At 41.7% G+C, this 105,707-nt stretch overlaps 1 protein-coding gene across 1 annotated transcript; it reads left to right on the top strand.

The window, feature by feature from the left end:
- The first annotated feature begins 24,193 nt into the window (after nucleotides 1-24,193).
- RIN1 (Ras and Rab interactor 1) lies at nucleotides 24,194-73,413 on the top strand. Its single transcript, XM_089658069.1, has 11 exons — nucleotides 24,194-24,314; nucleotides 24,701-24,777; nucleotides 30,484-30,661; nucleotides 35,422-35,536; nucleotides 44,706-44,778; nucleotides 49,816-49,907; nucleotides 51,028-52,041; nucleotides 61,950-62,255; nucleotides 63,513-63,644; nucleotides 65,481-65,617; nucleotides 67,559-73,413. The coding sequence occupies exons 2-11, from the start codon at nucleotides 24,746-24,748 to the stop codon at nucleotides 67,868-67,870; spliced, it is 2,391 nt and encodes a 796-aa protein (XP_089514195.1). The 5' UTR covers nucleotides 24,194-24,314; nucleotides 24,701-24,745; the 3' UTR covers nucleotides 67,871-73,413.
- The last annotated feature ends 32,294 nt before the right edge of the window (nucleotides 73,414-105,707 follow it).

The following is a 105,707-nucleotide window of genomic DNA, read 5'->3' as shown; positions in this document are numbered from 1 at the left end:
TTATAGGTACATGTTTTTCACTTTCTGTAGGTTACTGACATGTAGAAGACAAAGCAGAAGGAAAGGAAAGCAACAAAGGTAAGGGGGAGAGCTTTAAAGACACGTCACTATTTTTGTCTTCCATATGTATGAGTTATGGACCAGGAACAAGCAAAAGTAAAATATAATAAACTTTAAAAATGTGATTTATCTACAATCATATAAGGATGTACATGGACATTTTACAACAAATTCACATTTAAGAAAAACATGGAATGATCACTTAGATATATGTACTGTCCATCATCTGATCTCTACGGGGCACCACCACTGTTATGTACAGTGTAGTTAACTGAGCACACACACCACAATCTGACTGTAGAATACTTAATGCAGAATTCCAATGAAAATAAGAAACAAAAACTGTAGCTGCTGACTTTTAAAAAATGGACACTTACCTGTCCCTCGATCCCACGGTGTCCTCCTGCAGCCAGTTTCACCAGCTGCCCTGTGTTCCCAGCGCTAGCATCTTCAGTTTGGGCACCCAGCTTCACAGCTGGATGCCCACTGTGCATGCACGAGTAGTTCTGCACTTTGTGCATGGTCCTGTAGTCTTCTGGGTCCCATCACGTGTCCCAAAAGACTACAGGGAGGGAGGGGAGGAGGACAACTGTCTCTTCCAATCGCCTAGGCGATCGCAGTGGAAGTCCCTCCACCCCACTCCCCAAAGGTGCCAATCCTTAACGGGGATTGGGGGTCCAGTCCTTAAAGTGGAGCTTCCCCTTTTGGGTGGAGCTCCGCTTTAAAGAGACTGTTATTATAAAAACACACACAGTTGCAGGTATAAAGTCTGCAAATGCAGCACTTAAACGATAAGTTCATCTTTGGAACATGTTACATGTTCCACACATATTTAGGGTTCTTTTAACAAAAATAATAAATGCACATCTTTTTTGCAGGTAAAAAAAATGTGCATTTATTATTTTTTTTTCACAGGAGCCTGTAGGGCATTGCACCTGCAATCAACAGATAATGGGTGCAATGGCAGGCTCCTGCAGAAACTCAGCTGTCTGCCCCTACCTCATTGTAGTTCATTGAAAACTACAAGTTGTTGACCATGGCAGCTGACGGTACTTGTAGTTTATTCATTCACACAACTCTGAATGAATGACGTAGATGTAGTAGTGTGGGCGGTTCCCGAAACGGCTGTGGTTGTTTTAAAGGGTTAGTTCACCTTTACCAGAAACCTGCCTATGCAGATACCTTTGTAGATAAAAGCAAGGTGTGCAGCTTTGACTAAAGTTGAATAATGCTCTTGCTATAGGTTTAGACCATTTACATACCCCGCGAAGCCTGACTGGAATATTTCTAGGATATTGCTAAGGGAGGCTTAGTGCTACTGCTCACCCTTACAATCACAGGACTGAGATCTCAAATGCTGAACAGTTACTGCATCAGAAGTCAGAAAGTGCATGTGAAGGGGTTTGACTCAGGGAAAGATCTCAGGGTTAGGGGTGAGGGCTAGGATTAGTGTTAGGGGGCATGTCCGAAAGGTCAGGACCTGCCCCCAGCCCCTCCCCTGTGACTAAGTGTTCGGACGCTTTGCGCGCTATGTGCACTCACCTATTTTGTGTGGACTGAGCATCAGTGACATCTAGCCACCGCCTACATCAAGCCACCACCTAGTCGACGCTAGCACGGGTTAGGGCTAGGGTTAGGATTAGTGTTAAGGGGCGTGTCCCAAAGGTCAGGATCCGCCCCTAGCCCCTCCCCTGTGACTAAGTGTTTGGACACTTCACGCGGTACGCGCGCTCGCCTGTTTAGTGGGTGCGGAGCATCAGGGACATCTGGCCACCGCCTACATCAAGCCACCACCTAGTTGACGCTAGGAGGTACCATGCTCCTCCATGCTTCCATTACTGATTAACCACTTCAATACTGGACACTTTTACTCCCTTCCTGTCAATACTGGACACTTTTCAGCTTTCACTGCTGTCGCTCTTTGAATGACAATTGTGTGGTCATGCCACACTGTACCCATATGAAATTGTTCTTTTTCAAACAAACAGAGCTTTTTTTGGTGGTATTTAATACCACTGGGGTTTTTATTTTTTGCTAAATAAATGAAAATGAAAAAAAAATGCGTTTTTCTTAGTTTCTGTTATAAAATTTTGCAATTAAATCATATTTCTTCATAAATGTAGGCCAAAATATATTCTACTACATTTCTTTGGTGAAAATAACCAAAATCAGTGTTTATTATTTAGTCTGTAGGAAAGTTATAGAGTCCACAAACTATCTGAAAATCGATCAATTCTGATGTACCTGACAGCTTACTTCATTTCTTGAGGACCAAAAAAGTAAGGACAGTACAGATCTCTCCTAAATGACCCCTTTTTGGAATGTAGACTGTCCAAGGTATTTAGTAAGAGGCAAGGCGGTTTTTATTTATTTTTTATTACATTTTTTTAAACACTGTGACCAAAGCAATATACCGCATTTGCCAGCGTATAAGACTACTGGGCGTATAAGACGACCCCCTACTTTTCCTGCTAAAATGTAGTGTTTGGGCTATACTCGCCGTATAAGACTACCCCTCTTCCAATGCACACCAGTGGGAGGAATAGTGCCCCATCATCGGTGTCAGTGGGAGGAATAGTGCCCCATTATTGGTATCAGTGGCAGGAATAGTACCCCATCATTGGTATCAGTGGGAGTAATAATGCCCCATCATTGGTATCAGTGGGGGGAATAGGTGCCCCATCATTGGTATCCGTGGCAGGAATAGTGCCCCATCATTGGTATCAGTGGCAGGAATAGTGCCCCATCATTGGTATCAGTGGGAGGAATAGTGCCCCATCATTGGTATCAGTGGCAGGAATAGTGCCCCATCATTAGTATCAGTGGGGGGAATAGTGCCCCATCATTGGTGTCAGTGGGAGGAATAGTGTCCCAACATTGGTGTCAGTGGGAGGAATGGTGTCCCATCATTGGTGTCAGTGGGGGGTGGAATAGTGCCCCATCATTGGTGTCAGTGGGGGGGGGGAATAGTGCCCCATCGTTGGTGTCAGTGGGGGGGAGGAATAGTGCCCCATCATTGGTGTCAGTGGGAGGAATAGTGCCCCATCATTGGTATCAGTGACACCAATGATGGGGCACTATTCCTCCCACTGACACCAATTACACTTGCTGACCCTGTTCTAGTATGGTGCTGCTGCAGCCAGCATATGTGGTTGCAGCAGCACCTCTACACTGAACACTTACCTGCTGCTCCTGCACTCGATTTTCGCGGGGCCCCTCGGCTCCGCCCCCTCGCCGGTGATTGGCCGCCTGTGTGTCTTTCCTGAGCTACAGTTCTGGCGGCCAATCACCGGTGAGGAGGCGGAGCCGAGCAGCCGCGCGAACATCCAGTGGCCGAACTGAAGGAGCAGCCGCGCTTCCTGGACCGGATCGTCGTGGGACCGGAGCCAGGTAAGAAACAGCCCCTGCCCACCCCTGTACTTAGTGTCCCTTCCGTTGTAAGGGGGGGGCGGCGGCGGCACCGCGCCGCCCCCCTAAAAAGTGTCAGTATGCCGTATACCGGCGTATAAGACGACCCCCGACTTTTGAGAAGATTTTCAAGGGGTAAAAAGTCATCTTATACGCCGGCAAATACGATAATGTTACCAGAATAACATTGTACTACTATAGGGAAGTGCTCACTAGTTCTTTTTTTACACAATATGATTGCCTATAGCAGTGAATTTCACTTCTATAAGCAAGCATTTTACTGAATGCAACTGATTCATTCATTCTCTTTTAAAGTATGGAAAACAATGTAGCGCTACTCGCTTGTATTCATATAAACAAGTGAACAAAATAAACACCTAGTAAATAAATATCAAATAAGTGAGAAAATGTGTCCACTTAGGTGAAATCATGCACATAACTGATAATACAATATTGTGAATGGATCTAAGCTCCAATAGTGATGGTGGGAAACAAATCTTTCCAACTGAAAAGATGACTGCAAACAATACGTGCTTCTAAAAGTGTATATATACATATATACTGTATATACACATATACATATGAAAAGTGTGCATTAACACATATAAATACCTATACATACCCCATACAGTGAATACATCAAACCAATGTGCATATATGTGAACTCAATAGGTGCAACAGCACGCAAACAAAGTCTATTTCCGTGCATATAAAGTCCAAACAGAGAATGATCACACTCAGGTGAACAAAAAACACACTCGTGCTGATATTTGTGTTCAAACGTGGGTTGATAGTTGGGCAGAAGATCATCCGACCGCCGGCTGAATCAGCCTCTCACCTTAAAGACTCGACCCTTGCAAGTCAAAACGTTTGGTAGGATCCTTCTCACAGATCCTCCAGGCCAGTATCACTCCAAACGACTGCTCCCACTGTATACAAATCTCCCTCTAGGGATCAGCACTTCAATAATGGCTCCTTCTCCAGGCAGGATCAAATGCTGCGCTAACAAGTAAGCCACAGAGCCACGGCACCCCGATATTCTGTGTTCCTAACTCTACAAATTTTGAGCCAAATTTTGAGGCTCAGTTATGTGCATGATTTCACCTAAGTGGACACATTTTCTCACTTATTTGATATTTATTTACTAGGTGTTTATTTTGTTCATTTGTTTATATGAATACAAGCGAGTAGCTCTACATTGTTTTCCATACTTTAATTCTGAAGATCATTGGTATATGATTTAATGTTAGCAGCTTCTCGGTATTATTTTTGTTGGGATTTATCCTGAGCGCAGGAGGTTTACATCCTTATTGTTATTCATTCTCTTTTGTTGTGATTAACTGTGATTGGCCACAGCTAATCATGTGGTACAGATTGACTGTGATTGGCCCTGTCTGTACTATGTGATCACTGTGACCAAACACAGCAAACACCACAATTGTAACAATAAATGGCATGAATCAAAGCCATTCATTGTTTACAGTTGTCATGTGATCTGCTGTGATTGGACACAGCGATCACATGGTACCGGCAGAGGGCAGTACACTGATCAGTCATTGGCTGTGTCTAGTGGACAGAGCCGGTGACAGATCATGCCTGCAGCGTAGCCCGGTGGAACTTTCCAGCCAGGTGGAACTTTCGGCGTTATGGGAGGATGTCATCTGACATCCTCCCATAACGCCGAAAGTTCCACCTAGCTGTCAATTTGTTATAGGTCGGGTGGGAAATGGGTAAAGTGATGGGGGAGAGAAGATAAGTTGTGTACGGTGATGAGTTTGCATCTGAATGGCACAGTTTGGCTGTGTTTAGACATCTGTGCTGTCATCTGTGCTGTCATCCATAAGTCTCAGTTCACATACAGTTGTGTTCAAAATAATAGCAGTGTGTTGAAAAAAGTGAATCAAGCTCAAAATCCTTCTAATAGCTTTTATTTCCATACACACAAATGCATTGGGAACACTACACATTCTATTCCAAATCAAAACATGAAGAAAAATATATCAAATTTGTGTTGTTCCTCTAAAAAAATTGAAGAAAAGTGAATATTAGACTGTTCAAAAAAATAGCAGTGTTTGTATTCTTCTTTACAAACTCAAACATTCACTATATAAACTGAAAAATGTTTGAAGATTTTGCTTTCCTTTGAATCACTTAATTAATATTTAGTTGTATAAGCACTGTTTCTGAGAACTGCTGTACATCTGTGTTGCATGGAGTCAACCAACTTCTGGCACCTGTGAACAGGTATTCCAGCCCAGGATGATTGGACTACATTCCACAGTTCTTCTCTATTTCTTGGTTTTGCCTCAGAAACTGCATTTTTTATGTCACCCCACAAGTTTTCTATTGGATTAAGATCCGGGGATTAGGCTGGCCACTCCATAACGTCAATCTTGTTGGTCTGGAACCAAGATGTTGCACGTTTACTGGTGTGTTTGGGGTTGTTGTCTTGTTGGAACACCCATTTCAAGGGCATTTCCTCTTCAGCATAAGGCAGCATGACCTCTTCAAGTATTCTGATGTATTCAAACTGATCCATGATCCCTGGTATGCGATAAATAGGCCCAACACCGTAGTATGAGAAACATTCCCATATCATGATGCTTGCGCAACCATGCTTCACTGTCTTCACAGTGTACTGTGGCTTGAATTCAGTGTTTGGGGGTCGTCTGACAAACTGTCTCCGGCCACTAGACCCAAAAAGAACAATCTTACTTTCATCAGTCCACAAAATGTTGCGCCATTTCTCTTTAGGCCAGTCAATGTGCTCTTTTGCAAATTGTAACCTCTTCAGCGCGTCTTTTTTTCAACAGTGGGACTTTGCGGGGGCTTCTTGCAGATAGCTTGGCTTCACATAGGCGTGTTCTAATTGTGACAGTACTCACAGGTAACTTTAGACCTTCTTTGATCTTCCTGGAGCTGATTGTTGGCTGAGTCCTTGCCATTTTGGCTATTCTTCTATCCATTCGAATGGTAGTTTTTCGCTTTCTTCCACATCTTTCAGGTTTTGGTTGTCATTTTAAAGCATTTGTGATCATTTTAGCTGAACAGCCTATCATTTTCTGCACTTCTTTATATGTTTTCCCCTCTCCAATCAACTTTTTAATCAAGGTACGCTGTTCTTCTGAACAATGTCTGGAACGACCCATTTTCCTCAGAATTTCAGAGAGAAATGCACTGTAACCAGCATGTACAACATTTGCTGCCTTCCTTCCTTAAATAAGGGCAATAATTGCCACCTGTTTTTCAAAGAATGAATGACCTCACTAATAGAACTCCACACTGCTATTATTTTGAACATGCCCCTTTCAATTAGTGATTCAATTACACAGAATCAGCAGCATGCATGTCATGACTGTTGGGTCTGTTGGATTTCTATTACTCTACTACACCTGCTAGTAAATTATTTGCCATGTAGAAATATAATTTCTACCAAAAACAGTGATTGATCAGGTTAGTGATGTCTGACTGCTATTATTTTGAACACAACTGTATATGTGGTGGGGGAAACGCAGCGAGTCCTGAGCATTTACAGCACTGTATTAAAATCGCACTGTGTTCATGCGATTTGCCACCGGTGTCAATACTAAATTATTGACACCCGAAAACAGGTCACAAAATGCAGTACAATTGCAAAAATTGGATCGCATGAGTGTAAACACCCATGTGCTCCGATTCTGAGGAGACAAAAAAAAAAGAAAATATGCCCACACCTTAAATGTGAATGACCGCATTGGGCAACTGTTCATGTTTCTACCTATGGAGTTAGATTGAGTAGGCCACATTGTAGACACTTCTGCTGACTGTCCCTTACTATCCTGTTTTGGAGTCCTTGTTTTTCCATCTCTTGCCTGGTGAGATCTTCATTTTGAAAATGGGGAGTTAGTACTCACTGAAGTAACTCTGTGCTTTAGCTCGGTTTGTGTACAGAGATGGCATCATCTTTGAGTCCCCAACCTAGGCCTTCCTTTTGGAGATTGAGTTATTGCTGTGATTTTGTATGATGATCTGTTGTAACTAGGAAGACATCTGTCTGAAGTAAAATATGTTTATTCTGCAAAGCAATCCACTTGTGTGGACATCCAGTTACTTCTATGCCCTATGAAAGGTCCTGTGTATGTGGATGGAGTGGTCCAGCTGAGTGAAAGAGCTACCTTCATGTGAATGAGGAACACCTGGGGGAACTAGTAAACATAGACAAGTTACCCCACTGTGGAAAGTAAGTTTTCCTCCTCCACTGAGATCCTCAGATGACACAGTGGATTGGAAACAGTTGTCCGGTCTGATAACTTAAAATTCACGTTACTTGGGTTTCTGAAGTTAGGACCCAAAGTTGAGTTCTGGAGTCAAAGTGATATTTTACACATTTACATTTAGTGTGATGACTGGTATCATCTATAAACCCTGCCTGGTGCGTACCTTTGAGTGAAGTAGAACTATTTTACACTTCTCAACCATGGGCTTATCAAGAAAGACTAGGTTTTCTGAGCTGTCCAAAATCCTCAACAGGAAGGGTTAGCTGGAATGTATAGACATTCAATCATTTCCTGAACAATTTGAAAGTGACTGGATGAAGAGATATTTATCTAATGTCTATGGGCATGGTAGATTGTGTAAAAGGTGGTTTAAGGTCTCTAGCTCACATGCATATACAGTGGGGATCGAAAGTTTGGGCACCCCAACTAAAAATTTGTATTAATGTGCATAAAGAAGCCAAGGAAAGATGGAAAAATCTCCAAAAGGCATCAAATTACAGATTAGACATTCTTATAAAATGTCAACAAAAGTTAGATTTTATTTCCATCATTTACACTTTCAAAATAACAGAAAACAAAAAAATGGCGTCTGCAAAAGTTTGGGCACCCTGCAGAGTTAATATCTTGTACTCTCCCTTTGGCAAGTATCACAACTTGTAAACGCTTTTTGTAGCCAGCCAAGAGTCTTTCAATTCTTGTTTGAGGTATCTTTGCCCATTCTTCCTTACAAAAGTCTTCCAGTTCTTTGAGATTTCTGGGCTGTCTGTCACGCACTGCTTTTTTAAGATCTATCCATAGATTTTCAATTATGTTGGGGTCAGGAGATTGTGAAGGCCATGGCAAAACCTTCAGTTTACGCCTCTTGATGTAATCCCCCGTGGATTTCGAGGTGTGTTTAGGATCATTATCCATTTGTAGAAGCCATCCTCTCTTTAACTTCAGCTTTTTCACAGATGGCATCAAGTTACCATCCAAAATTTGCTGAAATTTTATTGAATCCATTTTTCCTTCTACTCGTGAGATGTTCCCTGTGCCTCTGGCTGCAACACAACCCCAAAGCATGATTGATCCAACCCCATGCTTAACAGTTGGACAGAGGTTCTTTTCATTCAATTCTGTGCCCCTTCTTCTCCAAACATACCTTTGCTCATTCCGGCCAAAAAGTTCAATTTTAACCTCATCGGTCCACAGAACTTGTTTCCAAAATGCATCAGGCTTGTCTATATGTTCATTTGCAAAGTTCAAACGATGATTTTTGTGGTGAGGACGTAGAAGAGGTTTTCTTCTGATGACTTTTCCATGAAGACCATATTTGTACAAGTATCTCTTTAAAGTGGAATAGTGTACCACAACTCCAATGTCTGCCAGATCTTTCTGGAGGGATCGTGCAGTCAAACGTGGGTTTTGAATTGTTTTTCTCACAATCCTGCGAGCTGTTCTGTTTTATATTTTTCTTGGTCTTCCAGATGTTGCTTTAACTTCCACTGTTCCTGATGACTGCCATTTCTTAATTACATTCTGAACAGAGGATATTGACATCTGAAAATGCTTTGCTATCTTCTTATAGCCTTCTCCAGCTTTGTGAGCGTCAACTATTTTCAGTTTCAGTTTTCTAGACAACTGCTTCGAAGAACCCATGGTGCTGATTGTTGGGGCAAGGTCAGATGAGTCTGGGCATTTAAAACCTTTGAGATTGACATCACCTGGTCTTCCCAGACGATGATTGAGAACAATCCATGACACTGGCAGGTCTCAGCTTTGCAAAGGGGGCAGTGCATGCTATAAATTCTGCAGGGTGCCCAAACTTTTGCAGACGCCATTTTTTTGTTTTCTGTTATTTTGAAAGTGTAAATGATGGAAATAAAATCTAACTTTTGTTGACATATTATAAGAATGTCTAATCTGTAATTTGATGCCTTTTGGAGATTTTTCCATCTTTCCTTGGCTTCTTTATGCGCATTAATACAAATTTTTAGCTGGGGTACCCAAACTTTCGATCCCCACTGTATAGGGGGTTATTTACTAAAACTGCATGGTGAAAAATCTGGTGCAACTCTGCATAGAAACCAATCAACTTCCAGGTTTTGTTGTCAAAGTTTAACCAACAAGCTGAAGTTAGAAGCTGATTGTCTACCATGCACAGCTGCATCAAATTCTGAGTGCACCAGTTTTAGTAAATCACCCCCATAGACTAGACAGGAACCAATTAACCTACTAGAGTGTGTTCACACAGGCACAGGGAGAACATGCACACTCCAAGCAGATAGTGTGCTGACTGGGATCCAAACCAAAGATCTATTAGCTGTTCCCCAGACGATGTCATCTATGAGGAAACGCGTAGGGTGGGGGCCAACGACAGTGATGTCATCACAAGTGTGGACCTTGAGTGACAGCCGGGACTGACTGTGTAAGCCCGTGGAACACCATAATATATATACTTGTGTGTAAAGCCTGTTGGCCTTCTTTTAACGTGAGTGGGCACTTTCATACTTTCACCGCCTTTCTGGTGACTCAAAAACTGCATCAAAAACGCAACACTGGTGCATTTTTAATGTGTTTTTATGCATTTTTACAGCATTTTCTATTGGTTTCAGTGGGGTTTTTTTTAATTAGTATTTATGAATGCACAGGCAAATACAAAGGAATAACAACATCCAACAGTTTGCACATTAAAGCAAGTTACATCCCAATAAAACACGAAGAAAAGGTTCGCTAGGTTAATCATTGTCAATCTCAGTTTACAAAACTCGTATGAACACAGTATTATAAAAAGGCACAAATGTAGAAAGGAGGGAGCTTTTGGAAAGGGCCCATCGCTGGTCATGGTAGGGATGCAGTACTCAAAGATTGAGTCTGTAGGACCCACAAGACTATCTCGTCAGTTAATGTTTACTGGCTAAGGAGGTGTGCAATAAGGAGTTTTTTGTGTTAGTTTAAACTGGGAAGAGAATGCAAACAACAAGAACGCGAGTAGGAGGAAGAGCAGAAGAAAGACCGGAAAAAGAAAGAAAGAGAAAAAAAGGGGGGGGGGGGAATTGAACATGGGGAAGGGTAGGGCAGGGGTAGGAAGGGAGCTGATGAGGACAGGGAGAGATAGCGGTAAAGGTTGTGTACGGCACTAAGGTAAGACAACCCACTGATACGGTATCAGGGGGTTACGAATTTAACTGTACTTAGCATATTCTTCGGAGAAGCGAAACTGGTCCCAATAGAACCATCTGGTCCGGTGTTCCTTGACTTTCCCTGAAGAGCAGAGCTCAAGTGTCCCATGCTCTCTATATTGTTCACCCTGGCGAACCACTGAGAGATAGTGGGGGGGGGGGGGTCTGTTGCTTCCACATAGCCAGAATACAGGCTCTTGCGTGTTTAGTAAATGTTTAAGTAGAGATTTGTGGTATTTTTTCTTAGAAAGAGGAATTTAGGAAGATTGCTGCTGGGTCTTCTGCTAGGGAAATGTCAGTAAATTTATATATAAAATGTAGGACTTGCTGCCAATATGGGTGTAAAGCTGAACATTCCCAGAAGATGTGGAGAAGTGTTCCTGGGTGAGCCTTACATCTCCAGCATTGATCAGTTTCCTGAGGAAAAATTCTAGCTAGAATCGAAGGGGTCCTGTACCACCTAGTTACTATTTTATATGTTGTTTCCTGATACTTGCTGCACAATGAAGATTTATGTACTAAGAAGAGGATCCAATCTTTTTGCTGATCAGAGAAAGTGGTCTGCAAGTCTGATTCCCAAGAGGGAGGGTATGTAAAAAATGTGCTAATTGAAAGGCTCGCTAGCTGTTTAGGATTTTGGGACCCGAGCGTGCAAAAACAATGCCAGCCGGTGCCCACCCCATGGGTCGAAGGAAAAAGGATGCACGTAAAATTTTCTGGTGAGCATGATGAAAGAATACAAGGTCTGTCAGACCCAGGGCGAGGTGACCTATGATTGGTGTCATTGGAGACGGAGAGCTATTCAAAGAAGAAAGTTTGTATATCCTTCCCAGTTCCGTCAGCGTGGCCTGAATTAAAGGGTGAAGGGGGAATTGTGTGGTAAATTGAACACCTGCCCAGGGGTGCTCCTGCAAAGTCCTGTTCAAGAGAGACCCAAAGTTTACACAGGCTATGTCTGCACCAGTCTACCACTCGAATCATGTGGACTGCTGTGTAATACAATGCTGGGTCTAGGAAATCCATGCCCCCCCCTCAGTTTGGGTCGTAGCAAGAGTGATCTACTAGACGTGGAGACCTCCTGTGCCAAACGAATTGGACAAAAATTGACCGTAAAGCACGAAAATACGTCTGTGGTAATTTAATTGGTAAGGCCTGTAGAAGATACAGCAGTCTGGGCATTGCATTAATTTTGAGTACATTATATCGTCCAAACCAAGACAAAGCCAGATGTTTCCATCTGGCCAAGTCTTGTAAGGAAGACAAAAACGGTTGGAAATTAAGCTTGAAGTTAGAGTTCAGAATTTTTATTCCGAGATATTGGATATACTGTAGTTCGTCGCCCATTTAAATGGAAAATTAGGCTATAGTCTAAAAAGAACGGACTCGGGAAGTGATATATTGAGGGCTTTCGATTGTTGGTGATTCACCTTAAAATTAGATAGGGAGCCGTAAAGCTTAAGTTCACATAACAGGGAAGGTAAGGAGGTAAACGGTTCCAAGATATAGAATAGAAGATCGTCCGCATATGCCGCGACTTTATGATGGTATGTAGGCTCTTGTAGTCCTCTTATGGTCGGGTTGTGACAGATATGTTGGAGGAAAGGTTCTAAGGTAAGAACAAACAGAATAGGTGATAGCGGACATCCCCGTCGAGTGTCGTTAGAGATAGGAAACAGGGCAGATTTAAGGCCATTAACTCGTACACACGCCAAAGGGGATGTATAGAGAGCTGATATCCAAGATAACATCGGGGCTGGCATGCCAAGATATTTAAGAGTCTCAAGAAGGAAAGTCCAGTCAACTCTATCAAACGCCTTTTCTGCGTCAGTGGACAAGAGCAGTAAGGGGGTGTTCTGCTGCTTGGCCGACGCTATGATGTTTATCGTTCTAACAGTATTATCTCACGCTTCTCTAGACTGTATGAAACCAGTCTGATCTAGGGAGATAATACATTGAAGAATGACATTCAATCTCGACGCAAGAATTTTGGTAAACAATTTAACGTTGCAGTTCAGCAGAGTTATGGGGCAGTAACTGGCACAGAAAAGAGGAGGATCTTTATCTGGTTTTGGAATCAACAAGATACTGGTTCATAGGAGGTCGGAGGGAACACTCTGTCCATCCGTAATAGCATTAACGGCGTCCAGAAAATGGGGTGTAAGTTGAGGAAGGAAAGTTTTGTAATATGCAATAATAAAGCCATCCGGACCTAAAGCCTTACCGGGCTAGGTGGAAGCCATCGTCGCAGAGAGTTTGTCAACCGAAATCGGTTGTGTCAGAGATTCCTGTTCATCTCGGGTTAGCACTGGAAGACTGGCTTTGCTTAAATAGTTTGCAATTTCCGCAAGATGGGTCTCTTGTTGAGATGCGGAAGACATGGGTCGTATATTGTAGAGGGCTGAATAAAACGTGCGAAAAGTGCTTGCCAATTCCGGCGTGGAGTGAATCCTCATGCCTGACGGAGACTGTAAGGCAGAGACATAGGATCTGGTATTCTGAACCTTCAAAGCCCTGGCTAGCATGCAACCACATTTGTCCCTGTACTCGTAATAAGAACGGCGTGTCTTCAAGAGAATGTGTTTAGCTTTGTATAGGGAATATTCCCTAATGGACTTGTGAACCTTCGTAAGTTCAACTTCCGTGTCTGGGACAGGACTAGTTTTCTGCCTATCTTCTAAAGTGTGAAGTTTAGAAAAGAAGTCATTTAGGGATTGTAGTCTGCGTTGTTTAGTCGCATGGCCGTGTTTGATGAGGATTCCTCGAATGTAACACTTATGTGCTGACCACACAGACAAAGGGTTGACCCGGCGTTCGTGGAAAAGTAAGTATCCAATTCACGTAGAATATCAGCTACTATGTTAGGGTCTTTTAGTAAAGATTCAGTCTGGCGCCAAAGCGGAGTCACGGGTGGTTTGTGGAGGGGAGCAAGTTAGAGAAAGATAGGGGTGTGATTGGAGAGTGCAATATGGCCTATGTCTGTCGTAGATGATAGGGGGATAGAGGAATGCTATACAAGAAAGAAGTCGATTCTAGAATAAGAACCATGAGAGGGAGAGAAATACGTGTAGTCTCGGTCACTAGGGTGGAAGATCCTCCAGATATCTACCAATTGTCTCCAGCGAAGAAGATCCCAAGGATGTGATCGCAATCATTTAAGAAGGGCAGTTGTTGCAGCCGACGAGTCCTTGCGAGGGTCAATGGTCAGAATGAAATCCATTCCAAGTGTGCCGTCTAAAAAAGAATCGAGGGTGGAAAGAAACAGTTCTAAGGTTGGCAATTGGTTTGTATTAGGTAGGCATATGCTTGCAAAGTTGAACGTCTGAGCGTACATTTTCCCCTTCACAAGGAGAAATCTGCCCTCTGGATCATGGTACTCATCCAGGAATTACCAGGGGATAGATTTAGCAATCAGTATGCTCGTCCCCTTTTGGAAGATTTGGAAGACTGTGAGGGGCTGTGATAAGCTGTAGGAAAATGTTTACTAGTGAGCCTAGGGATTTTATCGGCTCTGAAATTAGTTCTTGTAGAAAGACCACCTGTGCCCGCAGTCTCCATAGTCCTTGAAGGCAACCAGTTCGCTTCTCCGGGGCGTTTAAGCCCTTGACGTTCCATGAGACAAACTTCACTGCCATCGTCCGTAGTACCAGGACAAGGTTGTGTCACAACCTGGTAAGTGGAAAGGAAGGATGGGTAGAAGGGTATGAGGGTAAGAGGGGGGGGGGGGTGAAGAGAAGAGGAAGACATAAAAAAAAATGGGGGGAAGGGGTAAGAGATAGTGAGAAAAAAGGCACAACACAGAAAACGAAAGGAAAGCTAAAGGAGAAAAAATAGCAGGGAAAAAACTTCTAGTGGAAATCTCTATCGAGCTATTCTACTGCCGGCCTGGCAGAGAGCACCTAGAGGGGGAAGTGGTAAGGCATGGGCAGGAGTCAAGCCCCAACCTATGTCTATATAGGGACTAGAAACGACTTGGTAGTGTCTATAACCTTCATAAGACTAGTACCCCATCAGAGGGCGTGGTAAAAGGAAGCAGGCATCCTTGGGTGACAGTAGCCCATTCCACCTCCAAACTGCACATGAGAGGACTATTTACTTAGTCACCCCCCCCAGCGCTCCTCTGGGATCGCACCGGAGGGAGACCAACCAACGGGAATTGACATTCCCAGGTCAGGCGTCCCTCCGGCACAAGGCCAGCCATGGAGGACGACAAAAAACATGAAAACACATTGTACAATCTATTCTATAAGGCAGTAAACACAATATAAATCTCAACAGATCAGAAAACAATATTGTAGCCCCTGCCTAGTATAGAGATATAATATGGAAAGGCACCACACACTCCAGCGGCTGCACCTGGCACTCCCACAGTCCAGAGTAAGGCAAGCCTGTGTTTCTTCACTGTTCCCGTCTCAGCTGGATATGGAAATAGTATTATCCATGCTTCCAGGCACAGGAGGCAACTATTCCCCATAGCCTGATATTTTGTCTACGGTTATGGTTTTCTAAGTCATCCACAAGTAAATGGAGTTGCATGACTTGGTTGGACAGATCAGATTGTGTCTTTTGTAGGTTGCCAAGTGCGTGCCCCGCAACTTCATGGTTCTGTTCAACCCCCATCAATCTAGAGTCAGTGTCTGAGATCTCTTGACAAAGCCCCTGTATTCCCCTCTAAGGGCTGATTTGACATGGCTAGCTAAGGCCTCAAAATCTGCCCTCGTGGGTAGCTGCTGAAGGAAGGCCCATAGGGTTTGATCAGGGAGCGGGGTAACTTGTCCCCAGGGGTAGCACTCACTGTGACCCTCAAAACCATGCCGTGGAGCAAGTCATCCGCAGGTTGGCTATGGCTGTGATCCCTGTCTGATGTAGGAGAGGGGGCTGCAGTGGTTAGTCCGATGTCCAGCGAGTAAGACTCTTCCAGTGCTGCAGGGGACGTGACCATCGACCGTGACAGGCATGGAGAGAGATCACTTGGTGGAGAGAATGGAGGTAAGTCATGCAGAGCATCATGAGTATAAGAGGAGGGTGATACGGTACCCGCGGGAGCAGAGGCCTTGGCCGCAGGAGCCATTGTCATCTTGGATCCTGACAGCGTGGATACCGACTGTGTATGTGGCTGAAAATATCGCTCCATACTCCAAGCGGGAAAGTAAGAATAGCAACCAGAAAGAGACACTCTCACCAGTAGTTACCACAGTCATTTCAATGTGGGGTAAGACGACTGTAAGGGCACCTCAGGCCGGGAGCTTGCTGCTCAGACATCCTCAGCCGTCCATGCCGAGACCACGCCCCATTTCAGTGGTTTTTACTGCACCAAAAATGCAGCAAACAGGACTTTGAAAAACACACCAAACCCGCAATGGATCAATGTGAATAGTTCCATAGGAATACATGGTAACATGTTTTTCTTCTGCTTTTTTTTAACGTAAAAGCAGAAGAAAATTGGGTCAGCGTGAAAGCAGCCTAAGGGTTTTGAGTTATTTGATTGAAATTTCTTAGCACTTATCTTTGAACATTTTTGCCCATATTGAGGTATTAGCTATATCTTAGCACTGAACTGGTATCTATACAGAAGTGCTATCCACCAAGCCACAGTGCTATTTGTTATTAAACATAACAGTGTAACCATGTTTAAATGCCATTTTGGTTGTATGACTTTCCTTGACAAAATCGTACTATGGCTCAGTAGAATAAGTTCTGACAAGTAATTATCACAATATCTTAGACATGTCCATGTATAATTTTTTTGTTTTCCTACTCCCTGATGTCCTCAGTTCTCAGTCCCAATGTTTTCCCCTCTCCTCTGTCCTTCTCTAATCCATTTGTACCAAATAATCACTATGGCTCCAGCTGGCAGCTGTTTGATAGGGGGGAATTAATCTATCCTGACCCAGATATTAATCACCCTTATACTGATAGATATGAGTAAAGTGTTGGAGGCACAATCTGTCTCGGAACCTCTTAAAGGTTGTCTCTTCATCCATCCGTCTCTATCTCACAGTGACAGATCACTTCATGCTATGAATACATATTCTTTTCAGTGCTACTGTATCAGTCATCATGGTTTCTTTATGTAATTATTCTGTGCTTATGCATCACTGCAGAATATATTTTTAAAGGAACTGTTGGTTATCTCATAGATTATGCAGCACCCTTAGGCCTCGCTGACACAAACATGCTTCGCAGATTTTTCATGAAGTAAGCAGATACATGTCCCTGATGTCACCATACATTCTCTGGGTGTTCACATGGATACACTTTGGGTGCATCATTGATGTCACTGTGCAGCTGATTTGTTTTGCTGTGACAGCACAGTGACCACAGGATGGAGATGTCTTTCATGCACACGGCTGTAGAGCATGTAGAGTGTATGTAATGCCTCTCCTGGGACCTACAGCTGCCCTTTGAAATGAATTGGAAGAGGCGGCTGTATGCAGTTGCGTCTTACCCTAGGTTCACACCTAAGCATTTTCTGCACCGTTTTGCAGAAACTCACTACAGTCCATTTAACATGATTTCCTATGGGACACGTTCACATCTTCGCGGTTTCACCCAGTGCGTTTTTTGGAAAGGGTCAGGGACTTTTTGAATGCAAAAAGTTGCATTTTTGGTTCCATCAACTTCTATTGAAACGCTGCTGAAAAGCATGTAGTGCGTTTTTGCTGCATTTTTGCCGTGTTTTGAGTGCTTTTTGCATTTTAAATCTGCCTAGCAACAAGAAAAAAAAGCCGCAAAATGCATAAGTAACGCAGGTGCAAAATGCACTGCAAAACGCAATACAGACATGGGTCAAACGCAAACTGCATAGATGTGAACCTAGCCTTAAGGTTTGTGTAAAGCATGCTCACTGATATATGCTCCCAACATACACAATTTGTGTCCAAAGGAAGCATAATTATTATTTCAGGTACTTATATAGTGTCATCAATTTACGCAGCGCTTTTAGATATATATTGTACATTCACATCAGTCCCTAACCCTCAAGGGGTGTACAAGCTAAGGTCCCTAACTCACATTCATACATACACATACTAGGGCCAATTTAGACAGGAGCCAATTAACCCACCAGCATGTCTTTGGAGTGGGGGAGGAAACCAGAGTACCCGGAGGAAACCCACACAGGTACAGGGAAAACATGCAAACTCCAGGCAGGTGGTGCCGAGGTTGGTATTTGAACCAACGACCCTAGTACTGCCAGGCGGAAGTGCTAACCATTTAGCCACTGTGCTGCCCGTAAGTGCACATGTGTTTTTTACACAAACCCATGGTGGTATGCCACCATTAGAAGGTGCCCATTCATCTCAATCATCACAGATCCTGTGGATGTCATTATGCAGGCATTTTGTACAGTCCCTATATTGCCATGTGCAGAAGACCTTTAAATTTCTAGATTGTAAACTCGAAAGAGCAGGGCCCTCAATCCCCTCATGTTTTGCATTGTATTGGTATTGTTCTGTCACATGTTCTGTCCCCCTCTGTAATGTACAGCGCTGAGCGAACTATTGGCGCTTTATAAATACTGTATAATAATAATAAAGTGTGCTTTACTAGAGTGTGCTTGAATAAAGTGTGCTTGAATAGAGACCCCATGACATACTGTATGTATTTATTCATCTGGTCAAGATGACCACCCTAAATATGTAAAAAAATCTATCTTTGGTGGTGCTTGCATTCCTGGACTCATGACTGTAAATAAAATGCAGTTCCCATTCACACTAATTGAAAATTAGTGGTCACTGCTCAATGGAGCTCATTAATGAAAACTACAGCAAACATTGACTTTTTTGCTTATCTCTGTGAAGGCTCTCATTTATCCAGGTCATGGTATATCTAGTTAGTCACCTTCAAGTAGACTTATTTTGTAATGAAGAAGTTTTGTAACTTATCCAAGCCCCTTGAAAATTGAAGAAGTCACTTGAATAAGCTACTAAATGTCTTTAACCACTTGCCTGCCGGGCACTTATACCCCCTTCCTGCCCAGGCCAATTTTCTGCTATCAGCGCTGTCACACTTTGAATGACAATTGCGCTGTCATGCAACATTATACCCATATAAAATTGTAAGCATTTATTTCACACAAGTAGATCTTTCTTTTCGCTGGGTGTTTTATTCTTTGCACTATAAACAAAAAAATAGCAAAACATGTGAAAAAAAGTTTTTCTTTGTTTCTATTATAAAATTTTGCAAACAGGTAATTTTTCTCTTTCACTGATGTGCGTTGATGAGGCTGCACTGATAGGCAGCACTGATGGGCACTGATAGGCAGCACTGATGAGCACTGATACGCGGCACTGATGAGGTGGCACTGATGCTGCTGCACTGATGAACACTGATAGGTGGCACTGATGGGCACTGATTGGTGGCACTGACAGCACTGACTGGTGGCACTGATGGGCACTGACTGGCGGCACTGCTGGGTGGCACTGATGGGCAGGACTGATTGGGGGCACTACTGGGCACTGGTGGGTGGCACTGCCGAGCACTGGTGGGTGGCATTACTAGGCAATGATGGGCACAGGTGGGTGGCACTGATGGGCACAGGTGGGTGGCACTGATGGGCACTTGTGGGTGGCACTGATGGGCACAGGTGGGTGGCACAGGTGGGCGGCACAGGTGGGTGGCACTGGTGGGTGGCACTGGTCCTCAGTGCCCTGATGATCGGTGCCTCTGACAATTGTTGGTTATTGGCAGTACTTTCCTCACGCTGTGACAGAGTGAGGAAAGTGCAGCCGATAACCGGCAACTGCTTTTACCGGTGATCTGCTGTGTCATTGGACACAGCTGATCACATGGTAAAAGGCCGCTGTGATTGGCCTTTTACCACATCACATGATCAGCTGTGTCCGTAGGACAGCGATCACGGAGATCGCTGGGTGCATGTCCCCAGGGGCATGCGAGAGGGTGCGTTCTTGGAGGAAGTCATATGATGCCCTCCCAGGACTGGACAACCGCACTGTAGCCGTCATTCGGCTATAGCACGGTTGACAAGTGGTTAACATTGCAGAACAAGTCCAGTTAACAAACTACTATTAGGTATACACCGATCAGACATAACATGACTAATGACAGCTAAAGTGAATAAAATTGATTATTTTGTGACAATGGCATCTGAAAGTGGGTGGGAAATATTAGGCAGCAAGTGAACATGTTGCCCCTGCAGTTATTGTGTTGAAAGCTGAAAAAATGGGCAAGCATAAGAATTTGAGTGACTTTGACAAGGGTCAAGTTGTAATTGCTAGACGACTGGATCAGAGCAAATCCAAAACTACAGCTCTTGTGAGATGTTTCCGGCCTGCAGTGGTCAGAAAATACCAAAAGTGGTCCAAGGACGGAAAACCAACAAGAGTTGAAAGGGTCAAGGGCAGCCAAGGCTCATTGAAGCACAACGGTAGTGAAGGCTAATCCGTGTAGTTCGATTCAGTAGAAGAGCTATTGTGGCTCAGATTGCTGAAAAATTAATGCTGGTTCTGATAGAAAGGTGTCAGAACACACGGTGCATTGCAGTTTATGTTGTGTTTGGGGCTAGGTAGTCGCAGACAGGCCAGGGTGCCCATGATGTCCTGTGTCCACAGCCAAAATCACCTACAATGGACACGAGCATCAGAACTGGAACAAAGAGCAACGGGTGAAGGTGGCCTGGTCTGATGAATCCAGCCAGCAAAGCCTTAAAGTGTTACTAAACCCACAACAGTAAAATCAGTCTGTATATGCAGTAAAGCATGCTTGTTATACTCAATGTAAAACCTACGTGGTTAATCCTCTGCATTGTGTAAAAAGGCTGTTTGATCCTATCTTCTCTGTTCCTCCCCTTTTTCAAGCGACCACCTCTTATCTCCTGATAAGACAGACTGAACTGTAGGCTTTTTGCACATGCTCAGTTTGGTGTGTATTGTTAGAGTTTTTTTGGGGGGGGGGTGCATGTGTTCAGCACAGGGCCAGTCAGCACTGGTCAGACAGAGGTCAGAGGTTTTGCATCCTCCTAGAGAAGAAATAAAACTCCTCCTACAAGCTTTAGCTAGTGCTGGGCTGAACACTGATGGAAGCCACAAGACTGCTCTAACTTCTGATTAGAAAAGGTATTTAGCAGTTTGTATTTACTAAAATAATTGCATTTCCATGTTGTGTGTACTGTGGGACACCGGATATAGTGAATGCAGGGTCCTGGGTTTAGTAACACTTTAAAGGATCTGCTACTGACAGCTTGGTGCCAGATACCACAGCATTTTATTATTTTAATACATTTCAATTATTTGTAAGATTGCATGCATGAAATAGTAACAACATTTTAATCATACAGTCCTAAAGTTCTCCTCTTATTTTTATACATGAAAATACATTATTGCAGTTTTTACTAATAAAACACTTCAAAGGCGGACTTGATGAAAAGTTGCCATTGCACACATCTCCTGAAAATGCTAGTTTCCTGGCTATCATGCTGACCTTTTTACCTCCATACATTGAGTAACTAACCTAATGGTATCAAGATATTAACCCCCCCCCCCCCAAAAAAAATATAATGTATTGCCAATCCTTAGATCTGATGACCGCATTAGTTTTTTTTTCTTTTTTTTTTTGCTTCTTTTCCTTTTTTTTCACCTGGTGATCCTGCCAGTAACACACTTCCTGTCTTAGGCTAGCAATACATGATTTTTTTTTTCGTTCAACCAGCTGGTTGAACTAAAAAAGAAGCCAAATCCTTCATTTGAGGTGTATGGGCGAACCCTTCCTGCTGTTTTCTGACAGCAGAGAGCCTTCGTTGCTGTCAGAATACACAATTATCAGTCCTCATGCACACTGGACATTTTTACAGCGGCTGTTTTTGGCTTTTGGCGTTTTTTTCGACAGCCAGTAAACTCCCCAGTATGTTATCCTACGTGTCCATGCACACATAGACTGTAATCAGCGTTTTTTTGGCAGGGGTGTTTTTTGGCTGGAACCACTCCCCCCCCCCCCCCCCGAACTAGTGGGTTTCTAGAGGAGTTTTTTCAGCTGTAAAAATGCTGTAACGCTGCAAACCGTGGCAAAACGCAGCTAAACGCTGATGCGAAAACGTTTTTAACGTGACTTTACACAGCTAATGTTACCAGTGTTATTAAAATGTCCAGTGTGCATGGAGCCTCAGTGTTACAATTAAGTGCTTGGAGCATGAAATGTGTCAGTAATGTTCCTGTCCTGTAGATGCCGTTCATGTCTGCTTTGATGGATTTTTTTTCAATAATCTCTTGCGCTTTTCTGCATATTTGAGTGAGGTCATCCACTTTTTTCCTCCAGCAATGATCAGTGCTGCCAGCTATAGCTGGTGCTACTGATCTTTTGGGAAAAACCCAACAGGCTGCTTGTACACAAGTCAATCGATGGATCGATTTTTGTACAACCAGCCTGCACATAAACGGATTAAAATGTCTTTTTATACAGTGATATAGAGCAGCCTGGGAGGGGAGGTTGAGGTTTCTTCAGGGGTGCCTTGGCAAAATTTCTAAAAATTTATCAAAACTTGTATACAAGCCAGCGGGTGGTACAAGCCTGCCTTTTAGTTACACAAAGCCTCAGGTTTTCATTGTGCACCATTACGACCTTCTAGCCGCCAGCGTCCTGACAACCAATGACATCATCAGTTGATAAGGAGGATGTCATCTGTGTGCACAATATCCCAGCTGACCCTTCTCTGCCCGGCTGCATCAGTGCTGAGGACACATTAGCTCAGTGATGGAGAAAAACTGAGGGAGAAGAGAAACACTGGAATACTAGTCAGTACCAGTGTGTAAAAGTGTACTTGCTTTGGAAGAATAAATCAGCTCTAATGTTGGGTGTTCTATGTGTGTGGATATTGCTGTGTTATATAAACTATTAGAATAGTTTTTCATATTTTAGAATGGTGTGCCCTTTTAAAATTGTAGACAGTCTTCAGGCACCCTGTTTTAGAATGGGGTTCCTGAAGACTGTCCATAGTTTTAAAGGGTGCCTGGGGACTGTCCATAGTTTTAAAGGGTGCCTGGGGACTGTCCATAGTTTTAAAGGGTGCCTGGGGACTGTCCATAGTTTTAAAGGGTGCCTGGGGACTGTCCATAGTTTTAAAGGGTGCCTGGGGACTGTCCATAGTTTTAAAGGGTGCCTGGGGACTGTCCATAGTTTTAAAGGGTGCCTGGGGACTGTCCATAATTTTAAAGGGTGCCCTGGCCGAAAAAAGGTTGAGAAACACTGATATAGAGTCTGTATCCTATTGCTAGTTTAAAGAATGACAGTTGTAAATGAGATTACAATTGTACAATTGTCCACAGAGATTAGTAAGGCTACATTCATGTTGGTGTAAACATTTTACTGATCTGATTATTCATGATCTTTTTGGAGCATAAATTTCACTGTGTAATGATCAGCAAATGTGCCCAACTGTCTTTTTTTTTTTCAATACCTGCATATGTATGTCCTCAGATGCCAATTTTTGGATCTTGTGTTATGGATCTGAACACAGGGTATGAGGAAAGATTAGAGGAACTGAATTTATTCTCTCTTGAGAAGAGGAGATTAAGGGGGGATATGATCAACATGTATAAATACATCAGTGGTTCATATAGTGAACTCGGTGTAGAGCTATTCACCTTGAGGTCATCACAGAGGACAAGGGGGCCCTCTTTACGTCTGGAGGAAAAGAAATGTAATCTCCAAACACGGAAAGATTTCTTCACAGTGAGAGCTGTGAAAATGTGGAATAGACTCCCTCAAGAGTTGGTTCTGGCCAGCTCAGTGGATTGCTTCAAAAAAGTCCTGGATTATTTCTTAGATACACAGAATATAACTGGATACTAACATTTATAGGTAAGGTTGATCCAGGGATCAACGATTGCCTCTCGGGGGATCAGGAAGGAATTTTTTCCCTGCAGGAGCAAATTGGATCATGCTTTGCTGGGTTTTTTTTACCTTCCTCTGGATCAACTGCGGGTATAGAATTATAACTTTTTTTTTTAATGGTTGAACTGGGTGGACTTTTGTCTTTTGTTCAGCCAGATTAACTATGTAGCTATGTATGTCTATGCACCTGTATGAATATCTCTATTAAAATCAATGCATCTGTGTTCAGATCTGTAGATAAAAAACGCTTCTAAATGAGTTTTTTTTTTATGTCCGTGTGAATGATGCTTTAAATAGTTAATATTTTAGCAGGTTCCAGGTCTCTGAGCCCCTAGCTGTTCCCTCCTGGAAGCTATGAAGCTACTCTTGTTTCACAAGTCTCTACAGAGCTGGCATGTGGGAAGAGCTGAGAGCGTGAGAGATACAGTGAAAGGCAAGAAGGGGAGGGCTCATGGAAAATAATGAGTGAAGGAGCTGCGTATATACCTTGCTACACCCTAAGGGTTAGTCACGCTGGGAACGCCCATAGGGGTTGGAAAAGAAGGCGAGAGAGATTCCACAGTCTGCGTCCCAAGGGAGAACCAAGGTAAGTGTACTTAGGACTTTCTTAACCTATTTTCATAGAACAGCAGCCTATTATGTCCAGTACTGATCTGAAATCCTAGCAAGAATACTCTGTAAACTCCTAACTGTACTCAGGCGGAGGTCACTTACCTATGGAGCTTGCAATCTAGAAGTAGAACGCTGTACTTTATATGTTACAGTCAAGTTGCTTTCCTTTAAAGCTGAAATGGCTATATTACGGTTTAAAAAAAAAAAAGAGTATTTCATAGAAAAGTTCTGTAGCGTCAGTAAACCAACACATTCCACTATACATCCAGTATTTCTGTGTTCTGCCAAAGTTCACCCATGAGTAATAATCTTTCCTGCTTTAATAGCAACGTGACACTGTAATCCTGTTCCCAAATTCAGATCAAGCATCTCCTAGGAAGGAGGAAGCAAACTGGAATTCCTGGCATGGAAACAGTATCGGAACCCAGTATGACAAGGTATTTCTCCAAAAACATCTCTCCTGTTACTTTCCAGATTTTCAGCTCTGTCATCGTGGTCAGAGCTTCTTACAGCAAGCACGCTAAATCCACATTAATATTGTATTAGTTGAAGCATTACATTCATTTCAGATCTAATGACGATGTTTCATTAACAGTTCGGTTGTGCTTAATATACCAAGGTGCATTATCAAGCATATATTGGACAGAATCAGACACTAGTGCAAATCCAGCTGCCTGTAAGGATTTGTGATCGCTTATTGTGCATGTGTTACCCGGGACGCTGGACTGACACTTGACGATGTGACAGTCAGTGCAGCATTGTGTTCTTTTAATGCAGATGCCGGCATGTGTGTTTCTGTGTTGACTCACATTTTTGACACTTGTCACTGTGCTTTGATGTGTTTTCATGCATGTTTTTCTCTGAAGAGACATTTATAAAAATTCTAAGTCTGCTGGTCATATAGTATGCTAGACACATGCACGCTACACGTGTATTTATCTGCACTACTATTTATTTCTGTAGGTCACCAAGTGCATGGTAACACTTAAAATTCACGCAGGTTGCATTTTCCTTAGCAGACTGCAACTTAGAGACATGATTGACAGCTCTACATTTACTGCAATTTCTCCGTGGTGGCTGTCTGTGTAAGACCAAGAGCCCTTTCACACACAGGGATTCTGTCAAGTGGATCCGTCTGTCCGGTGGGGGATCTGTCCACTGATCCCCGCTGAGCAGGTCCATGTCTGCTACGTTTGTACAGAAGGGACATGGACACAGTCACCTGATCTCTACAGGACGGTCAGATGTAAACGGGCTGACTATCTGTTTACATCCGACTGACTGCACGGGGAATGGATCCCCATCCATCTGTTTTTAGTGGATCAGATGCAGGCGGGTGTAAACAGACACGTCCTTTAACATCTGCCTCCCCATAGAGAACAATGGGTGGTCCAATTGGGTCCACCTTAAAAATGGACAGGCAGACCTGATCTGTCTGCCCGTAAAAAAGGGCCCTAAAGCTAGCCATACGCATATAGATATCTCTAATTCAGTATCTTAGATTGTAAGCTCCAAGGAGCAGGGCCCTCCTAACCCTCTTGTATTGAACTGTATTGTTGCTGTATTGTCTCCGTTATATTGTAAAGCGCTGAGCAAACTGTTGGCGCTATAGAAATCCTGTATAATAATAATAATGGACGGAGGAATCTCCACTGCTGTCTGTTGTATTCTGACAGCTGTCACTTGTCTGGCAGAATACCCAAACAGCGGGAGCATCTGATGACAAATCAACTTTTGTTGAACCATGTGGTGCCAACCGGGCCATCATTTATTAACCAAAATTCTATGGCAGCCCTAAATAATATGTAAACCCAGAATTTCATATTCCTGATATGTGCCTGCTGTACCATGTACTTGTATGAAAATGCATTTTGTTCTCTTTATATTGCTTCCATTGTGAGAAATCCCTGGTGGCCAGTCCCTCTGCTTTCCTATTAAAAACTGACTACACTAGGCATGAGAGCACAGCGTTGCCAGTTCTCTAGCTGATCCAATGATCAGACTTGTCCTGACACCCCCCCCCCTTTCCCTGCACAGCCATTCACTGGGAAGACCAGCGTACTGCTGTTTCTCCACCCCCATCTGTCTATGCAGCTGAGGGAATGTGATCACCTATAAAAAATGAGGAAAAGGGTATTTTTAATGTTTTATATATCTATACACAAATGTTTGTCTTTCATTTCTATTTTCAACTGAATGGATAGTTTTACAAAGTGAGGGTTTACACATACTTTAAAGCTGGATGAAATTTGAGCTGTGTTTGGCCCTGTGAGTTTCACTCTGCCTAACATCTTTCAGAAATCAAATGAATCAGGCAGAAAATTGTCAGACAAAGAGTGACTACAGCCAACAGGACACTGTTCAGGTATTCTGACAGCTGGGGGTGGTGGCTGTCAAAATACAATAGCCTGCAGCTGAAGATTTTTTCATCCTTGTTGTATAGTGTAGATGAGGAAATCTAAGAGTGTCTGGCCACTCTAAAGGTGGATTTTGCTTTTTTTTTTTTTTAAGTTTAGCTGGCAATCTGGATGGATTAAAACAGATCCCTCCATCCACACAAACAAGGTGGATGAAGGAATCCCTCCCACCAGGATACTGTATTCTGACAGCAGAAATCTCCACTGTCAGAATACAGTGATCAGTGGCTGCAGCAACTGAACACCAAACATTTTCCAGCTTGTTAGGTTGACAAAAGTTGATCTAAAGATCAACTTCTGATGAAGAGAAACAAACACGTACGGATCGCAATTCCTCTGGTCCCTGCCGAACTGACCAAATTTCGATCCATCTATGGACAACTTTAGGCTACATGGGCAGTTTTTAATCTCATAGACAGAAAAAAAATCTGTTAGTTGAAAAAAACACTCTTTTGTGCTACTGCAAGAGATTGTTGGGTACTTTATTAGGAGATCATATTCATGAAGTGTACGTAAATATGACTAATTGCCCAAGAATTCTAACTGAGCAATTGTTGAGCGATTACTCTCATGTTACCATTCAAATCTCTGGAGAAACATAGTGGAGATCAACTGCTAATAGTTCCTGGTATGTGATTATATTGTATTTCTCATGGGAGATCAATCACTCAATGAGACTACTGAAAATCTTTTATGCAGCAGTTTACTTGAAAAGCAATGTAATACAAAGAAATAGGTTTCATGAGAGTTTAGTAGCTTTACTGAGCAAATAAAAATTGCTGGTGTAGTCCTAGCACAAAGGTCTGCAACAGGGGCAGACTGACCATTTGGAAACTCGGGCACTGCCCGAGGGTCTGGGGTCAGTAGGGGGCCCCATGAGATGCCCCTGGTACCTTTTTCATAGGCTTTTTTGAGTTTGGGCAAGGACACAGGGGCCCCATGATCCCCTATTGCCCGGGGGCCCCATGAGTTGTCAGTCTGCCCCTGGTCTGCAATGACGGACATTTTTGTCCATTATAAAGGAATTTTGAATTTCCATACAAGTCTATGCAAGTCAGGATGAGGTGAACCTCAGGTCAAATGCACCTGTCAAGGAATTCTGAATGATTGCTACATCTTTCAAATCAAACTGATGACACCAACACAAGCCCATCAACACAGACACTTAGGCCCCTTTCAGATGGGGTGGACCTGTCAGCGGAGCCGCTTGCTCGGGGGGGGGGAGATCTCTCCGCTGATCCCCGCTGAGCAAGCGGATGACAGGTCTGTGTCCGCTCCGCTGCTGCAGAGCTGACACAAACACAGCCCACTGTTTTCTATGGGGTGGTCAGATGGAAACGGATTTTCTGTCTGTTTCCACCCAACTGTCAACTGATCTGATCCACTGGACAGATGGGGAACAGATCTCCATCTGTCTATTTTATTTTTTTTTTTGCGTATAGGCTTGGATCAGATGCTGGCGGGTGTCAGCTTATCACTATCCGCTGACACCCGCTGCTCCAAAGAGAGCTATGGATGGTCCGATTGGGTCCCCCTGAAAAAATGACAGGTGGACCCGATTGGACTGTGAAAGGGGCCTAATACTACAGGGACCTACTTTTATGCAAATGCCTACTGAATCCTCATTCCTAGACCCCAGGGTTTTGATTTTGCAAACGCATGTACTAGATTTACTATATACACTATATTGCCAAAAGTATTGGGACACACCTCCAAATCATTGGATGCAGGTATTCCAATCACCTCCACGGCCACAGGTGTATAAAATCAAGCACCTAGGCATGCAGACTGCTTCTACAAACATTTGTGAAAGAATGGGTCGCTCTCAGGAGCTCAGTGAATTCAAACGTCATACCGTGATAGGTTGCCACCTGTGCAATAAGTCCATCTGTGACATTTCCTTGCTACTAAATGTTCCACGGTCAATTGTTAGTGGTATTATAACAAAGTGGAAGCAACTGGGAACAACAGCAACTCAGCCACAAAGTGGTAGGCCACGTAAAATGACAGAGCGGGGTCAGCTCATGTTGAAGCGCACAGTGCGCAGACGTCACCAACTGTCAATAGCTAAAGACCTCCAAACCTCATGTGGCCTTCAGATTAGCACAACAACAGTGCGTAGAGAGCTTCATGGAATGGGTTTCCATGGCCGAGCAGCTGCATCCAAGCCTTACCTCACCAAGTGCAATGCAAAGCGTTGGATGCAGTGGTGTAAAGCACGCCACCACTGGGCTCTAGAGCAGCGGAGACGTGTTCTCTGCAGTGACGAATCACGCTTCTTTGTCTGGCAATCTGAAGGACATGTGTGGGTTTGGTGGTTGCCAGGAGAACGGTACTTGCCTGACAGCATTGTGTCAAGTGTAAAGTTTGGTGGAGGGGGATTATGGTGTGGGGTTGTTTTTCAGGGGTTGGGCTTGGCCCCTTATTTTCAGTGAAGGGAACTCTTAAGGCATCAGCATACCAACACATTTTGGACAATTTCATGTTCCTAACTTTGTGGCAACAGTTTGGGGATGGCCCCCTCCTATTCCAACATAACTATGCACCACTGCACAAAGCAAGGTCCATAAAGACATGCATGAGTGAGTTTTCGAGTGGAGGAACTTGACTGGCCTGCACAGAGTCCTGACCTCAACCTGGGAGAACACCTTTGGGATGGATTAGAGCGCTGACTGCGAGCCAGGCCTTCTCGTCCGACATCAGTGCCTGACCGTGTAAAGGCAGGAGTCTAAGTACTTTTGGCAATATAATGTATATTCACTGAGTGATAAATAGAATGCGTAGTACAGTTAAATAGACAAAAACTATGAAGTATCCTGTTTGACTTTTAGCCTAGGTTCACACATAAACCCCACGTTTCCCGCACCGCAATGTGTTTTGTGATCTGCTACGAGTGCCAATTAAAAGTTAACAATGCAGTGCATTTGCCTGCACTGGATCGTATTGTACAAAGCAAGTATGCGATACGGTTCCAGTGCAGTGCAAAAAAAGGTGCCTACATGTTTTATGTACAAAAATCATAGACTTTAGTCTTTACTGTGAATTGCTTTTCAGAGGATGTTTGGCAGGCTGCTGGGAGGTGGTATGTTGCCTCCTCACCACTTGTTTTAACCCTGTAAAGCCTGCACCACTGTGTTGGCTTCAGGGAGATTGCAGCGCACCCATATTCAGTGGGTTATGTTCAGCAGTTGTACTGCCTGCAAATGCCTTAAAATGGCATCTCCTTTGACAGGAGATGCCATTTTAAGCAAACCCAAGCCAGTGGCTGTGTTTAGTGAAGGTAGTGGTTGGGGGACCGCCTGTTTTTACTGCCCCTGGCTGCAACTGTAAACGAGCCCTGAAACACTTTCCCATTAAGGAGATGTTCAGCAAATCCTATTCAATGAAACGTTCCCATAGACGAATTGTGTTTGATGTTATTTTTTTGCCAGGTAAGTATTGTTTGCCAATGAGAGACCACTGTGATACTGTATATATTTATTGTATAAATATTGTACTGTCCCCCTTTATATTGTAAAGCGCTGGGCAAACTGTTGTTGCTATATAAATCCTGTCTAATAATAATATACTATACTATATATATATATATATATATATATATATATATATATACACATACACAGAAAGTGGATGTGAAAAAGGGAATCTTGGTCATAACAAGTGAATGTTGGGTCAATTTCTTGTCTATACACCCTAATGTCCAGTTCTTTATGTTTGTCTTTTCAGCAAAACAGAACCTGTGTATGATTACCCAAATAACGAACCCCCCCGCTCCCCATCTCCAAGAGGATCATCAGCCTCGGTCAGCATTACTGACAGGCTTCTTCTCACACAGAGTGTGTGGCTTCACCACAGTGTCAACTCGGCTACGGCACTGCATGTACTACAAAGAGAGCCGCCAGGGGTAAGTCATTGAAACACTCAGTTGGTAACCTTTGGCTGTGTATACATTCTTCTCATTATAATGTGAACGGTGTGTGGAGGAAGTTAGAAAGACCTGTCCCAGACCTCAGAATGGGCCAAAGCTGGCCATACATTGAGGTTAGATGAAACACATGTATAATTAAATCAATGTGTTTGGGTTCAAAGAATCACAACAAGAGATTACTGGGTCTGTAAAGAAACATCTAGTAGTAGTTAGTCACATTAAAATAGACTTGTTGTGTAACATTGAAGATGTTTTGTAGCTCATCCAAGTCTCTTCTTAAGTTACCACGAGTGTCAGGAAGATATCCCAGTATTTATGTCCTCACAGGTAGCACAGACACCTTAGCCAGTCACCATGGAAAGGCTAATGATGTTGTCAAAAAGACAAAAAGAGAAACACAAGGAAATGTACCCCTAGAACAGTTAAAGTATAAAATCCTTATGTGAAATAAATATCAGCAATGGTTGCACTGATTTTTCCTGTAACTAGAAGCACTTTGAATGCATCCGCATCTTGCTAAGATGGGAGAACCACTTACATCTTGGTCAGTGATGTCTGGTAATTGCTTAGTATGAAGACTAAACTCACTGCAGGCTGACAAGCAGATGAAATCCCCACTGTGCTCAGCTGCCCACAGAAGCCCACTGTTCTTAGGTTTGCACAGGCCACTCCTACTGTCATGTGGGCTTGGCTTGAGAAAGGGGGACACACCCCTGAAACGTGTAGCCAATGTAACCTTAATGTAACCAACTTAACCAATGAAGCTTGTGCATTGAGGATCAGGGACAGCTGAAGTAGACCTTGCTCCAGTTCTTTGCAAGACTTGGGACTATATTCATTTATTTTTTTATTTTTATTGTTTCACCATGTTGGTAATCTTGTTTTAATCCAGTATGTAGCATAGATAGTGCTTATTCTTATCATAACAGAGAGTCGAGTATCTAGCTGCTCATCCCCAACATGTAAATGGAGATTCCCCCTTTGGGACTTTAATGCAGCAACCATATCATTACACATATACTCAAAATAACTTTTTTTTAAAACATATGCTTCATTACATGGACATATTTGTGAAAGATACATAATCTTTAAAAATATTAGCTCTGATGGATATTGCAAAGATACTTCCTTTACAGAATAACAGAATTCCCAAAAAGTTATTCCGACGCGTTTTGATCATTCCACTTTTTGATCTTCTTAAGGGGACAGAGTAATCATTGATAAGATAACTGATGAGATAATTACTTCACATTGAGACCTATATATATTGGATGATTTATTGCAGTTGGTTGTAAGCTTTCTGGTTTGAGGGTGGTCCCCTATGCTGTCTTGGATGGTTTGGTGAGCATTATATTTGTCTTTTTGTGAAGAGAAGTATTCATCATTATGGGATGTTGAGTAAGTATTTTTATGGTCCTATCTGACCATACAGATAAAATAACTGGATACAGCTTTTTGTTCCTTGGGGATCTCCGACATTTCCACATTCTTACAGTTTAGTAAGCATTACATATAGTTGCTGCATTAAAGTCCCATAGGGGGATTCTCCATTTACAGTAATTATTTTTATCAGTTTTTTTAATGATATTGTTCAAGAACAGAATGGGTGGTTTGTTGATTGGTTTATCCAAGATTATTGGTTAAGGTGTCTGTTCTACCTGTGTGGATATAAATGCTGGGGTATCTTCCTGGACTTCCTGAAGAAGCAGTCTTGATGAGCTACGAAACATCTTCAACATTACAGAACAAGTCTGGCTGAAGGAGACTAATAGTAGTTATACCATGGCCTTGATAAACAAGAACCTTCATGGAAGTCTGTTATGGAGCTATAATTCTAAATATTAGTTGGGGTTTTTTTTTAGATTACATGCATCTAAATAAAACTGGCTTAAAGCTCTGTGCCGCAAACCTGTCCCACACAAAAGGAAGGGTTCAACATACCATTTTTTTTAATAACCCTAAGTAACCCTTTTGTCCTTTTAGGAAAGCATCAAACCCATTTTTAAACCTTCTGTATCTACTAGAACTAGTTCCTGTTGAAGACTATTTCACAATGCTTGCTATCAAATACAAGCTTTTCTATGACATATTCCTGGATGTGGTACTTTCATCATTTCAGATCTACAGCATCATTTTTAGCAGATTTGTTTTCCTTCGTGGCCTGAACAAGTGTAGGATGGCCAGTAGAACTTGCAGGATATCCTGGTACACCAGAGATGATGTCATTGGATTTTCCCAAATATATTTTGCTACAGAGTCCTCTTTTAGAGTTATTTTAGCAGGAGCAGAAGCTTAGGCATTTACTCACTGAGTTTCTGGGCTGAGCTCTGAAGTCTGGTTGTAAAACAGTGGTTCCAACATCACTGCAATATTGTCTACCTGCTACCTGCATTTTCAACCATGACACCATGCGTTACAGACTCATTTTTTAGCACATTGTTAAAACGATAGGAGCTCATCAAATATATTTCTTAGAACAAAACCAAAGCTTACAGTAAGCATGGGCAAAATTGGCGAATTATTGTCAAAATTCATTGTAGTTAGGTTATGATGGTTTATGGGTAAATGGAAACCTTCACAGACTTACAGCATTTACAGTTGTTTTTAAGGACCCTGAGTGACGCCTTAGTGTGTTTTGTTTTTTATCAGAATTCTTTTTACCTTTTCCATGGCATCATACATGACCATGTCAAACATGGTAGAAAAAAAACTAACTTAAAAGTCAACAAACAGTCAAATTTTATATAATGGACTCTCTTAGTAACCACCGGAGACCCATAAACATATCCAACTAAACACATTTTATCATAACATAATTTTTATTATAACACATTAAAAATTGTGACACAGCCGACTTAAAAGGGTTATTGATGACGTACGTGTAATAGTTTGAGTCTATGTGTTTCACAAACACCACTTCTTCAGGGCCATGGACACTAGAGCATCGAACATGATGATCATATCATATATATTCTATGACTGTATTCTATAACTCTTTTTACCTAAAAAGAACATCGCTCAATCTAAATAATGATACCAGGATCATAGCTGCAGTTGCAGCCATGATCCTGGTATGGCCACTTAAACCCAAACATATATAGGTACATCCAGTTGTGGGAAGTGGTTAAAATGTGAGCATAGATATGTGATAAAAAAAAGTTTTATTCTTTAGGTTCATAAACTAATCAGTGGGCTTCTTTATTAATGTGTTGCAATGTAAACTCATCCCATTGAAAGACCCAGAGAGGACACACAAAGGGTTTCACTTGTCAGGTGATTACTAGAATGGGTTTGTTTACAAGCAACAAAGCCCGTTAATTTTCAGACAAGTTATGCTGGCCATAGATTGATTACATTTTGCAAGAAGATAGAATCATTTTTAGGAAAATTCATACAAAAATTCTCCGAACATTCAAATGTTGTTCAAAAGATTTCCTTTGCTTTTGGAATGAACTTTACCAATGAAAACCACGTACACTGTTAGAAATGTGCTCCTTTGAGAAAATTTCCATCCTGCTCCTTCAAATTTTTCTTGTCACTGCAGTCAAAAACAAACATTGAATCGACCCACTAATGATTAAAAAAATTAACAAACTTTTTCTTTTCCTAAGAATTTTCTTCAAAATTCTACCAATCTATGTCCAGCTTTAGGCAGCCCATAGATGATACAATTTTCTTTCCTTCCACCACAGGTGAAAGGAAAGAAAGTTTCTTGATTTCTCCATTAAAACAGTCAGTGTTGATGGGGGAATCCCTTCCTCAGAGCACTATTGTGTTCTGCCGCTGGGGAGCCTTCCTTGCGGACAGAACACAGCTATAGCCACCAGCAGTGATCAAATGCAAAAATCTAACAGGCTGGTTAGATGGATTGACTTCAGTACAAGCAGCCGGTCCATAGATGGATCAAATTTCGGCCAGTCCCTGCTGAACCAGCCGAGCTTCGATCTATCTATGGCTAGCTTTAGTGATGCAATGTGTCAAACTGACAGCCCTTTCTCACTACCAATTTTTTAAAATGATTAGGGATATCTAGCCTTATCAACATAAGGCCAGTGCACAGACTGAGAGGGTTTTTCTTTATAACATCCATGCTTTTTAAGAGTAGCTTCAAATTGCTATTGCACAAGATGAAATTAGAGGAAAATTGTAGCAATATTTTAAGTTTGACAAAATGTTCCCTACTTATTGCACATTAGAAATGGCTGAGTTTAGCTGTTGGAGGACTCATGGGTGTAAGCTGTCTTTTGCAGGTGCGTAATTAACATTTATTTTGTGTCATCATTTTTGGATCATATGAACAAATTAATGGTAAACTGAACTACATTTAATCAAGGCACTGCATATTGAAACAATTGCCATATTTTTCTTCTTTTATCTATTCTTTTAATTTGTATTCCTCCTCTGTTACATATCAGCAATGCTCATCACTTGCAGCCATTTTGTAGCCATTGCGACAAGGGTGACAATGCAGGAGAACAAATCTGAGGAAGGCCCAAAGTGTTTGTAACCCTGTCCCCAATGAGGCACTCAATGTTATAGGGAGCTTACATGTTCAGACTTTGTCCTTTTGCTATATTTTTTGGCTTGTTTATAGCATCGTTAGGAACATATGCTTTTCTATTTTCCCATTTTGCAGTGCTTATTGAGAACACTGAACTCCAGAATACATGTAGTTTGTTAGTATTTTAAGGTCCATTGTACTCAGAATTTAACACAAAGTCTTTCTTATCTTCCAGACATTCCTGGTGCGGAGATCCAACACTCGGCAGCAGTTGGTCCTGTGTGTGCGACTATCAGATGACTGCGGGCCAAGTTTCATTCATCAGGCTTACATACATGAGGGATCATCAGGTGAATAACAAAGTTGCCCATCCTCTGTTAAGGTGGTTAGGTTGATTTATTTTTCATTTTACCTGGTGTGTGCTTTCTTATGGAATTGTACAGTAGCAAGATGCAACTGTTTCATTAGTCTGGCCATACATTATTATTATTATTATACAGGATTTATATAGTGCCAACAGTTTGCTCAGCGATTTACAATATAACGGGAGACAATACAGTAACAATACAGTTCAATACAAGAGGGATTTGAGAGCCCTGCTCCTTGGACCTTACAATCTAGGAGGGAGGGGATGATACATGATTACTGTTTGTTTATTCAACCAGTAGGTTGAAAAAAAAAAAAGATCTGATTGCCCCATCCACCCATTCGAGTTGGATGGGGGAATCCACTGTGGTATTGTGTTCTGACAGCGGGAAGCCTTCCCAGACATCAGAATACAATGATCAGTGTTGGCAGCTATAGCTGACAGCACTGACCATTCGAGAAAAAAATCAGAAGGCTGGTTGTACACAAATAAATCAACACAACGACTTACGTATAACCAGCCTGCCCATACATAGATCAAAATGTGTCCAGCTCCTGTTGAACCTGCCAAATTTCAATCCATGTATGGCCAGGTTTAGTCTCCCTGCAATTGCCTAATGCACCTTGTTTGTTTTCAAGACAGGAAAAAAAAGACTTTACTGGGAAAGTTATGGCAATTGGTCAGAATCACTTTGCTTGGACCCCTTTGGAATATATGTTGGAGAGCAGCTCTGAAGTGTCTGGGGAACTCACAACTGCTTGGATTTTTCAAACCCACAAATTACTGCCTGTCTTGAATCTTACAGGGTAAAGTGTAAAGGGTAAAGTGTGGCACAACTTTTACTGGCCATACCAAGTAATTACATACTTTACAACCTGCAGCTTCCATACACTTCCAGGAGTGTGATCGCCTGTGTCCCTTGTCACTACAGGGCACACTTGTGACATATGGGTCAGAGAATGGAACCCCAACATGCAGGCATCTAACACTCCCATAAATATTGAATGCCAAAGAGACTGGTGAAAGTGGTAGAGCTGAAATGGAGGGTAAAAAGGAGGCAGGGGAGGCAGGACAACTGAGTATGGCTCTTCTATTGCGGGATCATTGATCTGTTTTCTTTTTTTTTCTAACCTGACAGGTTCACTTTAAGAACCACTATTTTGCTGTGTAAGCTGGATAGACTATAAACCCCCAACCATCAACATATTTTTTTTCCTCTTTCCTGCTTATCTTAGTCCTCTGCAAACAACTGCATAATGAAATATTAATTTCAGCCATTAGTTGACTGCTGTTTATGTGAACGGCTGTGGTAAAAGCATAGTAGCAAGTCTGCAGTCTACAGCATTTTCAATGAGATTTATTTATTCATAAATTTATTATCCACATTAGTGCCCGATCATTTGCAGCTCCTAAGTGCAAAAAAAATGCCCTGTGTGTATTTAAAGGGAACACATGGTGTTTTTTTTCACACTTGAGTTATTCTTGTATTATTGTTATTATTTAGCTGAGACTAATCTTTGAGTCTTTCACATATTGCTTGCTTTTCCATATACTCTATTTAGCCTTATAGTTAACATAAATTTGTATGAAGCTTCCTCCTTTAGTGATTATGGGGATAGATTTACTAAAAGTGGTGCACTCAAGAGTCCAGTGCAGCTGTGCATGGTAGCTGTGGCAGACCGCCTGGTACCCCACTTGAGTGCCTCCGTCAGAGAACTGCTTCCTCGCCACTGGGACACAGGACCAAGGTATTATAGCTGGGCATTGCACCCAAGGACTAGACAACACTAGCTTAGGCGTGAACTGGAACTGTTTACTAAACAGATATTCAGGTTTTTTATACTCTTCAGAAATAGGGGCAGTCCCCACATGAACAATAAAAACAAATTTTACACATTGGGATAAACATCCCACACTGATTAGGTAGGAGCTTAATCACATTATCCTAAACAGTGCAAATGGTAAACAGTAATATCTTTAGTACATCTAATGAACTGCAAACAGCTATCAGTGATCTAATTAACAGTAAGCTAATCAACAGCTAGGAACCCAGGCCAGCCACGAGCCCACCCCAGACAGCCCAGAACGTCCAACCCTGAAAAGTACATTACACATGCTGTCTTTCATGTGACTGGCCCCTACTTGTGCAATCTGTCTATCATGAGACAAAACTCATACAATATTCCAACAGTCTGAAAAAGTGGAATTAATTTATCTTCATAGATTTCTTGATGGAGATTGTTGATAAATATTTCTGTCCCAACTTGAAGAGCTTCTCCAACCCAAGCCTGAAGGAGGGTCCCATATTTCCTCTGACCATTAACCTGTACAAGAATCTTATTACACCTTTCCATCCACTCCAGAGGGAAGTTTTATTGTCTTTATGCAGAGAATTAATCCATTCCTCAGCGTTCATCATGTTACTGTCCATCATTAGAGAATGATCTTCTCTCTCTATGGACCAGAGGCTGAACTAAGCTCTCTTCCATGCTCTGCCCGGGAGAAGCAGACAGTATCCCCGGTCTGCTCCATGAGCCTAATCAGTGGCTAGAAGGCTAGCACCTAGTCCCCTCCAAAAGCCCATACCCCAGCTGGGGCTGTCACAGTAGGCACTTAGCTGCTAACCTTAGCTTGTTCAGTTAAGCTTTGGCAATAAAACCTGGAAACTGATTGGTTTCATTGCAAAAGTGAGCCTGATTTTGCATTCTCCAGCTTTATTAAATAAACCCCTACATGTCAGCCAATGAAATCCTCATGCAAGCTAAAATAATTCTGAGTGAGAATAAGTAACATGATAATTCATCAAGACACTGCATTAGGTTCAGTAAATTTTCATCGATCTGGACTGGCCCATAGATATTAATTGCAATTTCAAGCAGCTAGTGCACTTTATTCTCCATAGTCATCTTAATTTTCCCGACTTCTACCCTAGGCTGCCATATTCACGTTCAAACATAACATGCTAATGCACACAGGTGATCCCATGATCTGCTTGCTTTCTTCAAGATGCTGATGAAGCTAATACTGCTTGGCAAAAAACACTGTTCCTTTATATTTTTCTCTGCGCACCTATTTTCTTTCCTGGAAAGGAAACAATAAAATGGTCAGTCACGTCCCAGGAAATGTATTACATAACTCAGTCTGCACCACAGAAAACTCCTAAAGACTCTTAGGAGCAGGAGCTATCAATATAGTGCAAAATTAACACCAAAAATAGACCAAAGTGCCATGTACACTAATCCTAGACTTGTGCAACAAATCTCATCCAATAAATAAAACCATGCAAATCACAAACGCATATGTAAAAGTGCAATATATATATATATATATATATATACACATACTCAGGGCGGACTGACCATTTGGAAACTCGGGCACTGCCCGAGGTCCCGGGGTCAGTAGGGGGCCCCATGAGATGCCCCTGGTACCTTTTTCATACGCTTTTTTGAGTTTGGGAAGGGGACAGGGGCCCCATGATCTCCTATTGCCCGGGGGCCCCATGAGTTGTCAGTCCGCCCCTGCACATACTGTATATAAAACACTAGAGATTACTATAGATGTTGCATAAAACATCTGTATGCATCATTTAATTTGCATTGGTGAACTTCTGCCACCTTCTGGTGAAACAGCTACACTGCATGTGACTGGACCGAGCCACTCTACTAATACTGGACAATTAAATGCTTTGAAACATTTCATATTGTGCAATTTAAAAATGTACAGTGTATTCTTCTTAGGAAAGCACGTTACAGCATAATGATCTGTTTATTCTAAAATTTGTTTGTGCTACCACAGAAAGAAAGGGTAAATTATCCATTCTTCTCAGTGCAGGATAATTAAGTTACAAACAATGAAAAAGTACAACTTCCTCTCACGCTGTGAGAAGGTTCAAGTGTCACTTAGGGTTCTCGTCCATACAGGTTGAGGGCTTTAGGGTGTGTATTTTTGCAGAGGAAACTAGTTGTTGGATGTCCTCTGGTATTAGTAAGTCCTGGTATGGAACCTGGAGCCCAGAGGCTTTGCAGAGAATTCGAAGGGATGAAGTCTCAAGTCCTGGATCCATGTTTTGCCGGTATCCAGCACCTTGATTGGGTAGGTGTGCATAGCCTTTTTGAGTTCGGCGTTTGCAATATTTCTGATTGCTCCCTCCCCACAGGAGTCATTTTGGCTACAAGGGAGCAGCCAGAAGTGCATGTGTCCATAGTAGTTGTGAGTATTGTCTGGAGAAACAGACAAGAACCTATGTTTGATGCCAGAACAGCGGTGCTGCAGTCCACAGAAAGGATACTGGGGCAGCCTTTCCCAACCAGGGTGCGAAGGCACCCTGGTGTGCCTTCAAGCTTCTTCAGGGGTGCCTTGGCAAAATGCCCAAAAATTGTATACAAGCCAGCAAGTGGATCAATTCTGTCTTTTAGTACACAAAGCCACAGGTTTTCATTGTGCACTTTTATGATCTTCTAGCTGCCTGCATCCTAACAGCCAATGACATCATCAGTTGATAAAGAGGACGTGAGACGCATGCACATCAGCCTTGTTTGCCCCTTTTCATCAGCACTGGAGTCGCATTGGCAGACTGAGGAAGAGAAACAGTTGATACCAGTGTGCAAAGGTGTATTTACTATGGAAGAATAAATCAACTCTAACGTTGGGTGTACTGGATGTGTGTAGAATAGTTTTTTGCATTTTAGATTGGGGTGCCTTGAGATTGTGCAGAATTTTATAGGGCGCCTTGACTGAAAAAAGGTTGAGAAACACTGTACTGGGGAACTGGAGAAAGTACAGAGAAGGGCACCCAAAGAGGCATGGAGGAGCTCAGCTATGAGGAAAGATTAGAGGAACTGAAATTATTCTCTCTTGAGAAGAGGAGATTAAGGGGGGACATGATCAACATGTATAAATACATCAGTGGTGTCACGTACCTGGATAGTGAGCCTGTCGTGAAGAGGCAGGCCTCCTGTACAGCTCTGGCTTGAGGTCTACTGGTAATGGGACAGCGGCCGCAGGAGCACGGCGAGGTAAGAGTGCCTGTGATCAGTCCAGTAGTCAGTTGAAGCAGCAGGACAGACTGATGGCAGATAACCTAGCATGGATCTTGGCTGTCAGCAGGTTGAAGACTTGCAGCAGGAACCAGGATCCAGATGCAGCTTTACAGGACATGAACTGCAGGGAGCAGGATGGAGGATACATGGTCAGACGACCCAGGTCGGTAGCAGTTGGGCAGATCAAGCATAGATGATAGGAGGCAGATTAATCGGGTCACAGGCCAGGTCAGCAGCAGAGGTTCAATCAGACAGGATCAGGAGGCAGAAGAGTAATCAAAGCCAATCTGAGGTCAGGGCAGGTAGCAGACAAGCGGAGATCAGAAACAAGCCAGTTCAGTATCAGGGGTCAAGCAGAAAAATCAAGAACACACTCAGAAGCTGTAGACCAAACAGCAATGGAACAACACTGCAGCCAGTTTATATAGCCCTTTTGGTGCCAGCATTAGTGACAGGTGTGCGCCTGAATGCATGAGTGCGCATGCGCGCCTATGCCCAAGTCCACGCACATCTGCTAGCCCGTTACTGTTCCGCGCATGCGCATACTTATGCTCCACTAATCTTCACCTGCACTATAGGCAAGACTTTCCTGACACGTGGTCTATACAGTGAACTTAGTGTAGAATTATTCACTTTAAGGTCGTCACAGAGGACAAGGAGGCACTCTACATCTGGAGGAAAAGAGATTTAATCTCCAGCTACGAGTAAGAGCTGTGAAAATGTGGAACAGACTCCCTCAAGAGCTGGTTCAGGATTGTTCTAAGAAAGACTTGGATTCATAAATGCACATAATATAACTGGATACTAACATTTATAGGTAAAGCTGACCCAGGGAATATCCAATTGTCTCCTAGGGGATCAGGAAGCAATCCCCCCCCCCCCCCCCGCGGAACAAATTGGTTCATGTTTTAGTGGGGTTTTTTGTTTTGTTTTTTTTGCTTTCCTGTGGATCAGCTGTGGGTATTGGATAGTGTATATGGGGGCTTTCCAGTGGTTGTGTTTGTGTGCTTTTTTTTTCTTTTTGGTTGAACTGGATGGACTTGGGTCTTTTTTCAACCAGATTAACTATGTGAAATAAGAACAAGCCAGGGGCTGGTATGAAGTGTTTACTGTGGATTGTTGATAAACCCCTGCATGGGCAATCCATTTTCTTGTGCTAAACGTAGGGAAGGAATGCCCTAAAGAGAACTGGAGAGTGATTCAAGTCTTTGGAAGCACTATACTTGAGATAACGTTCCCTATATGTGGATATATATATATATCTACGGTATATATATATATATACAGTCAGGTCCATAAATATTGGGACATCGACACAATTCTAACATTTTTGGCTCTGTACACCACCACAATGGATTTGAAATTAAACGAACAAGATGTGCTTTAACTGCAGACTGTCAGCTTTAATTTGAGGGTATTTACATCCAAATCAGGTGAACGGTGTTGGAATTACAACAGTTTGCATATGTGCCTCCCACTTGTTAAGGGACCAAAAGTAATGGGACAATTGGCTTCTCAGCTGTTCCATGGCCAGGTGTGTGTTATTCCCTCATTATCCCAATTACAATGAGCAGATAAAAGGTCCAGAGTTCATTTCAAGTGTGCTATTTGCATTTGGAATCTGTTGCAGTCAACTCTCAAGATGAGATCCAAAGAGCTGTCACTATCAGTGAAGCAAGCCACCATTAGGCTGAAAAAACAAAACAAACCCATCAGAGAGATAGCAAAAACATTAGGCGTGGCCAAAACAACTGTTTGGAACATTCTTAAAAAGAAGGAACGCACCGGTGAGCTCAGCAACACCAAAAGACCCGGAAGACCACGGAAAACAACTGTGGTGCATGACCGAAGAATTCTTTCCCTGGTGAAGAAAACACCCTTCACAACAGTTGGCCAGATCAAGAACACTCTCCAGGAGGTAGGTGTATGTGTGTCAAAGTCAACAATCAAGAGAAGACTTCACCAGAGTGAATACAGAGGGTTCACCACAAGATGGAAACCATTGGTGAGCCTCAAAAACAGGAAGGCCAGATTAGAGTTTGCCAAAAGACATCTAAAAAAGCCTTCACAGTTCTGGAACAACATCCTATGGACAGATGAGACCAAGATCAACTTGTACCAGAGTGATGGGAAGAGAAGAGTATGGAGAAGGAAAGGAACTGCTCATGATCCTAAGCATACCACCTCATCAGTGAAGCATGGTGGTGGTAGTGTCATGGCGTGGGCATGTATGGCTGCCAATGGAACTGCTTCTCTTGTATTTATTGCTGATGTGACTGCTGACAAAAGCAGCAGGATGAATTCTGAAGTGTTTCGGACAATATTATCTGCTCATATTCAGCCAAATGCTTCAGAACTCATTGGACGCCGCTTCACAGTGCAGATGGACAATGACCCAAAGCATACTGCAAAAGCAACCAAAGAGTTTTTTAAGGGAAAGAAGTGGAATGTTATGCAATGGCCAAGTCAATCACTTGACCTGAATCCGATTGAGCATGCATTTCACTTGCTGAAGACAAAACTGAAGGGAAAATGCCCCAAGAACAAGCAGGAACTGAAGACAGTTGCAGTAGAGGCCTGGCAGAGCATCACCAGGGATGAAACCCAGCGTCTGGTGATGTCTGTGCGTTCCAGACTTCAGGCTGTAATTGACTGCAAAGAATTTTCAGCCAAGTATTAAAAAGTGAAAGTTTGATTTATGATTATTATTCTGTCCCATTACTTTTGGTCCCTTAACAAGTGGGAGGCACATATGCAAACTTTTGTAATTCCTACACCGTTTCACCTGATTTGGATGTAAATACCCTCAAATTAAAGCTGACAGTCTGCAGTTAAAACACATCTTGTTTGTTTCATTTCAAATCCATTGTGGTGGTGTATAGAGCCAAAAATGTTAGAATTGTGTCGATGTCCCAATATTTATGGACCTGACTGTATATATTTATAAAATTGTTTGTATATTTGTATGTCTAGGAAAGTCACCTCATTCTGAAAATTAATGCATGCAATGCTTTTTAATTACAGTTCTTTTCTGATGACACAACCCATCCTAACAGTCTATGTAAAGGCAGGAAAGTAAAGGGAAGGCTGGGAGTTATGAAAAGCTCAACAAACCCCAAAGTAAAAATGGTGGATCAAGGAAGTTTGAAACTTGAAAGTTGTCAACTGTTTGAGGATATTAGTTATAGTTATGCTTAAAACCAGGGCTTTTTTTTGCAGAGAATAGGTGCAGGAACTCTCCCTTTCTAAGTCACCCCTTATCTCCATCCCACACTGTCTCTTAGTTCCCCTCCTTTCCTACGTCCCAGTTCCGCCCTTTTAGAGAATACAGAAGCAAATATCAATTGTATGGAATTTGTTATGGATAACAAGTAGTATAATAGATCCCCTGCAGCCAGCAACAATAACCCCCCTCCCTCAGCAACAATGCACAACCTGCAACAAAATACCCCAACTCAGCAACAATAGACTCTTGGAAACAACAACAGATCTCCCCAGAGCCACCATCAATAGATCCCTCCCTCAACAGTAGATCCCTCCCAGCAACAATTGGCCACACAGCAACATAATACCCATCCACAGAAACAATAGATCCCCCACCATCAACAGTAGACCTCTCTAGCATCAATAGACTCCCTCCTCCCCTGCACAAAAATAGATCCCCTCCAGCGACAATAGATCCGCGAGTAGCCAGCATCAATAGACCCTGCAGTACACCCCACCACCCCTTGCCATTACATACATTTAGTGCTGAAGGTGCCGGAACTGTGTTCCCGCTGAAAAAAACTACTCGTGACTGAACCTTAAACCATGTGAATCTGTTCCTTCATTACTAAATACCAATGCAAAAACAAATCATGCTTATCAGAGACCTTTAAAGATTCTTCTTGTATTGTACTTTGACCTTTACTGATCACTGAAGAAGTAGATTATCAGTTCAGTACCAAGTCAGGTCCACTGAGGTCCTTTTTAAAACCATGTCATTAGATTATAGGTATGGTATGTCTTTGCTCTACTGAGTATTCTATAATTAAGTGCTTGTTCTCAACTCTGACCTCTCTTCTCATCTGAACTGATTTGATGACTGTGGATTTTTTTTTCTGTACGTTGCAGGTCTCTCTTTGGAACATTCAACACTTACCTTTCCAGATCTTATCAGACTTGTATCCTACTACAGTTCCGAAAGGTAATTATAACACATTTCCTCTCCTTATGATGGTAGCAAGTGTATGTAAACCCTAAGGCCCCATTCACACTATGAATCAAATTGCACTGCTGTCACGACAAACCACATCGCCTGAAGCGTGTCACCCAAAAGAAGTTCAGGAGCTTCTTTTATGTGACATGTGTCATGCAATGCGGTTTGGCGTGATTGCAGCATGATTTGTCGTGCAACAATTACGGCAGAACCGCACCACGTTTTTAAGTGCCAATAAAATGAATGGCACCTCAACATGCTATTGTGCGATTTGACATTTTAGCAAAGCGTTTTGAAATCCTGAGCAGAATCGTAGCGATTCTGCCCAAGATTCAAAACACCATAGTGTGAATGGGGCTTAACAACTGTTCTTTGCCCAATTATGATCTACCACTTGTTGTATATTATTGAAAGTGTTTTGTTATAAAAGTGCATTTTCTATGTTGCCAAAGATCTTGTGAACTGATGACTTTCTGTGATCTCTGCCTGTACACAAGGAGGAGTTATTGACAGCACTGGATTTATAAGGGGGCAAAAGACGCAACTGCCCTGGGCCCCCTCGCAGAAGAGATCCCCCTACTTAAAAAATAATAGAAAACAGTATAAAAAGAAAAGAAAAAAGTTGCAAAACTTGAGTTTGTCATGTGAATTAGACAGTCACACATGTTACTATTTACTATTCACATGGCAAACTCAAGGCAATTTTCTTCTTTTCTTTTTTTATTTTATTTGCTTTGTTTATTTTATTACTATAATTTTTTGTTTTGCTTGTTTGGATTTTATTTCTGAATATTTTTCTGCATAATGTGAAAATTAAATTAAAATTTAGTAAAAAAAAAATAAATAAAAAAAAATATAGATTATAAAATAATAAAAAAATAAACAATAACAAAAGAGTATAAATATATAATAATGAAAAAAAAATACTTTCTTTCATTAAATATATCTTAGGAAGTAATATTTTGCTTGCCATCATCTGTAAAGGTTTTTACTCTGCACTGGTATATTGTATTGTTTTAAAAAAACATATATTGGTGGCTCAAATGGACCACACATAGAGTGTTTACACTCTTAAAGTAGAACTATAGTCAATTTTTTTTTTTCAATTTTAGGAGTGCACTATGCACAGGGTGAAGAGTTAAGGAGTGTGCTAAGTACAAGGTGCAGGACTTTGGAGTGCGCTATATACAGGGTGTAAGGCTCAGGAACGCACTGTATACAGGGTGCAGGGTTCAGGAGTGAGCTACGTACAAGGTGCAGGACTCAGGAGCGCACTATGTTCAGGGTGCAGGGCTCAGGAGTGAGCTAAGTACAGGGTGCATGACTTGGGAGTGCGCTATATACAGGGTGTAAGGCTCAGGAGCGCACTATGTACAGGGTGCAGGGCTCAGGAGTGAGCTACGTACAGGGAGCATGACGTGGGAGTGCGCTATATACAGGGTGTAAGGCTCAAGAATGCGCTGTATACAGAGTGCAGGGCTCAGGAGTGAGCTACATACAAGGTGCAGGACTCAGGAGCACACTATGTATAGGGTGCAGGGCTCAGGAGTGAGCTACGTACAGGGTGCATGACTTGGGAGTGCGCTATATACAGGGTGTAAAGCTCAGGAATGCGCTGTATACAGGGTGCAGGGCTCAGGAGTGAGCTATTTACAAGGTGCAGGACTCAGGAGCGCACTATGTATAGGGTGCAGGGTTCAGGAGTGAGCTACGTACAGGGTGCATGACTTGGGAGTGCGCTATATACAGGGTGTAAGGCTCAGGAATGCGCTGTATACAGGGTGCAGGGCTCAGGAGTGAGCTACTTACAAGGTGCAGGACTCAGGAGCGCACTATGTACAGGGTGCAGGGCTCAGGAGTGAGCTACGTACATTGAGCATGACGTGGGAGTGCGCTATATACAGGGTGTAAGGCTCAGGAGTAAGCTACGTACAGGGTGCATGATGTGGGAATGCGCTATATACAGGGTGTAAGGCTCAGGAATGCGCTGTATACAGGGCGCAGGGCTCAGGAGTGAGCTACTTACAAGGTGCAGGACTCAGGAGCGCACTGTGTACAGGGGCCAGGGCTCAGGAGTGAGCTACGTACAGGGTGCAGGAACAGGCCAGTTTAAGCCGAATGCTATGATCCAAGTACAGAACTTCCCCCCCACACCCACCTTTCCAGTGCTATGCTGTCCCTTCTCCCCAAAATCCTCTCACCTTCACCTAGAGAGCACCATAGAGAAGAGAGAGGGGCACCCACAACTTACAGTGTCAGAGCTTGCCCAGGCTGTGTTCACGGGCTTCAGAGCAGCTGCCACCAGGACACTAGAGTGGCTGTGCACATCCCCCGGCCCCTCCCTCCTCTTCTCTCATAGGGACCGTGCAGGGCAGGGAGGGCTGTGTGCAAATTGCTGGTAAAAAAGGACCCGTCACCTGTACACACAGAAGCTAGGCCTCATTATACTTTAAGGAAGGTGGCCTATGACCTCACACTTTATGTTGTGTTGTGCACTTTAAAATGTACGACTGTCATTGAGAATGTAAACCAACTTTGTGGATGAGGCCCCCCTGAACTTGAAGTGCCCCCAATGTTTACATCTGGCACTAGTTTTGGAGACGAGGAGGAGGGGTGATTAGGAGAGGTCTGTGTTTTTTTTAAACATTTGAAATAAAATAGGCAGGGCTGACAACATATGCTTAGGAATTCAGAGCCAAAAGTACACTATGTTGTCATATCAAAGTGGAAGGTAGGAGAACACTATATTTCAGAGGCATCACCCATCATTTTTCAGTATTTCAATATGTATAAAGTAATAAAACATATGAAAATGTTGATACATAGCAAATATTTATGCAATACAGTATGTTTATTTTTAATTTTGCTTTGACGTGCGCTTTAAAGTGTAACTAAAGGCAAAACTTTTTTTTTCAATTTTTTGATAGAGGGGAGAGGGATTAGAACACCTGTCAGAATTTTATTGCTGTCTGTTCCCCCGTTAGAGGGAATAACCCTCTCTGATTTCTGCCAACACCAGTTATAGAAGATCTTTTTTATTCAAATAAAAATCGTCGACTCTGGATGCAGCAACACTCTATGCTATGACTTCATAAAATCTAGCCAATTGCCTGAGGAGAGTTTGTGTGCGGTAAAAACAGATGAGTAGTTACATGTGAACAACAGAGCTGGCTGATGTTGATTCTCTAGAGCAGCGGTCTTCAAGATTTCTAAACAAAGGGCCAGTTTATTAAACTTCAGACTGTAGAGAGGCCAAACTATGGCCTGTAGAAGTAGAAAATGTTCTGGTGTCGGCAACAATGCCCTATCATTGGTGTCAGTGAGAGGAATAGCACCCTATCACTGGTGCCAGCGAGAGCAATAGTGCTCTATCATTAGTGTCAGTGATAGAAACCCCATCATTAGTGTCGGTAGGATGAAAAGTGCCCCATAACTGGTATCAGTGGGAGGAAAAGTACCCCCAACATTGGTGTCAATGGAAGGAATAGCGCCCCATGGTTGTTGGTGTCAGTGGGAGAATAGTGCCCCATCATTGGTGTCAGTGGGATAAATAGTGTCTCATCACTGGTTTCAGTGGCAGAAATTATGCCTCACTGTTAATGTCAGGGGGAAGATTAGTGCCCCAAGGGGCATATAAAGGCACACAAAGGGCCACATCTGGCCCCCAGGTTGCAGTTGGAGACCACTGGTCTATTTGACAGCCCCTGCTGACAGCTGCTGTCTGTTGCACACAGTGTGTGCAAGCAGCAATTGCAGCCATCGACAAGAATCTACTTATTCTTGCCAGCGGCTTCACATATTCGGCTGTCTGAATGTAACCTAACGAGCTGAGGGTGGGGGACTCAGGTAGGTATGTAGGTGGTAGATACTGGTAGTGCTGCATACAGGCTAAGAGCTTTTACCCTAGAAGAAGTCTAGTGGGTGCACTGTACATTGCAATGGGAATTCAGCTCATTAGGCATATGGCATGTATTTTCAATGTTCTAATTACATAGTATATGTACCGGCGTACCTCGGTTTTCGAACGCCTCGGTTAACGTAATTTTCGGTTTACGAATGAAAATCCATTGAAAATAATGCTTCAGTTTATGATTTTTTTTTCGCAATACAAACGGATTAATTGGTTTTCAATGCATTTACAAATTTTTTTGTAATCATGTCCCTGTACAGTACTATGCCTTTAAAGTGCACTTTCTGAACAATTTTGAACAGATAAAACTTTTTTTACTTTTTTCTGACCTCCGGAACGGATTAACTGTTTTTCAATGCATTTACAAATTAATTTTTAATCATGTCTCTTTACAGTATTTATGCCTTTAAAGTGCACTTTATAAAGAGTTTTGAACAGATAAAAGACTTTGTTTTTACTTTTTTCTGACCTCTGGAACGGATGAGTTGGTTTTCATTGCATTCCTATTGGAAACCGCGTTTCAGTTTACAAATTGTTTGCAATACGAAAAGTCCCGCAGAACCAATTAATTTTGTAAACCGAGGTACGCCCACATATATATGTGTATATATATATATATATATATATATATATATATATATATATATATATATAAAAATTTCCATAAAAAGGCTCTGACAGATATGATGCAGTGAACATATATATGGGAATGGTGTGATTTTTATGAATATTAAATGGGTGTCTCATCTTAAATGAGAAGCTAAATAAATAGTGACTCTTGTTTATGATTTGTCTTCAAAGAAACATGGAAATGCCCTGTCTTATAAGCAACAGTAATATTTTGGTTCCCATATTTTAGAAAATGAAGGGTTGTATGAGATGGGTGGGGAGCTTCTGTACATGTAAAACTGTATTTCATTAACTCTGTGCAGAGGTGGCTCTAAGCTTTGTGAGCCCTTAGGCAAAACGTAGACATGAGGCTCCACTCAATCCAATTATCAATCCAACCACATTCAGCTGCACTTTCAAGCATTTTTCTTTTTCAACATGTATTCTTCTTTGCACTGTTAAACTTATTTTGTATCTTGCATGTAACTTGTGTCCCTATTTTTCAGGGATGTTCTCCCCTATACACTAAGACTTCCTGCAGCTATAGAAAAAGTGACTTCCCGAAAAGAACTGGAGGCTATTTCCAATCTAGGACATGGTAAAGAAATGAGATTTTATTATGCATACAGTATATACTGATAATCATGAGTAAAATAAGAAAAAGCCAGGTAAAGCAGTTGGACCTAGTGTTTTTTTTCTGAAATTGTCATCCTCATGTTAACTCTATACTTTTTGCTGCCAGACTGGTTGCAAATGGTAATACAGCTCTGTTAATGGATTGTTGATGTGGATGAGATCTGTGTGTGTGTCAGTGGATGATTACAAAAACAAAACCTTATAATTCAGAAGTAATAAACACATTTTACAACATAATCTAATCAAAAATATATATGCAATTTTATTGGGGTGCCTACAGACTGAAGTCCAGAACAACGAAACGACACCATTGGAGTGCCTACTGTCATATAACACCAAATACTGTATATTGCTTGTAAGGTATATTACCATGTATGATGGCTTAACAATAAAAAAAGAAAGATATGTTCTCCACTTTAGGGAACAAGTATACTACACAAAGATCTAGCACAAAGAAATAACAAACAGTGGCAATGTATGAATGGTTTATACTATATAGCAGAACTATTGCAGTGGCTAGGTTGCTACCATTCTTGTTTTGCAGTGCTGGGATATTGGGCTCAAAGTACACTACAGATGCAATCTTCATAGAACTTGAATAGACTCCCTCAGTTTGCATTATCTCTGTATGTATGCTTTGTATTCCTTGAACAACCCCAAACATACTTATAAGTCAAAAGGCTTCAATCCAGCCTGTTCATGTGTATGTGTCTATATCACTGTGGTGGGGAAAATGCATACTATAGAGTTTATTTTCCAAAGGCAAATTAAATTATTACTTTGTAAGGGAATTTTCCTTTAGCTTAGTGAATGTGGTGAAAATTCACTTTACAAAGAATAACCAATCAGGTTTAAAGAAAATAAAAAAAGATAATATTATAGATGAAAGTCAGCAGAGCCTCCCCTCATTCACTCTGCTAAGAGAAAATTCTCTTGCAAAGTGAATAGCCTGGTTTTAGTTAACTCTTATGCTACATTGAGGCAGAAAGTAAAAAGTGAATGGTTGTATATGCTCTTTTATGTCCCGTATTTGATTTTTCACCTTCTAAATCAGTTCTCTTGTTATTTAACTTGCCTTTTAGAGTTCTGGAATTCCTCACTTAATGCTCGTGATAATTCTCCAGCTCCAACTTCCAGTACTAACTCTCTTACACTCTCCTTGTCACCTCTGCCTGAGCTACCGGACACTATCAGCCCAACTCTTGTTCCTGCACTCAAAACTCGCAGCCCGAAGGAGGTTTCCTTGGGTGGGAAAGAAGGAGCACTCTTTTTTCTTAATCCTCTTTTCAAATCCAAAGACTCTGGAGCACTCAAACGCTCCCACTTCCAGAAGAGTATCAAAGTAAGGGTGTCTACTGAAAATTCAGGTTCCCTTTCTCCTCCTCTAAACCCACCTCCTCCAGTACCCTGTGAGGAAGCTGTAAAAGAGGAAGAAGAGGTGGTGTCAGTGGAGGCTTCACATGGAACTGAGACAAGACAAACTGAGGATTTATCAGAAGAGTATAGAAAGCCTCGGTCCTCTCTTAGACAGCGTTTGAGAAAGAGCTTAAGTAAAGGTAGTCGTGACCTTGGCATAAAGCTGTCACCATTGCGGTCTAAAGATGTTGGTGACTACAATGTCCCTTCCACAATGACAAAAACACAAGACTCAAAAGATGCAAAAGAGAACCACGTCAATGGAGTGTCCACTTTGGAAGATCAGGATAGTGGATCCATCAGCAGTGCAGACGATGTAACGTCAGAGGATGGTGGAAAGTCTCCACAGCTTACACGCAGAAAGAAAAAGAAAAGTGGTCGTTCCTCATTTCGAGCAGTTAGTGGAGCTTTCTTGTCCCTTTTGTCCCCAGAACGAAAAATGATGATATTAATAGAGGAAATGGGAAAAGATATATCAACTGAGTTTGGAAAGGAACTGCAAGCCTTTCTTCAAAATATGGAACTGAGGAAAAATAAAGATGTAAAGGATAAGACACAGGAGGGACCTACAACTTCTAAGAGTTTGTTAAAGGAAATCAGGGATTTTATAGATCGTATGAAGCATATGTTAAGAGAGAGTGCAGAGATGCACCTGGACATGCTTATTCCTGAGGAACAAGGTTAGTAATGTTCCATAAAAGGGCTCTGACAGATATGAAGCAGTGAACATATATATGGGCATGATGTGATTTTTATGAATATTAAATGCGTGTCCCATCTTAAATGAGAAGCTAAATAAATAGTGGCTCTTGTTTAAGATTTGTCTACAAAGAAACATGGAAATGCTTATCTTATAAACAACAGTAATATTTTGGTTCCCATATTTAAGAAAATGAAGGGTTGTATCAGATGGGTGGGGAACTTCTGTGTTGGTATAAAATGTAAAACTGTATTTCATTAACTCTGTGCAGAGGTGGCTGTAGGCTTTATGAGGCCTTAGGCAACACTTAGACATGAGGCCCCACTCACGCCCATAATAGGAAAAATAATTCAAGCAATTTTAGCGTAATTAGCTGTATAAACTGCACACATTAAGAGCCTTGAATCCTATGAACTATGAATTGACAGTTTCCAGCAAAGAGACATGCCCCATATATCCAGCAAAGAGACATACCCCATATTTTTAGCAAAGGAACATCCCCCATATATCCAACAAATAGACATCCCCATATATCCAGCTAAGAGACAGGCCAAACCAGCTAAGAGACAGCCCAATCCAGCTAAGAGACAGCCCAATCCAGCTAAGAGACAGTCCAATCCAGCTAAGAGACAGTCCCTGCTAAGCTAGAAGACAGTCCATCCAGCTAAGGCTGGCCATACACTATACAATTTCCTTACAATTTTCTGTCTAATTTCTGAATTTCTGCCCAATTTCCTTTAGATTTACCTTCAACTGTGTAGTGCAAGGGCCTGCCTAATTGGATACAAATGAAAGTGTTGTTTGGGTTTGACCTCCTTTTATATGTTTTTTGGTAAATCTAAAGCAAAAATCTCAAGAGAATTGAATATTGTATGGCCAGCCTTAGAGACATCCCAATCCAGCCAAGAGACAGTCTAATCCAGCTAATAGACAGCCCAATCCAGCTCAGAGACAGTCCAATCCAACTAAGAGGCAGCCCAATCCAGTTAAGAGACAGTCCCAACTGAGCTAACAGACAGTCCATCCAGCTAAAAGATAGCCCAATCCAGCTCAGAGGCAATCCAATCCAACTAAGAGGCAGCCCAATCCAACTAAGAGACAGTCCCAGCTGAGCTAACAGACAGTCCATCCAGCTAATAGATAGCCCAATCCAGCTCAGAGACAATCCAATCCAACTAAGAGGCAGCCCAATCCAACTAAGAGACAGTCCCAGCTGAGCTAACAGACAGTCCATCCAGCTAATAGACAGCCCAATCCAGCTCCGAGACAGTCCAATCCAACTAAGAGGCAGCCCAATCCAGTTAAGAGATAGTCCCAGCTGAGCTAGAAGACAGTCCATCCAGCTAATAGACAGCTCAATCCAGCTAAGAGACAGTCCCAGCTGAGCTAACAGACAGTCCAACCCAGCTAAGAGACAGTCCAAATCAGCTATGAGACAGACCAATCCAGCTATGAGACAGCCCAAACCAAGTAAGAGACAGCCCAAACCACGTAAGAGACAGGTGACTGATGCTAAACAACTCCTCTACACTCACTGCTGTTTCCATAATCCACAGCAGAGCAGCACAGTGATGATCACAGTGAGCAGTCAGTCAGGCTACAGTGTCGCTCTTCTTCCACTCAACTCTGAGCGCCTGAATGCGACTGCTGTCAAGGATGCTTCCGGTCTGCAGGGACAGGCAGAGTGTGGTTGATATCACTCCACCTTCCCTTCCAGTGCAGTGCAGCTGCCGAAACTATTGAGCCGGCTCGAGCCCTATTGCATTTCGCCAGCCACCAGCTCAATTTGTGGCCTCTCCCCAACCTCCAGGCCAGCCCAAAAAAAAAGCCCTGGTGTTAGTTAGGCAAATTAGGCAGCTGCGAGGCCCCTGTGAGTGCGAGGCTTTAGGCAACCATTTAATTTGCCTAATTATAGAGCCACCTCTGTCTTTGTGTTATACACTATATTGCCAAAAGTATTGGGACACCTGCCTTTACACAGACATGAACTTTAAGGGCATCTTAGTTTTAGTCCGTATGGTTCAATATTGAGTTGGCCCAACCTTTGGAGCTATAACAGCTTCAGCTCTTCTGGGAAGACTGTCCACAAGGTTTAGGAGTGTGTCTATGGAAATGTTTGACCATTCTTCCAGAAGTACATTTGTGAGGTCAGGAACTGATTTCTGACGAGAAGGCCTGGCTCACAGTCTCTGCTCTCATTCATCCCAAAGGTGCTCTGTGCAGGCCAGTCAAGTTCCTCCACCCCAAATTCGCTCATCCTTGTCTTAATGGACCTTGCTTTGTGCACTACTGCGCAGTCATGTTGGAACAGGAAGAGGCCATCCCCAAACTGTTCCCACAAAGTTGGGAGTATGAAATTGTTCAAAATGTCTTGGTATGCTGACACCTTAAGAGTTCTCTTCACTGGAATTAAGGGACCAAGCCCAACCAATGAAAAACAACCCCACACCATAATCCCCCTCCACCAAACTTTACACTTTGAACAATGCAGTCAGGCAAGTACCGTTCTCCTGGCAACCGCCAAACCCAGAAAACGTCCATTGGATTGCCAGACAGAGAAGCGTGATTCGTCATTACAGAGAACATGTCTCCACTGCTCTAGAGTCCAGCGGTGACATGCTTTACACCACTGCATCTGATACTTTGCATTGCACTTGGTGATGTAAGGCTTGAATGCAGCTGCTCGGCCATGGAAACCCATTCCATGAAGCTCTCTACGCTCTGTTGTTGTGCTAATCTGAAGGCCACATGAAGTTTGGAGGTCTTTAGCTATTGACTCTGCAGACAGTTGGCAACTTCTGCACACTGTGCGCTTCAGTATGCGCTGAACCCACTCTGTCATTTTATGTGGCCTACCAATTTATGGCTGAGTTGCTGTTGTTCCCAGTTGCTTACACTTTGTTATAATACCACTAACAATTGACCATGGAATATTTAGTAGCAAGGAAATTTCACAGATGGACTTATTGCACAGATGGCAACCTATCATGGTACCACGCTTGAATTTGCTGAGCACCTGGGAACGACCCATTATTTCACAAATGTTTATAAAAGCAGTCTGCATGCCTAGGTGCTTGATTTTATACACCTGTGGCCATGGAGGTGATTGGAACGCCTGAATACAATGATTTGGAAGGGTGTCCCAATACTTTTGGCAATATAGCGTATGTAGCTGCAGACTTCTAAATGGTCACCTGCATTTTAATATATTGGTGACAATTGCCCAAGATGGAATTTTACATAATTTTTTGGGAGATTTCCTTTGATCTGTTACTGTATGAGGCTAGAAGTGAAAGGAATTCTCCACAATAAAGGCCGCAAAAATTGAAAACGAATGACAGATTGCAAAAGACAGCAGGACCAACCCCAAAAAATTCTTCAAATATATTAATAGTAAAAAGGTCCGGTCCATGCATGTAGGCCTTTGACAAAATAATCTAGAGTGGGTGACTGGGGACAAAGAGAAGGCAAATTTATTTAATACCTTCCTCAGCTCTGTGTGTACAAAGGAGTATGGGGGAGCTCTTGTCCGTAATGGGCATGGTATTGACACAGCTCCAGATGATCCACATTGGCTCACAATTGATATGACCTGCAAATATTTAGACAGAATAAAGGTGAATAAAGCACCTGGACTGGATGGCATACACCCACGGGTCCTTAAAGAATTGAGCTCTGTCATTTCAAAGCCATTGTTTCTAATTTTTAGGGACTCTTTAATGACTGGCATAGTACCACTGGATTGGCGTAAGGCCAATGTGGTGCCAATATTTAAAAAGGGGTCAAAATCTTTACCAAGTAATTTTAGACCTGTTAGTTTATCTTCTATAGTTGGGAAGATACTGGAGAGTTTAATAAAAGACTACATAGATGAGTTATTGCTGGAAAAAAATATTTTAAGCAACAGACAGCATGGATTCATGAAAGACAGAAGTTGCTAAACAAATCTGATTTCTTTTTATGAGGGGGTGAGCAAAACCTTGGACAGAGGGGTGGTGGTGGACGTGGTATACTTGGATTTTGCAAAAGCGTTTTGACACAGTTCCCCACACACGGCTAATGTGTAAGGTAAAGTCTACGGGCTTGGAAAAATCTGTATGTAATTGGATAGAAAACTGGCTAAAAGATTGTATTCAGAGAGTAGTGGTTAATGATTCATACTCTGAATGGTCTGGGGTTATCATTGTTGGGACCCTTACTTTTTAATATATTTATTAACAATATAGGGTCTGTGATTAAAAATCCCATTTCAGTCTTTGCAGATGACACCAAGCTGAGCAGTGGAATAACGTCTTTACAGGATGTCTTCAATTTACAAGCTGACCTCAATGCACTGTTTAATTGGGCAACTATGTGACAAATGAGGTTTAATGTTGATAAATGTAAGGTTATGCACTTGGGGGCTAAGAATATGCATGCAACATACATACTAGGGGGGTACAACTGGGGGAATCAATGGTGGAGAAGGATCTGGGAGTTCTGATAGTTTACAAGGTTAATAATGGCATGCAATGCCAAGCTGCAGATTCTAAAGCGAAAAAAATCCTCTCTTGTATAAAAGAGGTAAAGACTCCAGAGAGAGATATCATTTTACCCCAGTACACATCATTAGTAAGACCTCATCTGGAATATGCAGTTCAGTTTTGGGCACCAATTTACAAAAAGAGCATTGGTGAACTGGAGAAAGTGCAGGGAAGAGCAACTAAACTGATACGGGGCATGGAGGAGCTCAGCTATGAGGAAAGATTAGAGGAACTGAATTTATTCTCTCTTGAGAAGAGGAGATTAAGGGGGATATGATCAGCATGTATAAATACATCAGTGGTTCATATAGTGAACTCGGTGTAGAGCTATTCACCCTGAGGTCATCACAGAGGACAAGGGGGCACTCTTTACGTCTGTAGGAAAAGAAATGTGATCTCCAAACATGGAAAGGTTTCTTTACAATGAGAGCTGTGAAAATGTGGAATAGACTCCCTCAAGAGTTGGTTCTGGCCAGCTCAGTGGATTGCTTCAAAAAAGGCCTGGATTCTTTCTTAGATACACAGCATATAACTGGATACTAACATTTATAGGTAAAGTTGATCCAGGGAATATCCGATCGCCTCTCGGGGGATCAGGAAGGAATTTTTTCCCCAGCAGGAACAAATTGGATCGTGCTTTGCTGGGGTTTTTTTTGCCTTCCTCTGGATCAACTGTGGGTATAGGATTATAACTATTTTTTTTTTTTTCTATGGTTGAACTGGATGGACTTTTGTCTTTTTTAAGCCAGACTAACTTGGTAACTATGTAACAATAACTTCAAACAAAGCAATAAAATATTTGTTGTTGTGCAGTAAGACTAATTTAAGGCAGTATTATACTCAAAATTAATAATGTAATATATTGCAGCTTACCAATGCTTAGATGTGGTGGCTACATTAGTTTTGTTTTTAGGCTTTTTCCCCTCTGTTTTCACCTCGTGATTTAACCAGTAACACACCTCCTGTATTAGAGTGCTCCCATTCAGGATGAAGGATCACAGGAGCACCTTTGGATGGCAGCATTGTCAGTCTGGGGGGAGGGGAGTAGTTGATGTACTATAAGATTTAAATACACTAACAAATTTAAGCCAAACTCCAGCTCACACTAAAGTTACATAGGCAGTTACAGCAACAGTTTTTTTTCTTTTGTGATAAAGGATTTACATAAATAAAAGCAGATAAATCATAAAAATTGCTGCACTGCCTCTCCCAAAAATTACTTTAAATAATTAATGAATGAACTCCCTACTCCACAAAGGGTCCCCACGAATGTGCATGTACTATAATGCCCCGTGTGCTGGCAATTATATCCCTCCTCACCAGTGACTAAAACCTAAATAAACCAATACAAGGTGCTTAAACGACAATAGTACTAAAAATAGCACATATACAATGCCATAAACTGTATATACAGTGAAATTGTATAAAACAATATATGTATATAATTTATATATTAAGGTCCCAAAAAGTTCCAAAAAAATTGACCTCTGCGTGAGGTCCCAATCATGTGATCACTGATTAGCCAATCAGTGATTACATGAATAGTAGTAAGCAAGATGTCACTTCTGACATCATTGCTTGCTACGTGTGAAATCTGTGAATGATCACAGAGATCACATGGTACAAGACTATTCACAGCAGCCTTGTACCATGTGACAAGCTGTGACCAATCACAGCTCTCACAGTATTTCTCAATGGCTGCAAGAATGCAGCCAGAAAGAAAGAAAATGTATTGCTTTTACAGCCTTTATGGGTGTAAAAGCAATCAGTGTTAAAAAAAAAAAAAAAATTATCAACCCTCACAAGTAGTACAGTGTCACTATGGTGACACTGTACTGCTAGGGTGACAGTATGTTAAAAAAAAACAAATAATAATATAAAAAAATAAACTAAAAATGTAAAAAAAAGTTTTAAAAATTATAATTTTTGTTTATAAACTAATTTGGGTTTTTTTTTTTTTTTTTACTAAAAAGATAACTGAATACATTTTGGCCAAGATTTATGAAGAAAGATTATTTATTTGCAAAATTTTATAAGAAAAACACTTTTTTTCAAAATGTTTGGACTTTTCATTTATATAGTAAAAAAAATAAAAATCCCAGTGGTGAATAAAAACCACCAAAATAAAGTTTTATCTGTCTCAAAAAGATGCTAAAAAAATTAATATGGGAACAGTGTTGTCATTCAAAGTGTGAAAACGCTGAAAGCTGAAAATTGGCCTGGACAGGAAGGGGGTAAAAGTGTCCGGACTTGTGGTTCGGAAGTGGTTAAGTGATACAGTAGTGAATCTTCTTATCCATAGCAATTCTCTGTGCATAGTGCTCCAATTAGTGCTCCCCCTCCAGAGCTCCACTCACCACAGATAATCGACCACCTAGAATGGTAGGTCAAATATCGCATAAGATGTTGCAGCGCTCTCCTGCAGGAAAGTTGGCCGTCTGTGTGGTCTTGACACCTCTATAGGCTGATGACTCCATAGTGGAAACACCTCTAGATCAATCGTTTGTGAAAAAACTTCTCCACCACCTCCTTGCTGGAGTGCTGTTCCTGATTCCTTTCACATGTTTGGTTTGTCTGTGCTCACCTATCTAAGTATATCTTGGGATTCTTTTGGAACTTTAATTTTTTTGGAACTTTTTGGGACTATAATATATAAAATATATACATATATTGTTTTATACAATTTCACTGTATTGTATATACAGTTTATGGCATTGTATATGTGCTATTTTTAGCAATATTGTCGTTTAAGCACCTTGTATTGGTTTATTTAGGATTTAGTCACTGGGGAGGAGGGATATAATTGCCAGCCCACGGGGCATTATAGTACATGCACATTCTTGGGACCCTTTGTGGAGTACGGAGTTCATTCATTAATTATTTAAAGTAGTATTTAGGAGGGCAGTGCAGCAATTTTTAGGTTTGCACTCATTTGTTCACCAGTACATATTTGTGATTTTGCTAGCAGCAGCCAGTCTAATTGATCAGTCCTCTGCACAGGTTATACTCACACAACAGCTGATCAATGTACACACTCCTGCCAGAGGTAAATGGTTTGTGTCAACACTTAACTGCTATGTCTTCAGGACAGCTTATTCTGTTGAAAAACAACAGATTTACTGTCTGGATCACCAGATGAAAACAGAAGAAAGAAATTCTAGAAAAAGAAAACTATTGCAGTCATCACATCTAAGAATTGATAATCTGCAATATATCACAAACAACAGAAATTTTTCTAGCACACTTACACAGCTAGCCAAAAAACAAACAAATTGACCCAGTCTACCAATTCACATTAAAAAGGGTTTAGTTGCATACATTTACAAATATATGTGAAAGCTGCAGTGCCTCACCAATGCTCCTCTGTATAGTGCGGTCCTAAGTCTATGGTTTTGAGAGTCTCCAGTTTGGAGCACATATAGTAGTGGAAGAAGTGTCTGGAGGGGGCCCACTCCTTCTTAACCATTTCAATACACCTTCCTGCCCAGGCCAGTTTTCAGGTTTCAGCGCTCTCACGCTTTGAATGACAATTGCGCGGTCATACAACATTGTACCCAAACTAAAATTTTATAGTTTTCTTCACACAACTAGAGCTTTCTTTTGGTGGTATTTAATCACCGCTGGGGTTTTTATTTTTTGCTAAATTAACAAAAAAAGACCAAAAATTTTGAAAACAAACACGTTTTTCTTTGTTTCTGTTATAAAAGTTTACAAATAAATAATTGTTCTTCATAAATTTAGGCCAAGATGTATTCTGCTACATGTCTTTGGTGAAAATAACCCAAATTAGGATGTATTATTTAGTTTGTAGGAAAGTTATAGAGTTCACAAACTATGGTATAGATCTGAAAATTGATCAATCCTGAAGTACTGACAGCCAATCTAATTTCCTGAGGTCCAAGAAAGTCAGAATAGTACAGATATCCCCAAATGACCCCTTTTTGCAGAGTAGACAGTCGGACGTACTTCATAAGAGGAATGGCGAGTTTTTTGAAGTTGTATTTTTTTGTCATAATTTTTCGGAAAATTAAAAAATTTAAAAAATTATTTTCACTATTTTTTACATACTGTCACCAGTGCAGTACAGCGTCATCATATAACTGGCATAGCGGTGAACAGGGACACTGGTGACAGTATGAAAAAAAAATATATATATATTTTATTTTTTATTTTTTTTTATTTTTTTATTACTTTTTTTAAATATTTTTTTTCATATTTTACTATGACCAAAGTAGTACAATGTTACCATAGTAACATTGTACTACTTTGGGGAAGTGATCAGTATTTTTTTTTTTGTTTACACAATTTGCTTATAGCAAAGAATTACTTTGCTATAAGCAAGCATTTACCTGAATGACATCGATTCATTCAGGTTTTTTTTTTTTTTTTTGTGCTTAGCTGTGATTTGGCCACAGCTAATCACATGACATGTGCATGTGACCTGCTGTGACCATTCACAGCTAGGCACTAGTATACAATGGATGGCATGAATGAAGCCATCCATTGTGTACAACTGTCAAGTGACCTGCTGTGATTGGTCACAGCAGGTCACATGGTACCGGCAACAGGGGCCAGTACTCAGATCTGTCATCGGCTGTGTCCGAGGTACACGGCCGGTGACAGATCGCGCTGCTGCGCGGCTCTGCAACCGCGCGAACTGTGCATGTGCGGGAGGACACCAAATGGCGTATACCCCAGAAATCTGCAGCATTTTTGCGGCTGCCAAACCGCTATAGGCCAGGCGGCTAATGGTTAAAGGTTCAGGGGCACATTGGATGACTATCAAGCGCACAATGGCTGCTGAAGGCATTCAGTGTGTCCCCACACTAGATTCAGGCAACAAGCTGTGCAGATAAGTGGTAACCACCCCAATCTATAACTAGCCTTTGCAGTATGGTGCACATGGAAAGGGCTTTGCACACTACAAACAACAGAACATTTCCCAGCACATTTGCCAGCTAGCCTGCAATATTGTAAATGTTTGCTTTTGGGCTTAATAATGCTTTAAAATATTGTCACGACTGATGCATTTCTGTTCTTTATGTGTACACATGTATGTTTTGAGTACACAGAATGTTTCGAGTCGAAATACAAGATCTTCGATAAATAAACCAGAATCATATTTACTGGAGAATTTTTGGCATACCATTTGACACAATTCACCTTAATCTTTTTACGAACTATCCATGAGATCTTCCATTTTGCCATTTTTTTTAATCTCACTTCTGTATACCACATTTTGCATACCAGGATTGCCTTATATATTCAGGATCATGAGATATTTAAAAGATAAGTTAAATATAGTATGATTATTTGTGTTACTGATTTTGTAACATCAACAGCACTGTCTTCTATGTTACTACAGAACGTGTCTTGGAAAAATCACTCCACCGACTTATACTGAAGCCTCTAAAATCATATCTAATGTCTGAAATTCAGAGAGAAATGGAGGAAAACGGAGAGCTGGAGAAACTTGGGAAGAATATGCAAAGTGTAAAGAAAGGTGGATCATCACTTCTTGGAGTAACATTAAAAGCTCCTGTGGGTCAAGATCTGGAGAAAATTCGACAGAAATTGTTCAGAATGCAATTAAAATATTCCCCTTGTGATAAGGTCCGCCTGTTGTTACAAGCCTGCAGAGGGGTTTATAAAAGCATGGACACACAGCAAGGTAATAATGAGTGCAGATCCCTATGTAGCCTTTGAGCTTCTCTAATCACATAGTAATGGTGTCACCATTTCCACTAAAGAAAAGCTTTAAAGTGGAATTCAAGCACTACTACTTTCCCCCTCTTCCTACCTATCCTGCCTTCCCTGTGTAAAAAAAGATTTAAAGACTTACCTTTGTTCAGTCTGCTCAGGTTCGGTCATGTGATCCTGCAGTTCCGGCTCCCCTGTATCATGGAGCACTCAACAATGGCTGGATATTCTGAGAGCTCTGACTTTACCCATAGGCTCCCATGACCCAGCCATTGTCATTGCTTCCTCCTCTCCCCTGAAGCAGCCTCTCACTGATCCAGGGGAGCCACAGCTGCAGGATCAAGTGACCAGACTGGAGCAGAATTATAATAGGTAAGTATACTGATATTTTTTTTTACAAAGGGTAGGCCAGATAGGTAGGTGATGTAGGTGAGGGGGGGAAAAGGGAAGACTCTTAGGGCATGAGGGAGTTGGAAAAGCTTGACTATATATCTAACTCTGTTAATCAATTTATTTGTAGTGACAGCATTGCTAACATCTATTTACACTTTTTTCATTGTATGGGCCAATTCAGATTGTCAGCTTTTCACGTTTACTTTATTATACAATAAAATAGATAGGGGAATATATATTCTACATATATTTAATTTGTAAAATTAAATTTTTTTGGAACTTACTTGTATCTGAGCACCACAAACTGAAAACACTATATATTTATTTTTTAATAATCAAAGACAACTCACCCATCCTTGTCTCCATACTGTTAGTTGTTCAAATCACTTTTAACAACAGCCCCATTTCTAGCTGTGGCCATCTTGAGCAAGGATACATGCTTCATGCAGAATTTAGTTCCTGGAATCCATTTGCCTTTAGCTCATGCATGCAGGCAGGTGGGTGTGCTTAGCTGAGAAAGAAAGAACCCCCAGATGAAAGAAGAAACAGCCCATGAAGACTTATGGGATGCAGGATATCATTTTGGCCTGGGACAGAAACCAGTAAGCAATTGAAGAAATGTAAAAGAAAAATTTTCACGTAAATATAATATATCTTCTATTTACTAATGCTAGCAGCATAAAGATTAAACATAGTTAACGTTGATTGAGAGTTTATTTCCACTTTTAAGAAATGCTAATATATTACAAAATGTTCCCAGTAGGAACGCATGCTTACAAGTGAGTAAAATGATGTATATGTATTGTAAGACAGTAGGTACACTTGTCTCTTCCAGATGACGCTTGTGGTGCAGATGAATTTCTACCTGCGTTGTGCTACGTGCTGGCGCTATGTGAGCTGTCTCACCTTCTGATAGATACTCAGTACACCATAGAACTGCTGCCACAAGAGTCTCTTATGGGGGAAGGTAAGAATATTACTAATTTGTATGTTAGTGTATATGATATACAATTCTACATTGTGTTTATATTTGTAACATTTGTATTACAAACTCACACTGTGCCATTGTTCATGTACAGTTTATCCTATCCTATATATCTTGTAAAAAAAGCAAATAGGAAGTAAATTGGATTTTAATTTCCAGCTTCATATAAAGATTACTTGTTTAAAATAATAATATAGAAGGTTCAATAGCTTAGTAATGATAGATAGTTGTGTTGTAATGTAAATAAAACCCTTAGCTTTAAAAGATATAAAGAACACATTTGGTTGTTGGACTTGTACATGAAGGTTGCCACCTTGGAGGGGTTCCATAGTAATGAAGCAATGGTGGAGTATGTAGTGGCAGAGTGGCTGGGTGGCAGGTAAATTGAGTGGCTGGGTGGCAGGTTTATTGCCGGCTAGCAGAAAGGAGCAGTGTCAGGGGTGCTGGTATGCACTATGGTTCAGAGTCAGGATGGCAGGAGGGTTTAGTGTTAGGGGTGCTGGTATGCAGTAAGGTTCAGAGTCAGGATAGTAGGGGGGGTTCAGTGTTAGGGGTGCTGGTATGCAGGAAGTTTCAGAGTCAGGATAGCAGGGGGGTTCAGTGTCAGGGGTGCTGGTATGGAATATAGTTCAGAGTCAGGATAGCAGGGGGGTTCAATGTTAGGGGTGCTGGTATGCAATAAGGTTCAGAGTCAGGATACAAGGGGGGTTCAGTGTCGGGGTGCTGGTATGCAGGAAGGTTCAGAGTCAGGATAGCAGGGTGGTTCAGTGTTAGGGGTGCTGGTATGCAGGAAGGTTCAGAGTCAGGATAGCAGGGGGGTTCACAGTGTTAAGGGTGCTACTATGCAGGAAGGTTCAGAGTCAGGATAGCAGGGGGGTTCAGTGTTATGGGTGCTGGTAACCAGAAAGATTCAGAGTCAGGATGGCAGGGGGGTTCAATCTCAGTGGTGCTGGTATGCAGTAAAGTTCAGAGTCAGGATAGCAGGGGGGTTCAGTGTCGGGGTGCTGGCATGCAGGAGGGTTCAGAGTCAGGATGGCAGGGGGGTTCAATGTCAGGGGTGCTGGTATGCAGTACAGTCCTGTCCAGGGATTCAGCTGTGTTCTGAACCTGAGCCGATTCTTCAATCGGCCATCGGATGCTGACACCACCATCTTGACTAAGGGAAACCGGCGGTGAAGCCTTGCGGCAGTGAGGAGGCAGAAAAGCTTTAAATGAGCTGCCTAATGCACCAAAAAGATGCATGTACTATTTTTTTTACACAACACATATCCTTTGACAAAGTGGATGGAGTGCCGTTAAGATTGAAGGAACCACAGCACATGTGTTAACATGTGGGGTAATGCACAATCTATTGTATTGCACCAGTGTAATCCCAGTCTGAACTTAATCTTATATCCTCATACAAATGATGAGAATATCAGACAAATGATTGTCCTTTTTTTTGCATGCTAGTCTCATTTAGAAAATGAAGCAGTTACTAAAGTTAGGAAAATTCTAATACTACAGAATACAACTTTGGAAGTAATGTAATATATTATATTATATTGTATTGTAGTGTATACGAATACTGTACTGAATAGACTAAAATCATTGGTACTGGTATCGTACGAGAAAAAATGTAATGCTTGTCTCTTAATTTTGCGTGAACTGTCATGATTGGCTTTCGAAAGCTGTGTACTAACGATCAGATTATCGGATGATCGTTCCAAAAGTGGTATTTTTCAAATTTTCTCATCAAGTGTATTAGGCTTTACTCTAATTTGAATAATGAACCCTTTTGTCATTCCCTCCTCATTCTGTGTTTTTTCTCTTTATCAGGAGGTTATTATCTGACCAGTATATCTGCCTCCCTGTCTGTCCTATGTTCACTACATACTCACCCCCAGGATGCTGCTCTGTCACTTAGTGAGTGGCATCGGAGGAGGCAAGGCTTGCCATCACTCAATGACTTACAGGTATCCTTTGAATATGGATGCACATAATGTTGTAAGCTGAATTATGGGACACAGAGGTTTCCTTTATAAAACGTTATCATTTTTAGGAGGGTGACAGGACAAATGTAAGCATAATAGTACTTATCCTGATTTACAACTAACCTTAACTTCCATTCACTGTTATAAGTGATTTTTTTAGATTGGTTCCATAAAATATGCAGGAGAAAATTATGAAGTTAACAATTAGTTTGCCTCTAATCATAATGCTATAATACATAAGCAACATAGAAGTAGATGCTGTATATTGTCCTTTCACTGGTTAAGGTTCTAGCAAATTTTGGAAGGTTAAAGACTATTGTAGTCCTTTGTCCTGCAATACTGATTGTATCGCAGCATGGCAAGATGAAATACTTATGATATTTCTGCTGTAAGTGTTGCTTGCCAGACCACACATTTAGTGAAAACTGTCAGTATTTGTTCAATGGACTTTGGTTTTTGGACAACTCTGATATTCATGATTTGGAAATAAATATAATTTTTTTTGGTAGTGATACACCCTAAAATTTATTTTTAACAGTAGGTTCATTTTATTAGACGATGAAGTTTGATATTATTAAAAAAATATAAGTTAAAAACTAAATCAAAGCAAATTTGTACTGTGGCCATGCACCCCAAAGCAACTGGAAGGTATTAATTGTATCCTCCCAAGCAGCAATATATTCCCTCATCCCCCCACTGTCCATGACAGCAAGAACAGGAAACTCTCCAAGTCACCCTAGTTGGCACTTGCACTGGGCTGAGGACTCTCTCCACATCCTCATGTGACAACACTGGTCTATCACCAAGAACCAGACATGTCACGTATGAGTAAGTGAGTTTCATGTTCCCCCATACCCATAAGTATCACATAGTTTCTTAACTTCTGTGGCTAAATGCAGGGAAAGGAACATAGGAAAGATAATCATGTGCTGCTGGGGAAGGGGGAGGTGGCTTTAATGTAAACTTGTTTTCGCTGCATGGGCAAAGCACATATTTGCTTTAGAGTACTTAGGGCTAACCTTTCTTATTTAATGGTTAAAACCCTTGTTAGTTTTCAGATCTGTAGAATGATCAGGAACCCAGTAGTTGTTAGTTTCAGTTCCTGGGGTTAGTACTGGACCTGGCAGCTGGAGGTTCCAGCACTAGAAGAGAACTGCTATGTCCAGGTGTGGTTTTAAAATGAAACCTGAAACGCAAGTGGTTAAAATCTGGAAGCTGTGTCCAATAAAAAAAAGGTCAGAGGGAAAATAATTAGTCAAATATGTTTTAATATTTGCTAGGTGCTATATTTGGGTTCTCTAACCTATTATTTATAATGGCATTTGCAATCCTCTTATTTATGTGGTTTGTAGTGGTTTGGTTGTAAGGTCATTTGACCAGTTTGGGTTTTATAGCAATTTCTCAGTGTTGACAGATACATCATATCCATTGTCATTTTAATTCATTTCTGGGGCAAAGGCTGATCCTGTGTGCTTGTGGAATTAATTATAACCATTTTCCCCATTGTTACTTTACTTTATTACAGTGTAAAGGGCACACACCAAGATTTGTCAGCTAGTGGAGCTGCCGAATTTTGACAAATGGGTAGACAAAATCAGACAGAATTATCTGATGAAGAGGGTAAAGGTGACCTCAGACATAAGCTTTGGATGATTTGGGCCAGATCTAGCTAAGATCTCATTTTACTGGTTCCTCCAATAAGTCTCAGAGAACGTTGTGGTTGGACAAATTAGAAAACATGTCTGATTGCTATGCTTTACTTTAAAGTTAGTCCTGTACCAAGGTCTTTGAAGGAGGAATCAAACACAAGAGATACTAATAATTTGAGGTCATAGCTGGGGGAAAAAAAGGTTGTAAATATAAAAGAAAAGCTGTAATATTTGTCTAGCAGTATATGTTTTCAAACATGTCTCTCTATTTCAGAACTTTTTACGAGTTGCCCATCAAGATCCAGTTAATGGCTGCACTACTAAGACCATCCTCCTGAAGCCATCACAGACAGTAGCTGACCTAACTCATCTTTGTGCTCTCAAATTCAAGCCTTCTAACCCAGAAGACTTCTCCATTTTTCTACAGTGTGGTGGGGACCAACAACTGTTACCTCTGGATGAACATCCCCAGGAGATAAAATCCAAGCTCAGAGAGACTGGTTCCAGCTTTTTCTTCTGTTACCAAAGAACTGAGGATGATGCTGCAGAAAAGGACGTTGAAGCCTCTGAACTCTCACATGTATAAAAAAATCAGAAATGTGTCACTATGTACAGTAGGTTGGGACATAAGGACAGAATGTCCAAGTATTCTGATATACTTTGGATATGAAGTTTCCAACTAACTAAGCATGATTTTCATGGCCTGAGATGTAGCTTCTCTGTAGTGTTCAACATTTTTTTGAATGTCACCAATGTAATATCCACAAAGCAGTATATGCCTTACCATGCAAGTGAAAGAGATACTGTACGTTCGTTATACATTTCCTGGGCTAAATTTTGCATAGATTGCCAATTGTACAGATGCTCAGAATTCCCTTGAATGAATGGATACGTTTTGAAAATAGTTTAGGAGAAAAACAAAAAGATCAATACATACCTGAGGAACTGGAATAAGTATTTATTTTTGAATGCTAGTGCAATTTAAAGCATGTATTTAACACGCTGTTTTATATGATCAGCACTTTAGATATTTTAAACACTAAGCTCTTTTGCACATTACTTGAAGTGCTCAAAATCAAGAGTAGCAAAATAGGGTTTATAAATAACATTTGAAAATAGACTTGATTTTATCCTGTCTGTTACTGTATTTTTGGGAAAGAAACTCTGCCAGGGATTTTAACATTCAACGTCATGAATTCCCAGTGTATATTTTTTATTTAGGAAAATATCTTTGTTTTAAAAATTATTTAATTGTATAATAGAATGTGATCAGTTTACTGTAAATATCTTTATCAATGAATTTGAAAGAGTAGCTATCGGAAAAGATTTAAAAAAATTACATATAACGATTCAATCTGTCAACAGTAGTAATACAGCAGTTTTTGGTCTTTCCTGTAACTTAGATTTGTTTGCTGATCCTGCCAATAGATCTGTTGTTTTTCCACTTCTTTTAACTGGCCAAAGTGTTGCGCAACATTTTCAATTACAGGAGTGGGTGTTAACCAATAAACACTGCACTTGTACCTGTAACTGCTTAAAGCGGTATTCAACCCCCCCAAAAAACATTTTATATATTGCAGATTGCCAAAACATATGCTTCCTGTGTTATCATGTCTCTGGTTTGGATGGAGGAGTAATGTAGACACTTCTGAACAACAGAATTGTCAACCTGGGAGAGGGTAGTGTTAGATGCACTATTATGCACACAAATTTGTATCGACTTGACTAGCAAATTAAAGCTGAACACCTGCTAACACTTTTCCTTTCAATAGATTTTTATTACAAAGTTTTGAAGTCAAAGAATACAAACTCGACTGCTGTCTTATGAGTAAACAGAAACATTACAGTGAAGGGTAACTGTCTAAAGCAGTCATAAACAAACAAAGCATAAGTGTAATTAGTGACCTTATAGATGGTATATCAGAAGAACATAAATCAATCATGTTGTGCCATTAAATCAACGTCAAAGACAAGGAGAGGGCTACTCGTCTGTAGCCTATTGGCTGACAATAGTGGGTGGTTATGGCATTGAAAGTACAAAAGCATATATTCCAATTGTGAGATGTACTAAACACCTCGTAGGTCATAAAACATCCCTGCGGTACAGCCAAAGAATAAGAACCGAGAAAGAGGAGAAAACTAGGGAGGGACAGGAGACAAATATTGAAAGCGCTGGGGTCAGGATTGTGGGACATATAAGGTTATAATGAAGTGAAGCTATCTATGGATAACGTGGGGTGGGTATGTCAGATCCATGGAGTCCATATTTTAAGGAATCTCTCATGGGTATCTGAAAGAATGCTAGACAGTTTTTCAGTGATCAGGAAAAAGTCAAGGCGGCGTTGAACTTCCGTGAAGGATATGAACTGTTGTTTCCAGGCTTTTTGCTATAGTTTGTTTGGCCGCCAGTAATACATATGTAGCTAACTTGAATTGGTGTTTTAAGTGTAGGAGGACATACCATGGATCTCTCGGGAAAGGGTAAGTTAATAATGAGTGGAGGAGTTTGAGGACTTTTGACCAGAATCGAGAGAGCATAGGGCATGTCCACCATGTGTGTAAAACATCTCCCGGAGTATTGCAACCTCAGAAACAGGTGTTAGGGGTGGATGGGTGGAGGTGCGCTAGATGAGATGGGACTAAGTACCACCTTATGACTGTGTTAAAGGCCAATTCCATGGTAAGGATATTAATAGAACATGAGGTCAAGGTTGTCTGTGACCAGCTGCCCTGATCTTTGGTTCTTTTGAGCTCCCTTTGCCACCTGGAAATGTACGTTTGATTATTGGGGTTTTGTAGGTTAGTCAATTGTGAATATACAGTATGATAGAAATATGTTTAGGGGAGATTGGTGTCTGGAAGCAGATGCGTTCAAATAGAGACAATTGAGTTGTCGGGTCCTTGTTGGCAAGGACCAAAGTCACCCAATGTTTAATTTGTAAAAAGCGAAAGAGTTCGGTGTGAGGGACTTGATATTTGTCCCTTATTTCTGCCCAGGTGTAAACAGATCGGCCCATGAGAAAAGAGTGGACACACTGAAGATTGTGGGAAACCCACCAATGGAAGGCATTAGGGTACTCAAGGCCAGGCAGAAACAGAGGAGAAGGAGTGGTAAATGGGAGGAGATTGGGCCGCTGGTATATTTCCTGGAGTCCCATATGCGCAAAGAATGAGCCATTAGGGGACTGATGGTTGTGGGCTGGGATCTCGGGGGGAGCCATAATAGCGACATAGGGGAAATCGGATGGCAGGAGAGCACTTCCAAAGTAAACCACGTGGGAACTTGTTGTGCTGCATATACAGAGGTTAAGGGTGTGATTTGTGCCAGCAAATAGTACTTAAGGAAGTTGGGAATCCTAAACCTCCCTGTTTATGGTGTGTGAGCACAGTGTATTTGGCAACTCGAGGTCTTCTGTTAGCCCAAATAAAGCGTAAGACATAATTTTGGAATGACTTCATTGGGGTGTAATTGGCTTTGTAGAGGGTGTTGTAGGAAATAGTAAGGTTGGTCCCAACGTATTCCAGATGTGTGCTGTGCCAGGTGAAGTTATATTTTTGTTTCAGTAGATTAATCTCCACCGCAGGAAGAGAAATCTTGAGAGCTGATGATTTATCTTCGTTTATTAGTAAGCCAGAGAAATTAGAGAAACGGGTGAGAGTAGATAAAAGGGTAGGTAGCGTGGTATGTGGCTGAGTCAGGGTCAGGAGCAAGTCGTCCGTGAATGCGCTGACTTTGAAGGACTGTTGGGCAATAGTTAACCCCCTTGATGTCCGGGTTATGCTCCAAGGCCAAATTGAAAAGGATCGGGGAGAGGGGGCACCCCTGGTGTGTTCCCCTATGGATAGGGAAGGTAGAGGATTGTCTGGAAAGGTATCGAACTGTGGTGGAAGGACCACAAAAGAGGGCCTTCAACCAGGAAGAGAAGGTAGGCGGGAATCTCCATTTATCCAAAGCGTAGTACATATATTCCCAGGAAAGCGAATCGAATGTCTTATGAATATCTAGGCCTAGAATCATTCCGGGAAGTTTATCATGTTGCAGTAAATGGATAAGATGAATAGCCTTACGAGTGTTATCAGAGGCTTGTTGAAAGGGGACAAAGCCCCCTTGGTCCTTATGGATGAGGTGGTGTAGAAAGGAGTTGATTCTGGTAGAGAGAATTTTGGCAAGAATTTAACACTGAAATGGGCCGGAAATTGTGAGGATCCTAAGAGTCCTTTCCAGGTTTCGGAATATCACTATTTGGGCTGCTGTGGAAAATGGATATAGGTCAGGATGGGAGCGTAAATGGTTGAAAAGGTTTGTTAGATGGGGGGAGGGTGTCAGAGAATTTTTCATAGTATATTGCCAAAAAAACATCGGATCCAGGAGTTTTTTGGGTCTTGAGTGTTTTGATTGCTGAGAGGACCTCTGGAACAGTAAAATCAACTTTCAATTTATCTGACATGGAATGGGATAAAGTGGGGAGGTGATGTCCCTGAAAAAGTCGTCTGCCAAGTCTTTGCGAAAGGGTTGTGGGGGCTGAATAGTGTGGATAGGACTGAAGCAAAAGTGTCCACGATTTTGGAAGGGTTGGCTGTAATGACTTTGTTGGGTAGGCATAATCTGATCGGTTTAGTATTTTGGGTGTGAACTTTAAGAAGATTGGTTAGCATAGGGGCCCGATTTGTTGGCGCAGGCATAGTATTTATGTCGTAACCATCTGAGCTGTTTTTCTGCCTTATCGTTAAGGAAAATGCTCAGTTCTACTTTAATAGCTTCTAATTGTTTGCGCAGAAAGGCTGAACGGGACTCTTTAAATTGAGTTTCCAGTTGTGCTAAGCGAGAGGACAAAGTTGTCACTCGGGAGTCTCTTTCCCTGTTAATGCAGGAAGCAAGTTGTATAAGTTTCCCTTTAAGTGTGGCTTTGTGGGCTTCCCACAAGATTGTGGGAGTGGAGGCCAAGGCAGTATTGTCTATGAAGTAAGTGGAGATAGAGTCCTGTATGACTCCCACCGTCTCGTTAAAAGAAAGCAGGGAGTCGTTAAGATGCCAGGAGTAGTTTTGCGGGGTCGAAGCCAATGACTTGCAGGCGAGTAAAAGTGCGAGTGATCAGACCACAAGATGGACAGGATTTTAATGTTGGGAACGTCTGGATTGAAAGTTTGGATGATAAAAAAGTAGTCTATTCGAGTATGGCAGTTATGGGGCGCTGCGTAATAGGTGAAATCGTACACCCTAGAGTTGAATTCTCTCCAGGCATCTACTAAAGCGTGTTCAGACAGGTCTACAAATTGCTTTGATTGACCTGCTGACACTTTTAAAGCAGATACAGCAACAGTTTTTTTTTTTACTTTTGGGATAAAGGATTTACAAAAATGCATAAAAGCTGACCGTTGTAAGCACCCCTGTCAGTGTTAAACGGTTTTTCTCAATCCTCTAACTGCCACTGTTTCTGGACAACTTGGTCTGTTAAAGGAAGTTAAAAAACATAAAATAAAGTTTAAAAAATCATGGAAAAACTATTGCAGCCATCACATCTAAAAACTGGTAAACTGCACTATAATATTTTTTTGTTTTTGGGTTTAATACCACATTAAAAAGAGTTAGCTAGAGATAGGCTTTAATTTGTTTTCTGTTTACCTAAAATCCATATAAAGTTACATGTCCATCTTAGACTAGGCTGCCCACAGGGTGACAACACTGCTCTGCAATGTCGCCATAAAATGAATGCGTAGGTAACTTATTACAGCAGGAAGTGGGAAAATGACTGATCTACTGGCAGGATCAACAGGTAAAAAAACTATATTGCAAGGTGGACTCAGAAAAACAAAAGTGCTGTGTTAACAGTACTGCAAGACTGCATTGTATATGTATTTTTTTTTTACTTTGCCCATAGTTACACTTTAAGGATACTAAACTGTTTCTGACTGTGGTTTGTAAATATATATATTTATAGGGGGCAAACTGTGCTAACTACCGATTTGGTCAGACTGAATGGTAACACTTTTGTTAATGCTGAACTCATTACCTGGAAAAACTCCTAAAGGGAGAATCTAAAAATCTGTATAAAATATTGTCAAGCAAGTATGGAAGCGCAGACATGTATCATGTGAAAGTCCCATTAAAATGTTTTCATATTAACTTTACATTAATAACTTGTATACGCATTGAAACTGTATTATACTATACTATACTTAAAAGGATAGGCTCACCTTTTGGAGCATGTTACATATTGCACCCTTAATTAGGGTGGAACCTGTAACATATTCCAGTTCCTGGAGCCAGTTCCGCTGATCCCTTCCCTCCATTGTGACAGTGGACGGGGATCTTCTCTCCACACCCGCTGTCACATTGCTAATGCCTAGCTCCGCCTACACAGCCTCATCATTCATTCACAGTTTCCTGTTAATGCATGAACTACAAGTGCTGTCAGCCATTGCAGCTTACAGCTTTTAGCTCTGAATGAGCTGCAAGGTCACTGATGAGCAGTCTTGTAGGTCATTCACAAGTCCTGCAGCTTGTAAACAGTCAGCCCATATGAATTTACAGGCAGAAAGTTGCAGGGCTTGTCTGTAGGAATCTGACATTGCACACCAGTGATCATGGCTGCAATGCTTTCCAGGCTCCTTAGGGAAACTAATAAATTTAATTTGTTATTCCAGCAAAAATATGTACATTTATAATTTTTTCCAAAAGGTGATCTTTTACCTTTAAAGTTTTTCTACAATCAAAAGGTTGTTTTTTTATTTTATCTTAATGCATTCTCTACATTAAGGTGAAAAATGCCCCACTACTTGTTCTACCCACCCCATCCCTAAACACTTCTCTGACTCCTGTCACCAGTCCAGCACTGTCTTGGCTGCAGCACTACTCCCTTCACTTCCTGCTTTTACAGGAGACACTAAGGGCAGTGGGAGCCATAGGCTCCTTCTGCTGTCAGTCAAACTCCTGTGAGGAGGGAGCGAGAGCATGGCATGGCAATGTGTGTATCTATGGACTCACACAGTCCGGCTGGAAGTGTGCACGCATGGCCTACGAAAGAGGCACCTGAAGGGTGAGAAGTTGACAGCACATGCAGGGGAATTCCAGAAGAGAAGGTAGATCTTTCTGTGAAATATCTTTGCACATTGTGGGGAAGTATAACCCAGGGATGTTGCATTCCTATCACCGACGCCCAGGACATGTAGTTTCCCCCCCCCTTTCCTGACGAGCAGCCAGTCGGTGCTCATTACACTGCAAGGTCTCTCCCCTCCCTGCTAGTCCCCGGGTGCAGTGCTGGAGACAGGCAGGGAGGGGAGGAGGAGATAAACAACTCAATGTTAAAAATATTACACGATTAAGTTGCAATAAAGCCCCTTTTGTTTTTAAAAGCCCCAGACATTCCTAAAATCACCTCCAATTTAAATACGGTTTTGGTTAAAAAAAAAAAATGTTATCAGGACAAGTAGATTGTCATGAGGGACAAGTAGATTGGGGCCCCAATTTAGTCCCTGGACAAGTAGTTTTTTAACACATTTCCACACCGCTGATAACCTCTTTTCTATTTTAACCAAAAAAGCCTTTAGTATCACTTTAAGGTTTCATGCACTTAGGTGTTGTAAAATACTCCTACCTATGCTGGATCTTTCTGCCAGCAGCTGGCACACAAATCCAGCATAAAAAATGTTCAGTTTGGCGCATAATTAGCCAAGCGTATGGCTTTCAGGAGCTTAGGTGCATAAAGTAACTCTGTTGGATAGAATATTCATTTATTCTGGCCAATCAAATTAATGAACACGCATACATGCATGTATGTGCATGAATTATGCCAGTAAGCTCCTCTGTGAATGCAGGTTTGGGACAATTTCTATGCCTCTGGACGCTGGTGGAAAATATGAACCAATTTATTTATTTCAGGTACTTATATAGCGCCGTCAATTTACGCAGCGCTTTACATATATATTGTGCATTCACATCAGTCCCTAGCCCTCAAGGGGCATACAATCTAAGGTCCCTAACTCATATTCATACATATACATACTAGGGCCAATTTAGACAGGAGCCAATTCTCCTACCAGCATGTCTTTGGAGTGTGGGAGGAAACTGGAGTACCCAGAGGAAACCCAGGGAGAGAACAGGGAACAGGGAGAACATGCAAACTCCAGGCAGGTGGTGCTGTGGTTGGGATTTGAAGCAATGACCCTGGGTACTGCCAGGCAGAAGTGCTAACCATTTAGCCAACCTAAACACCACAATGTGCATGTATACTTTGGCTGACATGGAAGTCTTTTCAAAAGCAAAAAAATTAAAAATGCCTCTAAAGGAGAAATGTTTTCTGCCCATATGAATTAGGTCTAAAAGATGGGGAAAAAGTACTATTCTTTATATAGCACGTCACTTCAGGAGCTTCAATGAAGAAAAATAAACGCATCCAAGAAGCACAGGGAATTTAATGTGAGTCCATACAAAGGAGAGGACAAGAACATTCGAGGAGCTCACTGCGGCTCAGGTTAGGTTGCTCACAACAGACTTGGCTACCCTCCTGTGGTTACCCAGTGGGTTACCCCCCCAAAAAAAACATGCACTGATGTAAGGAGCACCAGACCAAATGATAAAAGAGTTCATATTAAGTTATTGGTTTACACCAAAGAAAACATCCAGCCCATTTTGGGGGCTAGAAGGAACTCCCCCTTCATCGGAGTTTCAGCTAAACTGAGAACCTTGAATGAACTAAAAAATTGCTTTCTTGTGTGAATTTATGTAGGGAAGCTAATTGCTGGACTAGGAGAGTCACTAGCCAGCGGCATCTGTGTGAGCAGTCAGATCGTGATTTGTTTATCCTGATTGCTTACACCGATGCTGCTAGATAGTAACTGTCCTAGTCCAGCGGTTAGCTTCACTACCTACAGTAGAGTGACATATTAAAGCCCTATTTTTAGTTAATTCAAGGTTGTAACTGAAGCCCTGATGAAGGAAGATCTTTTTCTGTCCCCCAAAACGCATTGGATTTTTTTTAGTGTAAACCAATAATTAGTTTGGACTCTTTTATCATGGTCTAGCACTCTTTCCATTGGTGCATGTTTTTACTGAGGGGTTCCAACAATACCTAATAGGTTGTTCTGATAAATTATTTTAGCACCAGTGCAGACATGTGATTTCTTCTTTGATGCAGTTTTCCTAAAGTGCAGGGAAGGGTAGAAAAGTAAAATCAGCTCTGTTAGATTTTTTTCAATCCTTATTCAAAGGTGATGTACCCCACTCCCAATGTATACATTTGTATACTACCGTAATACCAAAACCTGGGAAACACCAAGCTGCACCTGACAACTACAAACCTATAGCCCTATTTAACTCTGACTATTAAATCTTTACGAAAACTCTGGCTAATAGACTATCCCAACTGCCCCCTTGATTTATAAATAAATACAAGGTTGGATTTGTTCCTACCAGACACGTAGGGTATAACACCAGGCAGACCATAGAAATGACTAAGGTGCCCAATAGGGCCAAATCCCCTGCTCTTCTATTGAGCTTAGATGCTGAAAAAGCTTTCAATAGATTGGGGTGGCCCTTCATGTTCTCCACCCTCTCCTGCTTTAGATTTTAAAGGGCCCTTTTTTAATGCTTTAAACTTTATACTCTTATCTTTTGTTCCAGGTCAAATTATCTTCACTCGTCACATTCATTCCCGATGAGTAATGGTACCCAACAGGGTTGCCCATTATCATCCTTAATATTCATTCTCTCTTTAGAACCTCTTGCTAAAGTTATACATTCCCATTCAGATATTTATAGAGTACTTATAAGACAGTAAAGTGAATGGGCTGCCCTATGTATGACAAGTGGAAACGCTCCAAAAAAACACATTCGGAAATGTTTTTCTCACTACACGGAGGTGTGAACGGGGCCTAACAACTGAGTTTCCCTGTCCACTCCCTCCTATGTACTTGTGTAAAGATGGCCATACACTATGTAGTCTCTGTACAATTTCCTATGGAAACACCTGAACAATCTATTTCAATTTGTATCAAATCAGACAGGCCCTTGCACTACATACAGTCATGGCCGAAATTGTTGGCACCCTTGATATTTTTCCTGAAAATCAAGTATTTCACACAAAAAAGGTATTGCATTAACACATGTTTTGCTATACACATGTTTATTCCCTTTGTATGTATTGGAACAAATATAAAACAGAGGCAGAAAAGCAAATATGACATAATGTCACACAAAACCCCAAAAATGGGCTGGACAAAAGTATTGGCACCCTTAACTTAATATTTGGTTGCACACCCTTTGGAAAACATAACTGAAATCAGTCGCTTCCTATAACCATCAATAAGCTTCTGACACCTCTCACCCGGAATTTTGGACCACTCTTCCTTTGCAAACAGCTCCAGGTCTCTCTTATTGGAAGGACACCTTTTCCCAACAGCAATTTTAAGATCTCTCCACAGGTGTTCAATGGGATTTAGATCTGGGCTCATTGCTGGCCACTTCAGAACTCTCCAGCGCTTCTTTGCCATCCATTTCTGAGTGCTTTTTGACGTATGTTTGGGGTCATTGTCCTGCTGGAAGACCCAGGATCTTGGACGCAAACCCAGCTTTCTGACACTGGGCCCTACAGTGCGACCCAAAATCCTTTGGTAATCCTCAGATTTCATGATGCCTTGCACACAGTCAAGGCACCCAGTGCCAGAGGCAGCAAAACAACCCCAAAACATCATTGAACCTCCACCATATTTTACCGTAGGTACTGTGTTTTGTTCTTTGTAGGCCTCATTCCGTTTTCGGTAAACAGTAGAATGATGTGCTTTACCGAAAAGCTCTATCTTGGTCTCATCTGTCCACAAGACGTTTTCCCAGAAGGCTTTTGGCTTACTCAAGTACATTTTGGCAAACTGTAGTCTTGCTTTTTTATGTCTCTGTGTCAGCAGTGGGGTCCTCCTGGGTCTCCTGCCATAGCGTTTCATTTCATTTAAATGTCGACGGATAGTTCGCGCTGACACTGATGCTCCCTGAGCCTGCAGGACAGCTTGAATGTCTTTGGAACATGTTTGGGGCTGCTTATCCACCATCCGGACTATTCTGCGTTGCAATCTTTCATCAATTTTCCTCATCCGTCCACGACCAGGGAGATTAGCTACAGTGCCATGGGTTGCAAACTTCTTGATAATGTTGCGCACTGTGGACAAAGGCAAATCTAGTTCTCTGGAGATGGACTTGTAACCTTGAGATTGTTGATATTTTGCCACAATTTTGGTTCTCAGGTCCTCAGACAGTTCTCGTCTCCTCTTTCTGTTGTCCATGCTTAGTGTGGCACAGACAGACACACAATGCAAAGGTTAAGTGAACGTCTCTCCTTTTTATCTGCTTTCAGGTGTGATTTCTATATTGCCCACACCTGTTACTTGCCCCAGGTGAGTTTACAGGAGCATCACATGCTTGTAACATTCTTATTTATCCGCAGTTGTGAAAGGGTGCCAATACTTTTGTCCAGCCCATTTTTGGAGGTTTGTGTGACATTATGTCGAATTTGCTTTCTTTCCTCCCTTTTTTTGTTTTGTCCCAATACACACAAAGGGAATAAACATGTGTATAGCAAAACATGTGTTAATGCAATACGTTTCGTGAGAAATACATGATTTCCTGGAGAAATATCAAGGGTGCCAACAATTTCGGCCATGACTGTAGCTGATGGTAGATCTAAAGGAGGTTGTACAATCAGATTGTACAGAAAGTATGTGGGAATAAAAAAAAGGTGGTATCGTAATGAGGGTGGTGTGGTCCAGACTGGTAATACACGCCCTATCACACCCTTTATTGTGATTTAGCAAATCAGTACATGTTGGTATATGGTCTACAGGAAGTGACGGAATCAAAAAGCATTATTAAAAGTAAAATTAGATAGATGAAATTTCAAAGCTACCATAGATGAGGTAAGTGAGAGATAAGCACATTTGGACGGCTGGGCCAGAAATTATATTAGAAAAGGCTTCTATTTTTTATGAAAAGTTGAAAAGTGAGATTCTGCCTGAAAAGGTGAACTTAGCTTTTAAATCTTAGACATCTAAGGTATGGTGCTCACTTTGTTATCTTTGTGGTTTCGTTATGCCATGGTCAGTAGAGCTCTTTAAGGCCATCAGAAAAAATTGTATATGCCTATGAGTCTAGTAAAGGATTTACAATGATCGCCAAATGATTTGAAATCAATTGTTCTATACTGTATGTGAAATAATTTACAAGTGGCATAGATTTCAAACAGATGCTAATTTTTCCAGTACTGGCCAGCCCGGTAAATTCAACCCAAGAGATGACTGATGCTGTACAAAATCTCCAAGAACCCCAAAATTTCATTGTAAAGTGTTCAAGTAAAGTTTTGCAACAGTTTGGGGTCAAAGTGCATGTATCCACAGTCAGAAATAGAATACACCAAATATACCTGCCTTCTGGAACAATGTGTTGAAGACAGAGCAATCAAAGATAGAGTTGTATGATCATAGTAACAGGTAGACATGTTTGCCTCAAATCGAAGACAGTGTGTCAGGGGAAAAACCTCATACCAACCATGAAGCATGGTGGTGAAAATGCCATGTTTTGGGGTTGCTTTACTGCTTCAGAGTCTGGGCAACTCGTATTTCTCAAGCAAACTATACATTCTGCATCATATAAAAGTATGTTTGATGACAATGTGAGGCCATCTGTCCAAAAGCTGAAGGTGAACCAAAAATTAGTCTTTCAACATGATAATTGCCCTTATTTGATTCCTATTGAAATTGCAACTGAGGACATTTTGCAAGGAGTGGTCAAAACTTCCACAATGCCAGAGATTGGTGGTCAGTTATACAAATGCCTACAAGAAGTCACTTCTGCTGTGGGCAGCAACTTCTGATACCAAGGGAGTACTTCTTTTTCCTCAGTACCCCAGTACAGTTATTTTTGTTTTTTCTAATAAATGAGTAAAAAGGCATTTTTTTTGGGTGTTTTTATTCACGTATATTACCTTTATCTGTATGCACTGTTTGAATAAAGAGCTAATGTTTGTGTGTTCAAATATTTTGAAAAACCAACAACCATTTGTGTACTTACTATTTCACATGTCTCTATCTTTTAGGGCCCGTTCAAATCTGGCGTTTTGGGATCTCAGGTAGAATTGTTGCGATTCTGCCTGTGATCTCAAGATGCACTGCAATAGTGGGAAAATGCCCCAGGCATGTTCAGGTACCATTCATTTTCAATGGCACCTAAACACGGTGCAGGTCTGCTATGATGGTCAAACAATACATTGTGCTGTAATCGCAGCAAACCACATCATGTAAAGCTTGAAGAACCTCCTGTTTCTTTTTGGTCGATAAGCTTCACGTTTTGTGATGTGCTGTCATTGCAGCATGATTTATCATGTGACAATCGTTGCAGAACTGCACCGTGTTTAGGTGCCATTGAAAATAAAGGGCACCTGAACACATGTGGTGCGTTTTCCCACTATTGCAGTGCATTTTGAAATTGCAGGCAGAAGCATAGGAATTCTGCCTGAGATCCCAAAACGCCAGATATGAATGGGGCCTTAGATGCACTTTATTTTAAGGTGATGACTAACAAATGAAAGGTGTGCTGCTCATTATATAAACGCATAGAAAACAATAATATTGGAATATTTCATTTTAGGTTATATTTATGTATCATATTTGGGAACCTGTCGGAATCAATACTGAACTAGTGTAGCATGAGTGAAACAAATACTGATTGGTTGTTACTGAATTATGCATTGCATTTAGTTCTTTACTCCTTGCTTTGTTTTTTTAATAGGTTTTTTTCAAAGACTGGGTTATTATTTTTCCAAAATTACATTAAAATTCTGTAATATAACAAATGTAAAAAATAAAACTAAGCTTATCATGCTTCCTACATTTCGGTTACTTAATACTGCCTTTGTGATAACATTTAGGGAAATTTGGATGCAATTTACATTAGCTTTATCTGTATGCACTGTTTGAATAAAGAGCTGTTTGTGTGTTCAAATATTTTGAAAAAAAACAACAACCATATGTGTAATTACTATTTCACATGACTCTATCTTTTAGGGCCCCTTCACATCTGGTGTTTTGGGATCTCAGGCAGAATCACTGTGATTCTGCCTGCGATCTCAAGATGCACTGCAATAGTGGGAAAATGCACCAGGAATGTTTAGGTGCCATTCATTTTCAATGGCACCTAAATACAGTGTGGTTCTGCTGCGACTGTCACACAATAAATTGTGCTGCAATCACAGCAAACTACATCACTTGAAGCTTGAAGAACCTCCTGTTCCTTTTCGGTCGATAAGCTTCACGTGATGTGGTGTGCCGCCATTGCAGCATGATATATCATGCAACAATCGTGGCAGAACTGCAACTGAAAATAAATGGCACCTGAACACGTGGTGCATTTTCCCACTATTGCATAGCGATTCTGCCTGAGATCCCATAACTCCAGATATGAATGGGACCTTAGATGCACTTTATTTTAAGGTGATGACTAACAAATGAAAGATGTACTGTGCGTTATATTAAAGAATAGAAAACAATAGCCTTGGAATATTGCATTTTCCCACTATTGCAACCTAATTTCCTAAATTATTTGTACATATTTTCCCCTTTTTTCCCGTTTATTCTCTTTTTTTCCCCCTCCCTTTTTCTGTATGGGATGCTCCGCTCTTGGGCTCAGGAGCCATTTATTGTTGTCCCCCAGTCAGTGAGGACATGGCTGTTTTTCAGTGTGGGGTGAATGTAGCACCCTCCTAGGAAAACTAGGTGGAGCTAAGTTAATTCTTTTTTAGTAGGAGGCTGAATAGCAGCTGAGAAGATAGTCAGAAAGGGTAAAATTTTGGCCAGATTTACAGATCAGCTCTCTGAAACCTCGTCCTGATCTAGAGACATGGAGAAGTCTCTAGAACTCAGTGGGTGGGGGTGAGGAGTGTCTGATCTGTATGCCTAAAGGATCCCAACCAATCCCCAAGCAGGGTCTTGGTAAGGGTTTGGGACTGCCCTTAAAGCAGAAATCTCAGCAAAACATTTTTTGGACCATGCAGTGGGGCTGTGCCCGCACTGCATGGACCATCTGCTCATTTTTGTTTAGGGGTGAAGTTTTGTTTAAGAGTAAAGTTCTACTTACCGAATCCACTGTTCCTTGGAGCACAAGACCAGTTCCTGCCGCTACTTCCTGCCTGTACGCTAGTGGTCTTGCGAATGGACTGTTCATGACGTCATCACACCCATAGACTGGCTCCGGGCATGAGGATGGCAGGAACAGTCCACCGCAGGACGTGTTGGAGCACTGTTTTGTGAAGGATCGGAAGACAGGGTATAGCTTTTCCACTAAACCCTGGACAAAACTAGCAGTTTTCCCATGCATTGTGGGCACAGCCCCACTGCATGGGAAAATAAAAATGTTACAAGGAGGTTTACTTTAAACATAGGCGAGCCTGCTCAGTAGGAGGAGAGTCCAGGTGGAACATGGAGTGAGAAGGATGGAGTGTGGAGCCTGTATCTTATAATAAATTTGTCATTAATAAAAAGTAATATCAATCATTTATAGGGCAGTAGATGAAGAGACAGAGCAGGTCAAGTGCAACAGTCAACCAGACACAGGTTACTGATTTTTCTGTTAGTAGCAACAAGGATAAGAGAATGAGCCCCAACTGTGGGCCAGTCACACAATGTCAGCCTCTCCCAGTCTCCCATGCATCCTTGTGCAGCTCAATAAGAGTTAAAGTAATAAGGAAGAGGGACTAGGGATGGGGTAGATGACCTAAGGAGTGAACTGGCATGCAGTACAGCAAATTGCAACCCCTGGATTTTTTTTTCTATCTCCAAATACCTTTTTACCTATTTTGCAGTTAGGTCAGGTAAGTACCAGTTCAGTGGAAACTCTACTCCGAGTGTTCTTCATCCTGTGGTTGAAAACACATGGCTGATTTAGTTATAGGCTATGACTGTATCATAAATGTATATCTATTTCTATGTATACAGATGTAGCACCCTCCTAGCGTAGGATGTTAGTTAAAAATAGTTTTTGGCTCCTTCTATAATCAAGGGAACAGTGATTGTTTAGTCTGGTCTGTTCAGGGTATCACAGGCTGAGAGCTTGATTGCTTCCCCCTGCCTCTAGAAGAGGGAGAATTCAAATAACCAACCTGAATATTGATCAGGGCCTAGTCAATCCTCGGGGAGGTGTGCCTAGATGGTGGCTGGGAAGCTGATAGTCTGAAGCCCAGCAAGGAGAGTTCCAAGCCTCAGAAGGCTGTTGCCCCAAGGGCAGCCTGTGGATTGTGCTGCTGCTGTTCTCAGCAGCGTCATTGCTGTAACCTTGAAGTGTTCTGGACCTAACTGTAGGACTTCACTAAAGGGATCTGGTCTAGAGAAGGACTGTCTCACTCATTGGACATGTCCAGAGGAATGTCCAGCTGTCCTGAGGTTTTGTGAGTAATGACCTTGACTTGATTCCTGGTGATTGTGTGCTTTATCTCCCGTACACACGATGAGAATATCGGACGAATGATCGTCTGTTTTTTTGTATGCTAGTCTCATATCGAAAGTGAAGAGGTTACTAAAGTTATGAAAATTCTTGTACGACAGAATAAAAATTTGAAAGTGATGTATTGAATTTGTATTGTATTGTTGGACCAAAACTGTACCGGTTAGACGAAAATCCTACGATCTGGTTTCGTACGAGAAAAAAATTTTGTGCTTGTCCCTTCGAGTAATTTCAGACAAAAGCTGTGTATCAACAATCAGATTATTGTATGATCGCTTAGGAAGTGATATTTTTCACATAGCTTTCCTGATCGTGTGTACTAGGCATTAGGGATTAGTGATGGGCCAAACACCCCTGTGTTTGTTTCGTGGTCAAACATTTGAACCTAATGAATGTTTGACCTTGAACGTCGAACTCAATGCAAGTCTATGGGACTCAAACTTGTAAATTCAAAAGTACCCATTTTGAAGGCTTATATGCAAGTTATTGGCCATGAAAGGGGCATGGAGACTCAGGTACTGCCCTGAGGGACATGAATCAGTGAAATTTTTTCAAAAAGTACCGTTTCAAAAAGTACCCCACAGTAAAAATATTTTTTTAAAAAGTGCGTGGGGTTTTCCCTAAAAACCATACCAGGCCCTTTAGGCCTAGTAGAACTTTTAAGGGGAACACCACCCCCCAAAAATGGTGGGAACAAAAGTGTGGGGTCCTCACTAAATTCCTACCAGACCCTTGATCTGAACACAGGCCTGGCAGGCCAGGAAAGGGGGGGGGGGAACAAATGAGCACATCCCCCCCAGGCAATGTGCCCATGCCAATGGTGACAAGGGCTTTTTCCCCACAACCCTGGTCCGGTGGTTGTAGTGGTCTGCGGGCAGGGAGCTCATTGGCATTAGAGTACCCTTTAAATAAGGGGGCACCCTGATGCTGCCCCCCCCCCTTGTTAATGAGTAAGGGGCACTTGTACCCCTACCTATTAACTAAAAGGTTAAATTCAGTGAAAAATAAAGACGCCAGACTTTTGAAAACTTATTTTATTAAACAAAAAACAAAACAACAGTTTTTGACAAGTCCTTTATTTAAAAAAAAGCCAAAAATGGTTCCATCATTAATCCATCTTCAATCACGGCATCCAGCATTGTCACGACAACGCCAACTTGCCGAAATTAAAAAACCATGGCACTTGCCGCAATCTGACATTTGCTGGTCAGATGTAAACAATTGTTCTGTGATTGGCCAAAGCATTTCACCTGATCTGTGACCAGGTGCATTGCTTTTGCCAATCATGGCTCTCACAATATACTGTGAGAGCATAGTGCACTGTGGGGTGCGGTAGGCGAACAACGTAAGTTCGACTCAAACATCAAGCCCATCCCTATTTGGGATATAAGGGAAAGAAGTTGCTTAAACTGAGACAGCTCTCATAGGGTCTCAGATATTGGTCATTCCCCATCCTCAGCACATCCTCAGCAATGTCCTGGACTGTGAGCTTAAAGAAAAGCACCCTCCTGTATTTTGAAATATTCCTGGGATTGCACTGGGTACCAACAGCTGTGCAGTGGTGCAGGGTAACCAGATGCCAAAGCAACTTGCCTTATGGTCCCCAGCTATGAGGCCTTAGACTGTCCAACATTCCCATTTTTTATAAGAAGAGTATTGTCCTTTCACAGGCAATTGCTAATCATTCACAGACTGTTTACTGGAGCTGGAGTGTAGGGACTGTTGCTTGAGTGGTTGGTGGCATCTGTACTGTTTGGGGGAGTACCAATTAAAATCAGCAGCCCCTGCGGGGGTAGCTCCACACATATGAGTGTTCCTTTTATTTATATCAGCTTGTATTTGCGGGCCATTGACTAAAATTATTTCAAGCATCGCTGACCCAATGTTCTGACCTGAAAAAGCAACAGTAGATGAAATCCAAGTGTTCCGAGACTCTATTGTTTTAAGCTGAAATTCTGCTGACATCAATCAGTGAAAAACGCTGAGTTGATACAGACAGGAATGTTTTATCTGGCTGTTAGGGGTGTAAGGGGATGGGTTCCCTATGGTGCTACAGGGCTCTAATGAAAGAAAACAGCAACCCTCTAAGTGATGCTTCAGAGTAGGTGAGACAGGGAAGTTATTTTGGATTTGGTATTTGGATTCTGATAAGGAGAACTTTAAAGCTGAACTCCAGCCTTACTTTTAGTTTTGCATATTTGTACAGACTGCTTTCCTTCACAGGGAATTTTACATCTCTTCCAATGACCAGAATTAGATAAACATTAATTGTCCATTAAATGATAAAATAAATAGCAGCTTTTGTTGCAATATTCCCTTTCAATCTAGAGCTTTCAAAAGCAGTGCTTTTTTGCCACAAGATGTCCACAGTCTGATTGCCTGTATCATTCAACCCACTTCCTCTCAGAACAAGTCCTTCTGGACCCTCCTCAGTCTTTTACTGGTCAGTGACAAAGGGGTCTTAACAGCGATGAGCTCTCCTCTCTTTCACTCTGCTTTCCCCTTCCATCTGTATTCTCCTTGTCAGTACATGAACTGATTAGCTCTGTTTCTTTTTCAGATGTGCTGCTTCTTGTTCAGATATTCCAACTCTGAAGTATAGGGTCTTGGACAAGGTCAAATTCAGGTTCTTAAACTGCTTTCATGTATAAAACACTGTTCTGCCTTCAGCAGGGAAATATATTTTGCTGTCCTGCCTGTAATATTAAACTTTGCCACTAGATGGAGCCGGGAAAAAAAATGTACAGGGAAACTAGAGACTGTTTAGATAAGAGTTAATAAAATTCCCATAATTCTGAGAGAAGGAAAGAGATTATTTTGGGAGCTCAGACTCCATTTTAGAGACTGGGAGAGAAAGAGCTAGCTATCAGAGCACATGTTGGACTAAGACATCCCTTTATATCCCCTAAAGGCAGCATCGCTGGTGAGAATCACTTATCACCATCTATAGCCTAACTATTCATTGTGTTTTTGGTATTTTCTCTTGATTGTATGTATTTCTCATCTGTTTTTTCCTAATAGTTTCACCCACCCTGTTTTGTTAATAAAGCTTCAAGATAACATTTAGTCTGGTTTATTGCAGAATAGAAGGGATTAGCTGCATGTCGAGTTACACAAAGGGAAACGTGTAGCAAGGACAGAACAACACATTTAATGATATATTAATCATTACAGATGTACATTAGTTTGTATCTGTTATATCTGCCTGGAGTTCAGTCTTAATTTCAATTTGTTATAAAATATTGATGTATGGTTGGGTGTAGATTTTTTTTTACAGTTATCATTTGTAAATTATTAACCATTATATAAATGTTTTGTAGCATATGATGTACTGTGGTCATTTGCTGTATCATTATGCAATGCATGATGTACCTTTGCCCTACAAAATGTAACTTCACATATCCTTTGCCTTGATTAGAAGTTATACTTTAGCATGTCCACTGATTTCATTAGCAGCTGTGACTTAGAAGAAAAAGGCCACTAAGATCACTGAAGACCCATTCCACCTGCCATGATAACCAGTTACCAGTTTCTTGCAGAATCAAGCCTTGCTCACCTCCATTTAAGGTAAAGGAGAACTTTCACAAGCAATGAAGTTTGCATAATTTACAGTATTTGGATACTTCTACATAATAAAAGTTGAAAATAAATATATTAAGGTTACAGTTCAGTGTTAAATAATTGTTATTTATGTTGACATTCAATACTCATCGAGAAAGTATACATACATATTTAAAGATCATGATATAATTGGTACCTGGGTGATTACTACAGGATTTATATGTTATTTTTGCATTGCCTGAAGGCCTCATTTTCGAATGAATGATCAAACCTAAAATTAAGTTCAAAGCTGTGCCAGTGAATAAGAATCCACATGTCATTGAAGTACACTTGAAAAGTCCGCATAGCTGGTATTAGTTCATGCAGAAGGTGTTGAGTACCAGCAAGAGAATAGGTGGAATGTCAAGATTCCAAGCACATCCAAAGCCAAAAGTTTTTTTATTTTTTAATTTTGGATAGAACAGAGGGGGGTTAAACCAGGTTTTTTGCCATCTGTGTTTCAGTAGGGATTTTTCCCTTCACCCTGTACTGTAGACTCAGCAGAAAGTGAGAGGATAAGTTTACATTGTAAGAGAAGTCCCCTCTTAGGCCTCCTGCACATTGGGCATTTTATGTGGGTGGAAGGCACCGGTGCACTGCCCAGTCCCTGCCAGCAGCCGGAAAAAGTCTATAAGAGACTGAAAAATGTGGCAGCTGGACAGGGCTGGAGGCTATACCAAGTTGTACTAATGTTTAGGGCTGTATGAGCCCAGGGACAAATTCCAAGAACGCAGACTTCTTGTCTTCCAGACATTCATCCCTGGGTGCATACGGCCCTAAACGTTAGCACCACGTAGTACAGTGTCTAGCTGCTGCATTTTCCAGGCTCTCCTATACTTTTATAGGCTACTGGCAGTGGAGCTTAACACTATACGTGTGTCTTCCACCCACAGAAAAATGCCAGAATTTCATGCACAGAGGCGAAACACCCATTGTGCATGGGGCCTTAGACAGTTGTCACAGGAACAAATGTCCGATCTCCCTCTATTTCTGTTCTCGTGGCGATCCAAAATTTTGGAAAGTAGAGTGCAATAAAATTCAGCGTTATAAACAGGGGCCTCCCGGGGGTTGGTGTCATCCCTCCAGAGGTGGGCGGTTCCTGTCGTGAACACACACCCTGGCTCTTCCAATCCATTATGCTCCCCAATCCGCAGATCTGATCCATCTTGCGGGGATCGTTGGCTTGCAACCTATACGGGGTTAACTGATCCATTAACACCGGTCCGGGGGGTGCGACGGGGACACAGGGAGGGGAAGAGTCAGGCTATGTGTGCACGACAGGGGCCGCGCACCTCTGGAGGGGTGACACCAAGTGTTACCGCAGATCCAATCCATCTTGCGCGGATTGTCAGCTTTACTTTTTTGTATCACCCCCGTGAGATAGGTGTCACCCGGTGCGGCACGTACCCACCTAGGGACGCAACTGGTTATGAATAAACAAAAACAAAAAGCTGCATGCAATAGATATACAGTAGATATACAATACACCCAAATGCTGATTTCAAAAAAGATTGCAGTGCTCAAAAAGCATGAATAAGTGAATCATTAAGGTCTACCATATAAAATGTGCAGAATAAACATTCCACTTTGATAATAGATGAAAAATTAAGTGTAAATCCACCCACAAATCTTGTGCAAAAACTAACTTAAACATATAAGAGTTCAATAGCGTCCTTGTTCAATCATTCACCATAAACTTGAAAAGGCACCAGCCATTTCGATCCTTCCACCATATAGAGGGATTGAAAACTCACCAAAATGAAATGCTGCCTAACGATAGAACAGCAATAAGTGATTGTTTAGCAGTTTATTCCACACTCTCTTCCCTGAGCTGGAATGATAGAGCTGTACTCCTCTCCACATGGGGCATAATCAGCACTCACATTCCCAAGGCACCACCACCAACAAGATAAGCTTTCATTAGTATTTATTGGTGACTCATTTTCATGGGTGGAGGTTGTTGGAAGTCTGTATATGTTAATGCTATGGTATGACTTTTATGTGATGGATGATGAAGAAATATTAATGTGTAAGGATGAGTTTGTTATATTATGGTTTTGAGGGTGGTTTTGTTATGTTGCCATTTGAAGGGTGGTGGGAGGTGTAGGTGATGGATGGGTTTTGTTTTTTTGTTTGATATTAATTTGTTCTTTTTTCATTTTAGAATGAATGATGGTGGAGGGACAGCAGGGGATGGAAAGCACAGTTTTTGTTGTATATGTGGAGGGAATGTTTCATGGAAAGTATTTTTTTATATTGTGGGTGGGAGTATATTGGGTTTTGTGAATAATGTGAATTTTTGTGATTTATTGTACTTTGAAAAATTTGTTTTATGTGTAAATATTTTTATGATCTTTTAAATAAAAGAATTAAAAAAAAATTGAATGGTGACTCATTGATGTATAAGTGTACAAAAAAGTGAAAAACACCAGTAAAAACTTCCAATACACCTAAGCCACTTATCGCAGTTACATAAGGTGACGCTAACAAATAGATGGAGTGCCATCGTGACCTCAAGCAATTCAGTTCTGCTCAATTCAGTTTTAAATTCGTCCTTATTTTCATTCCTCATGATCCTGCGGTCAGGTCAATTAAAAATAGTGTATCTCCTGGGGGGACAACGGGGGCACAAACAGCAACACAAATCTGTGGTTTTAACTCATCACTCTATCCAAAGTTTTGCCTTCGGTTACACTTTAAAGTGGAAATAAACTCCCCAAAAGAGGTTAGTTCCACTTTAACACTTACCCCCCTTCCCCACAAGCAGAATTGTGGGATTTTTTGGTTTTCTACTTTTAATTTTTTAGCCCCCACCCCCCGCCACCATTATGGCCCTTGGCAAGAATGGACATGTACCTGGTCATGCAGCCTCCTGAGAAACTTATATCACTTTTCAAGGAGGTTGCAGGATTGCCACACAAAGCGGTTGGGGATGGTGAGGAGGGCAACCCACGGGTGGGTCCAGTGCATCATCAGAGCTGGCTGCCAATCGAAGAGGACCAAGATGGAGACATGGTGCCCGCTGTGTGGCATCCAAATAGTAGATTGTAGTGGGACAATGCTGGATTTGCTGTGCTGGTAAGTATGAGCTTTAAAGAGCACTGCAGGTAAGTGGGAAAAAACAAGAAGGGTAGGGTTTGGGATGCTGAGTACTGTTTTAAGAACGCAGATATAACATAGAGGACATACATAGCAATACTGTCCATACATACAAACAGGGCTATTTTTCCTCAAAGAACAGTTACTCCCCATCCCGAGTAACTCTTTGTCTCCACCCCCCCACCTCCCAATACCATCCCATTTAAAGAATACAGAAGCAAGTATAATTTTGTGCTGAAAAGTAATTAATTTTGAATTTGTTAACGATAACAATAAAACAGTAAAATAGATCCCCATACAGCAAGCAACAATACAGTGAAGGAAATAGGTATTTGATCCCCTGCTGATTTTGAATGTTTGCCTACTCACAAAGAAATGATCAGTCTAAAAATTGAATGGTAGATGTATTGTAACACTGAGAGACAGAATAGCAACAAAACATTCAAAAGAAATGCATGTCTAACAAATTATGCACTGATTTTCAAGTTCATGAGAGAAATAAGTATTTGATCCCCTTCACAAAACATGACTTAGTACTTGGTGGCAAATCCCATATTGGTAATCACAGAGGTCAGACATTTCCTGTAGTTGGCCACCAGGTTTGCACACATCTCAGGAGGGATTTTGTCCCACTCCTCTTGGCAGATCCTCTCCAAGTCATTAAGGTTTGGTGGCTGATGTTTGGCAACTCGAACTTTCAGCTCCCTCCACTGATTTTCAATCGAATTAAGGTCTGGAGACTGGCTAGGCCACTCCAGAACCTTAATGTGCTTCTTCTTGAGCCACTCCTTTGTTGCCTTGGTTGTGTGTTTTGGGTCATTGTCATGCTGGAACACCCATCCACGACCCATTTTCAATGCCCTGGCTGAGGGAAGAAGGTTCTCAGCGAAGATTTGACGGTATATTGCCCTGTCCATCATCCTTTTGATGCGGTGCAGTTGTTCTATCAAACGACCCCAAAGCAGCATGTTTCTACCACCATGTTTGACAGTTGGGATGGTGTTCTTGGGGTCATAGGCAGCATTCCTCCTCCTCCAAACACGGCGAGTTGAGTTGATGCCAAACAACTCGATTTTGGTCTCATCTGACCACAACACTTTCAACCAGTCCTCCTCTGCATCATTCAGATGTTCAGTGGCAAACTTCAGATGGGTCTGGACATGTGCTTTCTTGAGCAGAGGGACCTTGCGGACACTGCAGGATTTCAATCCTTGTTGGCATAGTGTGTTACCAATTGTTTTCTTGGTGACTGTGGTCCCAGCTTCCTGGAGATCATTGACAAGATCCTCATGTGTAGTTCTGGGATGATTCCTCACTGTTCTCATGTTCATTGACACTCCACGAGGTGAGATCTTGCATGGTGCACCAGATATAGGGAGACTGACAGTTGTTTTGTGTTTCTTCCATTTGTGAATGATTGCACCAACTGTTGTCACCTCACCAAGCTGCTTGTTAGTTTGGTAGCCCAGTCCAGCCTTGTGTAGGTCTACAATCTTGTACCTAACATCCTTGGACAGCTCTTTGGTCTTTGTCATGGTGAAGAGTTTAGAATCTGATTGTTTTATTGCTCCTGTGGACAGGTGTCTTTTATACAGGTAACAAAATGAGATTAGCAGCACTCCCTTTAAGAGACTGCTTCTAATCTCAGCTTGTTACCTGTATGAAAGATACCTGGTAGCCAGAAATCTTGCTGAATGATAGGGGATCAAATACTTACTTCCCTCATGAACATGCGAATCAGTGCATAATTTGTTAGACATGCATTTCTTTAGAATTTTTTTTTGCTATTCTGTCTCTCAGTGTTAAAATACACCTACCATTTGATTTTTAGACTGATCATTTCTTTGTGAGTGGGCAAACATTCAAAATCAGCAGGGGATCAAATACTTATTTCCTTCACTGTAGATCCTCCTAACAAAAATAGATCCCCCAGCAACAATATACCCATCACAACAATAGATCCCCCCAGCAAAAAATACCCATCACAACAATAGATCCCCCAGCAACAAAATACCCATCACAACAATAGATCCCCCAGCAAAAAAATACCCAACACAACAATAGATCCCCCTACCAACAATTTACCCATCACAACAATAGATCCCCCCAGCAACACCTTTCTGGATTACCCCAACAATATCTAACCTTACCCTCTTCACAGCGGATGACTGTGCATGTAACATGATCTTGTATGCCCTTTACTAGATAATTCTGAGTTGATTACTAGGGACACATAGAAGACAAATTTATTAAATACCTTCTTCAGTTCTTTGTATACAAAGGACAATGGGAAAGCTCAAGTCCTTAAAGGGAAAAGTGCTGACATAGTCCCAAATGACCCACAATGGCTCAAATTTGACATGGTCCACAAACATTTAAAAAAAAATGTTTGTATTGTACATGTCTGTATGAGGTCCCGATCATGTGATCGCTGATTGGCCAATCAGTGATCACATGCAAAGTAGTAAGCACTTTACTTACTACGTGTGAAATCTGTGAATGATCACAGAGGTCACATGGTACAAGGCTATTCACAACAGCCTTGCACCTTGTGACAAGCTGTGACCAATCACAGCTCATTCAGTAGTTCTCAATGGCTGCAAGAATGCAGACAGAGAGAAAGAGAAATTATTGCGTTTACATCCTATATGGGTGTAAAAGCAATCAGTGTAAAAAAAAAAAAAAATCTTCACCCCCCAAAAGTAGTACAGTGTCACCATGGTGACACTGTACTGCTAGGGTGACAGCATGTAAAAAATAAATAAATAAATAATATGAAGAAAAAAAAGAAATGTAAAAAAAAATGTTTAAAAATTATAATTTTCGCTATAAACTAATTTGGCTTATTTTTTTTTACTAAAAAGATAACGGAATACATTTTGGCCAAAATTTATGATGAAATATTATTATATTATTTGCAAAATTTTAAAAGAAAAAGACTTTTTTTCAAAATTTTTGGACATTTTCATTACATAGCAAAAAAATAAAAATCCCAGCGGTGAATAAATACCACCAAAATAAAGTTTTATCTGTCTCAAAAAAATGGTAAAAAATTCATATGGGTACAGTGTTGCATGACCGCGCAATTGTCATTCAAAGTGTGATAGCACTGAAAGCTGAAAATTGCCCTGGTCAGGAAGGGGGTAAAAGTGTCCGGACTGGAAGTGGTTAAGCTTGTGATCTACCAGAACTCCCAGATCCTTCTCCACCATTGATCCCCCCAGTTGTACCCCCCTAGTATGTATGAAGTATGCATATTCGTAGCCCCCAAGTACATAACCTTACATTTATCAACAATAAACCTCATTTGCCACATAGTTGTTCAATTAAATACTAGATTGAGGTCGGCTTATAAATTGGAGTCATCCTGTAAGGATGTAATTCTACTGCATAGCTTGGTGTCATCTGCAAAGACTGAAATGTTACTTTTAATTTAAATATATTAAAAGGTAAAGGTAACGGTCCCAACACTGAACCTTGGGGTACACCACTAATAACCTTAGACCATTCAGGGTATGAATCATTAACCACGACACTCTGAATAGGAAGTATCATTTTACCCCTGTACAAATCATTAGTAATACCTCATCTGAAATATGCAGTTCAGTTTTGGGCACCAATTCACAAAAAGAACATTGGGGAACTGGTGCGGACTGACAACTCATGGGGCCCCTGGGCAATAGGGGATCATGGGGCCCCTGTGTCCTTGCCCAAACTCAAAAAAGCCTATGAAAAAGGTACCAGGGGCATCTCATGGGGTTTTCAAATGGTCAGTCTGCCACTGTTGGGGAACTGGAGAAAGTACAGAGAAGGGCAACCAAACTGATAAGAGGCATGGAGGAGCTCAGCTATGAGGAAAGATTAGGTGAACTCAATGTATTTTCTCGTGAGAAGTGGTGATTAAGGTGGGGGGAGATATGATCACCATGTATAAATATATAAATGGCCCATATAGTGGACTTGATGTTGAGTTATTCACTTTCATTCATTTCAGAGGGCAAAGGGGCACTGTAATGGAAGCGTAGGCAGGACAAAACACACAAAGAAGATGGTAAACTCACAAAGCTTTTTTGAACTATGAAAGGTACTCAATCAGGACAGTTCATGGTACTCCGCAACATACGGCTTGTAGGGACACTTATGGTAAGCGGGCTCATGGGGACTCCGCGGGACTTTCAGCAGAGCTCCCACACAGCTTTCTAGGGACAACATCAGGCTCACGGGGACTCAGCGGGACCTTGGCTGTGGGGTCTGGCCTCAGCACAGCTCCCACACAGCTTTCTAGGGACAACATCAGGCTCACGGGGACTCAGCAGGACCTTGGCTGTGGGGTCTGACCTCAGCACAGCTCCCACACAGCTTTCTAGGGACAACATCAGACTCACGGGGACTCAGCAGGACCTTGGCTATGGGGTCTGACCTCAGCACAGCTCCCACACAGCTTTCCAGGGACATTTCTTTTAATGCTTCAATGAGAAGGAAAGAGCACCCAGAGCAGTGTCTGTAATATTGAAACTCTTGGTGGAAGAGTACAAACATTTATTGAAAGTGTGAGAACGTACAGATTGAGCCAAAGCGTTTCAGGGGAATTGACTCCCCCTTCTTCAGGACTGCTGGTGGTACATTGAGATGGATGGGCTCTGAGGTAGTACCAGAAATTTTGTGAAGGCGAATGCCGACTTGTGTAATGCAGAGGCAAAAGGATTCTGGTACTACTGCAGAGCCTGTCCAGCTCTGTTAGCACGTATCAGCAGCCCTGAAGAAGTGGGAGGTAATACCCCCGAAACTATCTAAATGTTCTCACACTTTCAATAAAGTTTTGTACTCTTCCACCGAGAGTTGCATTATTTTGGTTACCGGGCCCTCCTTCCTTCTCATTCAACCATTAAAAGAAATGTGAAGCTACCAGCTTCCGCAGCTAATTGTGGTCAATGCTCTCATGCAGCAATCAAATAGGATTGATCGATCCTGCAGGGAAGCAGTCTGTGTCCAGGGCTAATCACTTGCATGTGATCGCTGCATGGGAGATTACATGCAAATGTCCACAATTAGCTGCGGGAGCTGGTAGCCATATATTTCTTTTAATGGTTGAATGAGAAGGAAGGAGTGCCCGGTGTCCAAAAGAATGCAACTCTCGTGTGAAGAATACCAAACTCTATTGAAAGTGAGAACATATAGATCACTGCAAATGCACTCTTAGTTTGTATTTCCGTGCCATTACATCCACAGTTTCAAGCATCTAGAGCTCACTAAAGCCCTCAATATGCATGGCACAACTTGTTCTTTATGCTACTAAACCTTTCAGTAGCATACTTGCTTTCCAGTAAAAGCGGTAAGACCAGTACAGTAAACCTAACCAGTAAATCCAAAGACGCATTATATGATCACCATAATAAGTGAGAAGTAAGAATAGAAAACCTGAAAATTTTGTTAGCACTTCCCTGTATAATTGGCTACTTTGTGACATCGTTTTTCCTAGAACTATTTGCTGTGAAAAGTGTTGGACTTTGTTCTATATGCTGATGTGGTTTCAGCCCTCACCTACAGGCTATAGTCTAGAATAACACGTGTGAAATAATGACTGGCTGCTTCTAGGACCTCATGTGTGCAAAGTTCCAAGAAAATCGATCACGTTCACAGGAATGTAGAGAACAGCTGTGCAGCACAGAGAAATGGAGGGCCGTCACATTTAGTACCTATAGGGATTCCTGGAGATTCTGTGTGAGATTATAGTCTGCAGGAAAGAAAATAGATTATTTTCCTGGCCATGTCACCATGAACAGGCATTTCTGATGTAACCGCTCTGCCTTCTTGCACTTCAACAAGCTGACAGAAGACAAATGAAAGGAGGGGGAGGAAGTCCCTGTGATTTTCCACTAGGCTGGCCTGTCTGTGCATGACTCCGCTGTCAGATTAGCAGTCTCAGGCAACCTACTGCTGTGTCCTGCTGGGGGACTGCAAGTGCCAGCATGCCCTACTGGGATCTGCTAACAAGAGGCTTATATATCTTCCACAACTAGTAAAACAGAAGCCACAAGTAGGCAAAGTTAATTATTAAAGTGTATCTAAACCCCAAAACAAAAATGTAATATATTGCAGTTTACTAAAACTTAGATGTGATGACTGCATTCGTTTTCTTTTTTAGGCTTTTCATCCCTTTATTTTCACTTGGTGATCCATCCAGTAACACACTTCCTATCTTAGGGCTTGTTCACATGCGCAGCAAGCAGGCAACAGAATCAGGTGGTTGTGCCATGGTTTTACTCCCTGCAACTGTGGCATTGTAGTGTGGTATTTAAAGGGTTAGAGTTAAACACAAATCACTCTTCAGAGGGCACCACACATCTGAAGTAACCCTCAGGGTGTCTCCACTGTTAATGGAGGAGCAATGCAGACCACTTGAACAGCAGCATTATCAATCTGGGGAAGGGTAGTGTTAGACTAGCAGATTCAGATGGATTTATCTGAAACATTAACTGCTTGCCCGCCGCCCTATAGCACAAATACTGTTACACGGCGGCAGGGCTGCGCAAAATCACGTATATACACGTGATTTCGCATTATACAGGTAAGGGGCACACGCTCTGCATGCACGTTCTACCCGCGTCGCTATTGCTGGCTTCAGCTGTTGTTCACTGGGTGCCAGCCGGAGATTCCCCGCCAGCACCTGGCGATCGCTGAGTATCACTGACAGGGGTGAGGTCTGTATGCAAACAACACAGATCTCTCCCCTGTCAGCTCCAGCACGCTGCTTTGTATTGATCTGCATAGCATAGCAGAGCAATACAAAGCAGCTTACTTACACAGTAAAACACACACAGACAACACAGTAAAACAGCACACAGTTAACCCTTTGATGTTAACCCCTTCCTGCCCATTGGCATTAGTACAGTGCCAGTGCTTTTTATTAGCACTGCTCACCAGATTAGTATTACTGGGGATGTCTGTGACAGTTAGTCAGTTCCCCCCAGTGTCAGAATGCCCGCCGCAGTCCCACTATAAGTCCCTGATCGCAGCCATTACTAGTACATAGAAAAAATCCAATATATATATACCACTATTTGTAGATACTATAACTTTTACGTAAACCAATTAATTACACGTATTGGGATTTTTTTTTAGCAAAGACATGTAGCAGAATACATTTTGGCCTAAATTTATGATGAAATTGTATTTTTTTAAATATTTTTACTGGGCATGTTTAATAGCAAAAAGTAAAAAATATTGTTTTTTTCTCAAAATTGTCATTTTTTATTGTTTATAGTGCAAAAAATAAAAAAGGCAGAGGTGATCAAAAGAAAAGCTCCATTTGTGGGAAAAAAGGACATAAATTTAATTTGGGTGCAGCATTGCATGACTGCGCAATTGTCAATTAAAGTATTGCAAAAAAATGGTCTGATCAGGAAAGGGGGGTAAATCCTCTGGAGGGCAAGTGATTAAAGCTGAACTTCAGCTAACACCTTATAAGCAGCTGCAGCAATTTTTTGGGATAAAAGTTTAAAATAAATGAATATAAACTGATCATTGTAAGCACCCCTGCCAGTGTTAAAGCAGAACTAAAGTCCGCAACTTACTTCTCCTTACTTATCTCTGCTTCAACAATCTGACACCAGTGAGGTCCCTCTTCAGCACAAAATCTTCTCTCCAGCTTCTTCTGAGTACAAGGTATCCTGGAGGGGGGCTTTAAGGACCCGGCTGTTGACATTGTTTTTAAATTTAAATTTTAGTTCCACTTTAAATGATTTGTCTCAGCAGCCTAAGGCCCCGTTCACATCTTGGGACTTGGGATCGTGGGCAGAATTCCTGCAGTTCTGCCTGCGATCCTAATTTACGTGGTAATCGCAGCACAATGTACTGTGCGCATTTGGGTGCCATTATCCTTTAATGGCGCAACAAATGTGATGCAGTTCCGTGCCTGCACAAATCATGTGAAGCTTGTCACCTGAAATGGGGCAGGAGCTTTTTAGGGGGGCGACAAATGCGCATAGGGCAGCCCTTTCAAGTGATAGGGCTGACCTATGCGACATGTAGATTCGCATGAAAATTGTGATGTCGAAATTGCGCAGCAGGAACAAGGCCTTACTGACATTATTGCTGGACAGCAGTTGGAAAATAACAGACTTACCGGCCTGATCACCAAAGAAAAATAAAGGAAAAAAGAAAATGAATGCAGCAACCATAATAAAAGCCTGGTACACACGTTGAGAATATCGGATGAATAATTGCCTGTTTTTTTTTGTTTTTTTTGTCTTAACCACTTGCCTACCAGGCACTTATACCCCCTTATTTACCAGGCCAATTTTCAGCTTTCAGCGCTGCCGCACTTTGATTGACAATTGCGCGGTCATGCAACATTGTACCCATATGAAATTTTGATCATTTTTTTCTCACAAATAGAGCTTTCTTTTGGTGGTATTTAATCGCCACTGGGCGCTTTACTTTTTGCGCTATAAATACAAAATTTGCAAAAAATTTGAAAAAAAAAAAAGTTTCTTTGTTTCTATTATAAAATTTTTCAAACAGGTAATTTTTCTCCTTCACTGATGTGCGTTGATGAGGCAGCACTGATGGGCACTGATAGGCGGCACTGATGGGCACTGATAGGCAGCACTAAAGGGCACTGATAGGCAGTACTAATGAGGTGGCACGGATAGGCGGCACTGATAGACAGCACTAATGAGGTGTCACGGATAGGCGGCACTAATATGCAGCACTGATAGGCAGCACTGATAGGTGACACTGATGATGGGTACTGATAGACGGCACTGACTGGCATCACTGCTGAGCACTGACTGGCGGCACTGACTGGCACAACCCCTGGGCACTGACTGGTGGCACTGACTGGCAGCACTGGTGGGTGGCACTGGTGGGTGGGCACAGGTGGGTGGGCACAGGTGGGCACAGGTGGGTGGGCACAGGTGGGTGGCACTGCTGGGCACAGGTGGGTGGCACTTCTGGGCACAGGTGTGTGACACTGCAGAGTGGCACAGGTGGGTGCACTGCTGGGCACAGGTGGGTGCACTGCTGGGCACAGGTGGGCGGAGCTAGTGGGCGCACTGCTGGGCACAGGTGGGCGGTGCTTGCGGGTGGCACTGCTGGGCACCGATCATCAGGGCACTGATCATCAGTGCCCTGATGATCGGTGCCGATCCCCGCTCTGACAACTGCCGGTTCTCGGCAGTACTTTCCTCACGATCTGACAGCGTGAGGAAAGTGCAGCCGAGAACCGGCACTTGCATTTTCCTCTGATCAGCGTGTCATTGGACACCGCTGATCACGTGGTAAAAGGCCGCTGTGATTGGCCTTTTACCACATCACGTGATCAGCTGTGTCCGTAGGATTTTCTGATGGTGTGTACTAGGGTCCTACTCACGGTACTGATGTACTAAAGCTGCATCTTCCTGACAGAAAGCTTTTGAGTAAAAAAAAAAGTATGATCTGTATCGTGCACACATTTAAGCAGGCCATACATAGGTTGAAAATCGAAAACATCGTTCGTTCTGTAATCCGATGGTGCCACCAATGATTTTGAAAATCAGTTGTTTTTTATGAATTTTCCAGCATGCCTGATAAACGCAATGGAGAGGAACTACGAAAATTGGCCGGTGCCATTGCTCCACTAACAAAGTGAAAATCGTTCAATTATTCTATTCTAACAAAAAAATTGTTCGAAAATTGACCCATGTATGGCCGGCCTAACACGCATGTAGATACATAAGAGTCGGTAAAGCTAGCCATACATTGATTGAAATTTGGCCAGTTCACAAGGGACTGGCCAAATTACCATCCATGTGTGGGCAGGCTGGGTGTATACAAGTCAATCTATTGATTGATTTATGCACAACCAGCCTGTTGAGTTTTTCCTGAATGATCAGTGCAGCCGGCTGTACCTGGCAACACTGATCATTGTAGTCTGATGGTGGGGAAGGCTGATAGAACACAATACCACAGCAGGAGGGATGAGGGAATACAATGCCACATTTGATATGGATGAGGGAATCCAGGCATTTTCTTTTGTTCAACCTACTAAATGAAAAAAACGCATAATATATGAGCTGCCTTGCAGGTGTATGTGTTTTTTTACTGATCTAAATGTGCCACTAGTTTACTGGTATTTATGTGCTCAACTCAGGTCAGTAAAAAACTGAAAGCTAAAAAAAAAAAGGCGTGTTTTTAATATATTACATTTTTGCTTTTGGATGTAGAGTGGATTCAAAATCAGGAGCATAAATTATTATTCATGACTGTCACCTAAAGTGACACTAAACAATATCCTTATTCTCCAAAAATAATCCATACACATTCACTACCACATGCCCTCCGGAGGATTTACCCCTCTTCCTGACCAGGCCATTTTTTGTGATACAGCACTGCGTTATTTGCTGACAATTGCGTGGTCATGCAACACTGTACATAAATGAAATCTGTGTCATTTTTTTCCTACGAATGGAGCTTTCTTTTGGTGGTGTTTGATCATCTCTGTGTTTTTTATTTGCTGTGCTATGAACAAAAAACCCCCAATATTTTGACTTTTTGCTATAAAACATATCCAATATAAAAAAAAAAAAATCAAATTTCTTCATAAATATAGGTCAATGTGTATTCTGCTACATGTCTTTGCTAAACAAAGTCCCAATATGTGTAAATTAATCGGTTTACGTGAAGTTATAGCTATTACAAATGGCGGTATATATACTGGAATTTTTATTTATTTTTTATACTAGTAATGGCAGCGATCAGCAACTTATGGCACGACTGTGGGACTGCAGCGGGCATTCTGACACTGCGTGGGAACTTATTAGTGGCCACTGACATCTCTAGTGACACAAATACAGTGTTAATAAAAATCACTGACATTGTGCTAATGCCACTGGGCAGGAAAGGGTTAAAATCTGGGCCGATCAAAGGGTTAACTGTGTGTTGTGCTTACACTGTGTGCTGTTTTACTAGGGGGACATGCACAGCAGAGAGAGAGGAAGCAGCATGTACATGCTGACAGGAGAGAGATCTGTGTTGTTTATACACAGATCTTTCCCCTCTCAGCTTTAGTAATGATCACTGAGTGCCAGCTGAAAATCACTCGCAGGGACCCAGTGATTGAGATCCACTGCAGCCAATGGCAGGGTGGGTAGGGCGGCACGCACGTGCGCGCCTCCTACCCAGAACTGCAAAATCACGTATATATGTGATTTTGCACAGCGCGGCCACCCTGTAGCAGTATATCTGCTATAGAGTGGAAGGCAAGTGGTTAATGACCCTCTAATCTATCTTTCATGCATTCATGCTTTACTGTGTTTTTCTGCCTCCTTGTAATGACCTCTGTGAGCTCCTGAACCTCTCCTTTTTCCCCTCGCTTCTGTTTCTTTGGAATAAGCAGTGCATTAGTTGCAGCCATGCACACTGCTCTATGCATGTTAAATCCCACAGTCCATATTTCATGTTCCCTAGTAAAGTTCATCGCAGGAAGGAGCAACAGAGGGTGGCTACCTTCCTACATACACTGGAACCATAGAGAATAAACGCTCCCACCTTTTAACAGAAAGTCGGATCAAAGATGCAAAAAAAAAAAGGAATTTGGAGATTTGAAGGAGGCTGAGAATAATAGAAGGGACTTTTCTGAGTTAAAAAGGAACTTCGTTTGTTTGTTTTTTAAGTAGAACTACAGTTTGGGCAATTTTTTGTTTTTCATTTTGGATAGAGCAAGAGAAGGTTATAACCCCGGTCAGGTTTTTTTAGGTTTTTTTGCCATCTGTGTCCCATTGTGGAGATTTTCCTTCACGTCCTGTCCCATATTCAAACACGAAATGAAAGGAAATCCCTACAAATTAAGGGAATCCCTTGGGCCCCCCCAGATCACCAGAGCTAGTGTCCCCATTGGAAGATTTCCCCTCTATTACTTTTCTGGGGACAACCCAGAATTTTCTTTTACTTTCACTTTCAATGATAATGGTAAGCAGGACAAATAGAGAAGGTGAATCTCCCTAATGGGGGCAAAGACGCCAATAAAAACTGACAGATGTTTTAATCCCTCACCTGTCTATCCAAAAAAACAAAAAAGTTTTGCCTTTAGTTGTACTTTAAGTCAGCGGTTACAAATACTGTCGCTGCTGACTTAAAAATTGGGAACATACCAGTGTTTGGGGGTCCAGTGCTAAGGTCCCTCCATGGGTCAGTGAGCGCTCTTTGCTTGCCCTCTGGATCAGGATTCATTTCTGTATCCCAGTGGTGTACAAGTTATTGAACATTTTTTTATGGCACAGATGGTCCTGATGAAGTGGACAATCCAGTGAAACGCGTAGACTGCTTACCCCATTGTAACTGCTCTATGTCAATCCTATTTGATTGGTTTTGCCTAGATTACTGTATATGCCTATGGGCAATTTTATATCTGATTTTCTGTAATAAAAATTGTTCAGATTTAATTTTATTTCATAATGGTTTTCTTGTCTGTTTACTCACGTTAACAAATATAAAGTCCCACCCTTTGTTTTACTTTTCTTCTTAGCCATCCAAAGTCTGAACGGTTAAGCACAAGATGATGGCTGCAATAGCAGACATCAGCTTTTGCTTGTTACTCTCAGTTGGCTCCCGGCTGTAAAATGATCCAGCAGCTGTATAGCCGCCGATCACCTTCACAGTGTGGGTGGAGTAAACTCTGCTCGGTTACATGCTTTGGAGGGCAGGGGAGACATTGGGGTCTCTCCATAAAGAATACCTGTCACCTGCCCAGTGCTATCACATGGGGGTTTGGTAACCTCTTGTGATAGCAATAAAGGTAAAATCCCATTATTGATTTATACCTACAGGTAAGCCTATACAAATGTACAAAAATTATCTCCTAAATGTGCACCGTTTAGGAGATTTTTACGTTAGTAACACCAGTGATATCACCGGTGCATAAGCATTGCGCTCTCAATGGATGGTATGTTCTCCGTTGAGAAAGCTGTGGCGTCCCTGTGCCTTACATGCACATGTGCGTTAGTGACGTCATCGCGTCTCAGCCATTTAAAAGCCCGTGAACCCAGAAGGAAGACCGGGTGAGGAGGGAATCCCTGTCAGCGGTGAAAGAACACAGCTGGAGGGCCTTGTTTTAAAGTGGTAGTAAACTCTTTAATAATTTTACCTACAGGTAAGCCTATAATAAAGCTTATCTGTAGGTAAAATTAAATGTTTAGGGATGTCAAACTAGTGGCCCTCCAGCTGTTACAAAACTACAAGTCCCATCATGCCTCTACCTTTGGGAGTCACGCTTGTAACTATCAATCTTGCAATGCCTCATGGGACTTGTAGTTTGACAACAGCTGGAGGGCCACCAGTTTGACACCTAGCCCATTTTGATTTTTGGCAAACCCATGGCATTCCTTCACGGCATTGTGCCATGGCCCGGGACTCCTACGCACATGCGCGGGAGTGACGTCATCACAGCTCGGCCAGTCAGCCGGCCAGAGCTCGCGAACCCAGAAGTAAAACAGGGTGAAGATGGAAGCCCCTGGGAGCGTTGACAGCGCTCCGCTGGAGGGCTTCGTTTCAAGGTAAATCCTTCATAATGCGCTAGTATGTACTAGCACATTATGCCTTTACCTTGCAGGGATTTTTTTTTCTTTTTTTTTTAATGTGGTTTACTACCTCTTTAAGATAAGTCCGTCATAATGTACTAGTATGCAGTGCAGGGAGATTTTTTTTTTGTGGTTTACTACAGCTTTAAATGAAAACAATTAAATAAATAAGATTAAAGCGGAAGTAAACCCATTGATTTAACAGTTTGAAAAAACAGTTACATTCCTGGAATGCCGGCAATGTAACTGTCACATTTGCTGCTGCTCTAAACCAAACTGTCAAACCATCAAATGTCTGGTGTCATAACAGATCCCATGCGCAATTCCATGGCAGTTGCAGATCAAACAGAGGCTAATGCTGGCCATAAACGTATAGATTTTCATTCTAAAATGTTAGATTTAAGCATGTTTGTTCAATTTTCTAATAGTTAGTGGGGTCAAATTGATGAGTTTGTTTCGACTACAGTGACTGGAATATTTGAAGGAGCAGAATAGAATACTTTGCTCGATTTAATTAATTTTCGGACAGTGTATGTGGTTTTCGTTCAGTAATTACATTCATTTTAAAACTGAATGTTAAAACGCTAGTGACATTTTCGAAAGACATTCATCGAATATACATAGAATTCTATACAAATATTGTTGTCTAAAAATCTATACATGTATGGCCAGCATAAGATGACAGCTTCCTTGGGTGAAAAGGAGAGGAGGGTTTGGCCTGGGTTGCACCTATGCGTTTTTTAGTGTGTTTTGTATTTTGCACTACAGTCCAGTTAATATTTCCTATGGATCTAGTTCACATCTGTGCGTTTTGAGCCAGCGAGTTTTTTTGGAAAGGGTCAGGGACTTTTTTCCTGTAGCATATTGCGTTTTGCATGTAATAGACTTCAATGAACCTGCATCAAAAACTCAAATGTTCTTGATGCATTTTGTGGGGTTTTTTTGCGTAATGGGAAAGTATGACAGTTCTGTTTGTGTAATGCGACCTTGATGCAACGTTGATGCAACTTTACACTCAAGTAGTATCAAAGTAGCACTTCCACCTGGCAGTACCAGGGTTGTTGGTTTGAATCCCAGCCACGGCACCTCCTGCCTGGAGTTTGCATGTTCTCCCTGTGCCTGCGTGGGTTTCCTCCGGGTACTCCGGTTTCCTTCCACACTCCAAAGACATGCTGGTAGGCAGGGGCGGACTGACAACACAGGGGCGGACTATTGCCCATAGGGGATCATGGGGCCCCTGTGTCCTTGCCCAAACTAAAAAAAGCCTATGAAAAGGTACCAGGGGTATCTCATGGGGCCCCCTACTGACCCAGGGCCCTCGGGCAGTGCCCGAGTTTCCAAATGGTCAGTCCGCCCCTGCTGGTAGGTTAATTGGCTCCGCTCTAAATTGTCCCTAGTATGTGTTTGTATGAATGTGAGTTAGGGACCTTAGATTGTACACCTCTTGAGAGTTAGGGACTGATGTGAATGTACAATATATATGTGAAGTGCTGCGTAAATTGACGGCGCTATATAAGTACCTAATATCATTTCAATATATTTTTTTCCTGAAAATATACCTTTGATAAGCCATTGCACAAATGTTGAACAAGATAGAAATATGCAAGTATTATCTTTCCGTTCTCCAGGGCTTCGCCTTTCAGATACATCACGGTCTGGGGTTCTGCCGTCATTTTCGCCACAAAAGCAGATTT

Source organism: Staurois parvus, unplaced genomic scaffold, assembly GCF_062004578.1.
Source record: "Staurois parvus isolate SC_StPar_1 unplaced genomic scaffold, SC_StPar_1.0 ptg001051l, whole genome shotgun sequence".
In the NCBI taxonomy this organism is placed as follows: Eukaryota; Metazoa; Chordata; class Amphibia; order Anura; family Ranidae; genus Staurois; species Staurois parvus.
This window is presented reverse-complemented; position numbering and strand designations above follow the sequence as displayed.

Bases quoted from the DNA above. Each gene is read 5' to 3' on its own strand.
- RIN1 (XM_089658069.1), top strand. From the start codon at position 24,746: ATGGAAACAGTATCGGAACCCAGTATGACAAG. The intron at 35,537-44,705 runs GTGAATAACAAA...TGTACGTTGCAG, and splicing joins CATACATGAGGGATCATCAG to GTCTCTCTTTGGAACATTCA. The intron at 62,256-63,512 runs GTAATAATGAGT...TGTCTCTTCCAG, and splicing joins AAGCATGGACACACAGCAAG to ATGACGCTTGTGGTGCAGAT.